We start from the raw sequence: 144,179 nt of genomic DNA on the forward strand, positions 1-144,179 counted from the left end.
GCCATGGCTTTATAAATGATTACATTCAAACCATGACATTGATCGGGTACTTGGCAATTCGGTGTTTGCTCCACTGTGATTGTCAAGTCGAAGACTTTGTGATGACATGAATACTTCAGCTAGCCAAATAAAGGCAATTATAAAATATATATGTACAATAAAGCTGAATTCAGCTAGCAAAACAATGGCAAATTAAATCGAATTTACTAAATAAGGAGTTTCGGTGAATATGAACTAAGGGAGTAGAGGAACACCTGTTATAGTTAATTTCACACGAGCACTATGAAATCTCATTTTTAGACCTATATTTCTGCACTGCCTTGGAAAGAGGAGTCTACGAAGATTGAAAAAATGGAAGATTTCAGAGTACTAAAATAGAAGTGTTCCAAAAAGTGTAGCAATTGACTATGCTAATTGCGTCATTTTGTTCGCCTCCGATTAAAATGCCAAACCAAGAAATAAGGGCATATCATAATTTTCACAAAGACCGAGAAAAGGAAAAAGGACAAATCAATAAAACAAACTTCAAAGTTTATCTTGCTAACCTCAAAACCAATCCGTCGATCCTGACATTTGTCAAAGATTTGGAGTTATAAAAGATTAAAAGAGAAATTGATTCTTTTGATATTCAATGAACTCATGTTTTATGATTTGCTTCAATTGTAAGGCCAAAGATGGGGCATTATTTAGCTCATTTGACAATTCACATTTTCTTTCTTCATCAAGTTTTTTCAACGGACAAAAAACATTTTCAAACAAGATAATCTCACTCCAAGCATATCTTGGAATTCAACAAATATCTCTCAGAAGCTTATAACTGAAGCTGGGGTAATGGAATCAAATTATTGGGGCAAAATTTGATGGGACAAGGAAAACAAATTGTCTCAGGTCAAAGTTTACAAGAGTACACCCTGGTGGAAAAAGAAGACAACTAAATCAGGGATAGAGTGAATACTACTCACGTAACTATTCCCCTTCCAGATCGAGAAAACATACATCAACATATACATACATGTTACATGAGTTTGCATCTTTGCATCATTCATTCATCAGCATGTGCAATAAAGACATTTTTCCCCTCTCATGAGGAAAAATTCAAAAATTCATCAAATCAAACACAAAAAATAAACTTCATCTTGGTATCCATCATAACATCCAAAATAGTCATTCATAAACACACCATTTATTAATCTTTCAGGAAATAAAGTTCGAAAATGACTAGATGTCTTTAACATGAAGAAACAATGTCATCTACAGATTCAACATCCTGAAGTGAACAATCAGATCTTCTGAAGGCATTTCCTCAACATGCAGGAACAAGCAGACTGTCTGTCACCTTTGAGATTGTTTCTCTTGAAACAAAGTGTCGTCTCTCTAGAGACAGTTTTTCTTAAAAATAAATTTTGTCTAGCTTGAGACATTTTTCCTTTGAGATGCAAATTTTGAATTCCTTTCACCTGAAAAAAATTGATCTAACTTTAGATTATTTCTCTTAAAGAAAATTTCATCTCGATTGAGATGATTTCCTCAGAACAAAAATTTCAAAGTTGTTTTACTTGAAACAAAATTAATCTCACTTAAGATTGTTGAGATTGTTCTCAAAACAAATTTCGTCTCATTTGAGGCAGTTTTTCTTTAAAACGCAAATTCTGAAGTTGTTTCACTAGAAACAAAATTGGTAAAACCTTTGAGATTGTTTCCCTTGAAACAATTTTTTTCTCTTTTGAGACAGTTTCTCTTGAAACAGAAATCTTTGAGATTGTTTCCCTTGAAACAAATTTTGTCTCTCTTGAGACAATTTCTCTTGAAACAAAAATCTTTGAGATTGTTTTTATCTCTCTTGAGACAGTTTCTCTTAAAACATAACATTTGAGATTGTTTCCCTTGAAACAAGTTTTGTCTCTCTTCAGACAGATTCTCTTGAAACAAATTATCCCTAAAGATGGCCATAAGTCCTCATCACGTAGGAACCGTGTCATCCACCGACCCGATCTCTTCAACGCGAAGGAGCAGTGTCATCTTCAGAAAATTAGACTTCCTCAACACGAAGGAACCGTATTGTCTCCAAATTATCTCTTAATTGACCTGATTTTCTCAACGCGAAGCAACAACATCATCTTCAACAAATAATTTACCTGAAAATGACCATATCTCTTCAACACGGATGAGTAATGTCCTTTTCAACATCAAATTGACCCGATCTCCTCAACGTGAAGGAGCAGTGTCATCCTCAGACAATCAGACTTCCTCAACACGAAGGAATCGTATTGTCTCCAAATTATCTCCTGATTGACTCGATTTCCTCAACGCGAAGGAACAACGTCATCTTCAATAAATAATTTAACCGAAAAAGACCACATCTCTTCAACACGGATGAGCAGTATCCTCTTCAACATCAAATTGATCCGGTCTCCTCAATGCGAATGAGCAGTGTCACCCTCAGACAATCAGACTTCCTCAACACAAAGGAACCGTATTGTCTCCAAATTATCTCCTGATTGACCCGATTTCCTCAACGCAAAGGAACATTGTCATTTTTAACAAATAATTTACCCGAAAATGACCAGATCTCTTCAGCACGGATGAGCATTGTTATCTTCAACATCAAATTGACCCGATCTCCTCAACGCGAAGGAGCAGTGTCATTCTCAGACAACCAAATTTCCTCAATGCGAAGGAACTGTGTTGTCTCCAAATTATCTCCTGATTAACCCGATTTACTCAATACGAAGGAACTTCATCATCTTCAACAAATAATTTACCCGAAAAAGAACAAATCTCTTCAACACAGATGAGCAGTGTCGTCTTCAACATCAAATTGACTCGATCTCCTCAACGCGAAGTAGCAGTGTCATCCTCAGACGATCATATTTCTTCAACATGAAGGAACCGTGTTGTCTCCAAATCATTTCGAGATTGACCTGATTTCCTCAACGCGAACGAACAACGGCATCTTCAACAAAAAAATTATCTAAAAGCGACCAAATCTCTTCAACACGGATGAGCAATGTAGTATTTAACACCAAACTTTCCAGATTGATCTGATATCCTCAAAATCAATCAGAGTGGCCAAATAAAATCAGGGTCTTTGATTTTTGTCCTATTCTCGTTAAACGACAATAGAAAAAAAGGGTAGCTATAGACCCTAATTTTTAACCGAGCCATGTTTGACCCGAAATAGACTCAAGGCCCAATGGACATGAGCCCACATGAAAAAAGAAGAAAAACTAGGGTTTTCTAAACCCTAGCACCAGCCGTCGCCTGTTCCCAGCCCTCAGATCTGGATAGATTTCAACGGTTCAGATCAAAATAGATAAATCACTTAGGGTTTTCTTTAACCCTAGTGACCAGTACTGCCACCCTTATTTTCCAGCACGCGCCCATGCTCAGTCCCCACGTCATGCCGTCCGGCCATGCCGAGGCAGAATCGTAAGAAATCCAAGGCATTAAATGCCCCGACCGATCGACGTTACCAGCGTCAAACATGCAGATTTTACCCTATTAAACTCACAAACAAGATAAAGGAAAGCGACATAGCAAAGAAAAACAGAGCATTCAGTAATCAAAAGAGGAAAAAATAGTTTTAAAGGGCAAAAGAAATATTTTTTTATCTTCATGTAATCGGGTATATAATACCCCGAAAAATAGTGTAAAAATGAGAGAAAAATATTAAAAAAACGCAACACAAATACAAGAAACCACTCTGTTTCTTAAGGTATATTTTACCTTGCATGTTTTTATTTTTCCATTCGAAATATAATAAACAAAAAAAAAGCGTTTACCTTTTGGTCTTGGGGTTCTTCTTCGGTCAAAGGTCGTAGGAAGTATTCTAGGTGGCCTGAAGTTTAAAGGTGAGAACTTTTCGGTCGATAAGGGTCTTAGCTTGCTTGATAATAGGTTTTGGGGTCCAAGCTTTAGGAAAAGTTAAAGTTTTTAGGCGTTTAAGGTGTCCTCGGGGTTGGTTGGCCATCGTTGGTGGTGACCAATGAGTGAAAAACAACCGATGTACGGCGGCGCATGTGAGTTGTTTGGGTTCGGTTAAGAGAAAATTCAAGAGTTAGGTTTATTTTGGGTTTTCTTTAGGTTCTATATCTAGGCAAAGGTAAATATAGGGAAATTTTAGGGGGTCATCGGAGGAAATCCGACCACCATGGTGCGGTGGTCGGCCGAGTTTTGGACTTGGAAGAGCTCGATCGGCGAGGTTGATTTAGAGAGAGCTTGAGAGAAAAAAGAAAGGGAAGATGATAACAATGGGGGCTAGGGTTTTTTTCCCAAAGTGGCTAAAAGTTGTATATATAAGCTAGGAAATAGTAGAATTACGTTAAGGTCGTTAAACTTTTGTCGTGTTTTACATTCTGGCCACAAAATTTTCTCGTAAAATCACGCTTAAACCCTCTAACATTTAGCGTGTTTTTTGTAAAATGGTCACTAATTGCTTGCGTGAAATTATGTTAAACCCCCTATAACATCACTGTATTTTACATTCTAGTCCCCGAATCCATCTGTTTTATTTATTTCATTTTTGGCACTTAAGGTTCGTTATTTATAATTTAGTCACTAATATGTTATTTTATGTTTTATTTCTTTCTGATTTGTGCATTTTACTTTCTGTTATTTTATTTTAGCCACTGATCTGACATTTATTTTATTTTATCGTTCGAACTAACATCCTAACTTTATGTTTTATTTGTTCATACTAACTTGCTAATTTTTTATTTTACTTGTTATAATTAAGTTACTGACTTTTTATTTTATTGCACAACTAACCCCTAACTTTTAAATTTAATGTGATTTATTTCCCTTTTTTATTTATTTATTTTTCAATATTTTTTAATTTCAATACTTTATTTTTCTGTCCTTCAATTTTCCAGTATTTTATTTTAGTCCTTTAATTTTCCAGTATTTTATTTTAGTCCTTTAATTTCCATCTTTTTTAATTTTCTGTATTTACCCTTTTAGCTTCTTAACTTATACTTTATTTTGTTTTAGTCACTGAGCTTGCTTGTGGTATATTTACATTTTTATTGTTGGTATTTTTCCATGTTTATATTTCAGTGCTATTTTATTTACCCTCTTATTTGTTTGGTATTTTCATGCATGTTGGTCCTTTATTTATGTGAATATTTTGACCTTATATAAATCACCATTGCTTTCTAATAAATATGTAAATAAGAAAACCTTATTGTGAGAGAAATCTTTGAAGACATCTCCCAACTACAAGAGAATGTTTCTTTTAGAGGATTTTTCGCACAAAAGTCTTGTTTTTGCATTTGATAGTTTCTTTGCTTTGCGTTTACTTATTTGGATTATTTTTCACCTTTTTTATTTTTATTTTGTTTTGTTTTATTTTTGAAAAATATGAAATAATGTCTTTTTGTGAAGAGAATATATGGGAAAGTCTCCTAACTATAAAGGAAGTACATTCCCGATGATTGTTCTTACAAAAGGACATTCTTTATCCGAAAGTTTATATAATTTAATATAATATTATATTTCTTAAACTATATCACCCATAAAATTAAAGAAACACCATTTTGTGAGGGAAATCTATGAAAATATCTCCTAACTACAAAAGAAGTGCATTTTCAAAGATTGTTTGTACAAAATGATATATTTTCTCGTATAAAAATAATTATAATATTTTTTATTCTACAAAAATATCTTTTGGGCTCTTTGATCTTTTTGACCCATTGCATTTCTTATTTTAGGTTGCTTTTGGAAATTGAAATTTTTTAAATAGATTTGAATAAATAAAAGGTTCATAAACTAAGTATTGTTTCCGAGTTTGTAATTCTCAATATTTAAACAACATATAATCATTTAGGTACCAAAATTTGGGCGTTGTGGGGTATTCACCCTTCCCCACACGTAATTGACTCCTGAACTCTTAAAAAATGAATTTTTGGTAAAACATAGACCATTTTTTGTCGTTTAAGGTTTACAACCTACCTAACTTAAAGGTTGGTGGCGACTCCAAAATCAAATTATTTTTCAAAATTATATTTTATCGCCTTCCCCGAATTTAAACGTTTTAAGTCTAACGGATTCCCGAGGGAGATAATAAAATTCAACGAGGAATGATGTAATTTGCTATAATGGTCTGCTAGAGACTCCTCCACTGCTAAGTCACCTATGTTTTGTAGCTTGTTTACAGGTCTTTCGTTTGAGCTGAGATTCAAAAATGAAACCTTTGGGATAATTTTATTTACTGCGAGCTCTTTAAATATTGAGTATTCCACAAATGTACACAATTCTGATGGTTGTTCCAACACCTTTGCATCCTTAAATGATAAATGTTAGAAATTTTACCGTCCCACAACACCAGGGGTGTAAATGAACAATCCTATAACACTAAAGTTTAAATGAATAGAGCTCTCTGTTCGATAATATGTTCGTATAATATTCATTTGTTAAGCTAAAAAGTGAGTATGAATAAAATTTTTATGTTCATTTAATAAACGGACAAATAAAAACATAGGTGTGTTTGATTTGTTTATATTCAAGAACAAGCTCATTTGTAAACTAGTTTATAAGTTCATTTATCAACTCGTTCGATTATTTTCATGAATAGGGATGGGCATAAGACCCGAACTCGACGGGTTCCGACCCGATTAGCTCGGGGTTTTTTAAAAAAAATAGGATTCGGATCAAGTTGTGTTTTTTAAAGATGATGTTCGGTCGGGTTGGGTTTAAATTTAGGGTGAAAAATATCCGACTTGACTCAAAAAATATATAATTTTACCTAATATATTCAGGGATAATTATAATAAAACTCCTCTATATATTATTATTTTTTAATTAAATCATTATTTTTATTGAATAAAAATACTATTTTTTATTATTTCGGGTAAGGCCGGGTTCATATTTTATCTTAAAAACTCGGGTAAGGTGGATGGTTTATATTTTTCAAGTTGGGTCGGGTCGGTGGAGGGTATAAAATTTTTGGGTCGGGTCAGGTTGATCGAAACCCGACTCAAACCCGACTCGTGCCCATCCCTGCTCATGAACAAGCTCGTTTAAAAGCTCATTTACTTTTTTTCCTTTTTAAATATTGGCGAGTGTAGTGACTAAACTGAATACACGATGAAATTTGAAGTTTAGGGTCTATTTATTTCCCTATAATTGGTTTTCTAGAAAATGTTTTCCTCATTTTCCAGTTATTGGTTGGCGAAAAACAGATGGTCAATGTAATTTATTTTCCTGATCAACTGAATTTCCTTTGTATTTTCTAGAAAATGACTTATCATCTGATTTTTCGTAAGTTATTTTACGAACTTTTCACTTCAAAACATAAACACTCAAAACATTATTATTTTATATAAGTAATATTAATATATTATTTTAATATCATTTTAATAAAAAATATTAAAATATTAAAATATATTTATAGATAATTTGCCATATTTTTCCATAACATATCTGCATTATTTAATTTTTATACAAGTTTTGGAACTACAAAATTAAATAATGCAGATATGTTATGAAAAAATATGGCAAATTTCATTAGAGATGTGGGCAAAAACACTCTTGGGTTGTCGACAGGGAAGGTCAAGGAACATAAAGAATCATGGTGGTGGAACGAAGAAGTCCAAACTAAGGTGAAGAGAAAACAAACTTGCTTCAAGGAGTTTCTACAATGCAATGACGACGAAGAAAGATCGAGAGCTAAACAAAGATACAAGGACGCAAATCGGGAAGCCAAGAATACAGTGGCTAAAGCAAAGGATAAAGCATACGAGGAAATGTACAGGAGATTAGACACCAAGGAAGGACAAAACAGCATCTTCAGGCTTGCAAAATCCATGGAAAATAGGAAAAAGGATCTAGGTAGCATTAGGTTTATTAAGGACAACAATGGTGTTCTTTTAGTTAAAGATCATGATATTAAGAGGGTTTGGGGTAGTTACTTCTTTGGCTTGTTTAATAATGGTGCCTCTCCCTGTAGAGATAATATCGTTGATGGGTCAGCCGACCATCATACTACGACCAATGACTGCCCTACAAGTAGGATTGAGTTTGAGGAAGTCAAAATGGCTCTTAGAAAGATGGGGAGGGACAAAGCTGTCGGTCCATATCAAATTCCTATCACTGTGTGGTTGACCCTAGGAGAAGAGGGAGTTAAGTGTTTGACCAACATCTTTAATATTATTTTAGAGACTGCCAAGATGCCAGAGGAGTGGAGAGAGTCTACGGTGATACCAATCTATAAGAATAAAGGAGATCCCCAACGTTGTGGCAACTACAGAGGTATTAAACTACTCAGTCATACCATGAAGCTATGGGAAAGGGTAATAGAGGCTAGGTTGAGACAGGTTACTAGGGTTTTAGAAAACCAATTTGGCTTTATGCCATGCAGGTCTAATACGGAGGCGATTCATCTACTTCGACGACTTATGGAGAAATATAGGGAAAAAAATAGTGATCTTCACATGGCGTTCATTGACCTTGAGAAGGCGTATGATAGCGTTCCCCGCGATACGATCTGGAAGACCTTGGAAACGAGACGGATCCCAACTGCTTATATCCGGGTGATTCGTGATATGTACTGTAGATCTACTACTACCGTCAGGACTACAGTTGGCGACACCAAGGCATTCCCGGTGGAAATTGGACTCCACCAGAGGTCGGCTCTTAGCCCTTACATCTTCGCCTTGATTATGGACGACATCTATTGTGCGACACTAGACGGTGTTCCATGGTGTATGCTTTTCGCTGACGACATTGTCCTAATTGCTGAAACAAAAACTGAGCTGAATAGTAGACTTGCTACTTGGAAGACTGCTTTGGAAGAAAAAGGTCTAAGGATCAATATTGAAAAGACAAATTATGTATGTTCTAACTTCAGTGGAAACCAAAACGATGAAGATGTAGAAGTAGAAGTATGCATAGAAGGACACATTATCCCCTCAAATGATTGTTTCAAGTACCTAGGGTCTATGATACATAAAGATGGGGGTGTAGATGAAGACGTTACACACCGTATAAAGGCGGGATGGCTAAAGTGGAGGGCTGCTACTGGAGTTTTGTGTGACAAGAAGGTGCCTCTAAAACTAAAGGGAAAATTTTATAGAATGGCAATAAGACCAGCGCTGCTGTATGGATCAGAATGTTGGGCAATCAAGAAGGATCACGTAAGGAGGATGGAGGCCGCAGAAATGAGAATGCTTCGATGGACATGTGGTAGGACTCTGTGGGACATGACACCTAACTCTGCTATTAGGATGTACTTGGGGGTGGTGTTGTATCCGAAAAATTGAGAGAGGGAAGACTACGGTGGTTTGGGCATGTCCTTAGGCGACAACCGTCGGATGCGGTCAGGAGGGTAGAGTCGATTACAGTCGACGGTGTCAGAAGGAGAGGACGACCAAGACGGAAGTGGGAAGACTGCTTGAGATCTGATTTGAAGGAATTAGCCCTTACCGAGGACATGACCTCCGATAGGAAAGTATGGAGACTTAAGACCAGGGTAGTTGAGTAGTGCGGTTCACAGCCATAGGGTGTAACATCTCTGTCTTCTTTTTAATGTCTTTGTAGTACTTTCCATGACTTCTACTTTATACATGTTTCTGTCATTGAAATGTATGAAGGCTTAGAACTAGGGTATCGGAGTAGTACTGCCTTAGTTTAAGAATTAACTCATTTGAATTTATTCCTTCTCTTAGCTTGCTATTATTAACTTCTGTGTATCATTTCTATTCATGTTTCCTCTTTTTAAATTTAGCGTGGTCTTACATTTTCAGTCTATATGTAGAGATTTCTATGTAGAAAATTATTTGCAGGGAATTATTTACAGGAATTACTCCCCATTACAGACACACATATCAAGACTGCATATGAAGACTGTTCATTTATGTATTTATTTATTTATTTATACACGCATTTGCATCTTATCTTTATTTTTAATTTTCTGACTGCCGGAGGTCTTCCACGGAAGCTGCTCTCAACCTGGCGTTAGGGTCAACCTATTACCCTACCTCCCCCTTACCCCATTGCATATAGGAATCAGAGTTTTGTTGTTGTTGTTGTTGTAATATTATACTTTTATTTTAATAATATATAATAAATTATTAATAAAATTAAGATTATTTATTATTTTCATAAAAATAATATTATTGAATTGTTGAATATTTAATATATACTATTTAAAGTATAATATATTATTTTTAATTTAATATTATTATTTATAATATTTTAACAATATTATAATTTTAATAAATAATTAATGTAATTACTAATATATTATTCTCATTTTAAATAATTAATATAATTTATAATAAATGTATTTTATTAAAATATAATAATCGTAATATTTTTTATAAAATTGTAGATATAATATTTTAATAATAATATTGACATAAATGATATTAAATAAATTATTCTAATATTTTAAAAATAATATTATTATTTTGTTAATAAATAATATTATTCATTGTAGTTGATGTTTATAATAAAGAAATTTTAAAAAAAATTAGCAACCAGTAAAAAATAAATTACACAACATCATCCAAACACCGTAAAATGATTTTCATGAAATGTAATTAATTTTTTAGAATATATTTTCCATGAAACAAACGGACCTTTAAACTATGAATCCTAAGGAGTTTAAGCAATAATTGCGTGCAAATGAACATGTTGAACACTGAATAAACATTTTTCGTGAGTATATAAAACGAACATATAAACAAACGTTAAACGAATGTATTCACGAACGTTAAACAATAAACACAAACACCTTAAAAAAATAAACACGAACCGAACATAAACATCTTAAAAAATAAACAAACAAACATATTGTTAATTCAAACTTGGTTCATTTACACCCCTACATAACCCTAGGCGCAAATCTAGCTAGGATTTAACTTAAAATCTAAGTCATTCGTAACACATAATGACAATAATGAATAACTGTGCATAGACAACTAGCTTCTGATGAATATCCCCCAACTGTTCATTTATTTATTGCCATTCATCCAAATATCACACTTCAGGTGATCATGGCAGGAACGGTGACATATTATCTGCCGGGCACCTCTTAAAAATATATAGCTTCTAGTCTAAGAGAAACGCAAAGGCTGCACCATTTCATAGCTACTGCAAATTGAACAAAACCCTAAATCACAAAATTATTTGAAAGTTATCTCCATGGGAATAATAGTTTCTCAACTCAAGTTACTCACCAAACTCTAGCTGATCTCAATTGCATCTTTCATAACACAATTATTTGAAAGAAAATACATAGCTTTTAACCATTGTTCTAGGTCACACACACATTCTCATTGTCTCCCACTACAGAAGAAGAGTTTGAACTTGGACTAAATCTAATAGCACCATTCTTCTAGCTTTTAACCATAATGACCTACTTATGTCTGGCAAAATTAAACCAGAGACAGAAAGTTAAGAACACATGAGGGATTCCAGAAATAAAGACGAGATACACTCCAGAAACAAGAACAATGTTTTGTAACAATATCGAAACTAGTCAAGCTTACCAACAGTTCCGAAAGCATATATTGTGTTCCATAAGAGAATCCAAAATGCAAATTGATACAATAATTATTTCACAAGCCACCAGTGGAAAATTAATGGTCAACAATAAGAAACAGAAGCTTTCACATAAGTTGTTCTAGATTACAAGCACAACATCCAGTAATTCTAAAAAAAGTGACTAAATCACATATCGCCTCAAAAAGGAATATTAAAAGAAAACCACAAATTTTTTTTTATGGAAATAACAATCTTATCAGAGTTCAATTGCAAATATAAACCCCACTCTGATACCGATGATTCACCTCATAAAAATCTGTCTTACCTTCAGAAGCAGGCTTCAGACAGACCCCAGATAATGAAGTAGCTCCTTGCACTGAAAATTTTACATAACCAACAACTTCTAGTTCTTCATCAATGTCACCAGAATCCAAAGGCATCCTCGCCCTCAACTTGCCAGGAGTACCCTTTAGTGGAATTTCAGGCACATGCCACTTCAGTTCTCTCTCTGATCTGTTCAACACAGCTTTAGGTGAAACCTTTAACAATGTTGGATCAACCGGCAATTTCAGAACAAAAGTTACATCAGTCAATGGTGCAAGTAACTCGGGATTTGAAATATACTGTATCATCACCGAAAGTAATGTCCCACTAAGACGCTTAATCAATCTAACTCTCAAAGGCAATGGTGTCAGCCTAGGTAACAAACTATACTTCAATATAGGTATAGGCTCCTCAGATGGGGCAGTTCTAACATGAAACATTCCATTCCCTAGGCTACTAACCCGCGAACTCTGCATAACAAACCTCTTAACCGAACTTGTTCCTTCAACACGAAATGAAAACTCAGTATCTTTATCACCCGAAACTTTAGGGGGCATTGTTTTCAAGTAAACCACACCCATTAATCCAACCCTACCCAGCAATGATTCCCTAAACTCGGCACTGATCTCTTCTGAAATATACATTTCGGGACCTTTCATCTCAATCGTCTTCACCAAAAGATTCTCAAGAGACTTTCCACCATCAGCACCAGTAACGGCGGCACTTGGAGGGGCAGTACTATCCCCAGTTTGCAAAAGTTCGAGCCCACTAAGCCCTTCCTGTTTCTTAACCTTTTTATTTTCCAAAAACTCAGAAGCATCCAAGCCTCCACCCCAAGCATCACTAAACCCTTCAAAAGCTTCTCCAAGTGTAGTCTGTTCACTGCCAAACTCAATTCCTCCATATTTCCCCTCAAACCCTTCAACAGTAATATCCGTAGACTGGGTTGCTTCAGCAGGAGGCAATGTAGTCACCTCTAATCCTGCCAACGCCAATGTTAAATCATTAGCTGATGGATCCTTTGCCTTTTTGAACCCTCCAACTAAATCTTCTTGCTTATTTATGGCCTCACTCGCAGCAAAAGGATCTTTTTCTGCTTCTAATTCCTCTCCTTTAATCATTTTCTCGTCTTGCTCGAGTGTACTCTGAGGTACAAGAGTTGAAGCTTTCTGATCGCCTGCCGCTAGAGTTTCCGGAGGCAATTCGAAATTCGCATTCGAAAAGGCTTCAATGTTGGATTGGTGTTCGGCGGAATGGAGCTCAACGGCAGGCCATGTGTCAGCACCACGGATCTTGGCTTCAGTGTCGAGTCCAGAATGGACCATCTTGGCGAGCCCCTCGCCGTGCATATAGGAAAGCATGGCAGCAAGACGGATGTTGCTGACTCCACGTAGGACGATGTCGAGAGCCATGTAAACCTCGGCGTATTTCCGGGCGAGCTTTTCTGGGGTGACATCAACTCCACGGCAGGCCGTGACGATGACACTAACTGCTTGATTAACGATGTTGATGCACTCAAATACGTTGATCGAATTGTCATGATCAGCGGTAGTGATTCCGAGGACGTAGATAGAGTTTACGAGACGGTAAACAACACGATACTTACTTTCCACTCCGACGATTAGTTGGCCACTGGAGGCGGAGAGCGGGTCGTCGCCGATGGATTCAGTGGCAGAACTAGGATCAGAGGAGGAGGAGGTAGCGGCGGCGGTGGAGGAAGGGGACTTGTTGGAGAAGGCAAAACGGGTTTGTCGGAAGGCATGGAGGGCAATTAGGGCACGGGCAGGAGGGAACCACTCTCGGGTTTGAAGAAGGATGTCGGATCCGTTGGCAGGTTGGAGAGAGAGGGCCAAGCACGACATATTGGTTTTGTATGGATGAAGCGGCGAGACCTATGGATCCGGATCCGGATCCGACAGAAGTTCAGAGAGGATCGACGGCGGGATTGGCGGTGATTGATAAGAATCGCAGCCGTGGGAGCTTCAGCCGGCAGGTGGAGGTGATTTCATTTGCAGAGAAATGGAAAGAAGGGAGATGAGACTTTACAGCGCTGCTGCCATGTCCATCAGATTAGGCATCTCTACTAGTTGGGATTAATTGATTAATTATATTTAGGAGTAAATAACATTATTAGTCATCAATATATTGTCTATTTCTTACTTTTCGTCACTGAACTGTTTATTTTACAAAAATATCATTAAAGTTAATTTTTTTTATTGTGGTCACCGAGCATGTCACTTCTTTTTTAAAAGAAAATTTGTAAGATCAAATATTTAATCACTAAATTAAATTATATAATTATCATATTTTTAATTAAATTAATATTTAATTTAAATTATAAATAAAATTGAACATCAAATTAAAATTATTTTTTCGTTTCATTTAAGAATAAAAATAAGCTAATTAAATAATTATTTATTTAAGAGAGAAAATGACAGAACTTTAAAAGCGTGTGTGCATGTATTTATGTATATTTCCAATTTAAATCACATCATTTGTGACAAAAAATTGTTTAGGACTAAAATGAAAATTTGAGTATATGTAAAGGACCAATTTTCATATTGAGCCTTAGTGCAAGCTAGTTAAAGTTCTTTGATCTATTTTCACAATTCTCGTAAGACTTAAAACGTCAATCACCCCTTCGACTTGACAACTTTGGTCAAGTTGCCCAGTTGACATTTTCCTATTGAAATAACCCACGAACTTGATAAATTAGATCAAATTAACCTCTGAACTTATCAAGTTTCGTTACAATTGAATCTTAAGCTTTTCTTTCGACTAGACTAACCCTTAAGACCAATAAGTTTGATTAAATTATCTCTAAGCTTTAAAAAAACATAACACAAAATAACTCATAAATCTAACACATTATCTTTTTAAATAAAGTTTAAAACCATCCTCTGTCTCGGAAAGCCTCTCCAACCCTCGCAACCTGATAGAGCCGTCATCTGGCGATGGTCGGTGCATCAAGAAACCGCGACACATTGGGGATGACCCTCGCATGGATTGTCCATCTGATATGGACGCTGATATTGTTCATTCGAAGATGAGATCTCGCCAAATAACTAGCCACATGATCCTATGGTAAATCCTAATATCGTTGTTATGGAAGAGGTTGTGATTAGCTCTGATCAGCCTGTGGATCCCCAGCCTCCAGCGCCATCATATAAAGAAACTTTTGTTGGTAGTAGCGTTCCAACCCCAGACGAACCCATCATTGACGAAGAGGAAATTGAACTCCTTGAAGGAGACGTTACCCGAAGCCTTATTGACGGTACCGTTTCTATTGAGTTCTCGGAACGCTTCCAAAATCTAGCGACTAAAAGTCTGCACCAAACAGCAGTGGCTAAACTGCTATGAAGGAAGATAGGATATACGCCTAAGGAAATAAAATCTAGGACCTCTTGAAACCCTCTCAGTCGATCTGTGTAATGGATATCGAGAATGATTATTTCTTAATCACCTTTCATACGCAATCTGATTTCCTGAAAGCAATCTCAGACGGGGCATGGATGATTTTTTTTTTTACATTATTTGATGCTCGAACCGTGGACGGTCGATTTCTCTGCCTTACAGCCGCATCCTAATAAAGTCACTACTTTGATCCGTCTTCCTAGCCTCCCTCTCACTCTATACAAAAGAAGTTTAATTACCGAAGTTGGTGACTGCGTTGGCTCGGTGATAAAGATCGACTTCCAAACGAAATATGAACGATGGGGACGCTTCACTCGTATGGTCGTTCGTTGATCTGGGTAAGCCACATGTCTCTAAAATCATAATTAATGGTCGTCTGCAAATTGTTGAGTATGAAGCTTCACCTTCAATTTGCTTCGAGTGTGGTAAATATGACCACATCAAAGATAACTACTTGTCCTCTACTACGACAGTTCAAGTGGAAGAGCCTACCCCTCCCCCGCCTGCCCAAGAAAATTCTCCCTTTGGCCCTTGGATGTTGGTGACTAGAAAGCAACGTAAAAAGCTTGGTAAACAGACTACTTCTGGACAAGATGCCCCTGGAAACCTCAACAATGGTTCCCGTTTCAACCCTATACTCATATGAAAACCTTGACCAACCCAAGTCCCGACCACCGGGGAATGTTGACTCTTCCAGACACAACTCTCGGCAGGCTCCCTCAAAAGTCACTCCTAATCATAACATGGGTAAATCCATTGCTAATTTTGAGCATTCTAAATCAAAAGGAACTGCTCTCATTTGTAAATCCATATATGTTCGGCTCTAACCTTTTCCTTCGGTAGCTCCTCAGACATCCACCCGTTGATCAGCGGATGTTAATCGGGTATCCAATGCTAACACTTCTGCTAAGCAAGGCCCTATTCTAAATCCCTCGATACACACACCCCTGGTGTTTTTTTGCGAATTGTGATCCGAATGTCATGGTTCCTCATCAAGCTACTCCCTCGTACACTCACTAAGTCACTCCACCCAAGCCTCCGGATAATAGTAGTGCTTTGCAGCAGCTTAACGTCCCCATACCTGTTGATTCCCATGCATTACTTGTTGTCTTCCAACGTTCCTCTGAGCAGAGCCATATTCTCCCCTCCGGATGGGAATGAAGCCTCGTCGATGGCCTTTTAATGCATCAGTATTGCCTGCCTTATTTTTAATTTTTTTAATGTTTAGTGATCTTAAATTCATCACTACTGCTATACAACTTATTCTTGATGATGCTCCTAATGTATTGGGTTTATTGAGCCAAGAATATGCGGCCTTAAAGTTGATTTTGTCATTGCCTCCTTTAGTTTTCCTAATTCTCACAGAATTGAAGTGTTGGGGTTCTCTGGCGGTATTTGGCTTTGCTGGTACAATTATGTTCATATTACAGTTTTGGATAATCATTTTCAGTTTGTACGCTTTCGGCTTCGTTGCAAATGTTCTGGTTCTACCCCTCTTGCTACTCTTGTGTATGGTAGCCCCAATGTCGTGCGTCCTAAACATCTTTAAGATCACCTTGGGTCTCTTGCGCCTCTATTTGTTGTCCTTGGATCCTATTGGGGGACTACAATGCCACTCTCCATGTTTCTGATCGAAAAAAAACTGTGCCCACTCCTCAAAGCCAAGCGAATTTTTTCAAGAGTTTGTCTTCGATTCTGGTCTTTGCGATATCGACTTTCAAGGTCTGGATTTTACTTGGAATCGAGGACATGCTTATGCCCGTCTTGATCGTGCCATCTGTAATAGTTACTGTGATGAGTATTTTCCTAATGCGGCTGTCCATCACTTATTACGGGTCCTCTTTGATCATCAACCGCTCTTTGTCACTCAGAACAACCTCCTACGCACTCCGTCCCTCACCAATTTCGATATTTTTCTGTCTTGCTGTCGTATGATGATTTCGACAGAATGGTTTTTGAAACCTAGAAGCCGACGCAGAGCCTTTCTGACACGGTCCCTAATTTTACTTCTACCGCTTCCACTTGGAATTCTTTGGTCTTTGGTTTTATTGGCGCCAAAAAGCATGCCGCCATGGCTCACCGTAGAGGTGTTCAGAAGGCCCTTGCGATGCACCACTTGATTTCTCTTCGTCAGCTGAATTTGACCTCCAAGTTGTATAGGAGTCTTTGCTTGACCATAAGGAGCTCATTTGGAAACAAAAGTCTCGATCTAACTGGATCTCTCATGATGATAGAAACACCCAATATTTTCACTGGAAAGCTATGCATCTCAAAGCTAAGAGCTATATCTCTTCTTTTTAAACTTACAAACAATGAATGGTGTCAAGACGATACCATTCTGTAAGCCGAAGTTGCCCATTACTTTCATGCACTTTATCCTGACACTATTGGTCCTAGCGTCTCCTTCCCTCTTACTGGTGCATTCTCTGTCATTGATGAGGCTAACTCTAGAACCTTAGCTTTTGTTCCTGATGAGGCGGAAATTCAAGCAACCCTCTTTAATATGGCTCCTCAAAAGGTTCCAAGGATTGATGGGCTCCATGCGAAATTCTTCAAGAAGAAATGACGTCTTGATTGCACTAAGGTCTGTAAAATGATAAAGTCGGTCTTCAGTGGTGGCCCAATCAAAGCCTCCATCAACCGTACTACCATTGTGCTAATTCCCAAAGTCAAGTTTCCTCAAAACAGTGGCAGATTTTAAGCCAATTAGTATTTGCTCTGTCCTCTATAAGCGCATCACTAAAATCATCGTCAGGAGACTTAGGTCAATTATGCCTTGCTTAATCCACCTGGTCCAGACTAGCTTTGTTGCGGGAAGATCTATTACAGAGAATATAATCCTTAACCAGGAAATTATTACACGCGTAACAAGAAAATGCAGCAAGGATGGATTGCCATCAAAATGGATCACGAGAAAACTTTTGAAAATATCAAATGGGATTTTATCTAGGATACCCTTCTTGTTGCTACTCTCCCCACCAGACTTGTCCAGACTATCATGAGATATATTTCTTCTTCTTCCATGCAGATCCAATGGAATGACTCTCTCACCCCTATCTTCTGTCCTGAGCGGGGTCTTCGTCAAGGCGACCCCCTCTCTTCATATATGTTTGTTCTCATAACGGAAAGACTTGGTCATCAAATCCACAATTTGGTCTCTTCCGGATCTTGGAAGCCTTTTTATCTGGTTGGCAATGGAATTTTGTTATCTCATTTGTTCTTCATCGATCACCTTATTCTCTATGCATCAACCCTCACGAAATTTGGCTCTTCTTCTGGTCACAAGGTTAATTCTTGTTAGACGCATATCTACTTTTCTCCCAATAGCAATCCGGAGTTACAACAGTCTATTTGTTCTTTTTTGGGTTTTCAGCAAGTTGATTCCCTTGGTAAGTATTTCAGTGTTCCCATGATACACAGAAGAGTTTGCTGCACAAATTATGAATTCATCCTTGATAAAATAAAATTTTGTTTCAATGGTTGGGCTACTCAAACCTTATCCTTGGCGGGTCGAATTACACTCGCTAAATCTGTTCTGGCTGCTATCCCAGTTTATTTTATGCAAACTACTCGTCTCTCGATAGGTTTTTGCAATGAAATTTGATAAAATCATCGGACAATTTATATGGGGATCAATAGCTCTTCCTGAGAGGCCCTCCCTTTTCAACTGGTCCATAATTTGTCAGCCTCTTAACCGAGGAGGACTCGACATTCACCCTCTTGCTTTCGGTCAGAATGTTCTCTGGGTTTAAGCCCTCAGGCAGAAGTATCGTATGTCTTCCTTTGTCCTCAATCCCCTTTTGTGACTATACTGTGCATTCTCAAAATCACCATCTTGATCATGGTTTCCACATGACTGATTGCAATGGTTACTGGGACATTGATAAGCTCAAGACCTTCCTTCCCATCAAAATATTATTCTTCATATCCTAGGTGTCAAGCCGCCAACTATTCAGTCTGGTGAGGATCGCATTGCTTGGAAATGGGACAGTTTACATAGGTTCACTGTTAGTGTTGCTTATAATAAACTTGTTGAACGTCAATTGGATGCTATTAACCCTTTGTGGAAAATTATTTGGTCGTTACTTGTCCCGTAACGCATTTGAAGCTTCTTGTGGAGTTTTACGAGATCGCATCATGACGAATCAAGAGCGACATCATCGTGGTTTATCTCCTGATCCTACTTGTTCTTTATGTGGTATCCATCCTGAGAATACTCTCCATGCCTTACGCGACTTCCATGTTGTGAAAACCTTTTGGGAGAGCATTATTCCTCCCCCTGTTTCTCATTGGTTTTTAAACGACTCGACGGTTGGATTCAGACAAATCTGATTTGTCAAGATATTACCCCAGATTCGACCACCACCTGGAAAATCTTCTTCACTACCTTCCTTTGGCATGCTTGGAATCGTAGGAACTCCTTTATTTTCACAGACTCTGTCTGGCCATGGATCAGGCGTTTCGCCGTACTCTATCTTGGACTATTCATTTTGCGTCTGCTCATCCTCTCCCTATTGCCCCGTGTCTTGTCATTATGTTCTGGTAATGTGAAACCGCCTCCGACCACTTGGTATTGTCTTAACACAGATGCAGCAGCGGACATGTCTGGGGTTTGTTCCATTAGCAGTGTCCTCCGTTCGAATGATGGGGTGTGGCTCTCTAGCTTCTACCAAACAAGTTGGTACAGTTTCTGTCATAACAATTTTTTTTTGAAACAATTAAGTTTAAAAAAAAGAAAAGATTATGGCTTTTATTTTGAAAATTTTGAGATTTATGAATTGATTTGAATTAATTTGAAAAGGAGTCTTCATTGACCTTTGAGCTAGGTATGTCAAATACCTAAAATCGTCTTTTAAAAATAATTTCGTTTTTTAGAAAATTTGGTCTGAGTTTACTAGAAACTCAATTTTACGGGTTCGGGAGTTGGTTACGCATAGAGAAGGAAAACACCCCCACAGTGCCCAAAATTAGTACTTAAATCGCTTACACGTTGTCGTATTAGTGGAAATGATGAATCGAATCATATTTAAAATAAGATCCATTTATTGAAGTTTAATTAATTTGCTTTGAATTATTTGTTAGGGAACATTCCTTAATTCCAAAAAAAATCATGAGATTTGCACATCCTCCAATGGGAAGGCTATCTCGTCTATTTCTCCTTTATACAAAAAATATTCCCCCACCAATGTTATCAGAAAACCCAAATCGAATATAAATAAACTATCGATAATCGCCTAAAATACATTATTAAAAAACATGCCTTGCGTCGGTTGAATAAAAACAAATTAATTAGCACTCTAAAAATAACTTCGATTTATTTCAAGTTCCTATTTCGTTCGAATGTCGTATCGGATCGCACTACTTCGACCAAGCAGTGCTTTCCACGCCTTTTGTATAATTGTTCGAAACCAATTTCCAAGAGCAAAGAACATACACATAAATAAATGATACGAATAAATATATAATATCTATACATAGTAAAAATGTAAGAAAATAAAATCTAACTAAGCAAAAATTAAATTATAGAAGTAAAATAAACATATAATAAAGCACAATAATTAAACGAATAAAATTAAAGTAATGAAAAATAAAGAGACCTAAATAAACTATTAGAATATTAAAGCAAATAAAACGTAAATATTGAAATTAAATAAAGAAACAAAAAATAAATTTAAAAGTGCATAAAGTTAAATTGCAGAAATAAAATGGAATAAAAATAAATTGTTAATATCGAGTTTTATTATGTATCTCGTACCGTAAATGATGCGAGTCATACCCCAGGGCGAATTGTCGCAAGGTCGTACATGGTTCGAACATGAAATAAAACAAACAAATAAATAAAAAGGTTAACAATTATTAACTAGCAGTTAGAAAGGTTAGTTGTTAGAAAAATTAGCGGTTAGCAGAGTCTGAACCATAATAATGCAGATCATACCCCAGATCGGGTCACCACAAGGTCGAATCAAATATAATAAATAAACAATGGTTAGAATGCAATAAAATAAAAGTTAGTAGTTAACTTGAACTAAATAACATATCAGAATAGTAACCAAATTAAAAGTTAGTAAAATTTGCATGCATATTTGAAATAAATAAAAAAAATTGAGTGACTGGAGTGTAAAAAGACTAAAATACAAGGGCTTATAAGTGATTTTACCCTATAATGACCAAAACATAAAGTGACACTAAAACTGGAAGGACTAATAGGCGATTAGCCCCTAAAATAAGTTACATAAACGTAAATAGAGCAGAAATAGGGAGGGCCTAAACGCAATTTACCCAATAAATACAAACAGACAACCAATCCCCTTTTCTTTCTTCTCTACGCGACCGACTGTCTTCCCTCTCTCCTTGCACAGCCAGGAAACATAAATGTACCCATGGTCGCCGTCGCGCTCGCCCGCTGGTCACCTCCATAGTGACCACTTCTCACCCTGACCGACATTCAAACGACCGATGATCCCCAACCCAAGGATCTAAAGGAGCAAACACCCCCTTTCCTTTCTCTTCAACTCCCTTCTCTTTCGACTAGAGCTTAACCAAGCTCCATAACCGGCCTCGACAGTGACCCTCCGATGAGAACCCCAAACAACAGGAGAAATAGAGTAAAAAGATAAAAAGAAACAAAAATAAAACATGAGGGAGAGAGAACCCTCTGGTTTTTTGTTTGCTTTCAATCTGGTTTACAAAAGGGGTCGAAATATGCTTTTTGATTGGTTTTTAAAGCCCCTACCAATAGTACAAATAGTAATATTATGAGTTTGGTCCTTATACAAAATTAGGGCATTACAACTGCCCCCCTTTGCTTGTCTGTTGTGCAAACAACGACCAAGCAAAGACAAAATAATAGCCTAATTTTGTCTAGCTATGATGTTTTCTTTACATATGAAGCTCCAATTCTTTGTCTGAAAAATAGATGATTTAAAAATGACATTGTTCCTTCATGTTGAGGATGTCAGGTCAATCTGGCGATAATTTGATACTGAAGACGACACTGCTCATTCATTTTGAAGAGATATGGTCGCTTTCAAATAGATTGTTTGTTGAAGACGACTCTGTTCCTTCTCGTTGAGGAAATCGAGTCAATCTGGGTCAGTTGGGTCCTGATGGGCTGTTAGAGCTGAAGCAGAAACCTGATGGATTTTCCACGTGGGTTGTGCATTGGGTTTCTTGTAATGGGTTTCATTTACGGGCCTACAAAATGTAAATTTTGTATTAATAATAATAATAACAATAACAATAATAATAATACTATTTATTATTTTTTTTGGAAATTTGATATGTTTGTTCGTGGGGACGACACTGCTCATACGTGATGAAGAGTTCTTGTCGTCTAAGGATGACACGACTCCTACGTGATGAGGAGATCTGGTCGGTGGATGACACGGTTCTTACGCGATGAGGATGGCATGCCATCTTTAGGGTAGTGATAGCACGGTTCCTATGCGATGAGGACGGTTGGGGGTGACACGACTCCTACGTGATGAGGAGGTCTAGTCGGTGGATGACACGGTTCCTATGTGATGAGGATGGCATACCATCTTTAGGGATGATAACACGATTCCTACGTGATGAGGACGACTGGTTATCTAAGGGTGATACGACTCCTACATGATGAGGAGGTCTGGTCGGGGGATGATACAATTCTTATGCAATGAGGATGGCAGACCATCTTTAGGGATAATGGTTTCAAGAGAAACTAACTCACAGATGATGCTTCAAGAGAAGCTGTCTCAAGAGAGACAAAATTTGTTTCAAGGGAAACGATCTCAAAGATTGGTGTTTCATGAGAAACTATCTCAAGGGAAACGACTCAAAGATAGGTGTTTCAAGAGAAACTGTCTCAAGAGAGACTAAACTTTGTTTAAAAGGAAACATACTCAAAGATTTTTTTCTTCAAAAGAAATTGTCTCAAGAGAGACAAAATTTTGTTTCAAGAGAAACAATTTCAAAGTTTGTCTTAAGAAAGACTGTCTCAAGTGAGACAAAGTTTGTTTTGAGAAAAACAATCTCAAGTGAGATCAACTTTGTTTCAAGTGAAACAAACTTGAAATTTGTATCTCCAAGGAAATATGTCTCAAGCGAGACAAAAATTTTTTTGAGAGAAATTGTCTTAAGTGAGACAATTTATTTTTAGCGAAAACTGTCTCAAGCGAGACAAAATTTGTTTTTAAGAAAACTTGTCTCAAGTGAGGCGACCCTTTGTTTCGAGAGAAACAATCAAAGGATACCGATAGTCTGCTTGTTTCTGCTGGTAGAGGAAAGGCCTTCAGAAGATCTGATCGTTCACTTCAGGATATTGAATCCCCAAAGATGCCCCAATATTCTATGTTAAATCTCCAAAGTTACCTCAACATTCATCCTTTCTTGCTTCAACAATGATTCTAAGCATGAGCTTTGTATTTGAGAGTCACATGTCAATAACCAAGATCCACTCCAGAGAGATTGTCTTGTTTGAAAATGTTTTTCTTCTTCTTTCACTTTCAAAAGTCTAAAAGTATCAATTGAAAGAGTTTTGAAAAAAGTTTAATCAAAGATTTTGTAAATATTGCCCCTTTCTAGGTTTCACAATTGACACAAATCATAAAACAAGAGTTCATTGTATATCAAAGAATTAATTACACTTTTAATCCTTCAAAATAAATTATAGTCATTTGAAAAATGTCAAGAGTATTGCTATCTTTGAGGTATGGTTAAGTAAGGAGAGAATAAAATGTCTCAAGTTGTTTTTTTGTTAAAGATTTGGCATTCTTATTTCTTGGATGTTCACTGATATGATGGAGTAGCTTTGGTACTCATCTATTGGAAGTGTTCTCTGACTCCCAGCTCTCATGATCTCATTCGGGTTGTGGGATGCCTTATCAGGGGATTTTTGCGATCACCTTTTATGCAACAGCTGCACAGTTTTTTATTTTCGAGCCACCTTTTTAGGTTTTCAACTTGAATCCTCATTTGATTTCAAGACGTTATTCAGATTTTACGTTTTGAACCCCCCTTTGTTATTCATTTTCATCTATCATGCATTAAAGATTTTAGAAAACATTATGCAAATAAAAGATTAATCCTGATGGGCGGGATGAAATCTGAAGATAGTCTTTTCTGCTTAGAAATCCATGTATGATTAGAAGGGACTTTTTAGGCAAATAACATAGGCTATAGTTAATGGTTATGAAAGAAAGGGGTAAAAGGCCTAAACAAGTGTTTAAGGGTGATTGAACCAAGGATCAATTCATTTTGATGCCTTCAATCTTGTCTTGCTCAATTTGGATCTGCTCGTATGAGTCCCTTATTTTCAATGGATGTTCTATGATATTCTGGTGAACTGATTTTGGAATGGTGCTTGATCAATCTTATGGTTTGAGGCTTGATGCATCATTTGACTCGAGGGAATCTTTGCATGTGCTTCTTATCTTTTTTTTCTTTGTTTTTCTTCTCTTTATTTCTTTTTCTTTGCTTTTCTCTATGCTTTGATTTGATCTTTGCACTTGGCATTTGGTTCACCTTTTGGTATCTCATCTGAATCAATGTCTTCACTCATGCGAGCAGATTTCCTCCACCTTGCCCCCCAGTGTGTAGGGTGATCCTTGGTTAGGGTTGAATCAGAAGAAAAAAAAAATTCAGGCTCAAATGGGGACACAATGGATATATTTTCTCCTTTTGTGAAGGGATAATGAAAGAATGTTGTTCATCATTTCATAATTAATTTTTATTCACTTGAAAACAATGTAATTAATGCATGATATAATTATTTTGAATTAATTTTTTTTGCTTTTCGCTCCCAGCATGTCTCAATTGTTCAATCTCAACTTCATAAAATTAATGTGAGATGCCCCACATTGTCTTCTTAGAATAAGGTTTACATTCAAGTGAACATCTTGTACTCAATACCCTTAGGTTTTATTGGTAGAAAAAATGTTGGTTTTGCGCATAAGAAGACGATGGTGTGATTTTATTAGCTCAACGAAATGTAAGGGTATGACTTATTGTGTCTCGAAAAAATAAAGCAATGTTTCAAAGTCTAAAACAAAGGTAATTTCAAAATTTGGTCTTTTGGTAGTGATCATGAATTATTTCGGGTAAAAAATCGAGAGATTTTATTTTGGATTTTGGATGGTATAAGAAAGGTCTAATCTTGCCATATATCGAAAATCTATAATTCTTGAAGAATTAAGAGAATCTGTAATTCATTTGATATTCGAAGAACTAAAGATTAAAACTCGTTCAATTATTCAACCTCAGAAGGAGCATAAGTTCAATCATTAAAAGATTAAGAAAATATGAAAGACAAAATAAAAATGAGTTCAAACAAAACAAGGCTCTCAATGCAAATGGTAGATGCAATGCCCCCATCCTTCTTCGATTGTCAATGCCCATGAATCTATCAGGTTCTGGATCTTGCGCTTTAGTGCTTAACAGTTTTCAGCGGAATGTCTGGAGCTTCTTATGTGGTAACTACACACGGCTTCAACATCATAAAACTCAGGATATGGGGACTTTTTTCTCAGAACATCCTGGAAGGCTCAACCCTACCACCAGATGAACAAGCTCCCACTGTACTGATTTCAGCTTCTTGATTATATTCTCAATGTGTTGTCAAGTTATTAGGACCACTTCATCGAATCCTCCATAGATTAATTTGAAAGGGATCCACCATCGACCTTTGAGCTAGGTAGGTCGAATACCTAAAAATGTCTTTTAAAAACAATTTTAAGAAAAATCGTTTTTAGACAAAATTTGGTCTGCATTTACCATAAACTCAATTTTACGGGTTTGAAAGTTGGTTACGAATGGGGAAGGATAAGCACCCCCACAACGCCCAAAATTGGTACTTAAATCACTTACACGTTGTCGTAGTAGTGGAAATGATGAATCGAATCGATATTTAAAGTAAGATCCATTTATTGAAGTTTAATTAATTTGCTTTGAATTATTTGTTAGGAAACATTCCTTAATTCGAGAAGAAATCACGAGATTTGCATCCTATAGGAAGGTTATCTCATCTATTTCTCCTTTATACAAAAAATATTCCCCCTCACCAATGTTATCAGAAAACCCGAATCGAATATAAATAAACTATCGATAATCTTCTAAAATACATTATTAAAAAACATGCCTTGCGTCGTTTGAATAAAAACAAATTAATTAGCACTCTAAAAATAACTTCGATTTATTTCAAGTTCTTATTTTGTTTGAATGTCGTATCGGATCGCACTACTTCGACCAAGCAGTGCTTTCCACGCCCATTCTACAAACAAGTGTTCTTGAAAATATTAGAATAAAAAAACGTTAAAAATGAATGAAACAAATATTTTGTATAATAGTTCGAAACCAATTCCCAAGAGCGAAGAACATATACATACATAAATGATGCGAATAAATATATAATATCCATACATGGTAAAAATGTAAGGAAATAAAATCTAACTAAGTACAAATTAAATTATAGAAGTAAAATAAGCATATAATAAAGCACAATAATTAAACGAATAAAATTAAAGTAATGAAAAATAAAGAAACATAAATAAACGATTAGAATATTAAAGTAAGTAAAATGTAAATATTGAAATTAAATAAAGAAAATAAAAAAATATAAATTTAAAATTGCATAAAGTTAAATAGCAGAAATAAAATGAAATAAAAATAAAATGTTAATATCGAGTTTTTATTATGTATCCCGTACCGTAAATGATGTGAGTCATACCCCGTGGTGAATTGTCGTAAGGTCGTACATGGTTCGAACATGAAATAAGACAAACAAATAAATAAAAGGTTAACAATTAGTAACTAGCGGTTAGAAAAGGTTAGTTGTTAGAAAAATTAGCGGTTAGCAGAGTCTAAACCATAATAATGCGGATCATACTCTGGATCGGGTCACCATAAGGTCGAATCAAATAAAATAAATACATAAATAAACAATGGTTAGAATGCAATAAAATAAAAGTCAGTAGTTAACTTGAAATAAATAACATATCAGAATAATGACCAAATTAAAAGTTAATAAAATTTGCATGCATATTCGAAATAAATAAAAAATTGAGTGACTGGAGTGCAAAAAGACAAAAATACATGGGCTTTTAAGTGATTTTAACTTATAGTGACCAAAACGTAAAGCAACGCTAAAAATGGAAGGACTAATGGGCGATTAGCTCCTAAAATAAGTGACCTAAACATAAATTGAGAAGAAATGGGGAGGGCCTAAACGAAATTTATCCAAAAATACAAACATACAACTCATCCCTTTTTCTTTCTTCTCTCCGCGACCGGCCTCCTTCCCTCTCTCCTTGCATGCAAGGCCGGCCCTGGGCCTACAAAATAATTTTTTTAGTATAATTTTTTTTTTATAATAAATTAAAAGATTGTAAAATAAAATAGAGTAATATACACATTTAGTACATATACTATCAGTTTTGATCCATTTTAGTATCTAAATTTTTAATTTTTTTTAAAATCATATATAACTTTTAGTTTTAATTTCATTTTAGTACCCGTCGTCAAAAACTTAACGCGTTTAGTATATAACTATCAATTTTGGTTTTTTTATTACCTAAAATTTCAACAAAAAAAAAAGAAAAATTAATGTTAAATTTTGAATGATTACTAAAATGAAATAAAAAAATTAAAGTTTTTAACGGCGGGTACTAAAATAAAAAAAAACTAAACTTTACGTATTATTTTGAAAAAAAAAATAAACATTTATGTATTAAAACATATCAAAACTAGTAATTTATGTACTAAATACATAATTTATTCAATAAAATAATGGGGCCCATGAATTTATTAAGGTGTCAATTATCTTTATTGAATTTTATATTAACGTTAATAAACTATTCTTTCATAAAATTCTAATTTAATATTTCTTTCTCAAAATTAAAAAAAAAAATCATTTGAACTCTTTAATTTTGGTCTTTCTAAATTCCCACTATCAATTCACCAAATATCTTTCTCGATTTTTCATATCAATGAAAAAAATTATTAACATTATTTTTTTCAAAACTTAATGAGAGAAATTTTTTTAAGTATAATTAGTATATTATTTCTCTTTCATGTTTCACGATTCATCTGAAAATTATTATTCTCATTTTTTAATTTATCATATTTGTATCACACGTAAAATCACAATTGTTTGTTATCAATTATGATGCTTGAATAATATTGAAGATTATTCTTAAAATTATAGGTAGATCATGTTTTCAAATTCTTTCTTTTAATTTTATATATTTTCAAATTTTAGAAAAAATCGTTCTTTCATTTTCAAATGTTATGTTATGTATTGAGAAAAATATGTTGTAAAGCATTGATGTTGACACTATCATCAATGGTTTTGTATTAAAATATTCGAATGTAATATTTTTTATTAGTATTTGTATTCTTAAATATATTTTTGACATCTTTTATATTGTAATAAATTACTATTTTTTAATTTAAAAAATATAATAAAATATTTATATTAGATATTTCTTATTTTTTTATATTAGATGTCTATTTTTTAATTTTCGCCCCGGGCCTAAAAATAGTCAGGATTGGCATGGCCGGTAAACATAAATGTACCCATGGGCGTCGTCTCGCTCGCTCGCCGGTCACCGCTTCTCACCCCGACCAACGTTCAAACGATCGTTGATCCCCAACCCAAGGATCTAAAGGAGCAAACACCCCCTTTCCTTTCTCTTCAACTCCCTTCTCTTTCGGCCGGAGCTTAACCAAGCTCCATAACTGACTTCGACATCGACCCCCCTCTCCCCGACGAGAACCCCAAACAACAAGAAAAGTAGAGTAAAAAAAAGAAAAAAAATATAAAACGTGAAGGAGAAAGAGCCCTCTGGTTTTTTATTTGCTTTCAATCTGGTTTATAAAAGGAGGTTGAAATCTACTTTTTGTTTGGTTTTTAAAGCCCCCATCAATAGTGCAAATGGTAATATTACGAGTTTGGTCCTTGGACAAAATTAGGGCATTACAGCTTCAACTATCCAAGCTGAGCTCTGGGGTATATACATTGGGTTGCAGGTTGCTTGTGGCCTTGGAGTAGAGCTTCTGTAGATTCAGTATAGCTCGCAGGCTATATACAACTTCTAAATAACCCAAACGCGTCATGTGCTGCTTCTCTCTTTGTGCGTGCCATTTTATCGCTTTGTTGCCGCAGCTGGTTAACGGAATTAATTTGAATACCTCGTGAAGAAAACATGGTATATGATGGGATGGTCAAGCTTGTCCTCCCTCCTAGGTATACGTTGGAGACTTTCCCTTCTGCGCCTGAATCTCTCTCCCCTCGTTGATCGTGACTTCCTGGGGCCACCTATATAAGGACTACAGTAATTTTAAAGGCTTTTGGCTAGGTCTGTAAATGAACTGAACGTTCAACGAACCGTTCATGAACCGTGCGGCGGGAAGTTCGTTTATGTGCGTTTATTTATTAAATGAACGAACATGAACAAGATTTTTTGTTCGTTTAATTAAATGAACAAACATGAACATAGGTCTCGTTCGTTTATTTACGTTTGTGAATGTTCGGTTATGTTCGTTTGGTTATGTTCGTTTATGTTCGTTCGATTATGTTTAACACAATCTTCTTAAATCAATTTTGGTGACCAATTTGTAAGTGTCTTAAAAATATTAATCTGATATTCTGATGACCAACTCCATAATTAACCCAATTTTATTTGGAGATTAAATCCAATATGTTAACCTGTGAGTCACCTCGCACTTATATTTATTTTCTCCCTTTTTTCTCAAACCTTATTGTTCACTGGAAAGTGGAGACGATCTCTGAAAGATTCAAAACAAGTTATATTATAGTGCATTATGAAGTTTTACATGTCTGTTTTCATCTCTTTCTCTGTTTTATTTGACTTAATAGTTGATATGTAAAGTTATTGTGGGTATCTTCACATCTAAAACTCAAGAAAATATAATACTTCTTTCTAGAAATAGATGGGAAGATAAAGATAAAAATCGGAAGTATATGAGCATCAGTAAAAAGAAAAATATATAGAATTTGTCAGAAAACAAAACAAAGATTTCTATTCAATTTCTAAAAAAGAGTGTAATAACGGAAAATGATTGTTCATATGTAATCATGGAACACTAAGATAAATGTTATAACGTTAAATAAAAGTCGTGTGAATCATTTAATATCTTTAAAAGATCGATCGAAATATTTGATATCTTCAAACATTTCATCACTGCTAATAAGCTCTTACGCTATTTATCACTGTAGATTTGGTTGATTTGCATTGTCGACTATTTTTCATGAAAGAACAATGGAAGGTAGGGTCTCCAACGTTTATGTTCGTTTATGTTCGTGTTCGTTTATGTTCGTGTTCGTTTATGTTCGTTTATTTATTAAATGAACGAACATGAACAAGTTATATTCCTTAATAAACGAACATGAACAAAAAAAAATTTGTTCGTTTATGTTCGTGTTCGTTTATGTTTGTTTATTTTTTAAATGAACGAACATGAACATACCTTCGTTCGTGTGCGTTCGGTTCGTTTACAGGCCTACTTTTGGCCTCTTCCTTCATTCAAAAAAAAAAAACCTTTGTCGATAATATCACCCCTTAATGGTCCATACCAATAGAATATAAAAAAAATGGCGTTAATATCTGGGGACATTTTATGTCAAAATTTCGAAGCCGACAGAAAAAAGGTTTATGGGTCAATTTCATTAAACTTGCCAAATGCATGGGTTAATTTGATTGGCAAAAAAATTAAGAACAATTTGCCCAAATTTGCTAGATGATATGTGTTTTAAAACTTCTCCATAATTTATAAGTTGGTCATATATGTATGTATGAATGGTGCTGATGAATGTATTAAAAAGCATAGGTGTGAGAGAGTAAACATATAAATATATATATCCGAACATATGAAGGGGATGCTAGAAAATTACCCAATGGAATCACATCGTAAGGGTTGTATCCTTGTGGTAAGAAACCATAAAATGTGATTAGATGTGAACCAGAGAAATTTCCATAACTAAGACAGCATTGTTCCCCAACACTGCAAGGTCTTGATAGAGGAAACTTCAAAGAATTCGTTGCAGGATCTACTTTGCCATAGTGAACTATATGTGGATGTACCTGTAAAGAACCATACACGATACTAGAATATTAAGTATAATAAAGAACTTATAAAAGGATGCAAATCAGATAAGAACGAGTCTTAAGTATACAATAATTAAGACGGAGAATTGTGATGGCCGTAAATAATTTCAAAGCCTACAATTAGTGACCTACAGAATGATTGAGAAAGCCTGCAACGGGAATCAAGCAAGTCCTCAGCTTTCCATCAGCAAACATAATTTTCATGCTGTTAGAATACCAGAGCTCGCAAGCCCATAAAAACTGCTCCCACGTGTAGAGCTCTGGTGGAAATATATCAGGATGATCATTGGATAATGCCAGAAATAACTCATCATACTGAACACGCAAATGCTGCAAATTTGAGAAAGACCAAAAGGGAAGAAAAGTCATACATTATATTTAGGAAATGCTAACATCTCTCAACTTTAAGCATTTATCATATAGAAAGCAAACTATAGCTGCAATTTCCTGAACTAACCTAATTAATTTCGCAAGACTAATAAAGTTAGGTGGACTTAATATATTTCATAAATCAACCATGTCCAAAGGTACTACAAGTCACTCAGATTATTGTTAAGTATTCAAAATTTAAAACCACTTGGCTATAGATGCATAAAGGCAACCCAAGCCAAATAACAAGTAATGAAAACAACACCACTAGTGTATTCCTAATAGAAAAAACTAAGGAAACTACCAAGTGATGGAAATGACACCACGTGTGTATGCCTACGAAATTAAGATAAATTTATCATGTGCAATATGCAATTAAGCTATGACACTGTATTAAACATCCAAACTAAAACTAGTTGGCTTTAGGTGGAGTAATCTGCTTTCATGTGTGGCCACAAACCGAAATTCTTGAGGTTGTTGAGTAAAATACTACTTGACAGTCATTTAAAACCTAAAGGCACCCAATTCTTCTAAAATCTAGATCCTTTCCACAAGTCCGTCATCCAATTCCCATCAGAAAAAGAAAGCCTCAACTCTAAGGTTGACTAAATATAAGAAATGAGCAGCTTAATAAAGAACCTTTGCTTGCATTATCTCTTCAAATAGTAAAGTTCCATCCAAAGCCATGATTGCTTCAACTCCAAAGTCCAATCCTGTAAGAGTAAGACATAGTGGTGGAAATTTGAGGTAAAAAAATTAGAACATATTTTACTTTACAGAAATCCAAAAAATATTATATAGGACTGCACATATTACACACAAGTTATATTAGGGTTGCTATTAGTTTATATTTGGGTAAGGTTATACCATTATTTATTTATGAAATCAAATAATAGGAAATGGAAAAATGTGATATCTTTTACATTTGAATCTGTTAGATCTTCAATTTTCAAGATCAGCATTATTTTCAATAAAAAAGATTTATATGCTATGGGTTTACTAATGCACATTCATGAAAATGAGTTAGAACAATGTCTATTTGTTGCATTGTCTGTTATATAAAATTTTCAAAATAAATAAAATGAAACCAGGCTATTCCTCCACCCTAGCTGTCCAATATAAGAACAAATGCTTCTTCCTCGTCCTTCAAATTATTCAGTTAGGAATCAGACAAAGAAAAAAGAGTAAGAACAACAACACATTCATGGTTCAGTGATATAATTTCATATTATCCTACAAGAATCCTTGAAATTGTAGAATAATATGTTAAAATCAGTGATTTTTGACACTATCTCTCTGTTAATGATGCTGGTGATGCAGGCCATGACAATGTAATGTAACAAATTCATGTTGAAAGGGTTTAACCCTGGGTTCTACAGCATCCACCACTCTATCTGGAATTACTAGATGTTTTCGGGCCATTATATGAGATACATTAAAGCTTATACGGATGCAAAGTACACTGGGTCTTTGGATGACAGGAGATCTATATCTGAGTATTGCACATTTGTGGAATCTAGTTACATGGAGAAGTAAGAATCAGAGTGTAGTTGCCTGATCAAGTGTTGAGGCAGAATATAGAGCCATTAACAACCATCTCCTGTATACCGTTATATATACGAAGTACAAATGTCACATCACTTGTAAACCATTTTCCCATTTGAAAATATGTACAATTTTGTTTCATTTTATAAACCATTATAAAATACTTATAATGAAATCATGCATTATACTTACATGTACAATCAAAACAGACGTTTCACATTTCACCGTTATACATTAGTTTAATTCAAAAGCTTTTCAAAGCGTTTTTACTAAACCTATTACATGCTAACTAAAATATATCAAAAGCATACAAGTATGTCATACAGTTACTGATGAGGCGACTCTGACTTGATGTCTGATTATCTCCTTACTCAGCTGGTATTCCACCTATGCGTGAAATAAACACAAGTTAAGTATTACTTAGTGAGGCATAATTAATCACAAGTAAAGTTCTAAACACAAGTTATTTTATAATTTGCATCGCTAGTGCATACCTATTACCAATATAAAAATCCACTTCTCTATTAAGAATTTCTTAGGTTTATACACATATATTTCCCATACTGAAATTCATACACTTAGTATGAATTTCTTAACATGTTAGCACACGAAGTGCCCTATAAGGAAATTCATACACTTAGTATGAATTTCTTATCATTTTACAACACCAATTGCCCAATACGGAAATTCATACATTTAGTATGAATTTCTTATCATTTTAGCACACGAAGTGGCCTATACAGAAATTCATACACTTAGTATGAATTTCTTATCATTTTAGTACACCAAGTGCCCTATACATAAATTCATACACTTAATATGAATTTCTTATCATTTTAGCACAACAAGTGCCTTACTGAAATTCATACACTTAGTATGAATTTCTTATCATTTTAGCACACCAAAGTGCCCTATATGGAAATTCATACACTTAGTATGAATTTCTTATCATTTTAGCACACCAAGTGCCCTATACGGAAATCCATACACTTAGTATGAATTTCTTATCATTTTAGCACACCAAGTGCCCTATACGGAAATTCATACACTTAGTATGATTTTCTTATCATTTTAGCACACCAAGTGCCTTATACTGAAATTCATACAATTAGTATGAATTTCTTAACATTTTAGTACACTTAGTGCCATTTGGTAATCACCATACATACATCAATATTTCATAACACTATGACTATTATAGCATATACGTACATAATTAAATGTACTTACCTGTCTCGTCTTGCTTAGATATCCAAAATGGGAAGATGATTACTCCAGAACTTTGCCCCTGCTTTTTGGCTTACTAGACTCGGGAGCTTGATTTCGATCTATCCCAAATTCATTAAATACATGTATAATATCAATTGCTAGTTATTTCCTAACAATTATACCTTAAACATTAATCAAAAGTACTTATTATTAATCTTTCTACAACAATATTAGCATAACTTAAAATTTCTGATTCCTCAGTATCGATACTCCCACCATGGTATCGATACTACCCTACTATGGTATCGATACCCCTTCCGGTATTGATACCAAAATTAGATTCGATGTGGTCCAATATCGATTCCCTTACCATGGTATCAATATTACTATACTATGGTACCGATACCCCTTTATGGTATCGATACCAAAATTAGATTCGATGTTACCTGGTATCGACACTTCTCATCTAAATCAACCCAATTTTAGCCTATAATATCGGTACTGTTCTATCAGTACCGATACCCATGCCTAGATTTTTCAGTTTTTAACCCGAGACATACCAACTTTGGCCAATTTTCCTCTCATTTACCCCTAACAATACTATGTAACTCTTCTCTACTTAACCATACTAATTTTCCCTCATTTAGATGCTTAAAACATCTAGTATTCCTCAATTGCATTTGATTCTAAGAATCACACCAAAATTTCTAACTTGTTTTTACACTCATCCAATGCTTCTAATATTTCATTTACCTTTTTGACACTTAAAAACTACTAATAATCATCCATAAATACCAATATACTCAAATATCATTATAAAACACATTTTATAAAATCTAATTTATTTCCCTTATCTCATTGTTTTAATCTCATCTAAACCTTCCTTAAGATTCCATAATCTACAAAGCTTCAATAACCAACCAAAACCGAAGGAATAACTTAGTAAATTAAAAACTTAACTTTGAGCTATGAAAGGACTTTGTTACGGGGGAAAAAAGGAAAAGAGAAAGAAGACTTTTTGTATCCTCTAATTCCCTTTTCCTTTTTTTTATTTAATACCAATTTAGAAGACATTTTAAATTCTTTTTCATTTAAAGGACCAAAATGCCCTCTGAATAATCCATTGTCACAATTTAGTCTAAACCATTTATCACAATCCTTCTCATCTTTCATTATTTAATAAAATAAACCCTCATATTTTTGAATTATTTCAGTATAGTCCCTAAATCCGTATTTGGGAAATTACAATTCTCCCTTTAATAAAATTCATCCTCGAATTTTAAAGAAGTATCTGAAGCAAAGAGATATGGAAACTATTTTTTCATATCCTCCTCTCTTTCCCAGGTAGCATCTTCCACCTAATGATTATGCCAAAGCACTTTGACCAACGGAATCCTTTTGCTACGTAATTCCTCCTTAGCCAAGATCCGTACCAGTTATTCCTCATAAGTCAAATCTGGTCGGATTTCTATCTCTTAAGGAGTGATAACATGCGAGGGATCTGATTTGTACCTCCTAAGCATCGATACATGGAAAATTGTTGACACTCATTTTTCGATATTATTAATAATATTGTTATAATATTATTATATTATTAATATATTATTATTATTAACAATAAAAATAATAATTTATTTATTATTATTTTACAGATTACAACAGGCTTGTTAAGCTGAAAACCCAAACCCAAATTACAAGTTATACCCGACCAACCCAAGACCCGTTGGAGCCCAGAACTGATCCAGGCCTAAGGGGAAACCCTAAACCTATTTAGGGTTTCTATTAGGGTTTCCAGAACAGTCCAGCACCTCCTTGAAGCCCAACCGTTAGATCTGGACCCATCCAACAATCCAGATCGCGCCTTCATGTTGGCCACTCCCATGCCACCGCCACTTGGACCACTCAGCAGCCGCCGCCGTTGGAACCAATCGCAGCCGACTATACTATGCGAAGCACCATCATTATGCACCAAAATAACAACCAATAAAAATATGTTACTATATTTAGATTTAGAAAACGGGTATAAAACCTGATGAAAATGTTGTAAACGGGGCTCGACCCCTTGGATTTTGCAGAGCAGAAACAAAGCAATAAAGCATATATTCCAGAGGTATATCATATGTTTATTTTTTGTTATTATTTATTTATATTCGAAGCAAAATAAATCATAAGTAAAGGATAAAAAAGAAACAACAAACAAAAAACTTTGCATGTAAAACGAAGGGAACCGAGAGTTTAAAAGCAAAGAAAAATTACCTGAGTCTTCACGGTGGCAGGAGGAGTGAGAAACCGAAAAGTCAGTCACTTTCGGGGCTTGTTTCGGGGTTTTTAGGGTGTTTTAGCCTAGATTACTTGCCTGGGGGTTAGATCTAAGCGAGGAGGTGTTTGTGGGTGATTTTAGGAATTCCGGCCACTGTGTGCGGTGGTCAGAGCAGTGGTTCGTGGTGGCCGGTAGTGGGCCGACCAGAACCAAGTTGGGAGAGTTTTCCCTATCTCCCTCTCTCATATTTTTATGTTTTGTGTAAAAATGAAAAAAATAATCAAATAGGTGGTATTTATAGATGAAGTTTAGGGGTTAATTGTATCATAAATCCCCCTAATTTTATGCGTGTTTTTCAAAATGGTCACCTGTAAGGACCAAACTTACAATTTCCCTTATTCTATGCATGTTATATTTATTTTGGTAAAATATCAGTTCAATCCTCCAAACTTTAAGCGTGTTTTGCATATTAGTCCCTAAAGGGACTATTTTTTTTGTAATTTTTCCTTTTTATGCCTGATTATTATTTTTTGGTATATTTAATTTACAACCCCTTATATTTTTATATATTTATATTTTGAGCATTAAATTATATTTCTTTTATTTTACTTCAGTCTTGTAATTTGGTCCCTTTATTTTATTTATTTTTATTATTTATAATTTTAACCTTTAATTTTGAATTTGTTTATTTTAGTCCCTTATATTTTTATTTTATTTCAATTTTGGCATGATAATTTAATAGATAATTTTTTAGTCCTATAATTTGTATTTATTTTAATTTTTGTTTGTTGATTTCATTTGAATTCATTTTAGTACTGATAAATATTACATGTTACCCTCATCAGCATCACATGATTCAAATAAAAATAAATTGATTAAGGGTAATATTCGATCTTTTTAATATTTTCGTAAAGTAATTGTCTTAACGTATAAAAAAGTTACTTTCGATAATTTTAAAACGAAAGTATACTCCGTTAAGCGACACCAATTAAATCGAATCCATTTTTAAAATTTGGGGATTGAGGAAAAGATCGTATTCTTTTAATTAAATTCATCAAGAAAAGGCTGTTAGATCGAATATATGGTCTTGTCTCGAGATATTTAATTAATTGAATATCCTTATTCTCATTAAATATTGGTAAAATAATTAATTAATCAATCGGTTGATAGGCTTTTTAATTTGTTTGACTTTTGCATATGTTTTCAATGGGTTTTTAAAATAATAATGTTCGATCAGAAATAATTAAATATTATTGTTTTCACTCTTAAAATTATTTTGGGTGTTATTATTTTGAAATTTAGAATGGAATTTTAATATTTATTTTATTTCAATTGGAGTAAGAATCGATTGCTTCAAGGTATGATAGATCGATTCTTCTCGATAGGAAATAATTAAATATTATTATCTTTCATTCAATATTTCAAAAAATGTTATTTTAGGGGATCTTAAATTAAATTAAACTCGAACTTGTACATTTTATTGCAAAGATAATTAATTAATCGACTAGGTACCGATTTAGGGTGTTGTGGGGGTGCTAATCCTTCCCTACACGTAATCGACTACCGAACTCAAATTTTGGTAACGTATACCCCAAGTTTGTGTTTTTAATTAAATCTAATATTTTATTAAAATGGCAAATTTATTTTTGGGTGCCCAATCACACCCTAATCAAGGATTGGTGGTGACTCCGCGAAACACATTTTTATCAAAAACTGGTCATTTCAAAGATCATTTTCGAAGCAAGACCCACATTTTCCCCCTCCGGGAAAAATATCGTTTCGACAGCTTGGCGACTCCACTGAGACCTTTAGAGAGTCAGGCCATTAGTCGATTAATAAATTATCTTTGCAAAAAAAATTATAACAAACAACAACAACAAAACCCAATTCCCATATGTATGGGGTAAGGGGGAGGTAGGGTAGTAGGCTGCTCCCAACGCCAGGTTGAGAGTAGCTTCCGTGGAAGACCTCCGGCAGTCAGAAAATTAAAAATATAGATAAAATGCAGTGCATATATAAATAAATACATAGCTAAACAATATTCATATGCAGTCATTAAAATCATATGTGCGTCTGTAACGGGAATTAATCCCTGCATAATAATCCCTGCGAAAGAATCTCTGCATATAGACAGAAACATAAGACCCGGCTAAATTTAAAAGAGGAAACATGAAGAGAATGATACACAGAAGTCAACGATAGCAAGCGCAGTTCTAATCCTTCATAAATACCAATAACAGAAACATATAAAAAGTAGAAGTCATGGAAAATACTACAAAGACATTAAAAGAAGACAGAGAAGATACACCCTATAGATGTGACCCACACTACTCGACTACCCTAGTCTTTAGCCTCCATATTTTCCTATCAGAGGTCATGTCTTCGGTAAGGGCTAAATCCCTCAAATCAGATCTCAAGCAGTCTTCCCACTTCCGCCTTGGTCGTCCTTTCCTTCTGGCACCGTCGACTGTAATCGATTCTACCCTCCTGACCGCATCCGACGGTAGTCGTCTAAGGACATGCCCAAACCACCGTAGTCTTCCCTCCCTCAATTTTTCGGAAACAGACACCACCCCCAAGGACATCCTAATAGCAGAGTTAGTCGTCATATCCCATAGAGTCCTACCACATGTCCATCGAAGCATCCTCATTTCTGCGGCCTCAATCCTTCTTACGTGATCCTTCTTGGTTGCCCAACATTCTGATCCATACAATAGTGCTGGTCTTATTGCCATTCTATAAAATTTTCCCTTAAGTTTTAGAGGCACCTTCTTGTCACACAGAACTCCAGTAGTGGCCCTCCACTTTAGCCATCCCGCCTTTATACGGTGTGTAACGTCATCATCTACACCCCCATCTTTATGTATCATAGACCCTAGATACTTGAAACAATCCTTTGAGGGGAGAACGTGTCCTTCTATGCATACTTCTACATCTTCATCGTTTTGGTTCCCATTGAAGTTTGAACATAAATACTCTGTCTTTGCAATATTGATCCTTAAACCTTTTTCTTCCAAAGCAGTCTTCCAGGTAGCCAGTCTACTATTCAACTCAGATTTTGTTTCAGCAACTAGGACAATGTCGTCAGCGAAAAGCATACACCAAGGTACACCGTCTGGTGTCGCACAGTAGATGTCGTCCATAATCAAGGCGAAGATGTAAGGGCTAAGAGCCGACCCCTGGTGGAGTCCGATTTCCACCGGGAATGCCTCGGAGTCGCCAACTATAGTCCTGACGTAAGTAGTAGATCTACAGTACATATCACGAATCGCCCGGATATAAGCAGTTGGGATCCGTCTCGTTTCCAAAATCTTCCAGATCGTATCGCGGGGTACACTATCATAAGCCTTCTCAAGGTCAATGAACGCCATGTGAAGATCTCTAGACTTTTCCCTATATTTCTCCATAAGCCGTCGAAGTAGATAAATCGCCTCCGTGGTAGACCTGCCTGGCATAAAGCCAAATTGGTTTTCCGAAACCCTAGTAACTTGTCTCAACCTAGTCTCTATCACCCTTTCCCATAGCTTCATGGTATGGCTGAGTATTTTAATACCTCTGTAGTTACCACAACGTTGGGGATCTCCTTTATTTTTATAGATTGGTATCACCGTAGACTCTCTCCACTCCTCTGGCATCTTGGCAGTCTCTAAAATAATATTAAAGAGGTTGGTCAACCACTTAACTCCCTCTTCTCCTAGGGCCAACCACACAGTGATAGGAATTTGATCAGGACCGACAGCTTTGTCCCTTCCCATCTTTCTAAGGGCCATTTTGACTTCCTCAAACCCAATCCTACTTGTAGGGCAGTCATTGGTCGTAGTATGATAGTCAGCTAACCCATCAACGATACTATCTCTACATGGAGAGGCACCGTCATTAAATAAGCCAAAGAAGTAACTACCCCAAACCCTCTTAATATCGTGATCTTTCGCTAAAAGAACACCATTGTTGTCCTTAATAAACCTAATGTTACCTAGATCCTTTTTCCTAATCTCCCTAGATTTTGCAAGTCTGAAGATGCCATTTTGTCCTTCCTTGGTGTCTAATCTCTTGTACATTTCCTCGTATGCCTTATCCTTTGCTTTAGCTACCATTTTCTTGGCTTCCCGTTTTGCCTCCTGGTATCTTTGTTTAGCTCTCAACCTTTCTTCGTCGTCATTGCATTGTAGAAACTCCTTGAAGCAAGTTTGTTTTGTCTTCACCTTAGTTTGGACTTCGTCGTTCCACCACCACGATTCTTTATGTTCCTTGGCCTTCCCCGTCGACAACCCAAGGGTGTTTTTGCCAACCTCTCTGATTGAATTTGCCATATTTTTCCATAACATATCTGCATTATTTGAGTTTGTAGTTTTAAAACTTGTATTAGACAAAACCTTACTCCTAAAGTCATCAGATGTCGCTCCATGTAAGTTCTTCCAGATGATCCTAGGTTTACCAAGTTTAGCCCTCCTATGAGTGCTCCGCCCGTGGGGTGTGCGGAACACCAGAACCAACAATTTGTGTTGTGATGCACATGCCTCTTCAGGGAAGACCTTATAGTCAATGCAAGCCCATCGTTCCCGATTTCTAATCAAGATGTAGTCGATTTGGGTACAATGTCCCCCGCTATGAAACGTAATCAAGTTCGCATCTCTCTTATTAAAGAATGAGTTAGTGAGCACAAAATCGTGAGCAGTAGCAAAATCAAGCAACGTACGCCTCTCATCGTTCCTGCTACCATAACCGAAACCCCCATGAACACCGTCATACCCGTCGGTTGCACTGCCTATATGGCCATTGAAGTCTCCCCCTATGAAAACTCTTTGGTCCTCCGGAATGCTCCTAAGTATATCATCTAACTGATCCCAAAAGCAACGTTTCTCCCCCTCCCCTAGGCCAACGTGTGGGGCGTACACTGAAAGTACATTCACTACTTCCTCTTCTATAATAACCTTAATCATCATGATCCTATCCCGGTATCTGCAAAATTCAACTACATTTTCCTTGAGCCTAGATGATGCCAAGATACCCACCCCATTTCTAGCGTTATCTACGCCTGAATACCACAACTTGTACCCATTACACTCTCTGGCGCGGGACCCTTTCCACCTAGTCTCCTGGATACATGCAAAATCTATTTTTCTATTATTAAGTACGTCGGTCAGCTCCAGCAGCCTAGCATTTAATGTGCCTACATTCAACGAGCAAACTCTTAGTCTAGTCTCCTTGTCACCACTCTGTCGAGCCCTCCCCCTATACGCCCCATGGGATCTAAAAGAAGGACATGACCTCAAGTAATCATCTATAACCGAAGCAATGAGGAACTATGAAAAAAGAATCCAAATAAGACAGAAGATGCACTAATAAAAACGCTAACTTAATTCCAACAAAATCTAATCAAATAATTTTGCGGTATTTACTGTTTCAGAGAGTAAAATAGACCAAATCCAGTAACAGAAACTATAAGTTGACAAAACCAGTGAAGATGAACATCAAACCCAGAAAATTTTGCAGAGAAAATGATAATAAGTAAGCATATATATCACTATTGAGGTATTCACTGTTCTAGAGAGTTTAAACAGACCAAACCCAGGGGAAAAAACTCTAAACTACAATCTGAAGATGAACATTGAATCGAACCCAGAAAAATAAATAAACCAAAAACCTCTAAATTCTGAAGCGAAAAGGAGATGGAAACAGAGCTAAAAAAGTTGCTAGGGTCTTTAGCATAAAATTTAGTCTTTGGTAAATCAAAGAGCCTCTAACTACCAAAAAGTAAAGCTAATTGATGATTCTAAATATACAGTTCGGATTAAACTTCAAGAAAATCACAGATTGAATTTAACGGAAACTATAAACAAAGTTAAAACAAAATCAGGAATTGAAGTGAAAAGGGTCAAGAACACAGTCAAGATTTTAGGCTTTATGGATCTCAAAACAAACCAAGAGAGATTAAAGAATTAAAGGAGGAAAGCAGCAGAACTTTCTTGATTCCCAAAAATTTTCCACAAATATAAATTTGTATAAATGAATGAAATTAATCTTTTTAAATAAAATAACTATAAAAGGGGAATCTTTTAAGCTTGAATCAGGGAAAAGATCTGGATTTACTGAATACAGTAATTAGTTTGAAGAACAAAAGGAAGCGTTATATTTAGTTCAAAGAAGAGGAAAAACACAGAGATCAGAGAGCAAGAGCACTTATCTTAGGGCAAAAGGGAAATAGAAGAGCCATTATAAGTTCGCGCTAATGTGGCTTTGGATCCCCTATTTGGTTTAAATTAGTGTTTAATTAATCACTAAATAGTTGTACTAATATGTTTACTGATGTTTACAGAGTAAATAATTGTTCAGGATTTTCATTTTTTTGTTTATCATTGTTTACTTTATTTTCGCTTTTCCTTACACACTGCACAGCTGCATTTGCATAACATGAGCTAAAACCCCGCTCCGTCCTATTTAAGTAGGAGTGAGAAGCTACTCCCTCGTGTGGTTTTCACCTCTGTGCGGGATAGTGAATCGTTCCTTGGGCTCACGCCTTATGATCCTCGTAATGGTTTTTAGCTTTGCATAGACATAAGGAAGTGTGTCCCCTCGAATTGAACTCGATCCGAAAGCCTGTGATGGGTCAGGATTGAGGGTTCGGTAGCCCAAGGGGGTACCGATAAAGGACAATTCGAGAACCTATTACTTTAGAAACGAACTCAGCATGTAGTAAACTTAGAACCCAGATAGAGCTTTACTCAGATCATAGGATCCCGTGAGGAGGGTATACAAGGAAAAGCTTTTTGAGTAATTTAATTTTGCTATTCTGAATAAATGTATGCGAACTAGAGATCATGTTGTTAGGTTTAATTTCTCAAATAAGCATGTGAACTAGATAACATGAGGTTAGGATGTTCTATAAACTAAGCATGCGGGTAGAAATTATGTCTGGTAGGATCTACTGAAACATGATTGGGTAGACCATAAGTGGGGTAGGTTTTATCGACAAATTATATTATATCTGATTATTTCATTTATGATTACTACCCCAGTTTCTCTTGTCCTTTTGCTTTATTTTGTTACCATTTTGCATTTCATTATTCATCCCATGGTATTGATCCTTGACTGATGTCCATATAGAAGACTATTAATATGGAACGAAGGATTCAAAATGAGGTAGAAAACAATGTAGACATTCCGAGATGATCCAAGCAGTCCCAGCTAACAAATGGATGCAGTTTGAAGACTGGCTCAAATCTGATTGGGCACACACATCAATGACCATCAAAATGACCTGATCACTAGTTACCTTCAATATACACAAGAAATGGCTCAGTTCTTGGTTGAATTATCACATGATGCTGATGCTGTAAGCGAAGGATTGAAGCCTGAGACTGAAGAAGCTCACAGGATCCTGGAATTACTGGGGCACATCCCACAATTAGGAGAGATAGCTTAGATTTATCTATGATATGTTTAATCCTTGTAATTTAACTTCGTTTCTAATATGAAAAGTTATTCTAAGGAGTCATTCTAAAATCAACACCCTGCATTGCATTGCATGATCATTGCATCCACTTCGCATTTACATTTTCTCATTACATTTTAATCATATTGTTCACTTATTAATAAAACACCAATATTAATAAAACATTGCGTGGCAGAATACTGGACACTTACAAGCATCCGTACCACACTCGAAAAAAGGCAATGGATGATAGAATTGTCTAAATAGATAAGGCTCAAACCGAAATGCAAGAGAATTTCAAGAAAGCCCAAGAGAATATGCATGAGCATATGATGAAAGCTCAAAATGACATAATGGAAAAACTAGCTAGTTTGATACAATGAAGGATTATAATCTAATAAGAGACTCCAGTTATTGGTCCTCTTGACGAGTAACAAGTGTGCCCCCCAGATTTTGAATCACGGGATAATAGTGGAAAAGCCTAGTTGTTGGTCATTCCGATGAATTCTTGTATCCCCCAGCTTTAAACCATTACACGTTATGGCACAACAAGCAATGACTATTCAACTGGAAAAGATACAAGTGAACCTACATGGGTTTTCTATAAACTCGAAACCGGTTGAAGACATCCCTGATCTGAATGAAGAGGATAAGAAAGAACATAATAAGGAGCTTAAGAAAGAATGGGAGAAAATGAAGCATGAATTTCGAGATATGAAAGGAGATGTTAGCCTATATGGAATTGATGCCAGAGAGCTAAGTCTGGTCTCTGATTTAGTGCTACCACCATAATTCAAAGTTCCAAAGTTTGTGAAATTTGATGGCACTTGTTGTTCTTCTGCACACATTACAATGTTCTACAAAAAAATGACCGGCTATGTGAGGGATAATCAACTGTTAATCCACTACTTTCAGGAGAGCCTGGTAGGGTCAGCCATCCGTTGGTACAATCAGTTAAGTCAGGCTCAGATTAAATCCTGGAAAGACCTAGATAAAGCTTTTCTAGAGCAGTATCAGCATGTAAAAGATATAAGGCTAAGCCGAATCCAGTTACAGAGCATGGAGAAGAGGTCCAACGAAAGCTTCAGGTAATATGCCCAAAGGTGGAGGGATGTGGCTGTTCAGGTTCATCCACCGCTAGAGGAAGAAGAAACCAATATGCTCTTCGTGAACACTCAGAAAGCCCCATTCTTTGGCCACCTCATAGGAAATTCCTCCAGGAATTTTACTGATATAGTCACGGTATGAGAAATGATCGAGATGGCGATTAGGAGTGGAAAGCTAGATGGAGGAGAATCTAATAGGAAGCCGCTAGTAAAAAGGAATGATAATGAGGTAAATAACATGAGGATATGACTCCAACAACGTTATTGTGTCCCGGACCTCAAGCTATCAGGTTATCTACTCAGAACCCTGTTCAACAAGGGGCAAAAAAACTAAGACAGGAAAGGAAATAGATTCAATTTGACCTCATCCCTATGACCTAAAAAGATTTGTTCCAAATCTTATACGACAAGCATGTGGTGTCGCCTTACCATTCTTCACTAGTGTAGCCTCCTTACCCGAAATGGTTTGACATCAATGCCCAATGCGAATATTACGCGAGGGTTCTTGGGCATTCAATCGAAAATTGCTTTGCTTTTAAAAAGGTTGTTCAAGGATTAAAACAGAGAAATATCATCAACTTTGGTGACAGCGAGCAACCCAACGTGGTTCAGAACCCACTATCGAACCATGCAGGGGCAGATGTCAATGCAGTTATCGAGAAATGAGGAGCAAGTAAGGGTAAATACCCTAATCCAAATGAACACCCACCATTCTAGGAGAAATAGGGTATTTTGGCTGAACAAGGGAAGGTCATGCTTCACCGCAATCACATTTTCCTTTTACAGCATCCTGTTTGAACTCATTTTTTGGGCTTTTTTATCTTTCTTTTTGTAAGCATATATAAATAAATTTATGATGCTTTAAAGATGGTGAGCATTGAATCAAATTTGCAATATTGCAGTTCTTCAAATATCAACTGAATTAAAAACTCATTAATTAAACAGAGTTATAAATCTTTGACAAAATGACAAGATTGAAAACTAATAAAACAATTACCTTGGACCTTACCCCAGAATATACACTCGAACACCATACCCTTCTCTTGTAGAGACCAAGCTAGCATTCTCTCTGCAGTAACAATTAAGGTCTTTGCATTTAGGTACGTAAGGATGCAGACAAAATGAGGTATCTTGCACATAAGATTGCAAAGCCGATTGATTTCTACTTTTGTTGGTGACGTTCAATGATGATCATGATCTTCACAGATGTAATAGCCGAGTAGGTAAATCTAGTTTAGGTCAATTGCTTGGAAATTGAACTCTAAGGATGAGATTTTCTGACTTTCAACAACACTTAGGCTATAACAGGTTCTCCTTGACAAGCTTAAGAAATTGAATCCGTATACCCAGAATGTAATTATATATGTATACAATAAAGCTGAGCTATTCCTCTAAAGAAATTGGTTATAGAGGAAACTCGAAAGCTCTGGCTTTATGAATAAATTATATTCAAACCATGACATTGATCGGGTACTTGGTAATTCGGTATTTACTCCACTGTGTTTGTCAATTCAAAGACTTTGTGATGACATGAATCCTTTAGCTAGTCGAAAAAAGGCAATTATAAAATATTTATATACAATAAAAATGAATTCAACTAGCCAAATAATGGCAAATTAAATTAAATTTACTAAATAAGGAGTTTTTGTACAGATGGACTAAGGGAGTCAAGGAACACCTGTTATAGTCAATTTCACACAAGCACTCAAGAATTTCATTTTTAGACCGATATTTCTGCATTGCCTTTGTTAGACGAGTCTACAAAGCTTGAACAAATGGAAGATTTCAGAGAACTAAAATAGAAGTGTTCCAAAAAGTCTAGCGATTGAATATGCTAGTTGCTTCATTTTGTCTGCATCCACTTAATATGCCAAGATGATAGAGAAAGGCATGTCACAAGGTTCACACGGGATGTATAAACAAATGAAGATGTCTCAATGGCTGAAACCTTAGAAAATAAGAAAGCCGACCTGAAGTAAACCCATCAATTTTGATACTTTTCAAAGATCTATAACTTTGAAATATTAAAGAGCAGTTGATTCTTTTAATATTCTGTGAACTCATGTTTGCGATTTGATTGTGAGCCTGAATTAAGGGGCAATCCTTAACAAAATTCTTGTATTCTTTGATTTCTAAAAATAAAAGAAATGAGAAAAACATTTTCAAACAGGACAGTCTCAAATGCGAAAAGTCCTTGAAACAGTGATCCATCAAAGAAATAGATGATTGCCCTATTTGAAAGAGATACATATCTCATCGCTTAGCAAAAAGGCGAGAAAGCGACCAATCAAGGATGAATTTTGGCACCAAAGTAGGGAGGAGCCATGAAAGTACACACCCTGGGGCATGACTAGGAACCCAGATCACGATGAGATAAAAAACTTCAGACTGAGGAAACATTGAGAATGTGTCTCACAACTCGAATTGTTAGGGGAAAACCCTGGATATGAGCAGAGCTTACGTTGTAAAACAAATCAATCAAGCATCAATTATTGGAAAAGTCTCAAACAATAACTCTGATAGCGTATTTGAGCCAAAGTCAGAATAAGACATCAAGATTATATTATTAATCACCGCAAGAAATAAAGCATCTTTTCTGAGACTAATACAGATGAGGGGAAAAGAAGACATAAAGACAAGATGATTGGGTAAATCTCAGGAGTTGTATACTGCTACACCGATATCTGAGTAAACCATATAGAAGAACGATCAAGAGATAGAAGACATGGTTCTCCACTTTGGAGTCAAAGAAAAATTGAATCAGATTTACACATGCATGAAAACATCATTTGTATAAAAGAAAATGCATTGCATTGCATTCGTATTTCACATATAAACATTTGGTTTTTACAGATTTTCCAAGAAAAAAATTCATGGTATTAAAATCCCAACAAGTGAAAGCTAGAATTAAAACCTCAAAAACATGTTATCATGTCTAAGAATGCAGAACTTAAATAACAAAGTGGGTCCAATCCACAGAGGAAGTATTACTTTGAAGTGGGGTTGTTCCTTAACCATTAAGTTGTTTTATAAGTAAAAAAAATAAAATGAGAAAAGTTTCTCATTTAAATATGAGATTTGAAATTTTTGAAAAGTAAGAAAGTTTTTTTACTTAGTAAACTATTTCCAAAATTTATAAGTCCTTCGGGCCATCAGTAAGTCTTCCGAGCATGATGCATAAATCATTCGGGTCATCTGTAAGTCTATAGAGCAGGATGATAAGTCCTTTGGGCCATCCATAAGTCCTTCGGGCAGGATGTTTTCAAATATCTTTTAAAAAATGAGAAAAGTTTCTCATTTAAATTTGAGATTTGAAATTTTTGAAAAGTAAGAAAGGTTTCTTACCTAGTAAACTACTTCCAAAATTTATAAGTCATTTGGGCCATCAGTAAGTCTTCCGAGCATGATGTTTAAATCCTTTGGGCCATCTGTATGTCTTTCAAGCAAGATGATAAGTCCTTTAGGCCATCCATAAGTCCTTCGGGTAGGATGTTTTCAAATGTCTATTAAAAATGAGAAATGTTTCTCATTTAAATTTGAAAATTGAAATTTTTGAAAAGTAAGAAAGGTTTCTTACCAAGTAAATTATTTCCAAAATTTATAAGTCATCCGGGCCATCAGTAAGCCTTTCGAGCATGATGTTTAAATCCTTCAGGTCATCTGTAAGTCTTTCAAGCAAGATGATAACACCTTTGGGCCATCCATAAGTCCTTCGTGCAGGATGTTTTCACATGATTTTTCAGAAAATGAGAATATAATTTCCAAACTTTCTCATATAAATATTTTCTAAAAAAAGAAAAAAATAATGAAAAAAGGAAATTTTTGAAGAAAAATAACCGATTCAGAGTCCCAAAAAGTGAGAGATTCAACTAACACTCAAGTCAAGACAGACTACCATATTCAACTAACAATTGATAATGTTTAATTTGTAGATCTGATATTCCCTTCAGAGTAAGCGGAACATGTCTCTCTTTCCCAAGATTTGATATTCCTTTCAGAATAAGTTGAACAAGTCTTCCCCGATTCAATGGATCAAACTCCTCCAAGATCTGATATTCCCTTCAGAGTAAGCGAAACAGGTCTCTCTTTTCCAAGATTTGATATTCCCTTCAGAGTAAGTGGAACAAGTTTGCCCCGATTCAATGGATCAAACTCCTCCAATATATGATATTCCCTTTAGAGTAAGCATAACAGGTCTCTCTTTCCCAAGATTTGATATTCTCTTCAGAGTAAGTGGAACAAGTCTACCTCGATTCAATGGATCAAACTCCTTCAAATCTGATATTCCCTTCAGAGTTAGCGGAACATGTCTCTTTTTCCCAAGATTTGATATTCCTTTCAGAGTAAGTGGAACAAGTCTGCCCCGATTCAATGGATCAAACTTCTTCAAGATATGATATTCCCTTCAGAGTAAGCGGAACAAGTCTCTCTTTCCCAAGATTTGATATTCCCTTAAGAGTAAGTGGAACAAGTCTGCCCCAATTTATGGCTCAAACTCCTTTAGATCTGATATTCCCTTCAGAGTAAGAATAACATGTCTCTCTTTTCCATGATTTGATATTCCCTTAAGAGTAAGTGGAACAAGTCTGCCTCGATTCAATGGATCAAACTCCTTCAGATATGATATTCCCTTTAGAGTAAGTGGAACATGTCTCTCTTTTCCAATATTTGATATTCCCTTAAGAGTAAGTGGAACAAGTCTGCCTCATTCAATCTTCCCTGAAGAACATCGGAATGAATCACCTCTCCTTCCAGATCTGATATTTCCTTCAGAAGAAGCAAAACAAATCCCTATCTTCCAAGATTTGATATTCCATAAGTGCTAGTGGAACAAATCTACCTTGATTCAATCTTCCTTGAAGAACAACGGAATTGATCAACATCCTCAAACCTGATATTCCCCGAGTAACAGCGGAACATATTTCTTAATCATAATTCAAACCTTAAGATTGACTGGACGAAAAATATATTGTCTCTTCGTCTTTGCCCTATTCTTGTTAACATAAGAATAAAACAAAGAAGGGCAGTTGTCGACACCCATTTTTCGATATTATTAATAATATTGTTATAATATTATTATAATATTAATATATTATTATTATTAATAATAAAATTAATGATTTATTTATTATTATTTTACAGATTACAACAGGCTTGGTGAGCCCAAAACCCAAACCCAAATTACAAGTTATACCCGACTAACCCAAGACCCGTTGGAGCCCAGAACTGATCCAGGCCTAAGGGGAAACCCTAAACCCATTTAGGGTTTCTACTAGGGTTTCCAGTATAGTCCAACGCCGCCTTGAAGCCCAGCCGTCAGATATGGACCCATTTAACGGTCCAGATCACGCCTTTATATTGGCCATTCCCATGCCACCGCCACTTGGACCACTCAGCAGCCGCCGCCGTTGGAACCAATCGCAGCTGGCCATACCATACGAAGCACCATCATTATGCACCAAAACAACAACCAATAAAAATATGTTACTATTTTTAGATTTAGAAAACGGGTATAATACCCAATGAAAATATTGTAAACAAGGTTCAACCCCTTGGATTTTATAGAGCAGAAACAAAGCAGTAAAGCATATATTCCAGAGGTATATCATATGTTTATTTTTAGTTATTATTTATTTATATTCAAAGCAAAATAAATCATAAGTAAATGATATAAAAAAGAAACAACAAACAGAAAACTTTGCATATAAAACGAAGGGAACCGAGAGTTTAAAAGCGAAGGAAAATTACCTTAGTCGGGGAAGTCTTCACGGTGGCCGGAGGAGTGAGAAATCGAAAAGCCAGTCACTTTCGGGGCTTATTTTGGGGATTTTAGGGTGTTTTAGCCTATATTGTTTGCCTAGGGGGTTAGTTTTAAGCGAGGAGGTGTTTGTGGGTGATTTTAGGAATTCTAGCCATTGTTGCGGTGGCCGGACGAAATTCGGCAGTGGTTCGCAATGGTCGTCAGTGGGCCGGCGGGAACCAAGTTGGGAGAGTTTTCCCTCTCTCCCTATCTCCCTCTCTCCCTCTCTCATTTTTTTATGTTTTTGTGTACAAATGAAAAAAAAATCAAATAGGTGGTATTTATAGATGAAGTTTAGGGTTAATTGCATCATAAATACCCCTACTTTTATGCTTGTTTTTTAAAATGGTAACCTGTAAGGACCAAACTTGCTATTTTCCCTTATTTTATGCATGTTATATTTATTTTGGAAAACTATTAGTTCAGTCCTCCAAACTTTAAGCGTGTTTTGCATATTAGTCCCTGAAGGGACTATTTTTTGTAATTTTTCATTTTTATGCATGATTATTATTTTTTGGTATATTTAATTTACAGCCCCTTATATTTTTATATATTTATATTTTGAGCATTAAATTATGTTTCTTTTATTTTACTTTAGTCCTGTAATTTTAGTTAATTGTAATTTGGTCCCTTTATTTTATTTATTTTTATTATTTATAATTTTAACCTTTAATTTTGAATCTGTTTATTTTAGTCCCTTATATTTTTATTTTATTTCAATTTTGGCATGATAATTTAATAGATCATTTTTTAGTCCTATAATTTGTATTTATTTTAATTTTTGTTTGTTGATTGCATTTGAATTCATTTTAGTACTGATAAATATTAGATGTTACCCTCATTGGCATCACTATATTCAAATCAAAATAAATTGATTAAGAGTAATATTCGATCGTTTTAATATTGTCGTAAAGTAACTGTCTTAACGTATAAGAAAGTTACTTTCGATAATTTTAAAACGAAAGTCTATCCCGTTAAGTGACACCAATTAAATCGAATTTATTTTTAAAATTCGGGTATTAAGGAAAAGATCATATTCTTTTAATTAAATTCATTGAGAAAAGACTATTAGATCGAATATATGGTCTCGTCTCGAGATATTTAATTAATTGAATATCCTTATTCTCATTAAATATTGGTAAAATAAATAATTAATCAATTGCTTGATAGGCTTTTTAATTTGTTTGACTTTTGCGTGTGTTTTCAATGGGTTTTTAAAATAATAATGTTCGATCAGAAATAATTAAATATTATTATTTTCACTCTTAAAATTATTTTGGGTGTTATTATTTTGAAATTTATAATGGAATTTCAATATTTTGTATTTCAATTGGAGTATGAATCGATTGCTTCAAGGTATGATAGATCAGTTCTTCTCGATAGGAAATAATTAAATATTATTATCTTTCACTCAAAATTTTGAAAATGTTAGTTAAGGGGATCTTAAATTAAATTAAACTCGAACTTGTACATTTTATTGCAAAGAAAATTAATTAATCGACCAGGTACCGATTTAGAGCGTTGTGGGGGTGTTAAGCCTTCCCCATACGTAACCAACACCCAAACTCAAATTTTGGTAACACAAACCCCAAGTTTGTTGTAACACCCCCAACTCGTATCCGACCCGGATCCAAGTATGAGGTGTCACATTGACTTTTCAAGACTCTGTTCTTTACAAATCCACTAAAATCATAATTTCATCATTTAAGGAAATGAGTACTTTACATTAATAATTACAATCAAATTGTTTCTGTAAAACGATCAGAGCATATTTAATTTAAAATCTTGTAACTACATGCCAACTAGTTCCATAAACAAAATACATATGTTCAATATGTTTCTGATCTGATCCTCGCTACTTCCATTCTCGCTTCTCATACCTACGTGTGAAACATTCACAGGCTAAGTCTATGACTTAGTGAGGCATTAACATTCAAATATGAAATCTCAACTCTAATTACTACTATGCACACTTCATAGAATTATAGTAATTTAATTAAACTCATAATACCTGCAAAACATAAATACATACATATATATATCATACCAAATTATATATTCTTTGATGTTTTAGTTATACCGAGACACACATATCATCATTTACATTCATAACCTTTTTATATGATATCATCATTCCTCCCTTTTTATATTATCATGTTCTTCTTATCTTTAATACATATACACATCATATAATATCACATCACCAAACAAACATGTAACATCACATAGAATTTTCGCATATTATATTTTTAATGGCCCATGTACACATGTGAGAACTATAGATATGTGAGTCTATATAGGTTGTGCACTAATGATGTCACCACAACTCATATAAATGCACTGGAGTGCCACGTAGAATTGCACCGAAGTGCCGCATAGAAATGCACCGTAGTGCCATATAAGATGTCCCTAAGGACCACATAAAAAATTCCTTAAGAATCATATACATATGCCAAGGACCAAATATGTGTCTCAAAAGACCTCATACATGTTCCAAAGAATACATATATGTCCCGAAGGACCGCGTAGACCCTCGACTCTTGGCATGCCAACCATACCCCTAGCTCTCATGACACATAACATGCGCATTATCTTTTATCTTTTTTTTCCATATTCATGTAAACAAATCACATATTCATATAAACTTGTAGCTTCATTTACATATACATGTAATCACGTAGTTCATGTAAATTCTCATATCATTTCGTATTCATATATCTCATAGCATATAACATTTCTCATGTGTTCCTATAAACATGTCATACATATCAGACATGTTTACACAACTCATTTCTATATACCTTACATGAATCTATATTCTTTTTCATATACTCATATAATCATATAATATTATATTTCATATAACCTCATGTATCACATCACATAGATACATACTCCAGTACTCATAGTTACATATAACTTAAATTATTCATATTTACATAATTCATGGTCATATAACTTCTATCACCAAGTCACTTATCTTATCTCTTATTCTCATATGTTCATATTTATCATATAACACATAAGATTTATTGCATATTTATATCGCATTCCTACATCACTAATTCATAATATAATTTATATCGTATCATCTATTTTATTCTTTAATTCTTAGTATGCACTTACATTACATAACCTATATTATACTTCTATTATTTATTTTATATACAAATTAATATATTTACTTAATTCAATTCCATATAACTCCTATAATCTTCTCATATCACTCCATAGCTTTTATCATACACCAATGTATCATAATTTTATTTAAGCATATGAATCTTTCCCATCTATCTTATCATATATGTTCATATTATCACTTAATTGATCATACTACTATGTACTTGCCCAACTCACCTTCTTATTATTTATGTAACCTTTTTCTTTGCTTACTTAGTTCATATTATTTATCATAAACTCACTTTTACCATATTCTCATATTATTGCTTAAGTTATCTCATATAATGTATTCACGTAGTTATATTTCATTTCTATATATATCTCAAAGATCTTATCTTTTATATTCATATAATTTATTATCATCTAATATGGTTTATATCATCATAACATAGCATATATTCACATCAACCATATAATACATATATACAATAACATGTCAACACATATAATTCATACACACATATACTTCTATTTATGAATTCATGCATTTTACTATTGGAAATAGACTTGTCGAAAGTCTTATTTCCATTTAACATCATATACTACTAATATGCACTCACCTTGACCTCACTAAGTTCCAATCCACTTTTATGCTTTCCTTTCTTCTGATCAAATTTTAACTTAATAGTCATTCCGGAACTTGTTAGTGCTTTATATCTACACAATCATGTATTTATACTATCAATATCCAATTGATAAACTATAATCTATCATTTTTTAGACTGAAAGAAAGATTTATTTCATTTCCCATTGAAGTGCATCGGTACATTCTACAGTGCATCGATGCATTCTTTAACATGTGCATCGATGCATTCTTTAACATGTGCATCGATGCACTACTCATGCATCGGTACATAAATTACCTTCGATATTTTAATCTTAAGGGGGTGCATCGATGCACTCCTTATGCATCGATGCACTAATTGCATTCGATGTTCATTTATTTGAGAGTGCATCGATACACATTGAAGATGCATCGATGCACACTACCCAAAATTACATTTTAAGCACGAAAATGTCTTGTTTTGACCCCAAATTCTACTTATTAATCCCCCCTTATACCTTAAAACTTATCTATAAATATTTAAACCTTCTTATAAAACTATAACACTTTACCATATCTCATAATTCACCATAATTCTTGAATCAAAGAATTTCATCAAATTTTCCATGTGTTCTAAATTCAATTCTATCACCTCTAACTTCTTAATTAACCCTTTGACAAGTCAAATCCATCTTTAGAACTTCAAAAACCTTTCTATAACAAAAGTTCATTTATACACCCTTCATATAATTTCCTTTTTAATTCTCTATTCTTGATGTTTAAAGCTTATATAAGCTTTCCTTAAGCTTATATAATATTCAAATAATCAAAATCAACTTATAAATCCAAGAATTAAACAGTTGAAATTAAACTCACCTTTAACTGAGGCTTACAGGGAGAAGAAGAAGCTTAAGAAGAAGACTCTGGATAAATTTCCTCATTTCCCACGTTTTTATATTCCTTAAAAAGAGAATAAAAATTTCTCTTAGAAAAGACCATAATACCTTTGTTACTTTCCATCTTTACTATTAAATCCATGAACTTTTAACTTATTTCGAAATCAAGCACATAGTTTTCAAAATTTGCAATTTAGTTACTGACCCTGAATTTCAGGATATTACAAATCTCCCATCCTTTAAAGAAAATTCATCCTCGAATTTTCACTGAACACATCAATAAGAACATATCTTCTAATGTTCTTACGCTGCCTCCTTTACTTAATCTTTCCTTCTTTTATTTCTTCATCTACCTTTTTCCTTTATACATTTATCTACTGTCACTTATCATATACACAGTAACCCATAACCTCAATCCATTTCTATCTTTTCTCTCCTTCGATTCTGCATTTTTCCTTTGACCTTTCTAAAATCCATATAATGTCACTCATCACATAGACAATAACATCCATTTCCATCACTCAACATCATAAATGCATCTCTAACTACCTTATAATAATAACCAAATTCATTTTCCATCATCATTTAACCAAAAACACGACCTTAAATCTTCTTTAAATATGATTAAACATACACTTTAAAGAATCCTTTCACATCACCTTACACACTTTTCTTACTTCTATATCAAAATTATCATATACACTTCCATATAACCTTTATCGTATCTGATCCTTTAACTTAATCCCTTTTATTTCTTTATCCCCTTATTCCTTTATTTATTCCTTATACACAAATCATATATTTCCTTTCATGTTCACATACTCTTATCCTATCACCTATACTCATCTCTGTGTAACAATCTTCATTGCATCCTCATAACTTTGATATCCCCATTTACTTATACAGAACTTTAATCTTTATCCTCTCTTGTACTTGTATTTTCTTCTTTAAAGCCACTTTTAAAACATACCAATGCTTATCTCTTTGCCTACATCATATATGTATGATCAAAATACATAACCATATCCAGATTCATATCATACTTGATTAACTTCACTTTATCTTTTCTTCCAATCTTATAACTCTATCACCTTTACTCTGACAGCTAGTCAATAGCAACTATTCAATCTAGGGCACAAGCCATAATCGACCAATCATATACATCATTTCCAATCGAAATTATCTCAAAATTAGTTTACTTAACTTATCAAATTCAACTTTATTCTTATACATCCTGCTATTTCCGTTGTTCAAACTTAACATTCTGACTTCCTTTGTCTTATAAACTGATCACTGATGTATTCGTTCTTAAACTCTTCTTATCAATCTTTAGCTTTACTCAAATATACAAATCCTCACTTCCTTCACTATCTCACATTACTAGGATCCAAATATACAACTATATCCAGATCTATTTCATATTTGGTTATCATATCCTGACAATATCTTATAATTCCGGTACATTTTTATCACATACTCTGGTTAACCAACGCTAACACTTTCCGTCTTAACTGTAAACCCTTATCATATTTTCACTATTGCTTATACACAATATTATTCCTTTGTTTCAAATTCATAAACTATATCTCCATATATGTGATACACTTGTCACTGATGCATTTATTCTTGAGCTCTTCTATAAGTACTCACCACGTCATTTGTTCTTTTTAACATTCTTATGGTGACACATATTCACCATATTCTATCTTATCCACGTACTAACAAAACTAATCCATATTGTTTTTCCGATTCAAAACAATGAAGATCTTCTATCACTATTCTAATATGATTTCAATCTTCTGAAATCAACATTTAATCTTATAGACACTTTCTGAGGTTTCTACTCTTCATCCTGCCTGGCCAGAGCAGATGAATTGCTATCACCATCAGATTTGTCAACTATCAATTCACTTCGACAATTTCTATAACCAATTTCTATAAATGATGAAATTAAGATCCAAGTCTGAGGTGTCACATTGACTTTTTAAGACTCTGTTCTTTACAAATCCACTAAAATCTTAATTTCATCATTTAAGGAAATGAGTACTTTACATTAATAATTACAATCAAATTGTTTCTTTAAAACGATCAGAGCATATTTAATTTAAAATCTTGTAACTACATGCCAACTAGCTCCATAAACAAAATACATATGTTCAATACGTTTCTGATATGATCCTCGTAAGGAAAATACTGACCTGTCTTGCTCCTCGCTACTTCCATTCCCGCTTCTCATACCTACGTGTGAAACATTTACACGCTAAGTCTATGACTTAGTGAGGCATTAACATTCAAATATGAAATCTCAACTCTAATTACTACTATGCTCACTTCATAGAATTATAGTAATTTAATTAAACTCATAATACCTGTAAAACACAAATACATACATATACATATCATACCAAATTATATATTCTTTGATGTACTAGTTATACCGAGACACACATATCATCATTTACATTCATAACCTTTTTATATGTTATTATCGTTCATCTCTTTTTATATTATCATGTTCTTCTTATCTTTAATACATATACATATCATATAATATCACATCACCAAACAAACATGTAACATCACATAGAATTATCGCATATTATATTTTTAATGGCCCATGTACACATGTGAAAATTATAGATATGTGAGTCTATAGAGGTTGTGCACTAATGATGTCACCACAGCTCGTATAAATGCACCAGAGTGCCACGTAGAATTGCACCGAAGTGCCGTGTAGAAACGCATCATAGTGCCATATAAGATGTCCCTAAGGACCACGTAGAAAATTCCTTAAGAATCATATACATATGCCAAGGACCAAATATGTGTCTCAAAAGACCTCATACATGTTCCAAAGAATACATATATGTCCCGAAGGACCGTGTAGACCCTCGACTCTTGGCATGCCAACTATACCCCTAGCTCTCATGACACATATCATGGGCATTATCTTTTATTTTCTTTTTTTCCATATTCATGTAAATAGATCACATATTCATATAAACTCGTAGCTTCATTTACATATACATGTAATCACGTAGTTCATGTAAATTCTCATATCATTTCGTATTCATATATCTCATAGCATATAACATTTATCATGTGTTCCTATAAACATGTCATACATATCAGGCATGCTTACACAACTCATTTCTATATAACTTACATGAATCTATATTCCTTTTCATATACTCATATAATCATATAATATAATATTTCATATAACCTCATGTATCACATCACATAGATACATACTCCAGTACTCATAGTTACATATCACTTAAATTATTCATATTTACATAATTCATGGTCATATAACTTCTATCACCAAGTCACTTATCTTATCTCTTATTCTCATATGTTCATATTTATAACACATAAGATGTATTGCATATTTATATCGCATTCCTACATCACTAATTCATAATATAATTTACATCCTATCATCTATCTTATTCTTTATTTCTTAGTATGCACTTACATTACATAACCTATATTATACTTATAAATATATATATATATATATATATATATATTACTTCTATTATTTATTTTATATACAAATTAATCTATTTACTTAATTCAATTCCATATAACTCCTATAATTTTCTCATATCACTCAATAGCTTTTATCATACACTAATATATCATAATTTTATTTAAGCATATGAATCTTTCCCATCTATCTTATCCTATATGTTCATATAATCACTTAATTGATCATACTACTGTGTACTTGCCCAACTTACCTTCTTATTATTTATGTAACCTTTTCCTATGCTTACTTAGTTCATATTATTTATCATAAACTCACTTTTACCATATTCTCATATTATTACTTAAGTTATCTCATATAATGTATTCACGTTGTTATATTTCATTTCTATATATATCTCAAAGATCTTATCTTTTATATTCATATAATTTATTATCATCTAATATGGTTTATATCATCATAACATAGCATATATTCACATCAACCATATAATACATATATACAATAACATGTCAACACATATAATTCATACACACATATACTTCTATTTATGAATTCATGCATTTTACTATTGGAAAGAGACTTGTCGAAAGTCTTATTTCCATTTAACATAATATACTACTAATATGCACTCACCTTGACCTTACTAAGTTCCAATCCACTTTTATGCTTTCCTTTCTTCCTATCGAATCTTAACTTGATAATCATTCCGGAACTTGTTCGTGCTTGATATCTACACAATCATGTATTTATACTATCAATATCCAATTGATAAACTATAATCTATCATTTCTTAGATTGAAAGAAAGATTTATTCCATTTCCCATTGAAGTGCATCGGTACATTCTACAGTGCATCGATGCATTCTTTAACATGTGCATCGATGCACTACTCATGCATCGGTACACAAATTACCTTTGATATTTTAATCTTAAGGGGGTGCATCGATGCACTCCTTATGCATCGATGCACTAATTGCATTCAATGTTAATTTATTTGAGAGTGCACCGATACACATTAAAGATGCATCGATGCACACTACCCATAATTACATTTTAAACACGAAAATGTCTTGTTTTGACCCCAAATTCTACTTATTAATCCCTCATTATACCTTAAAACTTATCTATACATATTTAAACCTTCTTATAATACTATAACACTTCACCATATCTCATAATTCACCATAATTCTTGAATCAAAGAATTTCATCAAATTTTCTATATGTTTTAAATTCAATTCTATCACCCCTAACTTTTTAATTAACCATTTGACAAGTCAAATCCATTTTTAGAACTTCAAAAACCTTTCTATAAAAAGAGAGAATAAAAATCTTCTCTTAGAAAAGACCATAATACGCTTGTTACTTTCCATCTTTATTATTAAATCCATGAACTTTTAACTTATTTCGAAATCAAGCACATAGTTTTTAAAATTTGCAATTTAGTCACTGACCCTAAATTTCAGGATATTACATTTTTCTTTTTAATTAAACTAATATTTTATTAAAATGAAAAATTTATTTTTGGGTGCCCAATCACACCCTAATAAATTATTGGTGACGACTCCGCAAACCATATTTTTATCACAAACTGGTCGTTTCAAAGATGATTTTCGAAGCAGGACCCACATTTTCCCACTCTGGGAAAATACCATTTCGACAAAAACATTGTGGATTTTGTCCATATCTGGAGGTAAAGCTAATTGATAAACCACGGGTCCAACCCTTTTCAAAATCTCATGCGGTCCAATAAATCTCGGACTCAACTTTCCTTTACGCCCAAAATGTAATACCTTCTTCCAAGGCGATACTTTCAAAAATACTTTGTCTCCCACTTGATCTTCTATTTCTTTCCTTTTCAAATTTGCATATGACTTCTGGCAATCTGAGGCTATCTTAAGATTGCTCTAGATAATTTTCACTTTATCCTCCATATCTTTCATCAAATCTGGCCCGATCAGATCTCGTTCTTTCAGTTCAAACCAATTTAATGATGTTCGGCATTTTCTCCCATACAGAGCTTCATACGGACCATCTTAATACTTGATTGATAACTATTATTATATATGAATTCCGCTAACGACAAGTACTTATCCCATGATCCCTTAAATTCAATCACACACGTCCTCAACATATCTTCCAATACTGAATAGTTCGTTCTGATTGCCCATCTGTTTGCGAATGAAAAGATGTACTGAAGCTGAATCGAGTACCCAATGACTTATGTAAAGACCTCCAAAATCTTGAAGTAAACCTTGGGTCTCGATCAGACACTATCGATATCGGCACTCCATGCAGTCTCACTATTTATTTTATATACAACTCCGTAAACTTATTCATCGAGTAGTCTATTCGAACCGGGATAAAATGAGTTGTCTTGGTCAATCTGTCTACTATAACCCATATCGAGTCATTTTTACCTGGTGACAACGGTAGCCCCGAAACAAAATCCATTGTTACTGGTTCCCACTTCAACTTAGGAATATATATAGGCTGCAGTAACCCGAATAGGACCTGATGTTCAGCTTCCACTTGCTGACATGTTAAACATTTAGCAACAAATTCTGTTACTGCTCTTTTTCTGCCAGGCCACCAATAACGACTCTTCAAGTCTTGATACATCTTATTTCCACTTGGGTTCATAGTCAAAGGGCTATAATGGGCTTCACAAAGAATATATCTCCTCAAATCATCATAATCGGGAATGCAAAGCCTTCCCAGGTAATATAAGCATCCATCATCTTTTATTTCAAAATCTTTGTTCTCTTCTTTTTCAACTTGTACCAATATCATCCAACATTTTTTATCTCACCCTTGCAACTCTTTTACACGATCCAATAACATCGATTTTAACTTCAATTCAGTAATCAAAACATCATCTTTATTCAAAATCATACGTACATCTAAAGCCCTTAAAGTTGTAAAAGTCTTTCGAATAAGTACATCTGCCACCACATTAGCCTTTCCCGGGTGATAGTCGATAATCAAATCATAATCTTTTAAGTGCTCAATCCATCTTTTCTGCCTTATGTTCATCTCTTTTTGAGTTAAAAGATACTTTAAACTTTTATGATCCGTAAAAACATGGCAACGCTCACCGTACAAATAATGGCGCCAGATTTTTAAAGCGAATACAACTGCGGCCAATTCTAAATCATGCATCGGGTAATTTCGCTCGTGATTCTTGAATTGTCTGGAGGCATAAGCCACAACCTTACCTTCTTGCATCAGCACACAACCTAATCCACTATGGGATGCATCACTATAAATGACATATTATTTACCCGACTCAGGTTGCACAACCACTGGAGCCTCAATTACAATTCTCTTTAACTTCTCAAAACTTTCTTGGCAATATTTTATCCAAATAAAAGGCACATCCTTTCGCAATAATTTAGTTAGCGGCAGAGCTAGCATTGAAAAGTTCTTCATAAACCGCCTATAATAACCAACAAGTCCTAAGAAACTCTGAACTTCCGTAATATTCTTTGGGATTGCCAATCTAATATGGCTTGAATCTTCTAGAGATCCACTCTAATGCCTTCTGCCAACACTATATGACCAAGAAAAGAAATCTCAGATAACCAAAATTCATATTTGGACAATTTAGCATATACTTATTATCACGAAGTCTCTGAATGACCACTCGAAGATGAGCATCATGATCCTATTTTGACTTGAAATAAACCAGGATATCATCTATAAACAATACCACAAATTGATCCAAATACAATTGAAATAATATGTTCATTAAACCCATAAATGCTACAGGAGCATTCGTCAATCCAAATTGCATTACCACAAATTTATAATGTCTGTACCGAGTCTGAAAAGTTATTTTGGAGATATCATTTCTTTCAATATTTAACTGATGGTACCCATACCTCAGATCTATCTTAGAGAACACTGATGCGCCTTTTAATTGATCAAACAAATCATCAATCCTCAGAAGAGGATATTTGTTATTTATTATTACTTTATTCAACTGACGATAATCAATGAATAACCTCATAGACCCATCATTCTTTTTCATAAATTCATTATCGAGTAGTTCTTTCATCTGAGCCTTTAATTCCCTTAACTCCGTTGGAGCCATCCTATATGGAGCCATTGACATAGGTTTAGTACCAAGATAAACCTCAATTCTACATTCAACCTCGCGATCTGGAGGTAAACCCGGTAACTCTTCAGGAAAAACTTCTGGAAACTCCCTAACTGTGGGAATATCATGTAGTCGAGCTCCCGGCACTTGAGTATCTATCACATTAGCTAGAAAAGTAACATATCCTTTTGACATCATTTTCTTTGCAGTCATGACTGATATTACATTTGACATGGATTTCGCCTTGTCCCCTATCACCAATTTCAGAGCCTTCTGTATCATTTAAGAATAATCGTTTTCGACGACAATCTACCCATCCATGGTGTGGAGACAACCAATTCATGCCCAAAATGATTTCAAACTCATCAAAGGGAAACTCCATCAAATTTGCCAAGAATACTACCCCTTGAATCTTAATTGGACATTTTCTACACACCCTAGTTACCCTTACACTTTGACCTATAGAATTTATCGCTATTATTTCACTAGCAATTGGTTCTAAAGGAATTCCTATAGTTCTAACCAACTTGGTACTAATATATGAATATGTAGAAACAGGGTCAACTATAACAAAAACAGGCTTATCAAAAAGGTGAAATGTATCTGTTATGATCTTTGGATCATCCCGATCATTATTAGTCTTTATATTATATACTCGGGCCACTCCCCAAGTCTCTTATCTCTGGCTAGCCTCATATTAACCACCTGATCTTCCTATCCCTCTGCTTCTATTAGGTGCCGCTACTGATCTCTCAGATTGTATTGATATATCCCCATATTTTTTCGGGCAATTTCGAGCAAAGTGACTAGATTCACCATAATTGAAACAAACACCGGAAAGCAACCTATATACTCCCCCGTGTGACTTGTCGCACTTCTGACATAGAAGTTTCTCTCCATGAGCTCTACCCAAGCTAGCAGCATAGGAATGGGATTGCTTAGTTTTCCACAAAGCTGCAGAATGATCAATTATATATGTGAATCGAGGACCTGAGCCCTTGCCCCTCTTTGCATAATGTGCATATGAAGATGTTCCAATTCGTTTTCCCATCTGAAAACTCTTTTCTGCTACTAACATATCCTCTTGAGCTCTTTTAATAGTCTTCGCTCTATTTATAACCTCTTATAGACATGACAAATTTAAGGCCAACATCATTTCTTTCAGCTTAGGCCTCAAACCTTCAATAAACCAATCCCAATGAGCTTTTTCATTATGGATTACCTTAGTAGCATATCGACTAAGTTTGTTGTATTAAGCCTCATACTTGTTCATTGCTCGATCACCTTGTTTCAAGTTCAGAAACTTCAACAACATTGATCACATGAACTACTCCCCGATATACTTGTTCTTGAACTCCTCTTGGAAGAACTGCCAGTTCACTTGCTCGAGCAATGCATACATCGTCTTGTTTGTTCACCATACCCGAGCTGATCCTCTGAGTAATGATATAACTCCACCCAGTTTCTCATTATCAGAGTACTATAAACTTTCCAACATTGCCTTTATATCGTTCAACCATAAGTCCGCGTCCATCGGGCCTTCACTTTCTTCTCCCTTAAACTCAGGACCTCCCAAACTTCTTAACTCCTTTGGGATTAATATTCGTGGTACTGAATGAGCAGGGGGAGGTAGAGGAGGTTGAAATCGTGTCTGGATAGCATCTAAAGCTTGCATAAAAGCTCTGAACTCCGGAACAGGCATGCTCTGAGGTGCTAGTGCACTGGCATTATCAGACGGAATCAGATGTTCGCTATTCTCTTCATAGTTCTCATTACTCAATTCGTCTCTACTCTCTTGACCAACCACTCTTCTTGAATTAGTAGAATCCGACATCTATCACAACATTCATAAGAATCATACTTAAGTTAGTAAGGAGAGACATCTTTCATATTCATTCTATACCCTATCAGTAACCTTGACATCTTAGTGGCATGTAAATTATTTTTTATATCAAACTACACTCGTTTTCTATCGAGAATCGGTTAAACCTATAGCTCTGATACCAATAAATGTAACAACCATCTCCCGTATATCGTTATGTATACGAAATATAAATGTCACATCACTTGTAAACCATTTTCCCATTTGAAAATTCGTACAATTTTGTTTCATTTTATAAATCATTATAAAATACTTATAAAGAAATCATGCATTATACTTACATGTACAATCAAAACAGATGTTTCACATTTCCCCGTTATACATTAGTTTAATTCAAAAGCTTTTCAAAATGTTTTTACTAAACCTATTACATGCCAACTAAAATATATCAAAAGCAGACAAGTATGTCATACAATTACTGATGAGGCGACTCTGACTCGATGTCTGATTATCTCCTTACTCAGCTGGTATTCCATCTACGCGTGAAATAAACACATGTTAGTACTCGATGTCTGATTATCTCCTTAATCAGCTGGTATTCCACCTACGCGTGAAATAAACACATGTTAGTATTACTTAGTGAGGCATAATTAATCACAAGTAAAGTTCTAAACACAAGTTATTTTATAATTTGCATCGCTAGTGCTAATATCATCATTTATCAACCATCACTAAAATTTGTGTAATTTGCATACCCATTGGCAATATAAAATCCACTTCTTTATTAAGAATTTCTTAGGTTTATACACATATATTTCCCATACTGAAATTCATACACTTAGTATGAATTTCTTAACATTTTAGCGCACGAAGTGCCCTATATGGAAATTCATACACTTAGTATGAATTTCTTATCATTTTAGCACACCAATTACCCTATATAGAAATTCATACACTTAGTATGATTTTCTTATCATTTTAGCACACGAAGTGACCTATACTGAAATTCATACACTTAGTATGAATTTCTTATCATTTTAGCACACCAAGTGCCCTATACTGAAATTCATACACTTAGTATGATTTTCTTATCATTTTAGCACACCAACTGCCCTATACAGAAATTCATACACTTAGTATGAATTTCTTATCATTTTATCACACCAAGTGCCCTATACGGAAATTCATACACTTAGTATGAATTTCTTATCATTTTAGCACACCAAGTGCCCTATACGAAAATTCTTACAATTAGTATGAATTTCTTATCATTTTAGCACACCAAGTGCCTTATACTGAAATTCATACACTTAAGAATTTCTTATCATTTTAGCACACCAAGTGCCCTATACAAAAATTAATACACTTAATATGAATTTCTTATCATTGTAGCACACCAAGTTTCCTATATGAAAATTCATACACTTAGTATGATTCCTTATCATTTTAGCACACCAAGTGCCCTATACGGAAATTAATACACTTTGTATGAATTTTTTATCATTTTAGCACACCAAGTGCCATATACCCTATACTGAAATTCATACACTTAGTATGAATTTCTTAACATTTTAGCACACGTAGTGCCATTTGGTAATCACCATACATACATCAATATTTCATAACACTATGGCTAAAGTGGATGATGACGTTACACATCGTATAAAGGCGGGATGGCTAAAGTGGAGGGCTGCTACCAGAGTTTTGTATGACAAGAAGGTGCCTCTAAAACTTAAGGGAAATTTTTATATAATGGCAATAAGACCAGCGCTGATGTATGGATCATAATGATGGGCATATGGTAGGACTCTATAGGACATGACACCAAACTCTGCTATTAGGATGTCCTTGGGGTTTTGCCTGTAGCCGAAAAATTGAGGGAGGGAAGACTACGGTGGTTTGGGCATGTCCTTAGGCGACAACCGTCGGATGCGGTCAAGAGGGTAGAGTAGATTTCAGTCGACGGTACCAGAAGGAGAAGATAACCAAGGCGGAAGTGGGAAGACTTCTTGAGATCTGATTTGAAGGATTTAGCCCTTATCGAAGACTTGACCTCATATAGGAAAGTATGGAGACTTAAGACCAGGGTAGCCGAGTAGTACGGGTCACATCTAGAGGGTGTATCATATCTGTCTTCTTTTAATGCCTTTGTAAAAATTCCCATGACTTCTACTTTTTATACGTTTCTTTCATTGGAATTTATGAAGGCTTAGAACTAGGGTAGCGGAGAAGTGTTGCCATAGTTTAGGTTTTAACCCATTTGCCCTTATTTCCTTCTCGTTGCTTGCTATCATTGACTTCTGTGTATCTTTCTCTTCTTGTTTCCTCTTTTTAATTTTAGTCGGATCTTACGTTTCTGTCAATATGCAGATCTTTTTACGCAGGGATTTATTTGCAGGGATTTTTTCCCATTACAGACGTACATATGTACACTGCATCTGAAGACTGTTTCAACTATGTATTTATTTATTTATACATGCATTGTATTTTATCTTTATTTGTAATTTTCTGACTGCCGGAGGTCTTCCATGGAAGTTGCTCTCAACCTGGCATTGGGGGCAGCCTACTACCCTACCTCCCCCTTACCCCATTGTATATGAGACTAGGGTTTTGTTGTTGTTGTTGTTGTTGTTGTTGTTGTATGGCTATTATAGCATATACATACATAATTAAATGCACTCACCTAGCTCGCCTTGCTTAGATATCCAAAATAGGAAGATGATTACTCCGAAACTTTGCCCTTGCCTTTAGCCTTACTCGACTCGAGAGCTTGATTTCGTTCTATCCCAAATTTATTAAATACATGTATAATATCAATTGTTAGTGTATTTCCTAACAATTATAACTTAAACATTAATCAAAAGTACTTATTATTAATCTTTCTACAACAATATAAGCATAACTTAAAATTTATGGTTCCTCCGTATCGATACTCCCACCATGGTATCGATACTACCCTACTATGGTATTGATACCCCCTTCTGGTATCGATACCAAAATTAGATTCGATGTGGCCCAGTATCAATACCCTTACCATGGTATCGATACTACTATATTATGGTACCGATACCCCTTTATGGTATCGATACCAAAATTAGATTCGATGTTACCTGGTATCGATACCCTTACCATGGTATTGATACTAGCTCGTCGGTACTGATACTGATTGAATCAGTATAGATACTTCTCATCTAAATCAGCCCAATTTTAGCCTATAGTATCGATACTGTTCTATCAGTACCAATTTCCATGCCCAGATTTTCCAGTTTTCAACCTGAGACATACCCAGATTTGGCCAATTTTCCTCTCATTTACCCCTAACAATACTATGTAACTCTTCTCTAATTAACCATACTAACTTTCCTTCATTTAGATAATTAAAACATCTAGTATTCATCAATAGCATTTGATTCTAAGAATCACACCAAAATTTCAAACTTGTTTTCACACTCATCCAATGCTTCTAATCTTTCATTTACTTTTTTGATAAGTCAAAACTACTAATAATCATCCATAAATACCAATATACTCACATATCATTATAAAACCCATTTTCTAAAATATCCTTTATTTCCCTTATCTCATTGCTTTAATATCATCTAAACCTTCCTTGAGCATTCGTAATCTACAAAGCTTCAATAACCAACCAAAAATGAAGGAATAACTTAGTAAATTAAAAACTTACCTTTGAGCTATGGAGGGACTTTGTTACGGGGGAAAGAGGAAGAAGAGAAAGAAGACATTTTGTATCCTCTAACTCCCTTTTCCCTTTTTTCTTTAATACCAATTTAGGAGACATTTTAAATTCTTTTTCATTTAAAGGACCAAAATGCCCTATTAGTAATCCATTGTCAGAATTTAGTCTAAACCATTTATCCTAATCCTTCTAATCTTTCATTATTTAATAAAATAAACCCTCATATTTTTGAATCATTTCAGTATAGTCCCTAAATCAGTATTTAGGGCATTACAACCATGGTTCATGGTGTTCGTGAACTTTTGTGGCTACAGAAATTACCGGATGAATTAAAACTTCCAAAAAAACAGACTATCCTTTTAATGTGACATCAGTATGCTCAGAATATAGCTCAACATGATTGAACAAAACACATGGAGAATGATATGAACTTTATTAAAGAGAAGTTGACTACCAGTGTTTTGAAGTTGGTCCACGTGGCATCTGGCAGACAGTTACCTGTTGTCTTCACTAAGGGACAACATACCTTATCATAATTTGGTTTGCAAGTTGGGTGTGTGCGACGTCTAAGCACGAACTTGAAGGGGAGTGTTGACTATTGACACCTAATAAGTTGATATTTAGGTGTTTTACCTATATACTATTTATTGTATAGTTTTGATTTCCTTAAATAGGTTTTACTTAATTTCTCTTAAAGTTAATACATGAGTGAATAATTCCTCTCTCCCTAATCCATTTTTTGCATTACAACAGTCTACTTAGTGCAGTGAACTTTGAAAATCTAGTCATACTCCACAAGTGATCGACCAACATGTTTGAGTGGTCCAGTTAAGGCACAAAAATCTTGTTTGGACTTTGGCCAAATTCATCTTTAACCAGGTTTTCAAGCGTATTGTTGAACTTGTAAGGGACTTAAAAATTCGTCAGTGTTTGTGTTCTCCTTTTGAAGGGAACTGGATATTATTCTTTCTAAGGGTTGCTATAGTCTCGGTTATTACCCACCTGGGTGGGGGAACCTGAAAAGCGAATGGTTGATTCATATTAACAAAAGAAATCGTAAGTCTGCATATACAAATGCAGTATCAATCTCCTATCCTCAAGGGAAAGGAAACTTATGCAACTTACTTCCATCAATAACTGCCAGCTTGTATTGAATCATTTATGTCCTTACTCAGAATGGCTATACTGGACTAGAATGGGTGGGCGAGACCTAAAAAATTACCACTCTTTATGAAACCCTAAAAGAGGATGCTCTTTTATTCAGGGTCTATTAAAAATGTTTTTGTCTTTAGATTTGAATTTGCTACAATCTAGGTATCATCAACAATGTGCATTATAGCTAAAGGCCAAACCTGTGTTAATTTTCTGTTAGTGTATCAAAGTAAATCTTGAATTGCGAACGACAATTGTGACTCTCCTTTTTTTTATAACAAGAAGCCTCTTTAAAAAACCCCTTCATAACCGTTAAGCTACAAGGTATCTTAATAGGCATAGAAAGGAGGAAAAGAGTGCCCAAAATTTTATTAATATAAACATAGAGTGCAACCTAAGAACATCCCCCTATATTACAACCTTTCATAGAAACCTACACCTAAAGTAGGAAAGAAAACAAATACTCTAATCAAACTTCTACAAATAGAATACACCCACAACAGCCTTCAACCAATTCCCTTCTTAGCTAAAGCATCAGCTTCCCAATTACTGCTTCGCTTCACAAACCTTAACAACACATTTGAATCCAACATACACTTTGCTAATTTTTTAACCAGATTGCTAAACACAGTCGGGCATAACTCTGGGAATTTAATTCAATTCACAGCAACCATAGAATCAAACTCCAAAATAAGATGCCCTTTAACTTTCCACTTCGAGGCTAAAAACAATTGTAACCCTTCTTGAATAGCTTTTAGTTCTGCCAGAACCGGTGGACCAGGTCTTGATACAACCGATAAAAACTCCAGCTTCTTGCCTTTTGAATCCCTCAGCAATCCCCCAATTCCACTGCACCTCTAATCACATCCCACTACTCTATCCACATTAGCTTTAAACCAACCTAAAGGGGGATGACACCAACCTGTGAATGCTAAAACATTCTTCAACTTGCCCTTGTGCACATCTGCTAGTGTGAGACCCCCTAGCAGAAGATCAAGAGAAACTGAAAAACTGGACTTCTTCACCAAAAACTAAGTAGCCACCCTATATCTAACCAAAAAACACAGATAGGTTAGATCCAACCTTTCATTTTAAAAAACTGAGTTATTCCTACATAACCAAACAGACCACATAATTATTCCTTGAATAAATTTCCAAATCTCAAAATTTGGAACTAAATCAGCCCACACGAAAATGAACTCATTAGGACAAATTAGCAAAGCTGAAAAAACACTCCACATCCTCAGGAATCTCATCTACACTCCCCAAACAATTTTTCAAGAAAAGAACAGATGACTAACTAATTCAACATCTAAACCACAAAATAGACAAAGGGGATCATCGATTCCGCTAACACCCCTCCTAATCAAGGTTGACTTAACTGTCATCTTCTGGTAAAAAACATGCCATACATTAGGAGGTGACAAACCAGCCCAAAAAAACTCCGACCAAAGTAAATTCGCAACATATGAGCTTGACTCTGCTTTAATGGCTGATTTTACCGAGTAGAATCCTTCATGATTCCCTTTCCACACATAGCAGTCATCATCACCTACTCCCACACTCACTTTGTCCAATATCAAAAGCAATTCAACCGATATATCCAACTCCCAGTCCAACAAATTCCTTTTTATCTAAATATCCCACACCCATCTTCCATAACTAAGCGACCCAAATTCTACTATAACCCCATCTTTGTTAATCGATAAAACAAAAAGCCTAGGAAATCTCAACCTCAGAGGAAGGTTTTCGATCCATACATCTTGCTAAAAACGAATTGAATTTCCTTTCCCTACTTACAGCACCAAAAGGCTGAAGAACCCATTGCTAAAACTATCATTTGACAAGAAATTATTAAAAACAACCTTCCAAAGCCAAGAAGATTGGGTGGACAAACTACTTCTCACCCATATCTCCCTTCTATCGAATTTATACTTGGAGAAGACCATCTTTTTCCACAGGTATCTTTATAGCTCCAAAATTTCCAAACCCACTTACCTAAAAGAGTTTTATTCATAAGCTTTATGTCATTGATCCACAACTCTCCAAACTCCTTTTGTTTGCAAACTTGCGACCAATTAACCTAATGAACTCTATTTTTCTGTGAAGTACTACCCCATAAAAAATTTACCATAACAGAATTCAAACATCTAACAACTTTAGAAGGCATTTTAAACAAAAACATATAGTATATTCGAAGCACCGAGAGGACAGATTTGACAAGCACAACCCTTCCAGCAAGTAAAAGTGTTGAAGCTTTCCAACCAGCTAATTTATGATAAAAGCTGTTAATAATCGGCTCCCATAAAACTGTCGAATGCATCTTGAATTCAAGAGGGAGCCCGAGATACTCCGTCTGAAAAACATATGCTTTACACCCAATAGACATTGCCCAGTCATTAACAATCGATGTCTCCAAATTGACCCCAAAAATTTTCCTTTTCGAAAAATTTAACTTCAAACCCGTGCACATCTCAAAAACAACTAAAATCCTCTTAACATTATTCAATTGACCTTCATTCGCTCTATAAAAAATAATTAAATCATCAGTAAATTACAGATGAGATTACAAAAACGAATTACTGTCACAACCAATCTGAAAGCCATTAAACAAACGCAACTCCACCGCCTTAGATAGCATTAGATTCAGCATCTCTCCGACTAAGTTAAATAACATAGGCGATAGACTGCAACCCTGACGTAAACCCCTCAACACGTTAAAACTTTATGTCGGAGAGCCATTGACCAGGACAAAAATAGTAAAAGAGGAAATACACTCGAAGATCCAAGAAAGCCATTTCTCTCTGAAACCCATGTGCTCTATAATCTTCATTAAGACATTCCAATCAACTGAACCATAAGCTTTCTTAAAATCCAGGTTGAAAGTGATACATCTCCTACCTTTCCTCCTCCAATAGTCGATGGCTTCATTTGCGATAAAGAGCAATCGCATATCTATCTCCCCGGGATAAATGCGAACTGTGAATGACCAATCAGCGAATCTAAGCACAACCTTAGCCCCAATGAAAGCACTTTCGAAAAAATCTTATAAAATCCCCCACCAAGCTAATAGGCTTATAATCTTCTATTCCAATCGGATTTGACTTCTTCGGGATCAAAGTAATAAACGTATGATTCACACTTTTTTACAGTTTCTTACCCGAGTAAAAATCCTCAAAGAACTTCAAGATATCTTCCTTAAGTGAAGTCCAATTTTTTTTTGAAAAACCCCATGTTCAATCCACCCTAACTCGGTACCTTGTAGATGTCTGACGAATTATAGCCTCCCAAACTTCTTACTCTAAAAGCTTCATTTCCAACAGTGAGAATTGATTCTCTGATAAGTACTTGAAAGGCAAATCAAAATTCAATACATCCAACGTAGGCTTCAAATTATAGTTTTTCTTGAAAAACCCACTAACATTAGTTTTTATCTCATACGGGTTCGAAATAACCTTGCCATTCACTTCCAATATCTTCAGCCTATTTATTCTGCCCCTATTTGATGCGCATTGATGGAAATACCGAGAATTCAGATCTCCATCTTGAATCCATTTCGCTCGAGATTTTTGAAACCAAATATGTTCCTCTTTTTTGTACATTGACCACAATTCCTTCTTGGCTTTCGCAATTGATTCCATCGACACATGAGCAGACCCCTGTTGAACTATTTTCTCCATTTCATAAATTGAATTTTCCAACCTCATAATCAAATCCGGCAGCTTCATATGATTATTAGAGGACCAACATTTAATTGATTTCTTTAATTCTTTTAGCATAAATTCAATTCCTCTACAATTAACCTTCTTCACCTCCTTAATCTTCAACTCCATCATCTATTGAAAACCCTCATCTTCCATAATGTAATTGAATAATTTGAAAGGCTTTAGACCCTAATTGACCTCTCTTTTCTCTAGTACCACTGCATTGTGGTCCGATAATGACTTCGAAAGTAGAAGTTGATCAATATCTGTAATCATCGACAAAAAATATGCATTCACTAGAAATCTATCCAATCTAACAAATAATGGATCATCCATATTGTTGCTCCACGTGAAATTACCACCCATCATCGGTAAATCCACCAATTTCGCCTGAAATACAAAAACCCAAAAATTCTCATCGAATGCAAATTATGTTATTTACCTCTCTTCTCCTCTTGAGATAAATACGAATTAAAATCACCACCCACACATAATGCACATTCCACATGGCATAAGTAACTGAGCAACTCCTAAAAAATACCTCCTTCTCTGATCCTAAAATAGGTCTGTATATGTTTACTAAGCATATATTCACATTATCTTCCTAAAACGTTTCGAAACTTCTATAACCCGAGACTCAAAACAATTTTCATCCCAAAGGCTCATTAATCCTCCTGAAGATCATTCTGCAAGAGAAACCGCAATCCCTCGAAGCATCTTTCCCCCTAAACGTCTAACCAAAGCTGGTCTCACCACTTCAACTTTTGTCTCATGCGGGAATAAGACCATTAGCTTTCTCTTAGCAACCAACTTCCTTACTGCCCTAACCTTTTCTTTCCTCTGTAGACCCCTAATAGTCCATGTAACACAAGAGAACTTCATCATACTTTCAGTAACTTGTACACCTAAAAAAAAGGAATGAGATTAGTTCTCATCCTCCAATCCCTGGCTTAATTCCAAAAACTTCTGATCAAACACCTATTCCCCCCTAAATGATACACTCAACATTCTCCTCACCTACCAAGTAGAGATTAATTCATTCTTATCTGTCGAAGCATCCAAAATAGAAAATCCCATCTCTGATTCTTCTGTAGATTTTTTCCTATTTTGTCGGTTGTATACTGTCACAAAAAATAGTAGCAACACTTATGGATCTTCTCCGATTTAAAGGTGAGGACGACGAAACTCTTCTAGTTACCATTCTTTGTGACGCTACACCACTACACCCACATCAGCTATGACATTCCCACTATCCATTCCCATTAAAACAATCTGCTTTAATTCTCTTGGAGGCTCCACCCGAATCTCCTTGGAGCCTCTAACGCCCAACATTGTTATGTTCACCACAGGCCCAGACGGGACTATTCTACAATCTGAGGAAATGAGCTCACTATTATTTTCTGAGTGGGCTTGATTGCTTCCCTCCAAATTGACCAATTTCCTTAAACCTAAACCCTGAAAATCCCCCCTGTATTTTTCTCCCAAAGTCAAAAGAATTTAATACTCATATTCTGATTTGTTCATCTTCTCTCTCCTGCCGCATTAACTGCTGGACCCACTGCCTCCTTCATACTCCATAACAATGACATAGTCTCAGATGACATTCCATCAATCTTCTCTAAAACCTGACACTGCAATCAGATATAACAAGAAGAAATGATATCCTCAGCCGGTATTAAAATATCTATGCTATATTCAAGCTAAATCCTATGAATTTATTGCCAAGTCCCAGTAGCTTACATTCTGTAAAGTGAACGCGAACCAGGTATGCCAAGAAATGTGATCAAAATAGTAAACATAAAATAAATATGAGAAAAGGATAAAGAAATGATGCAAATTGTTTGTTTCTTTTAAAGACAAATCAAAATACCAAGTAAGAGGTGTCACATCCTATTGAGGTTGAATTTACAAAACAATAAGACATCTGTAACATCTTTTGTGAATGAGATAATGAGTTTACTTGCCTCCTACACTAAAAGTGAGGTTATTGGGACAATAAATTTTTTGGGTGATTGTTATATTATTTATACTATTTTCTTCAATTTAAATCCACGTGAATGTCCTGGGTAGGAATGTAAAAAACTGACTCGACCTGCAAAACTGACTAAAATCGACTCGAGTCAAAACTGATTTTGACCTACACAGTGGTGATCCGAAACCGACTCGAGTCGGAACTGATGTTGACCTGAACCCGATTTGGACATGAAAATTGTAGATTTGAACACGACCAGCATCCGACCTGAGAACGACCTGAACCTGAATTGAACCAAAAATATGATATCCGAACCCGAACTGCATCCGACTGATATGAACCCAAACCCGAGATTGACATGGTAAATAACTGATATTACCCGAACTGTTTTCAACCTAACATGTTTTTAACATGACCTGTAAATAATCTGACTTGTTAATTACATGATTTGATATTTACTTGACTTATATACTACAATAGACAAAATTATAAGATTTTAATAAAATTATGAGTTTTTTCACTTATGATGTAATTAAAAAATTAATATGATTACTTTTTAAATGTTATAATAAAATATTTATTATGATAATTAAATTAATAAATAGACCTATTAAATAAAATTATTAATAAAATTTCTTAAATATAAATTAGATAAAACATTATTAATAATACAAAGGAAAAATAATATACATTAATTTATATAAATTATATAGTTTAATTTATATAAAGAAAAAATAATATTAATAATGAAAGTATTTATTATGTAATATATATTAATGGTTTACATTATTAATATAAATAATTTTGATAATAAAATGATAATTAATTTGATAATAAATGAACATTAGTATTGAACGTGATTAATTCTCTAAAATATAGATATAAACTATACCGTTTAATTTTGGTACAAAAAATTATTTAACAATTATAACATAAATGAAAAATAGTATAAAATATAAAATTAATTGATAATGATAATTTAAATAACATTTAATATAACATTTGAATAATATTTGAGTCAATTCAACTTGAATACAAAAAAATGAAGAAAAATTTTTAAAAAAAAAACTTTAAGCTCTCAGATCTTATAAAAAAATATTATAAGTCTAAAAGCCTAACTTTGCTACCAGAAATTTCTTTATCGAGCTTTTATATCGAAATAGCTGCCAACATTGTTAAAATACATGCAACTTTTAAAGCTACCAACATAATTTAACATGAGTAGCTATTTCGAAAAAATGACAGTTTCAACAATCTATTTAAATCAGACCAACAAAATAAAATACAAGGAAACAATAGGCAAGAAGCAGCAGCAGGCAGTAGGAAGCATCAACAGGCAGCAGGAAGCAGCAACAGCAATAGCAGACAAATTTTCTGCATTAAACAAACATTTAATCGTGGTAAAGCCAAAGGGAATACAATAGCCAACAGTGCCAAACATTTCCAACTTTACCAAACCCTTACATAATCAAACATTCAACATTGTTTATGAAAATAAAATTAATATCAAGCAAAACCAGAATGTGTTACTTTGGACAGAAGCATCTTATAAAAAACAAAACCATCAATTAAAATTTGTTTCAGATATTGTTAAACATAATAAATACAATAAGTAATTAATAAGTAAAAGTTACATGTAAATGGAAGAAACAAGACTGAATCGTAAATTCCAATGGTTTCACTTAACGTTAGCACCCTAAAAATTAAAATTAAAATTAAAATTAAAATAATTAATAAACAGTTTGAAATATTGAGATTAAAATAAAATAGAAAGCAATTATATAATACCTTTACATAGTAGACTCATTAATCATAGTAAGGTAGTCTTCATCTTTATCCTCCGGCTCAAAACCGTGCAACCAATTACGGGTTGTAACAAAAATCTCAACATTTTTTTTTGTAAGAGTGAAGCTCTTAATTTGGTCAAAATTCTACCCCCATACTAAAGGACAATTCAGATGCAACGGAAGTAATTGGAATAACCAATATATCACTCGCCATGCGAGATAGTACAGGATATGAAACACGCTGATTTTTTCAATACTCCAAAATATCAAACTCCGATTCTCCAATACGAGGGACAAGGGGAAAACAGATGTACGAGTCAACATTAGATCGTCCACTCCTTGAAGCAGCTAAATTGGCATCAAAATTCTGAAAAACAAAACACAAGAAATTAGTAAATAAAAACAGGAAATAAATAAGTTAAAATTCAACTAGAAATTATATTAACTAACTTGAAATAAATTTAATTTTCTAAATGTTCGAGGCCGATTGGAACTTTAGCCACTTCTGTCCAAGGATGTGTTACTTTGGACAGAAGAAGAAGAAGAAGAAACACAGGGTTCATTTTTTGAATAAAATACATATAACTCAAGAAATTCATCATAAATGAGACGTACTCTTCGTTGAACATCATCCTCAACATAAAGAACATTGTACAACTCCTTAAGCAGTTGTTATTTATATCGAGGATCAAGTAAAACAGCAAAAGGCAGAATCATAGAGTGATCAGACCAATATTTCTCATAAAGTTCAAGCATGGGTTTTACCATTGCAGAAATACCTTCACAATGATCATTATGAGCATCACACAACAATTTCTCAATTGCAACAACGTTAACCACATACAAGTTAGAAGTGGGATACTTAGAACCAGAGAACAACGTAGTAATTTCATAAAAAGGCTCAAGAAAATCACAGATTGTTTGAATTGTTTCCCATTCATAATCAGTAATGATATCCAACTCATTTTCCCTATTAAGAAACAAGTTAATCCCTAATCTAGCCTCAAGTGCCCTATGAATCATCAAGTAAGTCGAATTCCAACGAGTAGGAACATCCAATATTAACTTACCAGAGAAAGAAGAATCACAGTATTTAACAGCTAATTCAAAGACACAAAGTCGAGAGCCAGAAGAATCAATAAACTTAACAATATGACGTAATTTATTAACAGAAGAATAAATCACCTTTAAACCTTTTTGAACTATCAAGTTCAAAATATGGGCAACACACCCTATATAAAAGTACTTACCATTGCAGGGAAGAGAAGAAATGACATTCAAATAATCTTTCAGTCTCTTAACCATTCTATCATTTGCAGAAGTATTATCAAGTGTAATAGTAAATGCTTTTTTTTCAAGACCCCATTCACATATCATCTTTTTCACAAACTTAAAGATAGACTCAGCATCATGAGGAGGAGGAAAACGACGCAAATTAAATATTTTAGACTGAAGTTTCCAGTTATTATCAACATAATGAGCAATAAGGGCAAAATAAGAATGTGAAGTGCAGGCAGACCAAGCATCACATGTAAAACAAACACGACTTGAGACAAAATGCATTGAATCAAGCAGTAATTTTTTATGCTTTTCATGCTCCAACATACAATACTTAGTAACAGTATACCTAGATATATCCTTAACATAAGAATTAAGGTATTGATGTAAAACCCTAAGTTTGTCATGCTCAATTATACTATATGCATAACCATGACACAGAATAGCATCAGCAAACAATTCACAGTATTTGTTTTGATCAAAAGAAGCTACACTATCTGGATTTTCAGCAAGAAAATCCTTATATGCTTGGTATTTCTTAGTATGCCTTTTAGGGTTAGATGTAGCAATATAAGAATCAACTTTATACCTTTTCAATTTGCAATACTTACACTCGGCATAAAAAGAACCATCATCAGCTTTGGTGAATGTGTAATGGTCCCAAACAACAGAGGTTCTTCTCCCAAATTCAAATGAACCTGTGGACTTTCTCTTAGAGGATTTATTTAAATCAACTGCTTCAGACAGTACATCATTTATATCCCCTTGCAAAAAAAATTAGGGTTAGCAACCAACCTTATAAAAGTAATTTGAATGAACAACCAACAGTAGCTAAAAATTAAACAGTTTATTTAAAGTGTAAATAAAGGCATCTAACAACCTTATAAAAGCAATCTGAATGAACAACCAACAACACAAACAAATCAACAGTAGTTACAAATTAAACAGTTTATTTAAATTGTAAATAAAGGCAGCTAACAACCTTATAAAAGCAATCTAAATGAACAACCAACAACACAAACAAATCAACAGTAGAAACAAATCAACAGTAGCTACAAATTAAACTGTTTATTTACCTATTTTATAATGCCTTTCATTCTGATTTGTTGGGTTTTCTCCTACAAAAGAAATTAATAATATATTAATAAACAATATTAAAATAAAAAAATAGTACAATACTAAACAATAACATACCTGGACCATTCAACTTGTAAGAAAAGCTGTCCATGAAACCCTTGAAAAAAAAGGGAATCGAATATCAACAGAGACAACAAGTGAAGATGCTCGGTTAGGGTTTTTTAGGTTTAGGTTAGAATTTGAGTTAGGGTTTTGGGTTTAGGTTTGGATTTGGGTTCGGGTTATGGTTCAGGTTCAGGTTTTGGATTCAGGTTCAAATTCGAGTTTGGGTTCGGGTTGGGTCTGGGTTTGGGTTTAATTAGGGTTCAAGTTTAGGTTAGGGTTTAGGTTTAGGTTTGGGTTTGGGTTTGGGTTTGGGTTCAGGTTTTGGTTTAGGGTTTAGGTGACAGAAGATGGACATGTTTGGGTTTGATCGAAGAAAATAAAATGATCTAAGGGTTTAGGTGTTTGGAAGGATCAACGAGAGGTTTGATCTAAAAAAACATTCAGTGGTATGTGTTTTGGTGTTTGTGAAGATCAACGGATGGTTTTTGTGAAGAACAAATATGAACTGGGATAAAAACGTATGAACAAGGGAGAAAATTTGGGTCTTTGATCGAAAAAAACAAGAAAACGTATGGGTTTTGGTGTTTATGAAGATCAAATGAGGGTTTTCGGATGAACAAGGATGAAATTTCGAGTGTTTGATCCAAAAAACATAATTTTTTTTAGATTTGGTGATTTTGAAGATCAAAACAAGGTTTTTCAAAGAAAAATGAAGAACACAGATGAACTTCTAGAGAGATGGTAGAGAATTTGAGAGAAACAGAGAGCTAGAGAGAGAGAGCAAAATGAGAGAATTGAATAGGAAGTTGAAAATGAGGAAAAAAACCAAAATTCTGACCTTATATAGCGATCCATTCGGGTCGGGTATTTTAGATCCGCGTGTTTTTAATTTCTTTTGGCATTGTAGCGATGTCCCCTATTTTTGATTTTATTCAATTTAGTCCAAGATTAATGATTCAATTTAATCATTATATTTTAAATTATTTCAATTTCATCCCTTTATAATTTTATTAATTAACTATTTATAATTAATATTACAATAATTATATATTATAATTAATATTAATATTAATATAATATAGTTTATAATTTATAATTAATATTAATATAAAATATAGTATATAACATTAATATTAATATAAACTATATGTTATAAATTATATAGTATAGTTTATAAACTATAGTTAATATAATTAATATTAATATAATATAGTTTATAAACTATATACTATATTAATATAAATTATAGGTTATAAAGTATATACTATACATAGTTTATACATACATGATACATGTACTATAAGTTACATATATAGACTATAGTTTACATGTATACATATACTATAGGTTACATTGCATATATTAACTATTGTTTATATATATTGTTTAGGGTTTAGTGATTACATTTTAGGGTTTAAGGTTTAGGGTTTAAGGTTTAGAGTTTTTATAAACTATATAATTTATTAATTTATGTAGTTTATGCATATTGTTTCTATAAACTATATAAGTAATTTACTTTATATGGTTTATATATATACTGTACATGGTTTATACATACTTGTACTTTAAGTTACATATATAGTTTACATATATACATATACTATAAATTACATATATTAACTATTATTTATAGACTATAGGTTAATGTTACATATATAATTTATATAAACTATTGTTTATATAAACTATATATGAATTATCAAATGTGTCTATACATATATAGTTTATAAAGTTTAAGATTTAAGGTTTATGTTTTAGGGTTTAGGGTTTAGGGTTTTTATAAACTATATAATTTATTACTTTATATAGTTTATGCATAGTATTTCTTTAATATATATATATATATATATATATATATATATATATATATATATATATATATATATATTCTATATATTACTTGTATTAGTTATACATACATATATATACTATATTAATATAAATTATAATATATAAACTATATATTTTAAATAATTTATACATATATAGTTTATATACATACATATATATATATACTATATTAATATAAATAATATTTTATAAACTATATACTTTTTATAGTTTATACATATATAGATTATATACATAGTTTATATATATAGTTCACATAAACATAATTTATATATAGCTTATAATAATTATATAGTTTATAATATAAATATAGTTTATATATAAACTTATATTATATATATATATATATTTTTTTTCAATTTTTTAAATGACTGCAATTTATTATATTTTTCATCATTTTTTCACATTTTACATTTATTTCGATTTAATCCTTTTGTGTTTTTTAATTTATTTCAATTTTAAGTCTTTCACTTTTATATGTATTCAATTTAGTCCTTAAATTTATATTTACATCTTCCATCGTTAGTTGTTATTTATTTATATTTTTGTAACTGGCCCATAATTTTTTAAATGTGTTTAATTTAGTCCTTTGTTATATTAATTTAAACCTCATATTTTAAATTTATTTCGATTTAGTCCCTTACATATGTGTGTTGTTCAATTTATATTTAAAATTTTATTTGTAATTTTATATTTCTTTAATTTTGTCATTAAATTTATATTTTTTACAAAATTGATCTATGAATATTTATTTTTCTCTTAAATTACTCGAAATCATATACAATTACAACTTGCAATTCAACAATCACGAAAGATGACAAAATAATTAATCCAAAAAATAAAAACGACCCGACCTAAACTCAATCCGTATCCGATAAACATCTGACCTGAATTTTATCTGTCAATGATGTGACCCGGCCTGAACGAGATCCGACTGAAGTCCACCCGAACCTGAATTAACCTGGTCTTTATCTGCTTCGGACCTGAACTGTTTTTACTTGAACTGACATCGATCCGAACTGAAAATGACCCGATCTGGATCTGGTGTCAAATCAACCTGAAAATAACCCAAACTGATTTGACCTGACCCGAACCCGATCTGGATCTGGTTTCAAATCAACCTGAGTTAACATGTATCTGATTTTACCCGACCTGCCAAGATCCAACTGAAACCTGTCCGATTACCTGATTTTACGGCCCAAGTCCTGGGAATTGCACCGTCAGCAGATTACAGAAAAAATTGGAATCATAACAATGGTGTCAATTTGGAATAATATCCAGAAATCTATCAAGTTCAATACAAGTTTTTTTTTCAACTTCAGTGATTTTGAAAGATATCAAATCAAACTCGGGGAAAACTAATACTAAGATATAGATACATATTCTTTGACATTATGAAATGTACCATGTCAGATTTATATACGAGATCCTCAGAGATTATAATCGATGCAGGAATCTCCATAGCTGTCACCAACTTCCAGATCTTCCGTTGCAATGGCTCCTCTACCAGCTCCCTCGATATCTGTATGAAGGCCAATGCAAGAAAAGGGTAATAATTAAAACACCGACTTCCTTTGCTTTTATTTCAGAAACAGTTTTTGAAAATTTTCCTTTAGTGGTATTGAAGCATCTTTTGAATGTTAAAGAAACTGTTATATTTATGTGGTCCAAATAGTAATAAAATAAATAGAATAAAAAGGAAAGTTCAAAGGAAAAATAACGCCAAGATACTAATTAACAAGGCATCACTAAAAACCAATTCTAATCTCGAACTTACAAGCTATCTGCAATCTTGTTTTTGCACCATAGTCCTCAGCCCACTGTATTAAACAGTTCCCTTTATCACACTTGTAATTTATATCAATTTTATTCTCCACTTTATCCTCAGATCCGAACTCATAAATCCTATTAATAATTGCATCTCTTAGATATTGCAGAGCATGTGTTTGCACGTGTACTTGAGTGGATAACGAGCTTTCGATAAGAGAAAGGGTAAAATTTTGAGCCTCCGTCTCATTCCTGTGGCTGTAAAATCCCAGTCCACCAACTGGACCAAAATAAAGTTCTACCTGCATCCCAGAAACCCATTGCATTATCATTATTTATTCACAGTTCAATAGATTATTGAAGGGACTTCGTAAATCTGTATCTTGGCACTTTGATTGCCCATTGTGGCCTCATTAGTTACAATGCTTTAAGGTGTGTGCCTAGTCTCATCTAGGCTTTTCACCTTAGTGTCAGACAATAACAGAGCCTCAAACCTCTTCAGGCATATTAAACACCATTTATTTACAAAAGAATATTTAAAATGGTACTTAATATATAATTAATTTTAATTAGGTGATATTTGTGTAAAAACGTCAACTTCATTTATTTATTTTTTTGTGTGAAAAAAATTTCTACATTAAAATCTTTAAATATTTTTTTACAAATTATTTTATAACTCGACAAATTTTAATTTTTGCATAATATTACATAATACATATAATATAGTATAGGAAAACTTTGAGGGTAAGTATTTTAAAATATGAATAATTTTATAAAAGATTTATAATTAGTATTTCGTTTACAAAATGATGATGATGATAAATATTTTATAATTTTAAAAATTATAAATTTCATATATTTTTAAAAAATTTATTAACTTTTAAAATTAATTGTTTAAAAATATAAAAATAATTTTATATTTTTAAAAAATTAATTTTAAAAGTAAATAAATATTATTAAATGTTGTTAAAATAATATCATAAAATTGACATATTTACACAAATAACACCATAACAGAAATTAATAACATATTAGACATCATTTTAAAAATATTTATAAAAATAATACCTATTTTTTTACATATTTCATAAGGTACGGTATAGGGTCTACGTCTTTTACCATATGTCGTAAGACGTGATGTATATGTTTCACCTTCTTATAAAAAGTGTTATATCAAAAAATAAAAATTAAAGAGTGTCTGACAAAAAAAAAATAATGATCATAAGGGATGAAAGGTACAAAAAGAAAATTGCAACTTACCCCATCCAAATGTATAATTCTACCTATCTGCAGCATTTGATTCAAAGTAGAATGTAGTGAACCAGAATCTGAAGAACCGGTCCGGTTAACAAATCGGTCATGCTACCGGTTCATTAGTTCAATCGGTTGAATTAGTCTGATCGATCGGAAGAACCGAATGACTTCATAATTATTTAAAAAATTAAATAAAAATACAAAAAATATTTAATAAAAAATAATTTTTTATATCACAAGTCATATTCAAAGCAAGTCATAACATATATAAGTTAAAAACCATAAAATCAAGTTAAACAAAATGATTCAAATTAATTACAACATAATATTTAAAGTAAAACATATTAAATAATAAATATAATTATATAACTATAATTAAAAAATAAATTTGGGGTTAAAAAAATCATAACAAAATGATATTGTTTGGTTTAATTTTTTTTAAAAACAATCTCACATGGCTAAGAAACATAGAAGAGCATCCCAAAAGTCTAAAGAGTAAAAAATATGAGAACAAAACAATCTCACATTGCTAAGAAACATAGAAGCGCATCACAACTAACTTCTATAAATAATAGAGGTAATTTGACATTCAAAATCATAGAGCCTTTTGGTGAGCATTGAGTGAACTATTCTTTCACTTCAGTCAAACTCGAATTTTAGGCTTCAATCGAGCTTCTAATTTTTTTTTTTTGAGTTCAAGCCTTTTTGAGTTCAAGTTTCAATATTATATTTTGAGTTTGAGTTGAACTTGATAATTTTTAGCTTGTGAATTTGAGTTAAGTTGAGCTTACTTTTAAAGTTTTCAAGATCGAGTCGAGCTCAGCAATACTCGAGTTCGACTTGACTCGTTTAACAAACGACGTTGTTTGGTTTAATTTTTTAAAAAATAAAAACAAAAATCCCGTTTTTTTCCGGTTTTCAACCGGTCCGGTTCGAACGGTTCAACAGTTCTGGTCGGTTCACTAATAGTGGTTCAACCGATTTATATTGAACCAAACTAATTAACGGTTCCCGATTGAACCAGTTGAACCGATCGATCCGGTCCGATTTTCAAAACAGAGGTTTTGAGATTAAAAAATTCAGTTATGCAAAAATTAAATTGAAATGAGACAACTCTCTGCTGAGTAGCATGATTGCTTCATAGTCCAGTTCAGCTTCTTGAACAGATGCAACAATCTAGTAACACATGAAAGATGCAACATGGAGAGATAATTTAAGATTCCAACAAAGCCATTCAAAAATAACATGGAAATTAGAATCTCAATGAAGAAAAGAACCAAACAGAACTATAGCCACTAAAGTTCTCACTCTTTTGCAGACCCCAAATGAAATGTGAACAAGCACAAAGCTGAGGTTAGCAAAACTTTGTGAGGAGACAGATAAAATCACTAAGCATTTCGAATGTTAAATTTAAGAAATAAAACCTCATTCAGGGGGGAAGACATTAGGATATGTTGGAAAATCACAACTCCACTCCACTGCCAACAGAGCAAGCTAAACAAAATTAAACTTCAGAAAGATACGAAAAGAAAACGAAAACGAGTAGCGAAGTACTGAAGAGGTAGCATTTAACCTTATCTTCCTCCATTGAAATAACTTGCAAGTTTCACTGTAAAAGAAGTGAAGCTATGGGCGGCAGCTGAACTGGAAAAAAAAAAAGAAAAAGAAAAAAAAGAAAGAGTTGAGGAGGGAGCACCGGTTCACAAATGACTTCTTTTGTTCAGCTAGTCCGGCTCGAAATGGAAAAAACACCTTAGGTCGAGAAAATAAGGATAAACTACATGGGTGGTCATTTATATTTTAGGTCAATTTAATTTTAGCTACTGATCAAAAACTAAAATCGAACGAATAAAAACGTAAGAGATAACTGTTACGCAGTTGCAGTAAAAAGTTTCATAGCTTGTCCTGAAATGGTGAATGTCGAAAGAAATCAGCTTTAGATAAATATTTATTCGTTGAATTACCCGTTTCTAAGATTTCAGTAGCATGTTATAAATATAAAATTTAACTCTAATAACAAGTATCGAAAAAAAATAAATTGTAATAATAAGTAAAAGTAAATAATTTTGTTTGTAAATTATTTTTTATTTTATTTAATAAACTATCTAATAAATACATTGAATTTAAAAAAAACCAAAAAAGATTTCAACCACTGATGCAAAATAAATATGATTCTCTTTTAAGAGGGCTCAAATTCGATTTCAACTGTATTCATCTTGTCAAAAAATAATAAAAGAATAATTCAATAAAAACAAAAACAATTTAAACGTTATCAACATCATCGTTAATTTTTTAACGATCTATAATAAAAAAATATAATATAATATAATATAATATTAAGTATGATTTAAAAAAATAATAATTAGATCACCAAAATAAAAATAAAATATTAATATATAGATAATATTTTTATTTCTAATTATATATGAACTAGCCAATTTTAGATTTCGGTGTGAGGGGTAAGTGTCCTTATTGTCTATGTTCAAATACGGGCCTCAGCATAAGAAGACGGTGAAGTTTTCTATAATAGTCTTCATGAATGTTTGGTTGCCAGCGATGTGATTTTTTTTTTCAGTACTGTGGAAGTTTTACTCTTCTTGGTACCTGCACAATACCCTTGTTTGCAGAGAATGGCATCTGCTATTACTCCATTACTGTTTTTCATTAAAGCAAATCCTTACAAAAAAGAAGAATAAAATACGTTGAATGTTTTTAAATCATCAACTCATCCTTTTTATTAATGGGTTAACGAGATTTAACATTCAAGAAATTAAATTCTAACAGATTGATAATGTAAAAAATCAAAATCGTTATTTTTTTAAACGGCGATCAAATTCGGACAGACCGGAAACGTAATGAACCACTCATATAATTTATCCAATTATTTAGGTCAAATTTTATTGAAGGTTTATATATTTACTTTTTTATGGTTTAGTCCTTAGTATTAAATGAAATTCTAGGCACGATCTGGGTGACTTCAGTGGTAAAATAATTGTTGTTATTCTTTGAGATCCCGAGTTCAAGTACCAGAAATGCTTGAGGTGTGAGTGTTCAATGTCTAATGGTTGAGAGTTATCTCTGAATAGATACTGCTTTATACTTACAAAAAAAATTTTTTTGGTTGTCTTCTAGTTCCAAGGTTTCGCCTTAACTAATCTGGATTGACCCAAGTCATACACTGGCTTTTGTGGGCGAGTCTCCTAACGGGAATTTTCTGCATATACAATGACTCGGATCAAAGATTTTGCTTAAATGATATCACATTGCTTACCACTTGAACCAATCTGTTGATTACCCCAAATTAATAAAAAATGAAATTCTAGTACTATATATTTTCCATGGTTATCAAAACCGGACCAGACCGGCCGGTTCAACCGTGAACCGGTGGCTTGTCCGATCCGGTTACCTCACAAAACCGGTATGACAATAAACCGACTGAAAACCGGTAAAACCGGGGTGAACCGGCTGAATACCTGTAAAACCGGTTTGAATCGCTAGTTCACTTTTTTTAAAAAAAAAAATTAAACCTAACGAGTTCGTTTGTTCAACGAGCCAAGTCAAATTTGAGTATTGCTAAGCTGGACTCGAACTCGAAAACTTTAAAAGTAAGCTCAACTCGACTCAAAAACTCACGAGCTAAAAATTATCAAGTTCAACTCAAACTCGAAATATAATATTAAAACTTGAACTCGCAAAGGCTCGAGAACTCAAAAAAAATTTAGAAGTTCGATTGAAGCCTAAAATTTGAGCTCAATTGAAGCGAAATAATAGTTCGCTCTGTGCTCACCAAAAGGCTCCATAATTTTGAATGTCAAATTACCTATATTATTTATAGAAGTAAGTTGGGATGCTCTTCTATGTTTCTTAGCCATGTGAGATTGTTTTGTTCACATATTTTTACTCTTTAAACTTTTGGGATGCTCTTCTATGTTTCTTAGCCATGTGGGATAGTTTTTTTTTAAAAAAAAATTAAACCAAATAACATCATTTGTTATGATTTTTTTAAGCCTCAATTTTATTTTTTTGATTATAGTTATATAATTATATTTATTATTTAATATGTTTTACTTTAAATATTATGTTGTAGTTGATTTGAATAATTTTGTTTCATTTGATTTTATGGTTTTTAATTTATATATGTTATGACTTGTGATTTTTTTATACCTTTTAATATTGTAAACTTAAAAAAGTGTTACATATATATTAATATTACTTTGAATATTATGTAAAATTAAAAAATATATTATTTTATATAAAATACGATTTAACCGCGATTAAACTCGATTGAACCAGTGAACCAATACTTTACCGATTTAATGTCCGATCTGATTTTAAAAACATTGTCGACCCAAAACTAATATTTTCCAATGTTTCCGTCAAATAATTTGTCATGCCGTCTTCTTTGCATGTGATGATGGCTCGTTACACTGCATGGTCACAACTTTAGTGTTTTCATCGACCGAATGTGATTTTCTGTCAAAATTAAAATAAACAAGACGCTTAGTCACTATAACGCCAGTGTTCTTATCAATATTTATTAATTCAAAAAACAGTCTTTTTATTCGTAATATTAGATAAAACAGGAAAATATATAAATAATCATCTCATTATAGAATATTATTTTAATAAGTCTTTCAACCGTAAAAAGATATAAAATAATTCTCCTACTAAAATGTGATATTTTGATGAGTTCTCCGATTAGTAAAGTTACAAAATAGTCACTTAACTATTCATATATTTTAAACTCATCATTTTCTGTTAAAAAATTTACGACCATATGAGGTGGACGTTAAATTATTGATTGAGATGTGATAAAATTTGATCTCATAAATGTTTAAGTTGTATTTTATGGATTGACTATTCATTTACATTATATTGTCAAATCAATGTTTGAAAAATTATATTGTTGAACTAGTATTTGAAAACAATGATAGTACTAATAAACGTCATTATCATATCCCAATAAGTTTGATTAACGTTTAACTCAAACGTACGCCAATTTCTTAACAAAAAGGACAAGTTTGAAATATATAAATAATTGAATAATCATTTTGTAACTTTTAATAGTCAAAAATCTCAACAAAACAATTTTTTTATAATCATTTTATAACTTTTAATAGTCGCAAACTCAACAAAATAACATCATCTAATTATATATAAGACCATTTATATACGTTACCTAGATAAAAATCCCGAGTAGGAGCGATTGTGTCCATCGAAATATATACTTTTTCCCAACACTAGAGCTAGTTCTTTCTTTCATTTGTTAAATGTTTTTTCAATAATTTCTTCGATTAATTATCTATTTTATCGATAGCATTCACTTTAAAAATTATTTATCTTAAAATTTAAATTTTATTTTTTTAATTATCTATTTTATTAATATTATCCATTTAAAAATTTTATACAGTAAAAATTATTTTTGAACCCGTCACAGTCCATCATCGACATCGGTTTCAAGAAGGTAATCATCTCTTAGATCCCCCAAAATCCCAATTGGAAGGTGCCACGAAAAGTCTAAGATGTAAGTTCAAATAATTTTCTGTAACTCGAGCTGTACCATGAAAACTTTTTCCCTTCGCTTTCCAGTCTAATCCTGCTGAAGCAAGACGTGTCCCATTACCTATAATTGTCTTCAACAACCATTGCAGACTAGGAAAAGTACCCTTGGCTTGTTTTGTTTCACCATTCTATATCTCAACTTCTGATTGATTTGGTTTTGCATTATTGTGAAGGTACAAAGCCTTTAACTATATGAAATTCCGTATATGATACAATAAATGTTTATATTTCTATTTATATGATACTCGAACTCGAGATTTTAAGAGATAATAAATCTCTTAATTACTGAAGTCACGTGATTCATACACTAAATTGTAACGTTGGATTGAAGGGTTAATTATTTGCAGACCATTCATCGAGATGATTTTGCATAAGAACACAGAAAATCCCACGCATATCAGTATGTCTTCACTTCAAATATGATATTGATTACATTATTTTCCTCAAGAAGAATAAAAAACAACAAAGAAACCTTCAGTTATCATTTCATCTTCCCCGTATTCTCTTCTTCCTTGCAAGGCTGTTCAAAATCAGACCCTTCTTTAGGACACTCCAAAGCCCTTTGCTCTTCATCTTCCATTTCAGCATCATCTGAAATGTTCTTCAAGTCCTTATCTGCCTTCGTCTTCATCGTCTCCAGCAATTCAGTGGAGCTATTGCCAATTTGGAAGAAGGAATTTATGGTCTTTTATGTGCCTCGCCATTTTTTCTTATAGATAGTTGATGAAGTGGCAGTGAATTAAAAGTTTAGTGATTATAATATAAGTTATAAAAGTTCAACGACCAAGGTGAGAGTACTCTAAACGTCTAATGACCATCAATGTAGTTACTTTTTTTAATGACTTGACATTAAATTGGTAAAACCAATTTGAAATTACTTCCGGTAACAGTTCATATTAAAGATTGTATTCTTTTTGGTTCTTTTGTGAGAATGCTCTTTCCAAATATATTGTACATTTGGGATTCTAAAGGCATGATCCCACCCCAATTTTTGGTATTCAAAGGACGAATTTTATATTAATCCCCACCCATTTCTAACCCGTCTTTCGCTTGACGCCCTTAAGATACGGGCTCCTCACCTACAGGTACAAGTGTACAACCCATATGTGTATAGTGACAATATCAAGGGTAAACTATGCAAATAGTTTTCTTGTTTTTTGTTTGATTGACTTTGAGCACAAATTTAAAAATTAAGGTGGTGTTTGTCTTTACTGTGTGAGGTCTGCAAAGCTTTTATGTCTGCGCCGCGCAGACCACACGTAGACATTGAGCTTTGCAGACCGTTTGTTTTGTAGAAGACAGAAGCTCTTCTAACGTCTGCTCGAGGTCTTCTTGGTACAGACATGGTTTTATGTCTTCAAACGTCTTCAAAGAAATTAAAATTATTTAAATTTATTTTAAAATTTTATTTTAAAATATGAATTGATTTATTTTAAAATATGGTTTGATTTATTTTAAAATATGAATTGATTTATTTTAAATTATGAACAAATTTATTTTAAAATATAGATTGATTTATTTTAAAATATGGATTGATTTATTTTAAAATATGAAAAACTTTATTTTAAAATATGGATTGATTTATTTTAAAATATAAAAAACTTTATTTTAAAATATGGATTGATTTATTTTAAAATATGGATTGATTTATTTTAAAATATGAAAAAATTTATTTTAAAATATATATTGATTTATTTTAAAATATGAAAAATTTTATTTTAAAATATGGATTGATTTATTTTAAAATATGGATTGATTTATTTTAAAATATGAAAAAAATTATTTTAAAATATATATTGATTTATTTTAAAATATGAATTAATTTATTTTAAAATATGGATTGATTTATTTTAAAATATGGATAGATTTATTTTAAAATATGGATTGATTTATTTTAAAATATGGATTGATTATTTTAAAATATGGAAAATTTTATTTTAAAATATGGATTGATTTATTTTAAAATATAGAAAAGTTTATTTTAAAATATGGATTGATTTATTTTAAAATATGGATTGATTTATTTTAAAATATGGATTGATTTATTTTAAAAAAATTTATTATTGTAGTTGTATGGATTACTTAAATTTCATTATTATAAAACTAAAATTATTTAAATTTCAGTATTGCAAATCTCTTTTAAGTTTAAAAAATCAGTTTATTTATATTTCAGTTTATTTTAGCAGTCTGCAGACGTTAAAAAAATAGTCTTCTTCTTGTAGACTGCAGACTTTTGGTCCACCTCTTCTGCTGCAGATGTGGTCCGCAGACTGTTGAACTTTTACCTCTGCAAAAACAAACACCACCCAAGTGTGTTTGGTCTTTTGTGTTATCGGCTCATTTGATTTAAGTCACTCAACTGTTAATTCCCATTAACTCTTAAGGGAAGTTACGTCGAAATTTGCATGTTTTCAATTAATTATTTTTTAAAATCATGTGCTTTCTTTTTTTTTCTTTTTATTTTAACAGGGTTTAAGGCCAATAAAGAGGAAGTGCATAACCTGAACCGCCAATAAAACACCGTAATATACATTTTGATAATGTATATTGCTATTATAAAATATAACATAAACTAAGTGACTAATTATGTTATAAAGTCATAAGGTATTAAAAGTGTCATAGAAATAAAAGTGTATATACTATTAAAGTTGCATTTATAATTGATGAGGGGCAGAGTTATAAATACACATAATAATTTATTCTTAAATCAGCTATATAAAGGACTTATAGTCCCCAATAAATAGACATTCTCGTATTTACTATTATCTTCGTCAGAGAGTTTATACTTAAGGGAACTCTATCTTCTTGGAACATCACAACCAAAGAAATATTCAAGGATTTCAACCTATCGGGTAGGTGTTGGGAAATTTAACGAGTAATTTCCTTATAACCAGATTAGTGAGAATGCGAAATAAAAGTGGAATAATAATACCCGAAATTGATAACGGAGTTCGGCCAATTATGCATACGTCTCTAGACTGCTGCAGGTCTTTTACTAAAGAGAGAAAAATTACAAGTGTTTACAAAAACACTCACAACTCACAAGAAAACTCTCTAGTATTGGGAGAAAGAAATGATTTAGGATGATTTTGAAGCTAAATGGGTTAAGGTAATTATAGTTGAAGCTTAAGGACTAATCTTGTAAATACCCTAAAGTACATGGACTAAATTTGGTAATTTCCCCTTACCTAAATTCAACAAAATCAGCTGCCTACCTTACCCAAATCCAACAAAATCAGCTTCTGCAAGTTGGCAACCAAATTTACAACCAATCTCAACAATGGATGCTCCGGGTTTAACCAACAATCTCCCACTTAAAGACTGATTTTAATCTGTCTTCACACCTCGATCAATGCAGCAGCATTTCTGGTCTTGTTACTCTAGCATGCCAACTAAAGCTGAACACAACTTCAGTTTGTCCATAGTCATCGTCTTTGTTAACATGTCTGTCGGATTTTGAGCTCCACTAATATTTTCAAGTTTCAAAATCCCATCTTCCATAAGAGACCGGATAAAATGATATCGCAATTATATGTGCTTCGTCCTGGAATGAAAAGACGGATTATTCGCTAGATGGATAGCACTTTGACTATCGCAATACAAGACAAGAAACTTTGGAGCCAAACTATCTCCTTGCTGACTTCCGTAACAACTACATATTATTCTTCTGTTGTGGAGAGAGCAACTATCTTCTATAGTTGAGAAACCCAACTTACTGCGGTACCTCAAAAAGTATATACATACCCTTTAGTGCTTCTATTGATGTCAACATTTCCAGCTAAGTCAGCATCTACATAGCCTGTCAGTATCGTATCTCCACCTTTGAAATAAAGTGCTTTGTTTGTGGCACCCCGCATATATCTGAAGATCCATTTGACTGCTTCCTAGTGTACCTTGCCCGAATTATTCATGTTCCTGCTAACTGCTCCAACTGCTTGAGCAATATCTGGTCTAGTACAAAACATGGCATACATCAGACTTCCAATTGCTGAGGCATATGGTACCTTCACCATTTGTGCACGTTCTTCCTCCGTCTTTGGTGACTGTTCTTTGGAGAGTCTAAAATGAACACCTAAAGGTGTACTTACTGGTTTAGCATCTTTCATGTTGAACCTAGAGAGTACTTTGTTGATGTACTCAGCCTATGATAACATCAAATTCTCCGACTTTGTGTCTCTCTTAATCCTCATTCCAAGAATCTGTTTTGCAGCACCTAGATCTTTCATTGCAAACTGCTTCGACAATTTTTGCTTCAAATTTATAATCTCTTGCATGTTTGAGCATGCAACGAGCATGTCATCAACGTACAACAATAAAATAATGAAGCTGTTGTCGAACTTCTTGATGTAGCAACAATGATCTGCTTGGCCTCTAGTAAAACTACTGCTACCCATGAAAAATTCCTTCATCACTTTTAGCATCAAATTTGCCAAGGTTTTCTTTACCGTTGTTTAAAACAAAACATTTACATCCAAAAGGATGAAAATAACTAATGTTAGGCTTTTTATTTTTGAAAATTTCATATGGAGTTTTCATTAAAATTGGCCTAATCATTACTCGATTTACAACATAACAAGCAGTATTTGTGGCTTCCACCCAAAAATATTTTGGCAAAATATTTTCACAAAGCATGGTTCTAGCCATTTCTTCTAAAGTTTGATTTTTCCTTTCAATAACTCCATTTTGTTGAGGGGTTCTAGGTGCTGAAAAATTATGGCTAATACCATTAGAGTTACAAAATTCAGTAAATCCAAGATTTTCAAATTCAGTTCCATGATCACTCCTAACACTAGTTATAGAGTAACCTTTTTCATTTTGGATTACTTTTGAAAATGTGATGAATTGTTCTAATGCTTCATCTTTAGTATTTAAAAATAGAACCCAAGTATATCTAGAATAGTCATCTACCAAGACAAATGCATATTGTTTTCCACCCAAGCTAGTAGTTCTAGTTGGCCCAAAAAGATCTAAATGGATCAATTGTAAAACTCTACTAGTTGATACATCATTAATGGATTTAAAAGAAACTCGCTTTTGTTTTCCTTTAGCACAAGCATCACAGATTTTATCATTATCAAATTTAAGCTTAGGCAACCCTCTTACTAGGTCTCCTTGAATTAACCGTTGCAAAAAACTCATACTAGCATGTCCTAGTCTCCTATGCCATAACCAACTATCATGTTCATCCTTAGCAACTAGGCATAAATTAGTCATATCAAAAGAATCTAAATGCACCATGTATATGTTCCCTATTCTATGACCAACAAGCATAATCCGATTAGATGCAATGTCAATAACTTTACAACCATTAATTTCAAATAAGACATTGAATCCTTTATCGTATAATTGACTAATACTCAATAGATTATGCTTTAATCCATTCACATATAAAACATTTTTAATTTGTATGGAAGAGGTATTACCTATTGTACCAATACCTTCAATGTGACCTTTTGAATTGTCTCCAAAAGTCACTTCTCCTCCATTTTTGGCGTTAAGCTCAATGAACCGGCTTTTGTCTCCGGTCATGTGTCTTGAGCATCCACTATCAAGGTACCATGAATTTGAATTTGTTTCCCGTGCCTTGTAGTAATGCTCATTTCCCTACAAACATAGATTAATTTTTTATTTTTGATACCCAAATTCTTTTGGGTCCATATTCATTAGTTTCCAAAATCCTAGTCCCCTTAGGTTTCCATTTGTGTAGGATATTTTTATCTTTAGTAGTAATGAGTTCTTTAGGAACCCACATACTTCTAACGATTTTTCCATTAGAGGTTCTTTGGGGATCTCTATGATTGTAGTTTCTAAAACTTTTTCTAACAAAGTTGGATTTTGAATTTCCACATTTTTCAAAATGTTTTGTTCCAACTTTATCAAAAGAAGTTTTAAGATCATCAATTTTCTTTTGATGATCATCATTGATCTTTGAAAGTAAATTTTGCAAATCTAAATTTTTCTTTTCAAACTCTTCTAGTTTGATTTGCAAATCTTTGATTTTACTTTCAAGATCGTTGTTGGTTTTGGATATGAGTTTGTTTTCATTTTTCAATTTTGAAACATCATTTTTATATTTTAAAAATAATTTCTCATAATCCGAAGACAACCTATTATATTCCTCTAATAACTCATCATAGGATAAATCATCAAAATCGGATGAGTTAGAGGTTACCTTAGAATCTTCCCCAAATGCCATCAAGCACAAGTTAGCTACTTCTTGTTCCTCTTCATCGGAACTTTCTTCATCGCTCCATGTAGCCACATGAGCCTTGTGCTTATTCTTTGATTGACCCTTTTTCTTCAATTGTGGGCAGTCATATTTAACATTCCCTGGCTTTTTGCATTCGTAGCAAATGATTGGGTCATTCTCTTTCGGTTCATTTTTGAGGCCTTCATTTCGTTTGAATTTTCTTCCTCGATAAGGTCTCATCATTTTTCTGAACCGTTTGGCAAACAATGCCATTTCCTCATCATCTTCATCATTATTCGAATCACTCTCATCTTTTGTGGATTTGAGAGCAACTCCAATGTTTTTCTTCTTCTCATTCTCTTTTGGTGTCTCGTCAATCTTGTCGAGGTCACCTCATCTTCGAGCATCATTTCATGAGTGAGAAGTGACCCAATTAGCTCTTCAAGAGTTAAGGACGTTAAGTCCTTACACTCGATGATTGTCGTCTTCTTTGATTGCCATGATTTTGGGAGGGAGTAGACTAACTTCCTCACAAGTTTTTCATTTGAAATGATCTCTCCATATGATTTGAGAACATTGACAATCGTTGAAAATCTATTCGTCATAGCTTTGATATCTTCATTTGGTTTCATCCTGAAATTTTCATAGCTATGCGTTAGAATACTAATTTTAGATTTCTTTACCTCATCGGTACCTTCATGAGTGACTTGAAGTTTGTCCCATATTTCTTTGGCGGTTGTACACGATGAAACTCTTCCGTATTCATCTGGTCCAAGAGCACAAAAAATGATATGGATGGCTTTGGAGTTGAGCTAGAACATTCTTGTCTTTCCTTCACTCCACAACCTTGGATGAGTGAGAGGTTTGATGTATCCTTCTTCTACAGCATTCCATGCTCCCATGTCACTTGCTTGAATGAAGTACATCATTCTATTCTTCCAATAGGCATAGTTAGCTCCATTGAAGAAAGGAGGCTTGTTGACGGGCATCAAGTTGAGACCAGAGTCGAAGTTTGAAGCGGAGGCCATTGATGACTTTGATTATCGATATAACTCTTCCCGAATCGACTCAAGAGGCGATTAAACCTTCAAATGAGTTAGGCTCTGATACCAATTGTTTAGTTAATCGATTGACGAATATGGCCAAGAGGGGGTGAATTGGCAATTAAAAAATTTGGTGGAAGCTTTTGCAGAAAATTGAAAGAAATTGCACAGCGATTTAGAGTGGTTCGACTTTATCAACCAAAGTCTACGTCCACTACCTTAGCTATTCACACTAAGGATTTTCCAACAAATTCACTAATTTGTTCTTTCTTTTGATGCCAAAGAGATAACCTTACAACTCCCTCAAGAATATACCCCAATTCTTGAGAACACTCTTTTCTCAAAGAGAAATACAAATTTACAAACTTACAAGAAAAACCTCACAAGGTAAATATGTTTGCACAATTCTAGAACAAAGAAAGAACACTCAAGAATAAATACAATTGAGCACAATAAGTGTTCTTGAAAGCAAAATGAATATTGAATGAAAAATAGGCTTGAAATGCTCAAACTTGAGGTTTGATGCTTTCTCTTTGATTCTCTCTTGATTCTAATTGCTTGATGTTTCTTGTTATTGATCAATGGCTTCTAAGCTTGCTTAAATACACCTTGAATCACTTCTGAACGTTGGGGATGATTAGAGAAAATAATATAGCCATTTTACATTTTAGTGTGAAAACAATTAATAAAACAGTTTGGAGCGTGGGGGAATCGGTACCCCCTATGGGGAATCGGTTCCCTAAGTGTAAAATTCAAATATTTTGACCGTTATACAAGGGGGGAATCGGTACCCCCTGGGGGGGAATCGGTTCCCTCCGAGCATACTGTAATTCTCGGAGCCAAACCATTCAGGGGGGAATCGGTACCCCCTTAGGGGGAAATCGGTTCCCTCTGAGCAATCTGGAATTTTTGGCTTTGAAATGGTTTGAAATACTTTGTAAAATTATTTTGAACTTGTTTTAATATTAAAACTTAATTTTACACTTTGAGTAAGGATTAAAAATGATCTTTGAAAGATTTGGAGTAATGTTTTGATATTCGAATAATTCTATCGAATATACTTAGAAAATCATTTGGAAAATCTTAAAATTCATTTAACTTAATTTGTTATATCGAAATATCAAAATGTTTTCAACAAGTTTTGACATTTGCCATAGGACTATGATTTTTGAATGAGTTAAAAGAGTAGTTGATTTATTTGATATTTATTAATTTCATGTCTTATGATTTCATTCTATTGTGAACTTGTAAAAGGCAATACTTTACAAAATTCTGTCATTTTTTAATAAAAAAAGGAGAAAAAAACATTTTCAAACAGGACAGTCTCAAATGAGGAAGGTCCTTGAAGCAAGTTGTTGCCTATTCTACCTCTATTGAAGAGAAAGAATAAGTCAGACGAAAATGATGAAGCACTCTTGAAATCAAGTGGTCTGAGAAGCTAGAAAGTTTGGAGAATTGAACTTATGATGCTCTCCTGTGACATTATCAGCAACTTATCAAGAATGATTACCTTGTTCTAAAGGGAGATACTGAAAGACAGTCACTTTAGCAGCCATTGCAAGAAAAGGTTGTTACATGGAATGCCACCGACAACAAGGTCGAATTCGAAAAATCTACTCATCAATTGCTCTAACCGATCATCATTCAGTTCTTGCACATCTGTTTTCAAAGGTATGCCAAGACAATAGAAAGCAACCTCTGCATCACTGATCCCAGAAAAAGAGACAGGACATTGATATCACCGGAGAACATGTCTCTAGCAGATCCTCCTCATCGTGTATGGTTTTTAGGGAAACCAAGAAGCATTTACACTTCATCAGGTTTAAGTGGAACAAATTTATTCCTTCTAACCCATACCAGATTCCATTTTTGACACTCATCAAGAACATACTTTTGGACACTCGAAGGTGACTCATCGTCATAAGCTTCAAGAGCCTTACGGATCTTTTTGTCAATTTGGCGCTTCCTGTATATATTTGTAAATAGTTCAACTTTGTTCTGGGGCCCCATAAAGGCCACCATTTTGTGTCAATGAAAAAGCATCATGTATGGCGCAAGGAGGAAGCAGAATAAAAGGAAATATGTTCTCAATTGGCAGATTATGAACATATCCCCTTTTCAGTGTAGCAACATGAAAATACTTCGAATCTACAAATTCTGGCTCTACATCGTATCAGTACCGTGATATTTTGGTCCAAACACCAACTGGAGCTGGTTCCATGTTCTCATAGTAGAAATAAGGAGGCCCAATAGCATTTTCTGGGAGGGTTCTTTGAGTTATCTGATCTGGTTCGGTAGGAACCCCAGAACCAATCATTGGAATTGAAAGATGAACTGCATGATCGTCTTCTTTAAGAAGATTCTTTTCAATCTTCTTCTGCTTATTCCTTTCCCAAAAATCATAGCTCGAGTTTAGCATTTTCTTGTAATTAGGATCATTGCATAATGGATTCCTATCTTCTACCGGAAGAAGTATGTCAGCAGCCTTAGCCATTTGAGCAGCACATATAAAATCTTTCAACTCTACAATTGATGAATCCGGACCATATCTTTCCATGGCTATTGAAGCCTCAACCTCTGAATATCCTATTTTTGTCAAGTATAACAGTTTATTCTCCTCATCAGAATCAGAATTCAGGATTTCCTTGGTATCAGAAAAGCTATTAATATTTGTGAAATCATTCTGAAAATCGCTTCATAATCAGACGAGTTGTTATCAAAATCAACATGTTGCATGGGTGTGGATTTTTTATGAGCCTGTACCATTGTATATGTAGTCTTGCTATTGCATCAGATTACTGTTCACATAAATTGGTTTCTCTCCCACAGAAAAGTATATTTCAGAGATGGCCTTCACTGAAAGATGATAAGCCACTGTGTCAGCCTGGAACATATTACCAAATCTATTTATATTGCTCTGTCTGACTAAATCCCTCCAGATACAGAAAATGGTCACCTCAGTCAGAAGACACATATCTCAGACGTTTTTGTCAGAATGATTGAGTACTTCTTAAGTTTGTGACAACATGAAGAAAATTTCTCCAGTTACTTGACAATACTGTTGTTTAGTGACACCAGAATGAGAGTATTCAAGATAAACAGATTTGGGGTATCTCGAAAGCCATTTCAGACAGAAATGATCCATGTAGGGCATTCTTGGAAGCTCATCTCAACAAGAAGTAATGTCGAGCATACTTTTAGCATCTGTATCAGCAAATGTTGGGGCATTTTAAAGGTTCCTTTAGACAGATCCATGTGGGGCATTTTGAAGGCTCAGATCAACAAGAAGCAAATGTTGGGGCATACTGAAAGCCCATTTCAATCAGAATCAGAAATGTTGATGTATTTTGATTGTCTGTATCAGCAAATGTTGGGGCATCTTGAAGGCCCATATCATCATGTGTCAAGATCATTGACTTGAACAAATATTTCCAATAAGATAGAAAGGTATGAAAAAATGAAAATGGTGAAACAGTGACAGTCGAGCTGACTATACATAATTGCTTCGTTCATCAAGCAGTTACATATTGATCATGTTGTTGAACAAATATATACTCAGCAAGTATGGTTTCAAATACCCAATATTCTTAACATGTGTCACATGAAAATGTGTTCTTTGATAAACTACATCATGATTGCATGAATAAAGATGGTCCCCAGGTAGATTACTCGATCTAGGGTTCAGTTTTTCAAGATCTTGGCTTTGAATTTTACATTCTCTGTGTCGGTGACAATTGAAAATATTTCTTTGAGATTCCTGGCAGTTAGTTTCAACCATACTGTTGGGATTACGAAGTTGTTTTTCACAATAGTTTTCACTTAATCGATGACATTGGAAATGGAGACTCGACTTACTTACATTACTGTTATTCCCGTTGTTACTGGGGTTATCATTGCCTGCCAGGATGAACTGAATTTTTATCTATTTTGGGTTTATCATGTACGTTTCATCCCCAGCAGCAAGAATTCCACGGATATCTTTCTGTACATGGATCCTATAGCTGAAGTGTTTCTACAATGCTCATTACAGAAGAAAATGTGATCAGTATCACACTTGCCCTTACCCGAGATGATATCAAGAGTAATTAGTGTCTCCTATTCAATTCGACACCAGCACATTTTGTGAATTTGACCAACTTTTTTTGGTCATACCAGTATTTCACTTATATTCCCATTGAGTTTTGTTCTCAAGTGATCTTGTGACATCATACAAAAACTTTGAACACAAGGCAAAGAGCTTCAATGATTGAGAAATCTGAGCAGAAGCCACATAAAAGGATGAATGTGTTGTCAAATGCTTTACGAACATCTGAGTAGAAGCCACAGAAAAGGACGAATGTGTTGTCAAGTGTTTTACATCTGAGCAGAAATCACATGATATGATGCATGTGTTGTCAAATGTTTTACGAACTAGTTATTCTGATGTTGAACCAATGTTGTGATCATATGGTTTCCATTTTTGATCCAAGATGAAGTTTGTCTTCTTCAACTTCAAGATTATAAGTTGAAATATGATGAAGATTTCTTTCCGCAGAAGGAGAGCTGAAATTTTAACAACAAGAAACTAGTGGAGCCAACTAAGGTTGAACGACAGGTTGTTGTTAAGCATCTCGACATGATATGGTCCAAGTTGCCTTGTTCAAGAACCATTTAAATATGGGGACATGAAAGGAATTGAGATAAATTCTCCTTATGATGTGTTTCAAGAGTCAAATCAAAACAGACTCTACTCCCCTAATTAATCCCCGCTGAGTCAGACATATCTACATCTACACTCTTCAAAGATGATAGATTCTCTTTTTAAAGATGATAGATTCTCTTTTCAAAGATGAAAGCTTTATGGGATTTATACACAAGTCCAAGCAAATAAAGTTGGTTTTATCCAAGACAAAATGGGGCATCAGGGTCATAATTTTGACTACAGCAAGAGTTCCATAAATGAAACATTTCTTCTAAGACTTTCATGAAGCAAATAAGACGCAAAGATATAAGTTGATAAGATGATTCTGCAGAAATGCAAGCTTGATAGCATAAGTTTCTACACTGATATCCAGAGGTAACCCTGGCAATAAATGATGAAGTGAAGGAAGACCAAGTTCACCACTTTGAAGTCAAATGAAGATTGCATCAACATTCATGCATTTATAAGAATATCATTTACACAATAGACAATGCATTACATTGATACATCTGAGTGCATTCAAACATAAAGTTTTATAGATCTTCGGAAGAACAAGAAGATTCATGGTAAAAAAATACCTTACAAGAAGAAGGTATTCAAAACCGCAAATACAGGAATCATGCAAACATCTGAAGAATAGATGGACGTAATCCACAAAAATGAGCATTATCTTGAGATTGGGGCATGTTACCCAATCAACATGTTATTTCGAAAAATAATGAGAAAACGATTTCCTTAGTTTCTTACTTAGTAAACTATTTCCCACATCTGTAAGTCCTACAGTGCATGATGTTTCCAAAAAGCCTTCGGGAGCTTTTTGATGTTTTCAAAGCCTTAGGGTCATCTGTAAGTCCTACAGTGCATGATGTTTCCAAAAAGCCTTCGGGAGCTTTTTGATGTTTTCAAAGCCTTAGGGTCATCTGTTAGTCCTACAGTGCATGATGTTTCCAAAAAGCCTTCGGGAGCTTTTTGATGTTTTCAAAGCCTTAGGGTCATCTGTAAGTCCTATAGTGCATGATGTTTCCAAAAAGCCTTCGGGAGATTTTTGATGTTTTTGAAGCCTTATGGTCATCTGTAAGTCCTACAGTGCATGATGTTTCCAAAAAGCCTTCGGAAGCTTTTTGATGTTTTCAAAGCCTTAGGGTCATCTGTAAGTCCTACAGTGCATGATGTTTCCAAAAAGCCTTCGGGAGCTTTTTGATGTTTTGAAAGCCTTAGGGTCATCTGTAAGTCCTACAGTGCATGATGTTTCCAAAAAGCCTTCGGGAGCATTTTGATGTTTTCAAAACCTTAGGGTCATCTGTAAGCCGTTCAGTGCATGATGTTTTCAAAACCTTTGGGTCATCTGTAAGTCCTTCAGTGCATGATGTTTTTAAAATCTTCGGGTCATCTGTAAGTCCTTCAGTGCATGATGTTTTCAAAACCTTCGGGTCATCTGTAAGCCCTTCAGTGCATGATGTTATCAAAACCTTCGGGTCATCTGTAAGTCCTTCAGTGCATGATGTTTTCAAAAACCTTCGGGTCATCTGTAAGTCCTTTAGAGCATGATGTTTTCAAAAACCTTTGAGTCATCTGTAAGCCCTTCAGTGCATGATGTTTTCAAACATTTCTGTCTTACTCAATAGAGGCCAAATGAAAAAATTATTGTCTTTTCCGTCTTTGCTCTATTCTTGTTAACACAAGAATGAGCAAAGAGGGGCAACTGTAGACACTAATTTTTTAATTTCATTAAAATTATTCTTAATTATTATTTTTATTATTATTAATAATATATTATTATTATTATTATTATCATTATTTTATTATAAATAAATACAAAACAAACACAAATATATTACAAAACACGAAGCCCAACATCTGGTCTAAACCCTTTAGGGTTTGTAACATGTCAGCTAAGGTTTTCTAGCCCTAGCCCCAGCCGCCACAGATCCTCAACCGTTGGATATAATCTGATCCAACGGTCTTGATGCTTCCAGAAAAAAACCCTAGGGTTATGATACCCTAGGGCAAACACGCGCCGTCACCTATGCCAGATGCCACCTCCAGCCGTTGCCGATACTCCCATTGCCAGGTGCTCCATTCTGACGATTCTACCACGCTACCATGAACCGTCGAAGCTCCCAGAAGAAGCATTTCGTCCGCCCAAATGTCTATTTCTTCAGTGAGTCACCATAGATTCGATGACTCACCAGAACTCATCCATGAGACCGGTCTGAGAAAGGCTCCGTGGTGGCTATAAAAGCCACCGGATCCTGCAAAACAAAAGAAAACAACAGAGGGCCACGGCAGAAGACAGAAAGCAACGGAGGACAAAAGACCACAACAACAACGAACGGAGAACAGAAACAACGAGTAAACAAAGAGCAATAAACAAATACCCACATCCAACAGTAAGCCAAAACCAGAAAACAAAGAGAGAAAAGCCGAGATATTTACCTCATCGGAGCCTCCCTATGCCGTTGAAACCGAAACATCGGAGGTAGATCTATGTGTTTTGGTAAGATTTTAGGCTAAAACAACTTTAGATTTGAGTATAGAAAAATATAAGCTTCGATTTGGGGTGGGTTTTGTAATTTTCGGCCATCGGATACGGTGGCCGGCGGCGGAATTAACGGAGGCAGATGGCTGTCGGTCGGTGACCACCGTTCCTCTAGTGGGAGGAGACTAGAGAGAAGCGAGAGAGAAATGTTTCTCTCGTTTTTAGAGAGAAATGAAGAAAAGAGGAAAAATACACTCTCCCAAACGACGTCGTTTTGTGGGAGGGTGTTTCTATAATTTCATAAAGGGGTAAACCCCTTCCGCGGTGTTCTATATTTGTAATCTTTACAAAATAGTCACCACCAGTTATTTGTGTTTATTTTAATTTGACATTCGAATTTTAATATATTATGTTTTAGTCATTAATCAGTAAATATTTATATATTTAGGATAAATATTATATTTAGTCCCTCATATTTTTATATTTAATATTTCAATCCCGAATAACTAATAGGTTAAATCACACTGTTAACGCTCAAATTTTATAATATTTCGAGTTAGAGCATTTAAGTTTTATAGCTTATAATTTAATCATTAATTATTTTTTACCATAAGCTTTTATTTTATTATTTACACCTATAGTTTTAATTTTCTATATTCTAGGCACATATTATTATTATGTTTAAATTATACTTTTAATACCCATATTTTATTTCGAATTAGAATTTTGAGTTTCATATTTTAGTCACTTATATTTTAAACCGTAAGTTTTATATATTTTGCAATTTAATTTCATAAGTTTAATTTCTTTTATTTTAATTATTATTTATTTACAATTTAATCATTTCAATTTCAATATATTTATTTATTACTACTATTATTTTTATTATTATTACAATTATATATATAATAAATAATATTTATTTATTTATTTATTTATTTTTATCCTATTTGTAAATTTAATTTTATAAATTAGTTTTAAGAAAAACAATTATATTTAAATATATATTTATTTTTCAATATTAAGAAAGGGCAGTCTTAAAGCATCTGGATGCCCATTTTCTGATATTTTTAAATAAATAAATATTTTATTTTTATAGATTATATAAATTATTTTTTAATGTTTTTTAATATTTATTTATTTATTTTATTAAGAAATGAGCTGTCTTAAAGCACCTAGAAGCCCTTTTCTGATATTTCTAAATAAATAAATATCTTATTTATTAATAGATTTTCTTAAAAATATATTAATAAATTTGAAATAAAAGAATTATGAATTAAATATATTTTTGAATATTTAAATTTCCAATAATAGAGACAATTTATAATTAATAAAGTACCAATTTTAGGCGTTGTAGGGGTGCTAATCTTTCCCTAAACGTAATCGACCACGAATCCCTTTTTATTATTAAAAAGAACGAATTTTGGTTAAAACGCAGACCGATTTATCTTTTGACTGATGTTTTCTTAAAAGCTCTTTTAAAAGATAATTTTTAGGTATTCGACCTACCTGACCCAAAAGGCCGATGGCGACTCCCAAAATATTTTTTAAAATCAAAATCATTAATTTATTCACATTATTTTCCCGCCGAAGCAAAAATTTCGTGTCCGGGCGAAAACCAATTACGACAATAGTCATTACTAATCGTGATTGTTGCAGTGTTGTTTGTTTCTAATATTTCGATAATCAAGCATATAATTCTTATTTCTGTTTTTTGTTTGATTGCTTACATATCTATTCAATTGCGTATTATATCACAATTGTTGGGAAATTCAATTGCGGCTACACGTTTTTCAAATTCAGCTTTATATTATTCAATTGATATGAATTAGGGTAATTCAATGCTGTGCATATGAAAATCTTTAGTGCGTTTTTGTTTACTTTGTTGTTCGTTAATATGGCATGCTGCTATTAACGAATTTGAGATCTTTAGTAATCAAGCTCTTATGGCTTATATTTATTATACAAGTTCAGATGATTTATTTCTGGTAAAAGGAAAACGTTGGTACATCATGATTACTGTTTTTGTGTATATATATTTATTTGGATTTGGTATTAAACATATATTGTTTAATAATATACGGAATATATATAAATTAAAATATATATTTAGTTTTGGTTTCTTGAATTGTGTTTTGGTTTAATTTGGTGGATCGATAATTATAGGATTCTTGAGAAATAAAAAAAAAGGTTTTTGTTTTCTAATAGCGTCTTCTAGACCATCTTAATATGAGTTACTTCGGAAACCATGAAGTGATTAAAAAATTCAGTTTTAGTTTTTTACTTTTAAGGATTATAGAATATATATTTGGCATTGATATATTCGATTCAGTCTAATTAAAAATTTTAATTCACTAGCATGCACTTTAACCTTGACTTTTAGTTAAATGTTGATTCTTTTAAATTTGGTTTGTCCTTGGTGATTTATAAAGTTATGAACTAATGATGTTTAAGGAATTTTTTCATAAACAATCAAATACTTGAGTTTTAGGTAACTTTATTTTGGGTTATTTCGTTTATTATAGTGCAAACATAAATTTTAGTTTTGACATTTGATTGTTATAAAAATATTAAATTTGAATACTAATTTTGAGACGACTTAATTAAAGTAATAAGTCGTTAAAGTGATCTCCATTATGGAAAATATATATTTTAAATATAAAGGTCATGTACATGTACCTTAAGATATGTTAGTATTGATCGGCCCAAAGGAAGATTAATAGTTGACATAATCGCATGTACAACTTTGGTAATAAGCATGTGATAATTATTCGGTTTGATGTGTGAGTAATAAATCGACCCAAAGGAAGATTTTTTGCTTGACATGTTCTTATTATCAGTGTTTGGTTATTGCACCAGATATCACTTAAGGTGAATATTTTATATAAAGATGAAATATTAATGGAGTATTGATATCTTGAGATAAGATTTAAGTGTATTCAAATTTAATATTATTTTGGTTATTTTAAATTAAAAGATAAAATTAAGATAAATTGACTGGTTGACAATATTTATATGATTTTATTTATATTGTTAATCAATATATGTATATATTCAATTCGGTTTTTTCAGTTTTGAATGTTGATTATTATAATATATATATATATATATATATATATTGAAACAAAATAATTCATATTTTGGCTAAGTCTGGTATTTTAGTAGATGTTTTTGAAACAAAATGCCGCCAAAGTTTGAAAGTATTCACTTCAAAAGTGCATTTTTCATTGTGTGCAAGAGGAAGAAAGGTTGAAGCATAATAAGTTTGAAAGTACTCACTTCACAAGTGCATATAAATATAAGGGCAAAAATAATCAGAATATAGTTGTTAAGGGTCCAACTTAAAAGAGACAATAATATATCATAAAGGGTTGTTCTCTTTTGTAATAAGTTAGGACATATGAGGAGAAATTAAATTCTAAAACAATAACCAACTACTTTGGTTATTATACGTGATTTAGGGGTTTTAAGTTTTATGATCTCTTAATTAGGAGTATTTTTAAGATGAGATTTATAATGTTATTTTTGAGGATGTTGAGTTTGGAGGGAGAAATAAAGTTTGAGGAATTAATTGCGAGGAGGAATTGGATTATAACTCAATTCCCATTATCACTTTTGATGATATCCATGTTTTTATACATATCATTAATCAAGAAGTGAATCTATAATCTCAATAAGGTTATTTTGAAAAACTCTCCATTTAGGATGAGAAATCATTTTGAAAGAACGAACTCAACAACCTCAGAGAACAATTATCATTAAGAAGATCCACGAGATGAGAGAAATAATATTTAGATTATTATGTTGTATTTCTCCAAGAAATAAGGATGACAGTGGAATGATGGAGGATGTTCTAATCAACTTTCATTATGTCATAAATGTTTTGACTCTCATAAGTGGATTAATGTCATGGAAGAAGAGTATAAGTTCTATACAAGATAAGAAAGTTTAAGAACTTGTCTCATTACCTAAAGGTGCATAATTAATTGGTTACGAATGAATATTTAAAATCAAAATGGATGCAAAAGGTGATGTTGACATGTATAAGGCATGTCTTGTAATTAAAAGATATACTCATTAAAAAATTGATTTTGTAAAGACTTTCTCTTTGGTTTCATTGAAAGACTTTTAGGATAATTATGATACTTGTTGCTCATATTTGATTTTGAGTTACATAAGTTGGATTTCAAAATTGTGTTTCTCAATGGTAACATTGGTGAAATATTTTATATGGTGCAGTTAGAAAATTATGTCTGATGATACAAAATTAACGATATGTAGATTAAGGAAATCCATTTATGAGTTTAAGTATGACTCTAGTTAATTGTATAAGAAATTTCACCAAGTGATTATCTTGTTTATTTTTAAGATAAATTTGGTTGATAATTGCATAATACTATATGTTCAGTGGGAGTAAAACAAATAATACCCCATATTGCTAAAGGAAACAAGTTTAATCTTGATTAGTGCCCTCAGGATAATTTTGAAACTAAGGAAATTCAGAAAGGTTCCTTGTGATTCAAAATAAATAAAGAATTTAATATACACTCAGATTTATATGCATTCATACATAGCCTATGATTTTAGGATATTAAGCAAGTATTTAAGCAATTCGGGTATGGATCGTTTGATATCAACCAAACTGATTCATACAATACATTTAAGAACAAAATGTTACATGCTCACATATCATAGGTCCAATAACTAAGAGATCATTAGGTTAATGACTCCGAGTTATTGGAATATGGATGTAAAATTTTGTCACATGAACTGCTAATTATTGATTAATAAGAAAGACCACTTGATTTATTCCGTGACAACTAAGTTGCAATCCTTTATTTTATATATAACAAAAACATCCTACGTCTAATCACATAGACATAATGTTTTTGGTTGTTAAAGAAAATTTAAAGTGATTTGTGTTTATAGAGCATATTCGTACAAACTCATAATTGCGCACTTACTAAGGAACTGTCACCCACCCAAGATCTTTCATGAGCATACTACTCATGTGGGTGTAATATCATTCAAGGATATTGGGTTTTCGTGGGAGTTTGTATTTATTTTAAACATAATTTCAGTTACTTCAGTTTAAGGATATTTATTTTAAAGTTATTTTCTACAGAAATAAAGTTTATTTTGGTTTATACATACTCTGGTTTTGGTAAAATTTGATCTCACTAATGTTTAAAGAGAACCAATTGGAAATAGACATGTGCGGTTCACATTGCATGTAATTTCCATCCATCACTCCATGATTGATCTATGTCATTTGACTATGTTTGTATACGTGACCATTGATGGGTATAGTCATGATAGATATGACAAAGGTACTTTGATCCTATATAGATATAGTTGATCCTATATAGATATAGTTGATGGATGAGATTTTTATAGAATACCTATTACATGATAACAAGTTTTGAACTCATAAGGGTTATACATTTATCAAGAAACATATGTTGCCCAAGTGGGATACTGTTGGATCAAAATACATAATAATGGGCATATATTTATAATGTATATTGTTATCATAAAATATAACATAAATTAAATGACCAATTATGTTATAAAGTCATAAGGTATTAAAAGTGTCATGGAAATAAAAGTGTAGATACTATTAAAGTTGTATTTATAATTCGATGAGGGGCAGAGTTATAAATACAGACAATAACTTATTCTTAAATCAACTATATAAAGGGGTTATGCTCCCCAAGAAATAGATATTATCATATTTACTCTTATCCCCGTCAGAGAGTTTATACTTAAGGGAGCTCTATCTTCTTGGAAGATCACAACCAAAGGAAGATTTAAGGATTTCAACATGTCAATTAATTTAGGTACGCTTCCGCTAATCTAGTATTTATTTTATTCTCGATGGCTTGACGTGATTAAATCTTGGTTATTTTCATATTTGATATGATTTAGTTCTAAAACGATGAAGATAACCTCCATTAATTCAATAGTTTTATATGCTTGAATTCTAGTTTGCATCCTTTTTATGTATTCTTCATTCTAATAAGCTATGAAAAAAGATATCAAAATATTCCCAAAAAGATGATAGTATTGTCTTGTTGTTGTTGTTGTTCTTCTTCTTCACTTGACACTCGTAAAGCTCAAAGAAAGTTCATCAATGACGCCATTGAAGGAAAGACCAAGAAAACTGTTGAGCCAAGTCTAAGGGAAACACCGAAAAATGTTTTGAATCCCACCCAAAACTAGAATTTGGATTAGTTTTATTTTCATTTCTTAATTTTTCAAGATCAAGATTTTTGATTTTTCATCAACGGTTCAAAATCGATTCTAATAAAATATCAACAAAACTATTGATACATGCACCACACATCACGGGTCAAAGGATGACAGACTAACTTTTCCTCTTAGCGCAATAACACGAGGCCTAGCCAAACTTCTTGAAGACAAGCTTCAAGTTACAGTTCAAGCCTTCATAAGCAAAGGCCTACATGCCCACATGAAGATTGAAGAACTCTATGAAGGAAATCCACCATTCCTTCCTCCTACATCTACTTGGATCACCATAACACAAGTCGAAACTCCTTCAAAACCAAATTGTGAGACTTTTAAAGACATTCCTAAAAAGTATATTTAAAGTCCCTTAAAAAGGGAGCATTACGTAAAGTTACCCATTACTAATCCTATAAAACATGGATAGCTTTTCCTTTCTATTTAGGATTTTAATTACGCAAAACCAATTCTATAAAGGTTAGTATTTCTAGTTTAAATTAGAATAATGGTAAAAGAGTAATTGCTTGTAATGACAAAACCCTAGAATCAACCACCTTATTCCATGTTGCCCCATTTTAGAAGCTCAATCTGGACCGTTCCTCACATCCAACGGCTAAGGATCATGTCATGCATTCAAACTCCTAGTTTTAATGTTCACCAACAGATCAAACACTACATCAAGGTCTCACATTGATGTCATCCACATCACATATATTAGAATATTATTTTATTATTATTTTACTCATTAGCCATGTAGCAACAGAAGGATCCTCCTACCATTGCAAACACACTTGTTTCTTGAATATAATACAATGAGAGTTATTTCAAATTTTTCGTAAGGGAGATATTCACACTCTAGTTTGCCTTTGTATTGCGATGAGGAGGGCTAGTTAAAGCCGATTATCGAGTTTTCCTATTAAATTATTATTAGGAGGGCTCTTAGGAAAATTATCTATCGATTATCATCATCAAATCGTCTACCATCCCAACAAACCAAGTTTGCATTAACCCCAAACCTATATAGGAAAATTTTTAATTTTAGTTTTTTATTAGATCCGTTTATCTTTTCATAATTCTTTTTACATATCATTAATCTATAGTTTATTCTCTTTCTAACAAGTATTTATTTTCTTGATTTTGTGTCAGAAACAATTTTATCGAAAACCCTAATTTAGCTAGGTTATTCTTATCCTATTACCCTCATTGTCTCCTTTTTATTTTCTTCTCTATATTCTATCTTTATAATCTTAATCTTATTTCCCTTGTTTAATTTCCAAAAAATCCTAAGTCCCATAAACCATAATTGTTATATCCTCTTCATCTATTTCTCTTCTCGTTCTTTGATGAGTCTAGATCTCTCTAGTTTTGATTATTCAACAATGAGAACATTCATTACTATGAAGCCATCCCCTATTGTTTGGTATAAGATTCAGATCAATTCTTCGAGAAAATCAAGTAATCTTTCTTGTTCTTGCACACATCAACTTCAAGGTACCCCAATATAGCTAGTTTAAAACGACTGATCCTTTTTAGTTTTTTTTATGCATTTTTTTATTTTGTTCCAATTCATTCTCGTTATTTTGATATTTTTCATCAAAAACAAAAGGAAACAAAAAAATTGAAAAATAAAAGACAAAAAGACAAAAAACAGCAAAAAGCAAAAAAAATTGTGGAAAAAGTAAACAAATGAATTTGAAGCTGATTTTTTACATATACATTCTTCATCATAAAAATGATCTCAAGTAAAAACTTCAATTCAATTTGATATTAACAAACCCCTAAAAAGCATTATTCAAATTTATTAGACATATTTAGGGTTCTTTGTTGAAAATTTTCCAAAACACTACTAAAAGAAATTTGATCTTAAATTTTATAGGCATATTCCCCATCACAAGATCGGTTTTTGATAAAAAAAAAAAGTATATCATTTGGATATCATCAACACTTTCAAACATGGTGAACAAGAAAAGCTGACAAAATTAAGGTTCATTCATTCAAGATTTTTCATAAGATACTTCTGAAAGTATTTTGGGCTGAAATTTTACATGTTGTTTATACACTCAAAGGCCGACCTACATAAAATTTCATATCATTTAGACATTGGAAACCCTTTCAAACATGTTGCTTAAATTAATCATATTTTTTCTAGGTTTTTCGGGTTTGATTTTCCTACTTTTTTTAATCTTATTGCTTTAGGTTCTTTTGTTTTTCAATTATTTTTCCTTTTACAACATCTAACACATTAATATTCTTGTGGTAGTATGATTAAAAGATTATGCATACTTCTTCTTCCTTGTATTCATTCAATTAAAATTTTAGTTTTTTTTTACTTCTTAGATCTACTAAGTTATTTTTCTTCTTTGCTAGAGATTGGACTACGACACGAATATTGTGAGACTTCTTGGTAGGAAAGTTTTAAAGAGTACAAGATCAGTTAACTTGCCTCTCGTGTATTAATCCCTTAGAGTGAATAGTGAGGTTTCTTGTATCTTTGATTCTTTTTCCACTTTACATTGTCTTTAAAGTGTTGTGACTTTTAGAATGATAAAAGATGAGTAATTAATCAAAGCTATTGAAAACCGAAAAACAAGCATACTTAATGGCTTCAACAAAAAAATGGAAGCATTTTAGACTCAAATGGTTGATCTCACCAAAGACAACAATAGACAAATCAAGATTTTGAAAATCAGCCAAGAGAAGACGAAGGAGATGCTCCAAATAATCTACTACTTTCTAGATGTGCACAACCTGGATTTCAAATGCCAAAACTTTTTGCTAAACCAAATTTAAGAATTCCACCATTCAAATGAGACTATGATCCAAACAGTTACATCAACTAGGAAAGCAAAGTTGACCTTATGTTTTCATACCACGATTATCTTCCACTAGAACAAGTAGTGCTCATAACCATGGAATTTTTGAATTATGCACTCACTTGGTGGATGCAAACAAAAATGTTGTTCATGATAGAATAATGCCATCAATCAACTCATGAGGAGCACTTACAGAAGTCATCAGAAGTTGTTTTCTTTTGACACACTACGTTTATGAAGTTAAACAAAGACTTCACGAACTACGACAAGGTAAAAGTTCTATGGAAGATTACTATAAAAAGATGTAACCCTACCAAATAATGAAAACATCAATGATGAATAAGACACAGTGACCAGATTTGTTATCGGCTTGAATCCGAACAATGTTGATCTTCTTGACCTACATGCTTATGGTCTTGAAAACATATTAAAGAAAGTAATTACAATCGAGCCATAACTTTAAAGGAAGTGCAGTTCAGAGAAAATTACCAAGGTACTTCAAATCTCTTCACTGTTTTTCAACTTCAACATCTGTCGTGATAAAGAAATTAAAGGATGAGAAAATCGAGAGGCAAAAGCCTAAGGTGAGTAATAAAGACATGATCGAAAACCCTAAAAAGTCTTGAATGAGAGATATCTTATGCTTTAAATGCAAATGATACAATCATGTTAGTCGCAAATGTCCCAGTGTGAGAAATCTAGTTATTCAAGATGATGGTGTCTATTGGTCATAATTGAATACAGATTGTCCCTACCCTATTGAGAAAAATACTCTGACCCATTCGAATACTGATGGTTTTGATGGAAATTGATTTGTATTTTGACAAACAATAAGTATACAAGTAGTGGAAGACTAGAATGTACAAAGAACAAACATCTTTCATATAAGATGCCAAATACAAGATATGACATACTTCATAATCATCGATAATTGAAGTTGTGTTAATGTGATAAGCAGTTACATGGTGGACACATTTAACCTACCTTGTCAAAGACATCCAAAGCCATAATATTTACAATGGCTCAATGAGAGTGCAGAACTAAAAGTCCATAAGCAATGCCTCGTTAACTTGAAGATGGATAAGTATTGTGACGATGTGCAGTGTGATATCCTTTCGATTCAAGCATCTCACATTCTTCTGGGAAGACCAAGACAATACGATAATGATGTAACTTATCACGATAAGGCCCTCATTTCTTTAGAATCTCCTTCCCTTGTTGAACCTTATGAATCTCTTGAATATTTTAGCAAACATTGTCATTTCTTTATCTTTATCATCTTTATTTGAGTCACTCTCTTCTTTTGTAGACTTGAGAGAAACATCAATCTTTTCTTCTTTTTTGTTTCCTTCTTTTTTCCATCTTTCTTCTTTTGTTGTTTTTCTTCCTTCGCCGTCATCTCATGAGTAAGCAAGGAACCAATTAGCTCATCTAGAGTGAGAGTCTTCAGATTCTTTGCTTCAACTATGGTGGTTTTCTTAGATTACAATGACTTGGGAAGACTATATATCATCTTCCTCATTAATTTTTCATTTGGGATGATTTCACCAAAGCCTTAGAGACCATTGACAATAACTGAAAATCTATCAGTCATGGATTTAATATCCTCATCTGGTCTCATCTTGAAGTTTTCATAATAGTGAATGAGAAGACTAGCCTTGTTTCTCTTACCTCATTAGTTCCTTCAAGAGTGACTTCAATTTTATCCCAAATCTCTTTGGCATTTGAACAAGATGATACTCTCCTATATTCATTGGGGACAAGTACACAAAATAGAATTTGCATTGAGTTGGAACGATTTCTTCTCTTCTTCACTTCACTCCTCTATTTCTCTAGTTAGAGTATAAATATTTTTCATCATGATGCTCCATGCTCCCAAATCATTTTCTTGAATAAAGAGCTTGATCATATTCTTCCAGTAGGCAAAGTTGGATCCATTAAAGTATGTAGGCTTATTGATAGGTTGGAAATCACTAACAATATTGAAAGTTAGTATAGAGGTCATGGATGACTAGAATGATGACTTAAGTTTTCTAGGATCTTCTCAAGAGGTGGTAAAATCTTTTAACGAGTCTACCTCTTATACCAATTTTTAAGTCAATCGATGAAGAAAAATTCCCAAAAGGGGGTGAATTGGCAATAAATATTTTTTGGAAGCTTTTGAAAGAAGTAAGAAAATGTCACAAGGATTTTTAGAGTAGTTCAACTTTCTTAATGAAGTATAAATCCACCACCTTTGATTCCTAACTAAGAATTTCAATAAATACACTAATTTGTTCTAACTTTTTGGGACAAGGTGTAACCTTACACAACATTAAGACTTATACCTCCAAATCTTATGTGCATAACCCTTCATAAGAAAAAAATACAAATGAGGAAACTTTGAATAACCTCACAAAGATAGATTGTTTGCAAATTAAAGCTCTCACACTCACACCCAAGAACACTAGAATAAAAATTACAATGAATGTAATAGTGTTCAATGAAAAAAGGACACAATTGAATACAAATTTGGTTATATTTGCTCTTTAATCGTTGGGATAGTTTTCTTATATTTTTTGGCTATTTGAAGATCCCTTTTATACGCTCTCATTGATTTATATCCATTGAAGGTTTTTGGAGGGAGTTTGAAGTATTAAACTCGCACATTAAAGGCTACATGCACATGAAGTTTTTAAAATATGGGGAAAGTTTAGACAATTTTTAGGGACTTAAAATTAATTTTTAAAAATAATATATATGAATATATATTATGTTATATCAAAATCATTTATGTTTATCACAGATAGAGGTAATAAGTCGGATTCTAGGTTCTTTACTTATAATGGTTGTAGGTAAGAACACTTGTAACTGGGAAGAATATTTACCATTTGTTGAATTTTCTTACAACATGTATATTCATTCAACTACAAGTTACTCTCCATTTGAGATAGTTTATGGTTTTAATCCACTAACTACTTTAAACCTCAAACTTTTTCCTTTAGATTACATTACAAGCATTGATGAAGAAAAGAAGGTTGAGATGATCAAATACATACGTGCCAAAGCTAATCAAATGATAAAAACAATACGAAGCAATTGTGAACAAAGTCAACAAAGGTCGATGCCATGTTATCTTTGAATCAAGTGATTGGGTTTGGATTCACATGAGAAAGGAGAGATTTCCAAAACAAAGGAAATCTAAACTTGATCCACATGGTGATGAACCATTCTAAATACTTGAAAGAATAAATGATAATGCTTATCGCATTGATCTTTTAAGTGAGTATAACGCGAGTACATCTTTTAATGTTTTTGAATTGTCTCCCTTTGATATTTTAGATTCGTGGATGAATCCTTTTAAGGGGGAGATGATACATGCACCACACGCCACAGGTGAAAGGAAGACATACTAACTCTTCCACTTGGCCCGATCACACGAGGTTGAGCCAAAATTCTTAAAAATAAGCTTCAAGTTGTAGTTCAGGCCTTCTTCAACAATTTCCTATACTCTCACTTGAAGATTGAAGAACTCAAGGAATAAAATCCACCATTCCTTCCTCCCACATCTACTTGGATCATCACAACACAAGTCGAAACTTCTTCATGACCAAATTGTGAGACTTTTAAGATACTCCTAAAAATATATTTAAAGTTCCTTAAAAATGAAGCATTTTGCAAAGTTACCCATTGATAATCCTATAAATCATGAGATAACTTTTCCTTTCTATTTAGGATTTTAGTTACATAAACTCAATTCTATAAGGGTTAGTATTTATAGTTTAAATTAGGATAAGGGTAAAAGAGTAATTTCTTGTCATGATAAAACCCTAGTAGCCACCACCTTATTCCATGTTTCCCCCTTCTAGAAGCTCAATCTGGACCGTTCCTCACATCTAATGGTTAAGGACCAAGTTATGCATTCAAAATCCTAATTTTCATCTCCACCATCAAATCAAGCACTACATCAAGGGCTTACATTGATTTCGCCCACATCACATAGATTAGGATATTATTTTATTGTTATTTCATTATTATTTTATTCATTAGTCATGTAGAAAAGAGACCTCACCCTATATAAAGGAGGCTCCTCCTACAGTTGTAAACACACCTTTTCTTGTATATAATACAATGAGAGTTCATTTTTACAAGTGTTGATTGTCTTATGCCTTCGAAGCTTCTTCATTATTAAGTTTTTTTCAAGTTCTTCATGAGGGAAATCTTCACACTCTAGTTTATCTTTTCATTGGGATTAGGAGGTCTGTTTAGAGTTGATTATCGAGTTTTCCTAGTCAATTGCAACTATGAGGGTTTGAAGGAAAATTATCCATCGATTGTCATCATCACCATCACCACCATTATCATCAAATGGCCCACAATTTCCATAAACCAAGTTTACGTTAACCTCATACCTACTGGGAAATTTTCAATTTCAATTTTTCATTAGATTCGTTTCTCTTTTCATACCTTTAATCTATAGTTTATTCTTTTTCTAACGAGTATTTGTTTGCTTGATTACGTGTTAGGAATAAATTTTTTGAAAACCCTAATTTGACTAAGTTATTCCTATCTTATTACATTCATTGTCTTTTTTTTTTCTTGTCTTTATTATCTTATTCTTATTTCCCTTATTCAATTTTCAGTAAACTCTAAATCCCATAAACCCTATTTATCACCTCCCCTTCAAGTCTTTCCCCTCTCATTCTTTGATCAAGTATATATCTCTCTAGGTTTGATTCTTCAACAACGAGCAACGTTCATCACTCTGCTACCATCCCTTATCAACTACGATCGACATGGACCTAGATCCAATTGATTGTAGATGTAACAGTAACGAAAATGACTTTTTCAGGCGATATCTTCATAAAGGAGCTACGATTTCACCAGAAATGTAAACGTTATCGATGGGAAAGGATTTGAATGAGGTTCAAGGATATTGATATGTCGAAGGATCAAATCTGTTTGGATGGATTGATTTCGATCTTAGTGGCAAACCGACGGTTCTGAAGTTGGCTTTACTATCAGTTCAAGAAGTCAAGAAGTTGTTAAGGATTGCGTAGTTGGAGGTGGTGAAAACGAGTGTAAAGGAGAGCGGTAAAACATGGATTTCTAATTCGTATTTTAGTAAGATGTGCGAAGAGAATTCTTTAGATCCCGAGTAGAGGATGCTGTGAAAATGAAAGACACATGTTTTTTTTTTTAAATTTCAAAGTCAAAATTTTGTTAACGGGTTAACGGGAGTTAACAACTGAGGGACTAAAATATAGTGAATCAATAACGTAAGGGACCAAAAGCACTTAATTTTTGAACCGATGACCAAGCCGAAGGCAAAGGGAACTATACATATAATTTCCATATTAAAGTGTAAACTACAAAAATAGTCACTAATGTTTGGATAAGTTTTCATTTTACCCACTAAAGTTTCAAAAGTTACAAATTGGTCACCAACGTTATTTATTTATAACAAAGTGATCATTAATGTTATCTATTTGTAACAAAATGGTCCACAACAAAAGTCATTAACGTGGGTGACAGAAAGTTGAACCAGACTGTTAAACATTTACTTGTAACATCAAACGCCACTCTAGAGAATCGTTGGAGTCCCTGTTGATCGGCACTTTGCAGATTTGCTTCTCGATTGCAACTGCAACTTCTGGAGTAGTTGTGGCTTCACTTATCTACTGCTCCTCGACTTCTTTAATCATCCTTTTGACGTTGGAGTCCCTCTTTTTCCTCTTGCTTCGCTCTTCTATCTTTTATTAGTTCCTTTACCAACTCAACTTCTACCACTACTTTCTCTCCATTCTAGCCGGCATGCTCCATATTTTGTCCTGGCGTCGAAATGCAGTACTTCCTTCTCGACCCTTATGGAATTAGACCGTTTCCACAAACTTAAACTTGAATGCAATCCCTGAAAAAAAATACAACAAAAAAGTGAACATAAATTTATGATACTAAAAGCATGAGGGTTTAAATTTAGAGAGTAATATAACAGTGGCATCCTGCATTTGAAAAGCTTTTGAGAATCTGCAATGAGGTATGTAATGGGATTGTGTGGTTCAAAGCTTGAGTTTTTGAATACTTCAACTGCCTTAATAACAAACGAAACCATTTGAATATTGTAACTTGTAAGAAAGAAACCCTGAAAATTAACCATTAGAATGAGATTGTTCATATCCCTAATTAGTTTATTATTAACTTTTAATTAAAAATCTTCTGCAATTTTCTTTTTTTTTTTCTTGGGGTTATTTTACAAATCTAAAAAGGAGAAAGAAAAAGAAAGCATGAAACGCAAATCAAAACACCAAGGATTAACAAAAACAAAACGTTAAGTGTACCTTAAACTATGGATCTTACACTTTGCTGAAATGAGTGTAAATTAACCATAAAGTTTATAATTAATAATTATTTATGTTTAATTTAGCGCATTGAAAAAAATATAGAAATCTCTTCATCGGTGCTACCTTTAAAAATGATCAAATTTTCTCAAAAATCAAAATGGTTAAATTTTTATGTTCAATTCAACCATATGAATTGCTTGTATGGCAAATGTATCTAAAAATTCCACCGTAAAGAGCAAAGTTCAAAAAAATAAAACCAATAACGTGACAAAAGAATTCTCTACAAAACTGTCATTGAAACCCTTTCTTTATGCAAATTTACACTCATTTAACAATACTGCGTTTGAGCTTCTCTCCCATGAAGATAACTAAGAAGAAGCATTTTTATGCTAAATACTGTTTCTTTCAACTGTTGATGGTATAAGCCAATATAAATATTTTTGGTTTTCCTTGTTACTTCCAAATTCTATTAAATACGAAAGTCCTTGAGTACTTGTTCATCTCAAAAGCTGTGAAGTAAAAGAATGGCTCTCAATTGACGAGAAAGAATATCATTCCAGAACAATTCACCAGAAATCGAATTTGGTTGAGAGGAGATTGTATCATCTGTTGAGTCCAATTAGTCATTATGATCCCATTCTTTCCTCGAGCTTAAATTTTTCAAACTAGAGTCGAGTTTCAACTTTTAATTTTAAGTCCAAGTCAAATTTTATAGTTTTAAGCTTGAACTTTCGAGTCTAGTCGAACTCAGCTTTGAACTTTTCAAGTTGAGTCAAGCTCGACTCGTTTACAGCCCTAGAAAAGGGAGTCAAGTCGAACACAACTTTGAACTTTTTAAGTTAAACTCAACTCGTTTACAACCATAAAATAACGAGTCAAGTCAAAATCAGCTTTGAACTTTTCTAGCCGAGTGAAGCTAGACTAGTTTACGGCACCAGAAAAGAGTGTGCTTTGATAAGAAACTTCTAAGCCAAGTTAAAATGGCCCCTCAAATTGGAAGAGGCAAAGGCAGTCTTGAAAATGAAGTTAATAAACTCCAGAATCCTCAATACAACTTTAGGGGAGGAAGCACCACCTATCACGCAACTTGAACATTATTAGCATTCAGCAAGAAAAACTGCTGTGCTGTTATCATTATAAAATTTGGGTTCAATTCCCCCACACCAATGTTGTGGTGAAAACATTCATCAGCTCTTTATCTGAACATTTTGCTTTTATAATCCTCAGCTACAAAATAATCTGAGTGAATGACAACTCCCACAAGGGTTCGAGGAAAAAAACATATCAAAATTTAAAATTACGGAATGAGATCTTTACAATCAAGGCTTGAGAGTAAGGGCAAGCCCCATCTTAGGGGATGCCTTCATGGCCTTCGAATCATATTCTGCCGAAAACGTTAATTGTGACTTCGGCCTCCATTCCCGTTGGCAGGGCATTGCAACCTTCCCATTGTCAGAGAACCGCGTTTTTACCACCGTAAAAGGGTCAGCATGAAAACTTCCAATTGTGAAAGTGTTTTCATAGGTAGAAAATCTATGAGCCATTTCAGCAGCAACAGAAGTGAAGGGATTGACAGAATGGATATATGATGCCTTCAATGCCTGTCCTTTATCAGTCCTAAAATGGGAAAACATGCATTCAAAAATTTAAGGCAAGGCCTTATTGACAGGGAAAGAACATAAAACAACACGAAGCATAAAATGTTGACAACTAATCAAATAAGCCATATTAAGTCAACTAACAGGATGAGCATAAAATGTTTCATCATAGTCCAAGGAAATGGAGTTCTAAAATTTTCTGGGGCGTACTAGTTATTTAATTTATCCCAAAGGTTCTCGTGCATCTTAAAGTCTCCCCAAACTGCTTAACATTCTTGGTTTTGCCTCTTCTAAATCGTCACCTTACATACCAGCTTGAAATATATCAAATGAATCAAACTATGGTTTACCATAATAAAGATTGTTAAATCTATAGATAATAATAATGGTTGTTATATCTTTACACCCTTCTCAAAATTCCATGCAATACACCAAATATCAATACTGATATAGCACATTCTCTACTGCTATTTCTATATGAAGCAGAAAATAGAACAATAACAATTAAGATCAACTTCAAAGGCATTACACTAGGTCACTGAAATTCTCAATATGCAAGGAACAACGTCACTCTGGCATCACAAAGAAAAACACAGCTGATATATTCAACTCAATACCAATAAGTAGTATGCTATTCTTTCCTTTCCTTTTTTTTTTTCTTAGATATCAATCAATGCATATCAGTCCCAGTTACAAGTGGATCCTACATGCAAACTCATGTGATAATTGACATTTGATTTTAAGAAGCCAAAACATATTGGAAATAGGATCACCCTTTCTTTCATATGTTATGACCCAAGAGAATCGGAGAAGAGAATCGAAGAAATAGAAATAAAGATTAAAAGAAGAAATTTAGAGAAGAAATAGAGGTTGAAGAAGAGAACAATTCATTCAATTTTCAGATAATTTCCTCTTGGTTCAGTACACGTTTTATTTGTTAACATTGTACCAATTCTAACCACTTTACCAGCTGGCAGTACAGCTGTCTAACAGAATTATTTTTCCTGCAGGTGCTGCTGGCATGATTCCTTCCCATGATTTGGTCCATCAGGTAAGTGAGTAAGCCCTTCTAATTTTGTATTCCCAATTACCCTAATTTTCTCAATTGAAATCCCTAACCCTACTTTCAATTCCCCCAATTCTCCCCCGCCTTCTCTGACTGTTTCTATATCTCTACTACTCATGAAAATACCCCCTCCATGAAAGGATCCTTGTCCCCAAGGATCAAAAACTAGGAATTGTGCTTTAGGCACAATATACTTTACCATAGTGACGTTTTCCAGCCTTAAGTTCGTCCATTGCACATGATTGTGCTTCTTCTCCATATGTTTGTCGAGCACCATAGTCGGGTGGACCTTCAACTTTCCTTCCTATCCAAACTGAGAAGGATCCAATGAGGTAACGCTTTGATCTCCAATTTTTTTTTTTAACAAACTGCTATGAGTTACTGGTTGCACCCTCCAGGACTCGGGTAATAATTTATACGCTACTACCCCCATGCATTGTAAACCGTGTAGGGACCATAGAACCTTGCTGCCAGCTTTAATCCTTTTCGAAGAGCAAGTGAGGTTTGATGGTAAGACTGGAACTTCAGGTAAATTCTGTCCCCGACCTTTAGATCTCTGTCTGTCTCATCCTTTTTAGTTTGATCCTTACCTTTTTCCCTTTCACGTTCTCTCTCCTTCTCATTCCTTTTCTCTTTATCTTCTCTATCTTTCTCCTTTTTAGCCTTCTCCTCCTCTCGTTTTCGCTCCTTTAGCTTTCTCCTGTAAGTGTGCAATGTATTCCTCAAAGATCTCTCTCCTACAGCTCTCTTCTGCAATTGATACGTATTCTTGGTTTTCTTCAAAAAGTGGCTTGGAATCCTCCCAATTAGAAGATGTTGTTATCTCCTTATAGGTATGCAATAGTGTAGTGAAGTCATCAGCTAGAAGTTGACTTTTTTTAGCCTCTTTCTCCTTGGCTCTCTCAAGAAACTCATCATACACAGGCTTTAATTTAATATCTGATATCAGTGAGGAACCCACTTCTTCTGAAATAGCAGCCTTGAAGTCTTCGAATGTCCATGAACAACCCATGGTAATCTTCCCCCACTTCATTGCATCTTTTATACGGGTTTTGTCTTCATGATACTGTTTTTTTAATTCTTCAGCAACATCCTCGAACAAATCTTTTGGTGTTGAACCAGATGTGTTAGATGCAACAGCAAAATATTGAGGCAAATCTTTCACCTTCAAACAATAATCTCGCCAATAAGTTCTAGTTGTAAGAGTACCATCAGCAACATGATCTTCCATTAGCTTACGAAATGCATCATGGTTTTTGCGCTCGGCACGACTTAATTGTTCCTTTTGCAACTTCTTTTTTTTTCTCTTCTTCCTTCTCTAAGTCATGAATACAGTCCTGGAATATGAGCAGCCGATCAATTTTTTCAAGACGTGAGCATCTTTCATCATCCTCCAAATGATCTTGAGCTTTCCTCCACTGGCTGTTTGCCTTAATAAAATCACAGGATTCCAGAAATTTTCTATATTCTGCTATATAACGCCTTTTTTCCTCTGCAGCATGTTCCCTTTCCTTCCTCTCAAGATCCACTATACAGCTTTCAAAAAAATCTTCCCGATCTCTGGCGCGTTTAACAACCTTAAACCGCTCATCATTTTCAAACAAACTTTGAGCTTTACTCCATCTCATGGATGATGTTAGTTCCTTGGACTCTTCCAGCATTTTTGTAAACTCCTCTCGAGCCTTCTTCTGTCTCATTCGCCTTTCCTCGGCTTCTAACTTTTTTCTTTGACCCAAATACTCATTAAAGGCTTGCTTCCGCTCACCAAGTGTCTTCAGAGTACCATACATTTTGTCGTTAATTATTTCTCTCATTGCCTGCTCCCACATCCAATCAGATTGCACACTTGCAGATTCAAGGAGAGATTTGAAAGCATTTTTTGCCTCCAACTTATTTGCATATACTAAAGGCTCATCATCCAGAACTTTCTCTTCTACTGGAGTTACATTAACCTTTCCAGCAACTGCCATCCCCTTTCTCGCTTCCTCAATGTCTTGAGCAGAAGCTCCATCTGTTTCTTGAGTTGCTATAGGTTCCAAGCTTCTTGTGACTGCTGTGTTAGCGCTGACAGAAGGAACAGAAACAGTGGAACCTCCCAAGGGAACGGCAGGTAAAGGTGACACAGACACTGCCCGAGGTGCATCTGTAGTAGCAGATTGTGAAACAGGAATAACCGTTGGTCCAGATGATGAATTGGGTGCAGAACTAACAACAGGCATAACTAAAACCAGGCTTAAATCCTGCAAAGTGTTGGAGCTCAAAGAAATAGTTGTAGAAGGCATCTCAGCTGCAGAGCCAACAGCAGCAACTGGAGCTTGAGGCACTCCTGAGCCTGATGGAGTTCCTTGGCTAGCTACTGCCTGAGCTTGCTCACGTGCTAACTTCAATTCCTCAGGTATTGTCCACTTAGACTGCTTTGTAACCTTGTTATAATAATATTTTCTTCTCTCCGGAGTTGTGAATTCCTTCCAAGCTGTGGATGCATCAGCTCTCGTTGTATGAAGACTTTGATAGCCATTAACCTCTGATGTAGCTTTGTAATCTTTCATAGCTCGAGGAACAGGAGTCTAGTTGCTATAGATTAATACAAGAACATAGTAGCTGATCTGTTGTGGACTACAAAAAGGTAGGTCGATGTTGTCCATATCATAAACACTGAGATTGCTCCATATACCCAACTTCAATAGAGTAGAAAGCATAAAGTGCAACCTTTGATTCACACTCCAGTTCTTAGCTAAATAAATTATACTCCTTCCCATCAACAAAAGCCGAAACACAAAAGGATCAAAAGTTTCAACATGTTCATTGAAATCTGAATTACCCACAGAAAAATCAACTATGAAAGGCGTAAAAGTAGCAATTCGAACTGATGTAGGCAAACCTGACTTCTCAAACCGTGGAACAACTCTTAATGGTTTCCCATGGCATTCACGCTGCAGGAACTCAAGAACATCAGAAAAGGCAGTTGCAATTGAAATGGCGTATACTCCAAAGTTGTTTGCCGGAAACTCTGCCATGATACTGATTGTATCCAAAACAGCACCATTTTCTTCTGTTATAGGAAGATCAAAACCAAACAACAGTCGTTTTCCACTTGGTTCAGATATTATCTATTCTAGCTTTTGTTCTTCAGACCACTCATGGTTGGAACCAATTTCCAAGTGTTGGGTATTAGTGATGGATGGCATTTTATCAAACACTTGACACCCATCATTTGTGCCTTCGATTGCCACAGGTAATGACTCCGTTTCAGGGCTGTTTTGGTCCTACTCCACCATTTTTCCTGTCAATACTCCTAGGATCTGTTCGAAATAACCCTTATTCTTTGCAATCCTTGTCTCCAGGTACTGCTGATCTTGCTTCACCAACTTTGCTAAGTCGTCAATCTGGTTTTGAATTGCAGAAAGAGCAGAGGATTCAGCCATTGCTTTGCCAGGAGTTGTGGCTCTGATTACCAATTTGTTATGACCCAAGAGAATCGGAGAAGAAGAGAATCGAAGAAATAGAAATAAAGATTAAGAGAAGAAATAGAGGTTGAAGAAGAGAACAATTCATTCAATTTTCAGATAATTTCCTCTTGGTTCAGTACACGTTTTATTTGTTAACATTGTACCAATTCTAACCACTTTACCAGCTGGCAGTACAGCTGTCTAACAGAATTGTTTTTCCTGTAGGTGCTGCTGGCATGATTCCTTCCCATGATTTGGTCCATCAGGTAAGTGAGTAAGCTCTTCTAATTTTGTATTCCCAATTACCCTAATTTTCTCAATTGAAATCCCTAACCCTATTTTCAATTCCCCCAATTCTCCCCCGCCTTCTCTGACTGTTTCTATATCTCTACTACTCATGACATCATACTAATCAGTGTCCCTTAGTCCAGCAGCTCCTTAACTAACTGCGCTCCCCATAATTCTTGGTCAACTCTCTCTCTCTCTCTCTCTAACACCACCAAATCTATACAGGTCACATAAACTTCGCTAAAAATATGCATGTGAAGTAGACATTTTGCTCAATTGCTTGTGATTATTTGAAAAAGTTTCCAATGATTACTGGATGTGTACGAGTTAACAGACTAAATCTCATTTAATTTGAACAAAGTGGGCAGAAACTGAAAGAGAGGGTGAGGCCCTTTCAGAATCAGACGAAACAAAATTTTGCATAAAAGAGTTATGAGACAAACAAATTAACTGTCGGTATTTACTGAAAGATCAGTGAAAATACTGGGTTTCATGACACGCTAAGTTTGCAGAGCCTGTTGGTAGAAATCGAAGTTTAGAGATCAAGAATAATTTTTGAAGAGCCCAATGACTATCGGTAGATTACCAAAATTTAAAGTATTTAAGGCTTACCCAAAAACTTTTTGTTAGTGGTTAGGATCATATTACATGCAAAGAACATTTAGGATCAATCTTATCCAACTTTAGATTCTGTAAAATGTTAACAAGATGTTATAAGCTCATGATGCAGCACTTGTCAACCAACTGAAGCTGAAGGTGTTTGGATAAAAAATAAACGCTAGATGTACACCTAAAACGAATAAATATCTTGAAAGGTAGATGATCTTGAAATACTTACAGCAAAAGGGCAGCAGAAAAATCTGGCCTGTTCAAGTTGATCCCAGCAGTGTACTTGGTAAAAGAAGCAGAAGCTGTATCAAATCCATCTTCACCACCCAAATAAAGTTCGTAGCTGCTGATTGTTGCTGAAAATTCCAACAGGGGAGATGGATTCAGGCCAATGCTAGAATCAATGGCAGCATGAGGATGAAGATATTGGACGTCCAACTGAGATATTAAGCATATAGAAAGTAAAAGATTCAGTTTCTCAAACATAAAATTATATTATCAACACTTGAAGAAATTGCTAGTTTACTGCCATTAACCAATTGGTTGGAGTGTTCGTAATATAATTTTCTACAGAAGTGACTGCCAATGATCTTTCTTTTGAGTCAACAAGAAAATTGGAGTGTAATTTTCCACCAAAGTGATTTGCATTCCCAAATTAACAATTTTGCAGATAAAACGAGAGTACCACGCATGAAAAGGAGCCATAATAAAACAGCAACCATATCTACTATATCCTTCTGTAAATATGTAGTAAGGAAGGGAATAGGAATGATAGACACTCGGCATAAACACAACCCGCACAACATGAAAAATGCATGGCTAGCAAATTAATAATAATACGGGGAATATGTAGGTTACTATGAGAAAAATGACGAGACACGGCTTATATGAATAAAAGATACGAAAATTACAAGGCGAGAAAATAAGATGCCGATTAGCATCAACTAGATTTAGTTCAATACTAAAATTATTAAAACAATAAGTTCAATAATCAGAAAGAAAGAAAAAACTTACAACAGAGATTGAGAAGAGAAGGGATGATGAACGATGAAACCGTGCAGCGGCAGCCACCAACACCGCTTCAGAGGAAGCTATTAGTTTGTTTAATTGAAAAGCCCACGGTCGAAAGCGTGCACACTCTCGAAGGCCAGGTTTTTAGGTCAGTTGTTAACAAGCGTGATGCACAATTGATTCGATCGGCCTTCCCAGGTTAACATGTGATGGGCCTGTCACCCCTGCTTTGATCATAAAATCATATTTTTTAAATCATACTTGAACTTATGTTTTTATTCTGATTTGGTCACTTTTAAAAATTTAACAGAATTACAGGCATGGCAAGTTTAAAAACTTTCAATGATGATGTGGTATTACATTATATTGATACGTCAGTATTACTATTAATTTTTAACATAGGATAACTAGAACGTAACAAAAATGTAAGTTTAAATATGATTTTGAAAAAAAATAGTTTAGTAACCAAAATAGAATCACATAAATAATTGAGTGATTAAATATATAACTCTTTATATTATGCAAACTACTATTATTCTCGGGGTCTCGTTTTGATCATAAAATTATTTTTTTTAAATTATGTCTAAACATACATTTTTGTTCTGTTTTGGTCCCCTATTGTTAAAAATTTAACAGAACTATCGATGTGATATTTTAAAAAGAATTTAATGATGATGTGGCATTACATTATGGTGATACATTACTATCAAAATCAATTTTTTAGCATAGTGTGACCAAAAGAGAACAAAAACGTAAGTTTAGGTATGATTTTGAAAAGAAAATAATTTGGTAACCAAAACGGAACTGTAAGAATAACTGGGGGACTACATAAATAGTTTACCCTTTATGCAGACCACCATCCTCACAATTCGAACATTATTTAGGTTTAATTTACAACGTATAATTGTATATCTTTATTTTCATTTGATGACCGAACCCTTTAATCTAAAGGTAAACGACATTAATGCAAGCAAAGCTCAATTTTTTCTTTATTTAAACCGGAAGAGTGAATGAAGAGAATCAAAATTTATATGTGGACAAATCAAAAGAATAATAAAAAAGGAAGAAAAATATGAGAGCAAAGTATATAATTAGGGTATGTGATATAACTTGGATGGTTTCAAGTTGCTGGTAACATTGAAATACTTCAAGGTATGAACCCACATCTCTTGTTTCTTCAACAAATGCACAGCGATGGTGTCCGGCCAGAGCTCGTGCGTGCACCTCGTCGGTGGCTCTGGATAATTGTACATCGACCACTTAGCATTGAACCTGTTCTTAGCCCGATGCCCGTCTCGGAGCCACTCTCCAAACACCTTGTCCTCCGGCCCTTCCAAATGGTTTTTAGGGATGTCTGATTCTCGAACCCACTCGGCTATGTCCCATGACACCAAATATCCCATTCCGGACATGTAATGAACAAATGGGTCCGTGCTGGGGCATGGGATCACATAGCCGTAATACAAGTCCTGTCTCGGCAACGGCCTTAACGACTCCACCAAGTTCTCCAACCTCAAGTATGTATCGTCATCGCCTTTCATCACGTAATGGTACGGAGGATATGGCCTGTCCGACGAGTTGAACATCTCCGGTAAGCTCGAAAAGAAAGTGTACGTTTTACCCTTGTTCATGTTCTCTTTACAGTTTAGTATTATAATGTCATCATAGCGCATTATCTCGAGCGCAACTAACACCATCTGGTCTTCCTTGGTGAGGTTACAAAAAACGAACTTCACATCTACCCGTGCCCCCACCGGGGACTGCGTACCGTATATGAGTCGAAGGAAATGGCGGCGATGGTATTGATCGGGAAGTGTCAGGATCCCTATCAGGATCCGAATGTCGTCGTCGTCGTCGGACGCCCCGTTCGATGCGATCGAAGATGAATTGTGGGACGGATCGGGAGGGACGCTGGAAAAGGCGCACCTTCCGAACGTCAAGAAGGTGTCGAACCGGATCTCGTTGATGGAAGCTAATACACAGAGGAACAAGATGAAGGTGAGAGATGAGAAGATGAAACGTTTGCTTTGTGATGATCTTGATGAAGGCTTCATTGTAGTTTTGATATTAGAGGGGTAGTGGAGAGAGTACTTTATGAAAGGGTGGGCGCAGAGTTCAATGCGTTTCCTTTGATACTTTAACGCATGGACTTGGTTGTGGGTTGCGTGCTATTTGGCCTAACAATTTGACTTTCCACCCTCCAAGGTTCAAAACAACGTGATGGAGGCAAAAAGGTTGAATCATTTGAGGAGCACGGCATAAAAGGCATGAATATTGTACCCTTGGCGTGATTTGGGAACGTAAAGCATAGACGGGGATCAATGTAAATGTACTTGATAGTAAAATTTGAGTTACAATTGTTAAACACAATTCATTTTTTTTTTTACTTGAGCTAATAATGACAATGGATAATTCTATAGAAAGTGGTGAGCTAAAGATAAATAATACAAGTCTTGGAGAGAATGAATTCAAGATTCTCTTCTCATATTTACACGATGGTTTATTTACTAATCTTGGGTGTGTTAAATATAGGTGGGTGTGTTAAATATAGGGTTATGATGACTATCATTTAAGGATGATCATTTTATTTGGACCCGACGGGTTTTGATCTAATTCAATCTAGACGGGTTGGTTTTTTATTTTGAAAAAAGTGGGTTCAGGTTGAGCACGTGTTTTAACCTAAAATATCAGGTCAGTTGGGGACTCTTCTAAACTCGAGTCAAATGCAAGTAGATGTCTTCTATTTTCAGGTCGAGTTTAGGTGGATCAAAAATTCGACATGACCCAACCCGTTGATACTCCTGCTATTGGTAGATTAACCGAGCAAATAAATATGATCATATGTCAATAAATATTGAAATGTGTTAAAGAGTCGTATAAAAAAGTTTTGACTAATTAAAGGATTCGAGATTTTGAGTGGTTGGATGAACAAAAGAATTTCAATAGTTGTTAGGGAGGTTGAATAAATGCATGAGTTAAATTGAGCATAAAATGTGAGTGAAGTGGATTTAGGCCTAACGTCGGCTTAGCCAAGGCTGGTTGAATATAGTCACCTTTTGGTGATTAGGTGGGTTCGCAATTGCAAGAACGTGGGATACCTCGAACCTTGCTTTGGGTTATACCCACCGACTCAGCCTATGCATGCTTGAATCTAAAGGAAGTGGCATTGACCCTGGGAACATGCTGCTCAATACCATTCAATGTCCCATTGGGGGAATTGATTTATAGTGATCCAAGATCAATGCCTCATTTTGATAATAACTTCTTTCTTTATTCTACGTTAAGTGTAATGTAAGATCTACAATAATTACACAGCAAATACAGATTCTCCCAATAAAACAAATCTTTAGATTCAAAAGCACTTCCAATGAGATAAGAGTATTAAATAACATTCTTCACCTTCGTATAGGGTGTAAATAGAACATGTTAAGTTTTAATGTTATTGAGCTCAACTAGAACTTAAAAAGTTTAAAATTGAAATCAACTCGACTTAAAAACTCATAAATTTAAAATTGTCAAATTCAACTTAAAATTAAAAAAAACGCGATTCAACTCTATTGAACTCGAAAAAAGGGTAAAATTTATCACTTTTCCTTCTTCAAATCTCATCCATTTAATTTTTTAAAACAAATCAGAACATCGCAGTACAAAATTTAGAGCGACTTTTTTATATTTGAATTTTAAATATTGAAAATCTCAATTATAATGTCTACTATTTCTATTTTTTTAAAACTATTAAATAATTTTTAAAAGTCAAGAATGTTAATAATTTAAATTAAAAAAGTGAATATATATAATGTTGACCGAAATCGATGATTCAATTCAGTATTTTTGTGTCGGTTTTATCGGTTTGATTTCATGATTTAACTTTAAAATTGTCGAAACCGACGAAACCATTTTACATATCAAATCAAGGTTTTTTTTTTTGTCCCAATACCCCAAGAAGGTCAATTATTTAGGGTATTGGGCTTCCCCAGCTTTTATTTTGGAAAATACGATAATTGCTATAGTGTACATGGAACTCACCACCTTGAGGTGACAAGTTTCCTCGGATATTATTTTTAAATGGTCCCCGAGTAATGGGTCTTACATGGGCCATTATTTTATTATCATTAATATGACTGAGCCTCGAGTTCCTTCAAATTCAAAAAAAATCTAGCCATTTTGTAGCCATTGTTCAACGGACAACAACAGTCACTTGGAGCTCATCACCTCAAGGTGAGAATTCGGCCGGATAATTTTTTTTTAAATAAATTAAAAGAAAATTGAATTTATTTATATTTTAAAAAATACAAAGTAAATAAATCATTTACAGAAAAACAAAAAAGAAAATTTATTTATATTTTCTAAGTTCTTGACGATGTTGAGGAGTGATCGATTCATAATGCGCGAGGCTCGTTGAGTACGTTGGGGTCATAGGCCTTAATCGTCGTCATCGTCGTTGACGTCATCATCATCATGCCGAGGAGGTGTACTTAACACACTCTGCGATCCACCATCGAAAAATGGTGATGGGCTAATGGTATTTGACGCCATCATTGTCATAACTGATTCGACTCGGCTGCTACTTTATTGACCATATAGGATATGATCCCACTCACCCGTAATTGCATGTTTTGTCGAAGGTGCTTGAGTGTATTGCGATGCATCCCATGAACCTCCAACCCAATTCGGTCAAGTCTCAGCTGAAGTATGAAATGGAGGAAATAATCTGAAACTAGTTTGAGATGCATAATAGTACTCTTCAGTTGCATATGTTGAAGCGGAAGACGACGACGATGATGATTTCTTCTTGAACTTAGACTTGGCCTTGGCATATGTGCCCTAATGATGTTTCCATTCTCCCCTCTCTTCCGGTGTCGTGAGATATGGTTTCCCATTTGCTTCGTAATTTCGGAGATAGGAAGAATAGTAGAAATATAGGTCAAGCGGTGTAATGTCGTGACGCGGGGGGAGCGATAGTTCATGTTGATTTCATAGGTCGATGTAGTAAGCGTGCATAACCGACCAAATTTCATTATGTTTTCCATGCATATTGATTGTATGGAGCGCATCCATATTAACCATTTGCGTAGGAATTGGCTGGTGCGACGAAAACTGGCACATCCCTTTATCAGTGGCGTGCCACTCAACAATCGCATAATGCAATAACGACAACATACGGTTGATTCCTCGTCAACATACAAAAGCCAAGAGAACTATAAATATTAAATATCAAAGTTAGTATATATAAAGTTAAAAAAAATCAAAAAATATAATAAAAATATCGTATGTCATACCGTATGTCATATCAGCGATGTCGATCCTCATCCGTATGTCTTGTGTAGTGGCACCCGCTAACTTCGTCTCTGATATTTTATGATGTCATCTAAAATATTTAAAAATAGAAAATATTATAAACAAATAAAAAATAATTAAATTTATGAAATTAAAAAAAAGTTAAATAAATGAAGTTAAACAATTACCTTGCAGCCAGCAAAAGCTCAACCGGAGCTGATGTAATTGGCATTAAAAAAGGGGAATCGATACCAAGCCCACGACTGTAGCAATATCAGACAACCTTCTACATCGGCTTTTTGACCCACTGGACAATTGTAGCCTTGTAAAGCTCCCGGTATGGAAAGACTAGAATCAACGAGCCCCAACTGGTATAACGGCACACAGAAAAGTCTCGTAAATATTACAGATACTGAGTGTGCGCCAAATTATCAGATTTATCCAGTAATAATACCCCTCTGATCACTTGGAGAAGAAATGCTTGGGATGCAAAAATAACATCTGCCTCCGTAAACTCAGTTGTCACATGGAATTCATATTACAACCAAATTATATGTACCTGATAGTCCTCTATGACGTCGGATGGTGGCCATTTTCCCAAAACTTCGTAGACCAATGTCGCAGGGTTGTAAATGTTCTAGCTCACCATGGGAGCTCCACTCACAAGAACACCGAGTTGGTAAGCGACATATTCCAAAGTAATCATCGCTTCATCACTCGTGAAATGTAATGTGTACGATAGGGGCCTCCAACGTTTGAGTAGAGCCTCAATCAACGCTGGGTACAACTTGAAGCCACATACAAATATGGTCAAAAATATACTGGACTGCAGAAATATCAGCATCTACTGATGCGACTCTCTATATGTCACCCCCCGCTTACGAATATTCCATTCATTATCCGGTCGACATTGGATCAACGAAACATGGGCATTATACATGCGCAATATGTCACAACCCCAATTTTTAATATAAATTTATTGAATAAATTATTGAATAAATTATTTGATTTTAAGGACTAAAGGGTAAGTTTTTAAAACTTTTTGGGCTAATTTTGAAAGTTTATGAAGTTTAGGGACTAGTTCTATAATTTTCCCATAACATATTTGACACCAAAAATAAATAAAAAAAACAGAAACCCCCTATTTCATGAAACCATTTCCAAAACCTTTCCCCCGGTCAAAATTTTTCACCGACTCGCCCTCATCGTTTGCCCACTGATACCATCCGAAGCGTCGGGCCACCGCCAAGCAAACCCAACCGGTCACTTATCGTAATACCCCACCAACCGTTGTTGAGGAGCGTTTAAAGCTCCATTGAAACACACTCCTCCTCGGATAACCACGTTTTTCAAACAATCCGGCGACCGTCTCACCTCACCGCCATCATAATCATGTTCCCTTGCCTGTTTCGCACAAAACCCAACCCAAGGTGCTTCCCACCATCGTGTTTTCTCTGATCATCGTTGGTAAGGGTTCCGACCAATCTTTTTATCCATTTTTGTCATGATTTTGGTTAGATTTTGGGGTAATTTGGAAATAATATGTTTTGATGCAACTTGTAGAGTAATCGATCGGTCAAATTGGCCCTTGTAACTGCCGCATGCGTCACCTCGCGTCGAAAGTGCGCATAGGGCTCTCCAAGCGGTCTGGAGCATTCTAGAACTGGTCCAGCCAATCTGGTCTAAACTTGGTCTATTTGACCCGAACCAAGTTGACTCAACCCATTGACTTTGACCTGACTCGTTGACTTTAACCAGACCAATTGACTTTGACCAGACCAATTGACTTTGACCGACCCATTGACTTTGACCAAAAAAGTTAATTTTTTTGAAAAGTCATTTTTTATTTTTTTTTCGACTTCCTCAGTTCAAATCTGAAGTCCATTTTGCTAAATTCCAACCTGATAAGCTATTTTTCAGCATTTTACCTTCTGATTCGATCCATTTTTCGCAATTAAGCCACTTTTCTAATATAATTTATGTTGATATGTATCTGAGATATTATTGGACGTTGGATTCAAATTTGAGGGCAATCTAATAGAATTTAATTGGTTAATCAATGTGGCTCGTGAATCGAGATAATTCTCTACTACCTTTTGTATGCTTTTAGGAACTCATTGATAATTGGTAAATGCAAGAATGTAAATAATTGATTAATTAGGTGTATTTAATTATCATTAGACTCAAACTGAATATGGAATAAAGGCAGAACACTATATAAGAATCAGACGGCTCACAAAAAAATTGGTATATCGATCGGAAACAATTCTAAGTTTAGATTTTAGTTAGTAAATAAATTGACCTCATGATCCAAAACCCTGATTAATTTCTTCAAAGCTTAAATGATGGAAATAAGATTAAGAAATTATTAGATTACCCATATGAGGTAAAAATGGTCTGGACAGACCCTAATAGTGAAAGTACCCTATGAATTCTTAATTAATCAGACAAACTATTGATTCACCTGTTAAATTCCTGATCTGCTCGAATAGTCACAGATAATCGGATCCTAACATTTGAGAAGGTACAACACCTATAAATATTGATTTATCAGCAGTACGTAAAGACTAAAATATTATAAGTACTATTCATGTTTGAAGTATTCGAAAAAAATTGAATTAAATAGAAAGACTGGACGGAAGAAAATAAATGGAATACCCTTGAATTATAATTTGACCAAAATGCCCTTGTATTGCAAAAAGGCCAAGATTTCCCCTAAAGGTGAAAAATAACCCAGAAAGGACATACTTGACAAATTATCGGAAAAGTGCATATGTTTGGATTGAAAGGAATTATCAAAATGACATCAAAATATGAAATAATTAAAATAACCTCCAATATTCAATTAACTAAAATACCCCTGAACTTCAAAAGGATTGAAATGCCTAGAACTTCAAGATGATTGAAGTAGCCTCGAGTGTTGAAGTTACCTAAATATCCTAACAACTTAGAATAAGTGAATGTCTTTGGATAAATTCTAGAAACACCAATAAACTTATGTTGTATCATCCCTAAAGGCTATGGAGCATAACTCAAGTATACTGGTATTTTAGATACTGATACATCACAAAAAAATAATACCATCAAATTCCTGATCGTCTCCTCTAGTATTGTTCAGTGATGATTTTGAAAGTGACGAGTTCAACCAGTGTAATCAATATTAAGAAATGCTTATTCGTGAAGTATATAAGTCCATATTATTGACAAGTTTTACAGTGTGGAGATCGATTAGTACGATTTGACTCAAACTCATGATAATGCGATATAAATTCATAATAAAGCAAACTATTGCTTTACCCTTATTGGATTAAGTTACTAAATAGCTATCAAAAATTAAAATGTTCGAAATACCCCTAATTACTTGAATAATGAAAACACTCATGTTATATCTAGATCTTCAAAAATTCTGATGTAAAGGTTCCCGAGTACCTTTTTAATACACTCTAATCTTAAATGATTTTTGAAACATCAATTTATGAATGTTGATTAGATCTACAAATGAACGAACCCTTTTTCTAGAGACCTCGAAGCTGAATTCCTTTCAATCTACAGATGTTATACGTTTTCCCATCCTAATAACAATCAATTACCTCCGAAAATTATTTGAATACTATATGATCTTGATAAATCACTTCCCGAATGACTAATGAATATGCCAATTACTAAACCCTTTTTTTATAGGGATCTTGTTTCTAAAATTTAATCAGTTTGCAGAAGTTTCGCGTTTCCCCCACTTGATAATTGCTAAGTACCTCCAGAAAACAACTGGATCCTCTAGTGTGTTCCTTATGTACTACATGACTATTTATCTATTTTGAAATGTGTTTCATTGAATTTATGATTTACTAATTTACTTATTTACTGCCTTATGAACTATGGCTTCATGGTATGTGTTCTCTGGTTACATGTTTTCACTGAAAAATATAATCATTCAATATTTATAGATCATAGAATCTATTGTTTACTGTATGAATTTATTACTGGGAATTATCTGGGTAGGTTGTAGTATGGAGGTTTAGCTCTGGTCAAGCTGGTAATTCCTTATGGACCTAAGGAGACCTTGAGTAGGCTTTAAGGCCTCAAGGAACTTCCTTGGGTAAATCATAGGACTACATATGGTGTACGAGCGGAGGGCAGTTATGTGGTTTATTTCATTGTCACTCTTACGAGATTTTACTGGATCACTATCCTGATATTACTATTTACTGTTAAAATATGATTTCTACTTGATACTATATGGGTAGGATTCTGGAGTATGAAGGTTCAGCTCTGATCAAGCTGGTAATTCCTTATGGATCTAAGGAGACCCTTGGGTAGGCCCATATGTCCCAAGGTAATCCCTTAGGGTGGCTCATTTTTTGTGTGCTTAGGGTAAGTCCTTATGGATACAGTTCTGGGGAAACTGCATAAAGGTGTTCGGTTGGAGGGTATTATTTTGATTTTAAAATATGTTTTACACCACTAATATTTTTAAAGGATCTATATACGTTACTCTATTTTGTTGGAACAAACTAGACATCTTATTCTGATCTCTTAAACTTGATCATCTGAATATTTCCTCTGAACTGAAATCTTCATGTCTTTTACTCAAAGAAATATTAGTGGAACCTCAGCTCATCCTAAAAACTATAAAAATCTGAATAAATAAAGAAAATTTATGCTAGCTTATTATTTGCATGTACTTCAGCATCACTTGGTAGTTCTATATTACTAAGCTTCCTAAACCCCTCTCTTTACTCAATATTTCAGGTTAAAAGAATCGAACCAGTGCAACTATCGACATCAGTAAAGGAGGTCCATTCGCATTGCTTGCGGAGTACAATACGTGTGATTAGGGGGCATGTGGGTTGTACTCTATTTTTATATTCGAGTCTAAAACCTATTTTATTAATGGATAATGTTGAATTTTACTTTTAATATACACAAGATTTTCTAAAATTGTATTTTATTTATAAATTTGTATATGATTTTACACATTAAACAAAAAAAATCATGGATTTTTACTATGGGTTGCTCTAGTGGCCCTATTGTGACACCTCGGATCGGGTAACCTACATCGGTCTGAGAGTGTTACATTTAGTAGTATCAAAGCTTAGGTAGAGTCGAGTCTTCTGAGTAGATCGGTCGATCGACTGTCATAGGATGTTTGTTGTGTATATGCCCCTAGATTATGACCGTTGTAATACCCCAAATATCAGGTCGGTGACCATAGTGGAAGGATTAAAAAATTTTGGTGGGTTTAATTGAGTAAATTGAAAAACATAAGGAAAAATTTAGGAAATTGTGTTTGAGATTTATTAATAAGGATGGAAAAATATAGGGGCATTTTGGTCTTTTAGAAGGAATAAATTTAATATTCAATTCCTAAGGATATTATTAAGGGTTAAAAATGGGGAAAACTGGAAAATTTGGGTTCTTTATTCTCCTTCTTCTTCCCCTTTGTCTCGTACCCTCCATAGCTAAGATCGAAATCAGGCTCCTGAGTCAAGCAAATAGAAAGGCAATGATAAAGTCGCTGAGTAGCTGGACTACATCGGTGCATAATAGTGAGGCAAATCAGGTGAGTGCATTTATTAAGTACATTGAGAGTTATAAGTGCATGTTGGTTAATGCATATGTTGCATTTTTATGTATCGACACTAAGTGTGCAACCCACAAAATTCATAATAAGTTTATGAACGACCATATTGACACTAAGTGTTCAACCCACGAAATTCATAATAAGTTTATGAACGACCATATCGGTACTAAGTGTGCAACCCACGTAATTCATAATAAGTTTATGAATGATCGTATCGACACTAAGTGTGCAACCCATAGAATTTATAATAAATTTATGAACGATTGTATCGGCACTAAGTGTGCAACCCACAGAATTCATAATAATCGACACTAAGTGTGCAACCCATGGAATTCATAATAAGTTTATGAATGACCGTATCGACACAAAGTTTGTAACCAACTGAATTCATAATAAGTTTATGAACGACTGTATCGGCACTAAGTGTGCAACCCACGAAATTCATAATAAGTTTATGAACGAACGTATCAGCACTAAGTTTACAACCCACATAATTCATAATGAGTTTATGAATAATCGTATCGACACTACTTGTGCACCCCACTTAACTTATAATAAGTTACAATAAATAAATTCATATTTTGATAACTATGATATACTTATGTATTGATTTCACTTCATTATTAGTATTACCTCACTAAGTAAATAATTAGAATGTGTTGATTTCAAACGCAGGTTTTAGTGAACGGAGTTAGGAGTGCATCTAACATTGCCAATCAACGCTTGATCAGTAATTGTACGAAAACTATGTCTACTTTTGATGTTGTTAGCTAGCATGTAATTGATTTACGATAATGCTCTGAAAAGTATTTGACTTTTAATGATGTAAAATTAAATATGTTCAAACTTTAAGATTTTTTTACATATTATAATTTAATGAACGCTTTATTTTTATTAAATTAAAATGTTTTATGATTAGAAAAAAAATTATTGGTTTCTTAAAAGTAGAAAGTTTTAAAAGTTATGTGACATCTATGACACGTGTACGGAAGGTATACGGGAATTGGGTGTTACAATTATTGGTATCAAAGCTACGGGTTTAGCTGATTTTCGGTCGAAATCGGGTGTATTTTAATGTAAAAATGGTTTACATGCCACTAATATGTCAAGGTTGCTGATATGGTGTAGTTATAATATGATTGATGTCATTCCTTACTAACTTGAGTGTTATCATTATGTATGTTATATTAGATGTCAGATTCTATGAATTCGCGGAGAGGGACTGGTCAAAAAATTAGAGAAGGGTCGGGTAGTGAGAGCTATGAAGTTAATAGTGAACATCTGATCCCGTCCAAAAATGCTAGTGCACCAGCACATCAGGGTATGCCAGTGCTAGAGTTTGGAGCTTTTATGCAGGCTCTCGATGCCATCTTGAATTGGTTTCAACCTCCTTCGGCTCCCCCTATTTCTCCAGTACCGCGGATGTTAATCCTGAAAGAGTTGAGAAGTTTGGGAGCTCTTGAGTTTCGGGGAGAAGAGGATGAAGGTCTGATGGATGTTGATTTATGGTTAAACGACGTTATGGTGATGTTGTAAAGTCTTCAATGCTCATATTTTGAAAAGTTGGACGATGTTGTATCTTTACTTCGAGGATCAACTTGTGTGTGGTGGAAAAACACTACGATGTATGCACCCCCTGAACTAGTGACCTGGCAATTCTTCCAGGATAAATTCAAGAACAAGTACATCAGGGAGCAGCTTATGCGGGTGATGCTGTTGAAGTTTCTTAACTTGAATCAAGGTAAACGAGTAGTACATGAGTATGAGGCTGAGTACAACATGATGAGTCGTTTTGCTACTGAGGTAGTTCCCAATGATAAGGCTCGACGAGATTGGTTTATTGAGGGTTTGAGGCTAAGTTGAAAGAGATGATGTTGGTTTTAAATTTTTCTAGCTTGTAAGAAGTTATTAACCAAGCTAAGGCCATTGAAAGAGCTCAATAGGAGACTCTAGCAGTGGAGCAAGGCATGCAGATGGTAAAAATAGTTCAAACATCTTCATCTTCCCATCATGCTAAGAGAAGAAAGGGTTTAGTTCCTGATATAATAACAGAGATGGTTCTGTTGTAGTTTTGTAGAAGAATAAGCAATCACCATCTTTGGATGCTAACTCTGGTAGAGCATATGGAGAAAGAACTACTCCATGTTAGACAAGTGACAAATTTCATCATGGAGTGTGTAGATTACTTAATGGTGCTTGTTTCAATTGTGGTGAAACTGGTCACTATGCTCAAAATTTTCCAAAGAGATCCGAAGATAGAGTAGTGCAAACTGAGAGATCAGTAGTAGCATCTAATAGAAGCAGAGAAAGAGGAAGATTCAAAGGATAATTTGAGTCAAACCAGCAACAAGAGACTCGGGGAGTGGCCCAAATTTATAATATTAAAACTAATGAGGATCGGGATGACTAAGACACTTTAATAGGTACATTCCATCTTTTTGATAAACATATATTTGTTTTGATTGATCATGGTTATACACACTCTTATATTAGTACAAAGTTGGTTAGAGATAGAGGAATTCATTTAGAACCAATCTTTAGTAAGATGATAACGGTAAACCCTATGGGTCATATTGCAAGGGTAACTCAGGTATGTAGAAAATGATCGATAAAGATTCAAGGGGTTATGTTTTCGGTAAACTTGATGGAATTGCCTTTTGACGAATTTGAAATTATTTTGGGCATGGATTGGTTGTCTCTGCATCATGGATGGGTTGATTATGGCAAGAAGTGATTATGTTTTAAGGATACGGAAGGTTCAGAAGTCATAGTAATCGGTGAAAAAACGAAATCACCCACCAGTGTGATATCAACAATGACTGCAAAGAAAATGATGTCAAAAGGGTGTATAGCTTTTCTGGCTTACCTCTAGATCGTGAGGTGAATTCCAAATTGAATATCAGAAGTGAGATTAGGTGATATCCCAACAGTTCAGGAGTTTTCAGATGTTTTATCAGAAAAATTATCAGGCTTACCTCTAGATCGTGAGGTGGAATTCCAAATTGAAGTTTACCTGGGTACTGAACCTATTTCTATGGCTTCGTATCGAATGGCTCTAATTGAGTTAAGAGAATTAAAGGCCCAACTGCAAGAGCTGCTCGATAAGGAATTTATCAGACCCAATGTTTCTCCTTGGGTGCACCTATCCTTTTTATCAAAAAAGAATGATGGATCTATGTGATTATGCATAGATTGCCGACAGTTAAATAAGGTAACAATAAAGAATAAGTATCATCTTCCGAGGATTGATGATTTTTTTGATCAACTGAAAGGCGCAACAGTGTTCTCTAAGATAGACCTTCGATCAGGTTACTACTAATTAAAGATTAAAGAATATGATATTTCAAAGACAACCTTTCAGACTCGGTATGGACATTACAAATTTGTGGTGATGCCATTCGGATTGACCAATGCACCTATAACATTTATTGATTTGATGAACCGAGTATTCTAACCCTACTTGGATCAATTTGTGGTGGTATTTATCGATGATATTTAGGTGTATTCAAAGTCGAGAGATGAGCATGATGCTCATCTTCGTGTTGTTCTTCAGACTCTTCGAGAGAAGAAGTTGTATACCAAATTATCCAAGTGTGAATTTTGGTTAGCTGAGGTTACTTTACTAGGCCATATAGTCTCCACAGAAAGCATAATAGTAGATCCAAAAAAGATTCATGATATAGTGCATAGGCAACCCCCAAAGAATGTTTCTGAAGTTCAGAGTTGCTTGGGGCTTGCTGGTTATTATATACAGTTTGTAAAGAACTTTTCAATTTTGGGTTCTTCGTTAACTAAATTGTTGAGGAAAGATGTGTCTTTTGTTTGGTCGGGGAAATGTCAAGAAAGTTTTAAAATGTTAAAGAGGATTGTAATAGAGGCACCAGTTCTTGTACAACCTGAGTCGGGTAAAAATTATATAGTTTTTAGTGATGCATCTCATAATAAATTGGGATGTCTGCTTATGAAAGAAGGGAAAGTTGTGGCCTATGACTCGAGGCAACTAAAAAATTCATGAGAGAAATTACCCAACACATGACTTAGAATTAGCAGCGATCGTGTTTGCTTTGAATATTTGGCATCATTACATGTATGGTGAGCGGTGCCACATTTATACATATCACAAGAGTCTAAAATACTTGTTGACTCAGAAAGAATTGAACTTGAGGCAGAGAAGATGGATCAAGATTTTAAAAGATTATGATATGATCATCGATTATCATCCAAGGAAGGCTAATGTGGTAGCTGATGCACTTAACCAAAAGACTTTTGCGGCTTTACGAGCTTTAGATGCACGTATGTCTTTAAAGGAAGATGACGCCTTGATTGTTGAGCTTAAGTTAAAGCCTATGCTATTGGATTGGATAAAAGAGCTACAAGGGCAAGATGCAAAATGTTTGACAATAATTGCACAAATAGAAAAATGTGAGGCCAACGACTTCAAAATTAGGACTGATGGATGTTTATATTATAGTGGAAGACTTTGCATTCCAGATAATGAAGAATTGAAGAAATATATTCTTTCCAAGGCACATTATAGTCCTTCGACTATGCATCTAGGCAGGAATAAGATGTATAAGGATATAAAGAGTCGTTATTGGTGGCTTGGCATGCAAAAAGTTATATCAGAGTTTGTTGCAAGATGCTTGACAGTCAGCAAGTGAAAGGTGAACATCAAGTTCCTTTCGGAGTGTTACAATCAATATTCATTCCCGAGTGGAAGTGAGAACGAGTTATAATGGATTTTGTTTCAGGGCTACCTTTGGCACCCAGTAAAAAGGACTCAATATGGGTAATTATGGACATATTGACAAAGATGCCTCATTTTATTCCAGTTCGAGTTGATTACTCGATGGATGAGTATGTGGAGTTGTATATAAAAGAGATAGTTTGGCTGCATGGAGTACATGTATCGATAATATCCGACTGAGCCCCAAGGTTTACTTCAAGATTGTGGAAGTTCTTGCACGAGTCATTGGGTACTCGATTGAGTTTCAGTATGTCTTTTCATTCGTAGATTGATGGGCAGTCAAAACGAACTATTCAGGTATTGGAGAATATACTAAGGGCATGCGTGATTGAATTCAAAGGATCATGAGAAATATATTTGCCTTTAGCGGAATTTTCCTATAATAATAGTTACCAATCGAGTATTAAGATGGCTCCGTATGAAGCTTTATATGGAAGAAAGTACCGAACACCATTAAAATGGTTTGAACTAAAAGATCGAGATCTGGTTGG

General features: G+C 34.0%; 4 protein-coding genes and 1 pseudogene across 4 annotated transcripts; all 5 read right to left on the reverse strand.

Annotated features, from left to right (window-relative positions):
• Window positions 1–11,525: 11,525 nt before the first annotated feature.
• On the reverse strand, window positions 11,526–13,861 carry LOC120172624. The gene has a single exon (XM_039180037.1). It carries the CDS (start codon window positions 13,668–13,670, stop codon window positions 11,748–11,750), a length of 1,923 nt encoding a protein of 640 aa, XP_039035968.1. The 5' UTR covers window positions 13,671–13,861; the 3' UTR covers window positions 11,526–11,747.
• A 16,091-nt stretch (window positions 13,862–29,952) lies between these two features.
• On the reverse strand, window positions 29,953–87,393 carry LOC120172614 (N-lysine methyltransferase SETD6-like). The gene is given in 11 exon segments (XM_039180029.1): window positions 29,953–29,982; window positions 31,083–31,298; window positions 31,455–31,652; window positions 32,331–32,412; window positions 70,140–70,195; window positions 75,200–75,268; window positions 83,113–83,173; window positions 83,175–83,229; window positions 83,485–83,776; window positions 84,735–84,802; window positions 87,333–87,393. Coding segments are annotated over 11 exon segments (1,188 nt in total).
• A 33,776-nt stretch (window positions 87,394–121,169) lies between these two features.
• LOC120172607 (mitochondrial outer membrane protein porin 4-like) lies at window positions 121,170–127,737 on the reverse strand. Its single transcript, XM_039180027.1, has 2 exons — window positions 127,302–127,737; window positions 121,170–121,679 (listed from the first exon to the last, which is right to left on the reverse strand). The coding sequence occupies exons 1-2, from the start codon at window positions 127,556–127,558 to the stop codon at window positions 121,382–121,384; spliced, it is 555 nt and encodes a 184-aa protein (XP_039035958.1). The 5' UTR covers window positions 127,559–127,737; the 3' UTR covers window positions 121,170–121,381.
• Window positions 123,150–125,275, reverse strand: LOC120172604 (annotated as a pseudogene).
• Window positions 127,738–129,140: 1,403 nt separating the features above from the next.
• On the reverse strand, window positions 129,141–130,137 carry LOC120172606 (hydroxyproline O-galactosyltransferase GALT3-like). The gene has a single exon (XM_039180026.1). It carries the CDS (start codon window positions 130,135–130,137, stop codon window positions 129,175–129,177), a length of 963 nt encoding a protein of 320 aa, XP_039035957.1. The 3' UTR covers window positions 129,141–129,174.
• Window positions 130,138–144,179: the final 14,042 nt, after the last annotated feature.

This window comes from Hibiscus syriacus, unplaced genomic scaffold, assembly GCF_006381635.1.
Source record: "Hibiscus syriacus cultivar Baekdansim isolate YM2019G1 unplaced genomic scaffold, ASM638163v2 tig00111873_pilon, whole genome shotgun sequence".
NCBI classification, from domain to species: domain Eukaryota; kingdom Viridiplantae; phylum Streptophyta; class Magnoliopsida; order Malvales; family Malvaceae; genus Hibiscus; species Hibiscus syriacus.

Bases quoted from the DNA above. Each gene is read 5' to 3' on its own strand.
- LOC120172624 (XM_039180037.1), bottom strand. From the start codon at position 13,670: ATGTCGTGCTTGGCCCTCTCTCTCCAACCTGCCAACGGATCCGACATC.
- LOC120172607 (XM_039180027.1), bottom strand. From the start codon at position 127,558: ATGTTTGAGAAACTGAATCTTTTACTTTCTATATGCTTAATATCTCAG. The intron at 121,680-127,301 runs GTAAGTATTTCA...TTCCCATTTTAG, and splicing joins TTTTCTGCTGCCCTTTTGCT to GACTGATAAAGGACAGGCAT.
- LOC120172606 (XM_039180026.1), bottom strand. From the start codon at position 130,137: ATGAAGCCTTCATCAAGATCATCACAAAGCAAACGTTTCATCTTCTCA.